The sequence below is a fragment of the Sceloporus undulatus genome, chromosome 4 (genome assembly GCF_019175285.1).
Source record: "Sceloporus undulatus isolate JIND9_A2432 ecotype Alabama chromosome 4, SceUnd_v1.1, whole genome shotgun sequence".
NCBI classification, from domain to species: domain Eukaryota; kingdom Metazoa; phylum Chordata; class Lepidosauria; order Squamata; family Phrynosomatidae; genus Sceloporus; species Sceloporus undulatus.
The window spans coordinates 95,459,538-95,602,511 of NC_056525.1; the positions used below are offsets into that span (position 1 = coordinate 95,459,538).

The 142,974-nt window shown below is 39.5% G+C and overlaps 2 protein-coding genes, 2 non-coding genes and 1 pseudogene across 5 annotated transcripts; all 5 read left to right on the forward strand.

Moving 5' to 3' along the window:
- Positions 1 to 2,407: 2,407 nt before the first annotated feature.
- ACADM (acyl-CoA dehydrogenase medium chain) lies at positions 2,408 to 19,943 on the forward strand. Of its 2 annotated transcripts, none has more exons than XM_042464171.1 (12): positions 2,408 to 2,475; positions 7,552 to 7,648; positions 8,452 to 8,549; positions 8,660 to 8,729; positions 9,606 to 9,706; positions 9,785 to 9,865; positions 11,737 to 11,867; positions 13,098 to 13,206; positions 14,545 to 14,685; positions 14,774 to 14,869; positions 17,480 to 17,728; positions 18,698 to 19,943. In XM_042464171.1, the coding sequence occupies exons 1-12, from the start codon at positions 2,452 to 2,454 to the stop codon at positions 18,767 to 18,769; spliced, it is 1,269 nt and encodes a 422-aa protein (XP_042320105.1). In that variant the 5' UTR covers positions 2,408 to 2,451; the 3' UTR covers positions 18,770 to 19,943. The 2 variants fall into 2 exon arrangements, with proteins under 2 accessions (XP_042320105.1, XP_042320106.1); XM_042464172.1 differs by having other exon boundaries at positions 2,417 to 2,466.
- A 4,366-nt stretch (positions 19,944 to 24,309) lies between these two features.
- Positions 24,310 to 37,986, forward strand: LOC121929000 (annotated as a pseudogene).
- On the forward strand, positions 24,798 to 24,882 carry LOC121930231. The gene has a single exon (XR_006103880.1). It is a non-coding gene; the product is annotated as a small nucleolar RNA SNORD45 (small nucleolar RNA).
- On the forward strand, positions 26,940 to 27,024 carry LOC121930233. The gene has a single exon (XR_006103881.1). It is a non-coding gene; the product is annotated as a small nucleolar RNA SNORD45 (small nucleolar RNA).
- Positions 37,987 to 40,866: 2,880 nt separating the features above from the next.
- Positions 40,867 to 102,751, forward strand: MSH4 (mutS homolog 4). Its single transcript, XM_042466199.1, has 20 exons — positions 40,867 to 41,093; positions 45,319 to 45,483; positions 53,959 to 54,122; positions 56,296 to 56,406; positions 56,950 to 57,065; positions 62,361 to 62,534; positions 64,610 to 64,782; positions 74,864 to 74,931; positions 77,615 to 77,689; positions 79,220 to 79,284; positions 81,774 to 81,943; positions 86,583 to 86,719; positions 89,208 to 89,311; positions 91,154 to 91,278; positions 91,788 to 91,988; positions 92,639 to 92,757; positions 94,355 to 94,483; positions 94,593 to 94,767; positions 99,515 to 99,603; positions 101,901 to 102,751. The coding sequence occupies exons 1-20, from the start codon at positions 40,877 to 40,879 to the stop codon at positions 102,090 to 102,092; spliced, it is 2,769 nt and encodes a 922-aa protein (XP_042322133.1). The 5' UTR covers positions 40,867 to 40,876; the 3' UTR covers positions 102,093 to 102,751.
- The last annotated feature ends 40,223 nt before the right edge of the window (positions 102,752 to 142,974 follow it).

Sequence of the window (142,974 nt, forward strand, 5' to 3'; positions counted from 1 at the left end):
CTTTGTATAACTTTACAAGAATGTAGCTTGCCTTGTTTCTCTCCTAATTACCCAAGCTCCTGCTTCAAGCTGCTCCTTCTTCCCATCTTGTCTGTGAAAAGTTTCAGAAATGCTTAGTAAAGACAGATCAAATACGCTCAATAAACACTATAATCAATCCAAACAGCATTTTTTTCAAGCTGTAGAAGTATAGTCTGAATTGATTTTTATCACATTCAACCAGGGGTAGGCAAACTGCAGCTCACTAGGTGTTGTTGGACTGCAATTCCTTTCAGTCCTAGCCAGCAGACAATGATGAGAAATGCTGGGAACTACAGTCAGGCATCATCTGAAGGGCCACAAGAGACCCTGCTTCTTTATCGAGTAGCAGATCCACAGTGATATTAAGTGTATTTGTGAAATGTGAGAAGCCAAGGATCGCAGGTAACTCTGAATTAATATGTATCAGTGGCAGATTAGTTCACTCTGCTTGATCATTCCTGCTTTCAGTGGGAGTAGCTAAACAAATCACAAAACTTTGCTCTGATTTTGTTTACTGTTTTGTGTAAACCATGGCATCCAAATTCAATGCTGAATTCAGCAACAGACTGAAAATTTAGGCCTTAGAAGGCATAACTCCATCCATAAATTGGCTTTATATTACCTGGTCAGCCTTTTGAGTGAATCAAAGTAATTGTCTTTACTGGATTATACCTGCAAATTTCATCTAGAACAGTAGTCCCGAAACTGTGCCCTTTGAGAGATTTTGGACTTCAGTTCCCAGAAGCCTCAGCCATGTTGGCCAATAGTTTGGGATTCTGGGAGCTGAAGTCTAAAATCTCTTAAAGGGCACAGCAAATTGTGGATGGGGGAAACTTCAGATTTATTTTTTAACCTACAAAAGATAGAGGGGAGGCTTAAAGTTTTGTATTTGTGAATCTTGGCTGAAACGGGCCATATCCTGAATTGCAACATCAAGGTCTGAATTAACTCTTGTGATCTGACTTATCATGGATATTCCTATCACTCATAAGAACAGCAACCCCATCTGGACTCCATGAAAATAATATTTTTTGGGACCCCCCCCCCCCCCGCATGTTAATCATGTTATGTCTATTTTAGCAAAGCCAACAAAAAAGTTTTGTGCCTTCTTAAAATACTAACAACTTTTATATGCCGTAAACTTTGGTGGACCATGGCCCACGCCATTCGATGCAAAACATGTATAGTTCTTGGAATAATTTGGTTCACCAGGAATGTGAACCAGGAGGAGGAATTGGTTTGAGCATTGAACTACAACTCTGGAGAACAGGGTTTGAATCCTGGCTGGGCCATGAAGCCCACTGGGTGACTTTGGGCAAATCACATTATCTCAGCCTTGGGGGAAGGCAATAGCAAACCTCCTCTGAACAAATTATGCCAAGAAAACTCCATGATAGGTTCGCCTTAAGTTGGAAATGAGTTGAAGGCATACAACAACAACAACAACAACAGGAGTGTGCACCCAAAGATCACAAACAACAGCAACAATAAAGACACTGAAAACTTATTGTCCGCTGCCTTGAGTTACTTGTTGTTTGCCGCCTTGAGTCCCTATATTGAGAGAAAGGCGGGATATAAGAAAATAAAATAATAGTTTTTTGTGGGCTTTTCAGGCTATGTAGCCATGTTCTAGAAGAGTTTATTCCTGACGTTTCGCCAGCATCTGTGGCTGGCATCTTCAGATGTTGGCGAAACGTCAGGAACAAACTCTTCCAGAACATGTCTGCATAGTCCGAAAAGCCCACAAAAAACTATGAATGCTGGCCATGAAAGCCTTTGACTTTACATTAAACTAACAACAGGGTAGCATTGGGGCAAAGTGGCCAGAGGTCCTCCTTTTCCAGGAGACATCCTCTATTCCAACCTTCTGTTGAGGAATTCCAAAATGTCCTCCATTTTGAGCATGAGTGAGAAGCAGGGACATTATCATCATCATCATTAGTAGTAGTAGTAATAGTATTAATAGTAGTAGTGGGATTCAGAGAGGCTTACAATTTTAAAATAACATGGACATTTATTTATATGAATGGTTTTAGCTCTAATTGGGTCATGGCCTCCATTTTTTTCTCTCCCACACAAACAGGCTGCATCCACGTTGGAGAAATAACCCGTTTTGGCAGCGCTTTAACTCTTTGTCTGGCTCTTTGCTATGGAATTCTGGGAATTGGAGTCCGCTATGGTGGGCCCCACAACACACTCCAGCTCCCAGAATTCCATAGCAAAGAGCCAAACAAAGAGTTAAAGCGCTGCCAAAACGGGTTATTTCTCCAACGTGGAGCAGCCACCCGAAAGAGAGCATCTCTCTCCTCTCTCCTCTTGCTAGGCCTCAGAAGGCTCGGCCTTCCCAGTCGGGGGGCGGGCCTGGGCTTAGTGCACTGGATAAGAAAGGGAGGCTTGTCCCTGTCAGGAGGAGGAGAGAGAAGAGGCGACATGGCTGCACTGAAGGTCTCTCGGGTGAGGAGGAGGAGGAGGAGGCTTAAGGGCCCAAGGGAATAATGGAGGGCCTCTTGAGGAGAGGGAAAATGGGGACTCTGTGGTTGTTGTTGTTGTGTGCTTTCAAGTCGTGTCACTGACTCATGGCGACCCTATCCTGGGGTCTCCTTGGCAGGTTTCTTCAGAGGGGGTTTGCCATGGCCATCCTCTGGAGGCTGAGAGAGTGTGACTTGCCCACTCAGAGGACCAGGGGTCCTCCTCATGGCAGAAATTGAAGGGGGAAAAGGAGGACACACGACCAAATGGTCAGTTCATGCTTCTTACTTCTGCTCCGGAGTTCCTCCTGAGCAGAAAAAGGAAAGCTACAAGCATCCATAGGGATGTCAGTGCTGGTGCTGCTGAGTTGTGCTCAAAGGGGAGGATGGTTTGGGATTCCTTTTGAGCCCAAGAAGGAAAGCTAAAAACGTTAACAGAAATGTCAATTCGTGCTAGTTCTTAGTCCTGCTCCAAACGGAGGACGTTTGGGGATTCGTTACTGAGCAGAAAAATGAAAGCTAAAAACATTCCTGTAAACGTAAAGCCATGCTTCTTAGTCATGCTCAAAATGGAGAACGTTTTTGGGATCCCTCCTAGGCAGAAAAAATGAAAGCTAAAAACGCTCCTATACATGTCAATTCATGCTTCTTAATCGTGCTCAAAATGGAGAATGTTTTGGAATTTCTCCTGGGCAGGAGGTTGAAATGATGTAGGACATGCCCTGGAAAAGGAGGACGTCACCTTGCTCACAATGGGTTTTCATGGAACTGAATCCTGGTCCCCAGAGTCAACACTGAACCCACTACGCCACACTGGCTCTAGAGATCAGAGTTCAAAACTCCATTCGGCCATGGAAACCCACTGGGTGACCTTAGGTAAGTCACACTCTCTCAGCCTCGGGAGCACACAGTGGCAACTCCCTCGTGAACACATTCTGCCAAGAAAGCCCCATGATAGGGTTGCACATAAGTAGAAACAACTTGAAGGGCCCAGAGCAGTTAATGTTAAGAAGAAGTAGGAAGGATTCACTCTCACGTGATCATAGGAAAAGGTATGACACCCCACAATTACATTAATCATCTCTGTAGTTCATGTAAACGTAACTGCAGTTCAGAAGTGTACCCTGATTTATGGATTCCACAAGGCAAGAGGCATAGCATTTTATGTTGGGTATTAAGGAAGTTTTGTTTTCCAGAAGGAGAATTGATCTCTTTGATCGTAGCACTTCGTGGAAAGGAAGAGCGAAAACGAACGCGTCTTGTGCAGTGTTTAAGATGGAGATATTAATTAGAGAGTGTGCTTCAAAGCTATGGTCTTAGACTTTGGGCCTTCCTATGTGTTGGATTTCAGTTGCCAAAAACCCCAGCCAGCATGGCCAAAGGTTAGGAATTATAGATCTTGAAGTCCCAAATATCTCAAGGGTCAAAGTCTGAAAACTATTGGGAGAGATTATACTACAGGCATGCCTCTGTTAACAAAGCCTGGGGCAAAGAAACTCCATTTTACAAGGTCTTTTTATCTCTACACAGGTTCCTTTTCCACCTCAGTCTTGCTGGAAATTTTTCTAATGGCATTGGGAGGATAGTGAAGGAGAGTTGTAGTAAATATTGAATTAAAACTTGAATTGGGAAAAAGGGGAATCCTTCTGTAGCTGATCCTTTTGTAAATACAGTATGTATACCTGTCTACAACAGGCAATAGAAAAAGCAGCTGCCTCCAGAATCTCATGCTGAGCATACATGGACATCAAAGTCCTTAGGCCTGGAGCATGGCTTTGGTGCGGCTTCCAGACTCTTAGGACGCATGCATAATTTAAACAGCTTACTTCCAAAGTGACCCGAAGCAGCTTTATTTTGGCCTGTCTGTACGGGGCCTATGGTGTTTATCACGTGGAGGTTTTTGCAGCTCAGATCCGGGGTGACTCCTGGTTCAGCTGTGCGAATTCATGTTATAAGGTGAATGTTTTATCACACCTGGTTGCTCTTCCGAATCGAGGGGGAATCGAATCCAAGGCAAGTCACATGATGCGGATTCAAGCAAAGTGGAGTGAGTGCAAATTGTATTACCACACCAGTGGGATTCAACGATTTGAATCGGCACCCTTGCGCATGCTCAGAGGCAGTCTGACCGCATCGTGACCTTGTACATTTCTGAGGTGAAAAGGGGCGCAAGTTCTTGTTCCCTGTATCGCGTAATTGCGTGATTATGTGAATGTTTGCCTCGTGAATATTTCTGTGTCTTCTTCATCCCCCTTTTTTATTTTACCTTCCATTTCAGCAATTTCAACACACACACACACATAGATAGATAGATAGATAGATAGACAGACAGACATACATATCTGTATATTCACATTCACGCACATACAAACATATAAAAATGAGTTGCCCTGAAAGTTGCCGTGAAAGTGAAAGGACCACTGAAAGGAAATGGGGGAAAATTGCAGTGCTGCATCATGGGAAATTTGCAACCCGGGGGGTTTGCAGTGGTGTACCAGAGCAGAAGCAATGTTGCATTCCACACCAGACCAGTTCAGAGCTTGAAAGCAAATTCTGTGAATTCACTTTTTTCCGAATTCATCAAAATGAGGAGTCACTTTGGATTCACTGCGGAAGCGCCACGGAAGGAGCTCCCATAGAAAGGAATTGCATCTGATAACACATTCACCTTATAACTTGAATTCGCACCGTTGGACCTGCAGTCATGTCGGGTCTGAGCTGCAAAAACCTCAGTGTGATAAACACCTTTTCCTCACTGCCCCCCTCCCCAGCATGTTAAAAATAAGCTTGGCCACCCAATGGAAATCATAAGAAAAAAGGAGGCAGGTGAAAGAAAGAAATCACTCAATACAGTTTGGAAGAACGTTTCAAGGAATCTTGAAAAGGTTCCAAATGTTTTTCTTTACTTACGCATGTCTTATATGATGTGTGTTGAAGCTTCCATCTTAATTTAAAATGTTTTCTTGCATATAAAAAGTATTGTAATTTTGAAAAACTGATGGGTTATGTGATTTTACTTGGCAATGTAAATTGGATTTGGAGCTTGTGGGAAGGTCATGTAGTCTCTCTGTACAGCAGGGCAAGCATTTTTTGTTCTCTGTACAAGTATTGTTGTCGAAGAAGTACGCAGAAAACTAGAAAATAGAAAGGAGAAAAACCACATTCGTGCACAAAGATGTCTAAAACAAAGCAATTACCATGATTTTTAAAAAAGCAGGTGAGTTTACTATAAGAAGAACAGATACATGGAAAATGCTGTATTGGAAAGATCAGAACCTGAAAATGATTGTACCTTTGGTGAAAGCAGTGAGCCAATCTGGTTTTTATTTTTCAGAGTATGACATTTTAAGTAACGGATTGGTATCAGCCCTTTAAAACAACCGTGTTTTTCCAGTTGTACAAGATATGGAAGCCATGAAATGTCAACAGCTAGCACTAGGGATTCACCTCCATAATTGTTTGCTGAACCATCTCCTTGGCATGTGCTTGTGCAAAACATACTCTCTTGGGGAGCTATCGGCTTTTTATTGTTTTTTGTTATTTTTAATTACAATAGTTGAACACAGTTTCTTTCAACAACACCTGAAATAACTTTTCAAAGGGGCAGTTATTTGTAGGCTCTTGAAGCAAAGGTAACAGAGGATCTTGTGGGACCTTAAAGACTGACAAATTTATTATAACATGAGTTATTGTAACACGAGCATTTCACATGCAAAAATATAATTTAAGGCACACAAAAAATATTATTAAAAACTTCAAGACAAATGATTTTAAAGAGTACTAAAGCTGAAGTGGAATGCATACTTAACCAAAGCTTTGTATCTTTTTAGTTAATATTACACATTTTATGTTCCAGGGACTTGTTTGCAGTCATATCTGATGAGAGGCTTGTCTACCTTTATGTCCTTATCTGCTTTTATAATAGCCACTCACCTCTTGAAATTTTTTTTCTCATTGAAATATGTCTAGGAGTTTTATTTTTGGCTAAATTCTCATGTTTGCCTTGCTTTTTCAACTGGCCTCATCACTTTGCATTATTTTTGACAAGACAGGAGCCTGAACATTCATATCTCTCTGCCTTAACTGATATTACTATTCCAGCTAAACTAGGCTGTAGATTTTCTCCCTTAATAATTTTTAAACCTGCCTGTTTTATCTATGTCTATTAAACCTCTTGTTTAGAATCTGTTATTTTTTTTCTCCTGTGTAGATTATTATAATGATCTGTTTAGTAGTCTTCCTGTCTTTTTATTTTATTTTATTAGCTGTGTATTAAACATTACTGTCCACTTAACTATTTGTGCATTATTCATGCAACATGTCCATGTTTCTTTCCCCTGCCTTCTTATGTTTTGAACACAGTTTAGAGTTCTTAACTTTATGGCCTAAATCCATTTGTTAGTGTCATCTAGAATAGATCCATTGAAATACTAGAACTTATCTAAGAGTGGACTTTATAAGCTCCCATTGATTCCGTAGGTTTACTATATATGAGGCTAGCTATTGAACTTTGGGCCTCTATGTTGCATTGTCTTGCCCTTTCTTCTATTTTTTCTTCTGTTCTACTTGGATCCCTTTGTTCATTAAACTCTAATCTTATTGAGTTTTGTTTTATTTTTCATTTTCGTTTGTCTATGCGGAATGCTCTCCCTTTTAGATTTTTGGTTTGTCTCCTCTTTTTAAATTGTCAAACTCTTTCTGGCATGTCCTGAGTGATTTGCTGTTTTACTTCCTTCCTTGTTTTCCTGTTTGTCAACTAATTATTGTATATATTTATTTTAATGTCTTTAGATAGTAAATCATTGGATAGAGACCTGCACCTTTTAAATTAGCTCTTCATTAGGAAAATTTGCCCTGAATATACTATACTTTTGTAACACAACGGTCATGAGAAAACATGTATCGTTTTGAACTGACCTTTCCAACTATTCTTGGCCTAAAGGCATTTAATCTTGTGTTTAAATAAATTAGTGTGTGTGTGTTGGCACTTGTAATACATTTAGAGACCATGTTGGAAGTTTCAACCAGAGGTATTCAGTTCTCTTTAAAAACAATTTTCCAGGTGATACGAAACATTGCTACATGTGGCTGGAGATCACAGTCCAGTCAAGCTACTGCAACATTACCAAAAGGCAAATTTACAACTGGATTTAATTTTGGTAAGTACTGAAAAACCACTGCAAAAATAATCTCTATTTTGTACTAGGGAGGACTTTCTAGGACTATGATACAGCTATTTCATCTTTCGGTAGGTGGATTTTTTGTGGTTAGCAAAAAGGGTGGGGAAACCTAGGCGAGTTAAAATAGAAGATATTGTCTAGAACATCTGTAAAAGTAAATGTATGAAACAGAGTCAAGATTCATCTGGAAGCACCATAATTCGTAAGCCTGAGGTTATCCTCATAATTGTAAATTTTTAATGTGAAGTCAAAGGCTTTCATGGCCGGAATCCATAGTTTTTTGTGGGGTTTTCAGGCGATGTTGCCATGTTTTAGAAGAGTTTATTCCTGACGTTTCATCTGCATCTGAAGATGCCAGTCACAGATGCAGGTGAATGTCAGGAATAAACTGACATCAAAGAAATCAAAGAAATGATTTTATATGAGGCAACAATCCCTTTCTCAAATAAATAGAGGCCCCTATTTTTATTCACTTCTCCAGTCACTGTTCCATATAATGATCTTTTTCCTTAGTTATGTTTTCTTTTCAGCTGATTGTGTCTCATACCCAGAGTTTAGAGAAAGTTCTTTTCCTATGACCTTGATTCAAGCACCACTTTCTGTAGATTACCTTTTTCTTCATATTTTCCTGGCCACTTAAAGATGCCCATGTACTATGAGCCTGTTGCTAGACTATAAACTGATAGAGTTTGGATCCTGCCTTGAATAATTCTGGATATTTGAAGGTCACAATGTTTTAGGCATATTTTGAAGATTTAAAACTAAAATTCCATGTTTTTCAGATCTTACTGAAGAGCAAAAAGAATTTCAAGCTACAGCTCGTAAATTCGCTAGGGAGGAAATCTTGCCTGTTGCTGCCGAGTATGACAGAACTGGAGAGGTATATTTGCTGTATAGTGGGAAACATCTTAACATTTCACTGAGCAAATTCTTCTAAATACAGACTCTGTACATACAATACTTTTCTATCTCTATACTTTTCCCCTCTAGTATCCTGTTCCCCTCATAAAAAGGGCATGGGAGCTTGGTTTAATGAATACTCACATACCTGAAAGCTGTGGTGAGTGAACTACTTCTTAAGTTATGAACCAGAGGGACCCAAGGAATACTTTTATGGGAATCAAAGATAGATTGATATTATATCCATAATGTTTTCTGAGTTTGAAGAAGGAAGCGTAATATCCAAGAAGTTTAATGCAAAATGATTCTCGTGCACTGATGCCAGGTTAAAAATAGCAATGTTCTCAGACAGTTAAGACTAATTCATGTGTATATGTATTTCATTTCTTTGTGACACTCATTTAGGGCCAAAACACAGTGCAGAAATAATCCAGTTTGAAACCACTTTAACTGCAGTGGCTCAATGCTAGGGAATTGTGGGAACTATAGTTTTATGAGACATTTAGCCCTGTCTGTCAGAGAGCTCTGGTGCCACAACAAATCTAGAATTCCCTAGCACTGACCCAGGGCAGTTAAAGTGGTCTCAAACTGGATTTTTCGGCAATGTGTTTTGGCCCTTAGCGACCAGTAAGCAAATGTGTGAATAGACTTCATTGAATGGCATGTTGTTAGTACAGTACTAGACTATTATTTGTTGCTTAAAGACTTGTATCTTGAAAGGAGACAGATGTAGTTCTATCAGTATTTGTAGTACCAAGTCAGTGTTAGCCCATTCAGACATGCAGATCATATGATGAAGATCAGCCCTACCTTATTTGAGCTACTAAGGTTACTCTGAATAGGCATGTACCATATGGTGGTGTGTGTATGTGTGCACGCATACACATATACACACACTGTTGTTTATATGAAGTATGAAGAATAAATTGAACCTGGAAATACATTGATCTTGTTATAGTAGGATTTGGAAGTAATTAAATGTGCATCACAGTGTAGATTTTTTATGGGGTGATGTGTTCAATAATGTTTTCCTTAGGTGGCCTTGGCCTTGGCACTTTTGATGCCTGCCTTATTACTGAAGAATTGGCTTATGGATGTACAGGGGTTCAAACTGCTATTGAAGCAAATTCCCTGGGTGTAAGTATTCCCTCTCTTTGTAATATTTAGTTTAAGCAATCACTTTTTGTGTATTAAAGTCAAAAACTTTTCTTATAGCAAATGCCAGTCATCATTGCAGGGAATGAGCAGCAACAGAAGAAATATCTGGGAAGAATGACGGAGGCACCTTTAATGTGTGTAAGTATTTTTCATTGTGTAGAGAATTTGATTTTTTTTCCCCTTTGGGAAAACCTGTGCACACTTGTATTAAAGCATGTTTAACTTTTCAGAGATCATTGAAATGTATTTGTGTGTATTCAAATGGATTAGAGTCCAGGTTGATATGTTGAACAATAAAGTATTATGCAGTCATCATATATTGCCAAAGTATATGTGCAGTATTTTGCAGCACTAATACACTGAAATGGCAAGTAAATTCTGAGTGTTTAGTAGAGAAGTACTAGTGAAACAAATAGAAGAGCAATAATAAAAAAGGTCAAACAAAATTGACAACAGTTATGTTGAATGCATTTTAGAGAAGTGTGTATATATGTGCCATCAAGTCTCCTGTTGACTTGTGGCAACCCCATGAATTTCACAGGGTTTTCTTAGACAAGGAATTCTCAGAGGTGATTTGCCAGTTTCTTCCTATGAAATATAGCTTACAACTCCTGATATCCATTGGTGGTCTCCCATCCAAGTAGTAAACAGAGCTGACCCTACATCATCATCATCATGGACTGAGGCTGGGAACAACAACAGTTAACAAACAACATTAGTTAAACACACATCAATGTAAAAGGACAAATAAGATGTACACATATTAAAACAATCCACTATTAAAAATCATGAATTAAAATTCACAATTTAAAAATCATCTGGATAAGCCTGCTGGAAGAGACTGGTCATTAATGTTCTTTTAAATTCAGTTGTCAAATCTCTTCCAGCTGGTCACTGAGCAGTCTAGGGGCAGCTGAAGAAAACGTCCTCTGGCTGACAGTCACCAACCTAGTCCTGGCTGATGAGTAAACAACTGCCAGAGGACTTGAGTGTATGAGGTGGATTATATGGGAGGAGGTAATCCTGTGGGTAACCTGGACCCAAACCATGTAGGGCTTTAAAGATAATAAAGGTTCATCTTAATGAAGAAGCATTTGGCACCACTCCTAGGAACGAGGCTATGAGCTGGCTTTCTTCATTGAAGCGTACAGTGTGATTCATGGGCCCAGGAGTGTGATGACAGAGACATAATTTAGTTATTCAAAGCCTCTTTTGCTCCTGATTGCTTTGTATCATTCAAAGGATGATATCTTTCCCACAGGCCATTTTAAAAAAATCTACCTCTAGCAATAATTTTGTTATTATTGGTGAAAATTTGTAAAAAGTGGTTTATAAGGAAATAGTGACACATCTGCACCATGCCATCAGGAGTTGCTGGATTCATATTAATATATTTGTTTATTTTCTCAATTTTATTACATTTCATTGCACTTTTCCATGAAAATAGTGCTCAAGAGAGCCAAAACCATATTTGAAAAGTTTAAAAAACCAAACCCACTAATCATCACAGTAAGCAGTGATCAGAACAGATCAAGAGATGCATCTTTATACGCTCTCTAAAACAGAGAGCATGGAAACTGATCAGAATATCTTCAGTCTATCTACATGCCTGTCAAATATCAAATAAATAATTAAGATATGGATGACTATTGCCAAGCCAGATTGCCTCAGGAAAAGACTATAGTGAGCCCGTGTTTTATGTGGGCGTGGCATACGTGGCTTTCACCATGCGCTGAAAGCCGCATCAGAAAAGATCCTCATTCACCCTGGAAGAAGTAATGGGGTGCTGTTGCACCATGGAGCACTGCGGGCACAAGCCCCATTTCTTCTAATGGGGCTCCAGCACACACGAATTTTCCCTTACGCGGAGGGATCCAGAACGTATCCCTGCGTAAAGGGAGGGCCCACTGTAGTAGGATGCCACAAGTTATAACTATGATAATATGTAGCTGCAGATATATTACACTTAACTTTGTCTCTTCACATGTTTAATTGCTTTCCTTTACCAGGCATACTGTGTAACAGAACCTGGAGCAGGCTCAGATGTTGCAGGTCTAAAAACCAGAGCAGAAAAGAAAGGAGATGAATATATAATTAATGGGCAAAAAATGTGGATCACCAATGGTGGCAAAGCCAACTGGTATAGTAATATTTATATATAAAAATTTATTTTCATTTTGAAATGTTGATGTGTCAGTTACACAGATACAAACCACTTCCCAACATTGTAGCCATTCTTGAACTATGTTCAGAATGGCCAAGAAACACAATGTTTGGAATTAGAATTGGGATAGAAACATTTGGTATTGCCTTCAGTGCAATACCAAATGGGGCAATAGTCAATATTCAAATTCTGGTACAGCTCTCGTATTCCTGGCCACAATACAAGAGTCAACTTGGGAAGGAAGGATTGTAAGGTGGACATGAGGAGGCTCCATGGATCCAGGGGCCAATTTCCACCTGCCAGGAATTCATCTTAAGGTTTTGTAAAAAAAACTTTTTTGGTGAAATCAGGGGGGGGGGGGCTATGATTTGTTTTAAAGGACAATTACTTTTCCTGGAGTCTTTTAGATATTGCTGTTCTCCTTAACTGGGTGTTATGTTTGCATATGTTTCACATTATACAGTGTGGAGCAGTCAGGAGGTTTGGTTGCCACACAGATATGCATCCCACATTGCTTGCCCCAGGTATAGAGGTGAGGCCATCTCTTCACCTCAAACCATGTCACTTGTTATTTCTAGTTGCATGTACATGTATAGCACTGAAGGATTAGAGTCTGATCCCTACTATGTTAAGAGTCATTGAACTCAGTGGGATTGTGCTGTGAGGCTGTATTGCCCCTTTAAAATCATAGAGTTGGAGAGACCACAAGATCCATCGAATCAAATTCTCTGCCATGCCATACCCAATTTCCTGCCCTGCCATATACAGTACAGTCAAAGCACTGCTGACAGATGGACATCCAGCCTCTGTTTAAAAGAAGACTCCAGCACTCTCCGAGTCAGCATTTTCCACTGTTGAACAGCTCTTGCTATCAGAAAGGTCTTTCTAATGTTGAGGTGGAATCTCTTTTCATGTAGTTTGAATCCACTGCTCCCTGTTCTCATCTCTGGAGCAGCTGAAAACAAGCTTGCTCCATCCTCAGCATGACATTCATCCATTCAAATATTTAAAACATAGCATTCCTTAACCTTCTTTTCTTCAGGCTAAATGTACCCAGCTCCCAAAGCTGCTTCTCATATGGCATGGTTTCCATATCATTATTTGTGATGCTCAAGGAATATTTAGTTTGTTATGTAAGCTGATGTAAGCATCTGTTACAGTGAAAATCAAAGAAAATTGCTGAGGCATCTCTGTATGTTTTACTAGGTATTTTTTGCTGGCTCGCTCTGATCCTGATCCAAAAGCTCCTGCAAGTAAAGCTTTTACTGGATTTATTGTGGAAGCAGATAGTCCTGGCGTACAAATTGGAAGAAAGGTAGAGCAGAAATATTTCAGCCTTCACTGTGATTATCAGGACTTGAATCTTATTAGTAAAGGAGTGAAAAAAACACCAACTTTGAGCTTCAAAAACTGACCTGAAAGAATAGTGTGCTTAATCACGGATACTGATCCACACAACAATGTTCTGCTAATGCTGAAGCAATGTGGCAGGGAGACCATCTTCAAGATACCTCTTTCCCCTCTTCCCTGAAGAAAAGTAGTTCAGGAAAGCTGGGAAACCCCCTGAGGCAGCATGAGAAAAGTGATGCTTCCTTGCTCCCTTTCTTAGTAGGGAGGTTTTGAAAGATCTCAGGCTTATTTCCCAGTAAGTGGTCTTTGAATTTCAGCCCCATCCTAGCAATCCACCTTTATTTTGAGTACAGTGCGTCCTTGTAAAACAAAACAAAAAACGTGTATGTTTGAGGGTGCATACCAGAAGAAGCAGCGCTGCTTTTGCAGGCGCCACTGTATTTCAGTTCCATGAAATGAAAAAGTCTTGATTTTGATATCCTTATGCTGGTGAAATTCACCTAATGTTCATTGAATCTCTCTAATCTGTCAAATCGAAATTGGACATTTTGACTACAGAATTATTCAAGCACAGTTTATCTGTAAGAAAATAATAGCTAGGGGAAGAAAAAAGTTGCATGGAGCAGGTGGAACAGAATATAGTCTTACTAGTCTAGTGTGAGTGGATGCATCCCTTTTTTCCTGGATGATAGCATATCTCCGGTCTTCTATATAATTTTGAAGAATAAAACTCTGATCCTGTGTGAAAACATTGGAAACAACTGGATTCTTTTTAAAAAAAATATTTCTTCTATACATATTGTTCTGTTTCGCCTGCTTCAGTGGGAAGTTGTTAGAACAGCAAGAATTGGATTTACAGTGCACCCACGTTTTACGCAGGTGCAGCATACACGGCTTTCAGCATATGCTGAAAGCTGCGCTGGAAAAGCTCCTTGCGTGCCCCGGAAGAAGTAATGGGACGCGAGCCCCATTACTTCTAATGGGGCTCCAGCATGTGCGGATTTTCTCTTACATGGAGGGATCTGGAAAGGATCCCCGCATAAGAGGAAGGCCCACTGTATTTTTGAGAAAGGCGTTTAATGTGTTGCAGTAGATTGCCAACAATGCAAGAGGACATTATGAAATCCCTGAAAGCCTTCATACATTTTATACTTTTCATAATTTTTATGTGTGCCACTTATACCAGTGGCATCTACAGTATCTTGTTGTTGCTTTCTTGGTGAAAAATGAAACCTGTGTTAGTTTACATCAAACAAATATTGTGTTACTGAGTAATTACATCTTTCATAAATACCCTTTTCAGGAACTTAATATGGGTCAGCGCTGCTCAGATACAAGAGGGATTGTTTTTGAAGATGTCAGAGTGCCCAAAGAGAATGTTCTCCTTGGTGAAGGGGCTGGCTTTAAAATAGCCATGGGAGCATTTGATAAAACAAGGCCTCCAGTAAGTATTGGACAGGGAAAATTGAGAATTTATAGAGTTCAAGAATTATAGAGTTCAAGTTTTATGATGTTCATAATTAAAATTACAGGTAGCAGCTGGTGCTGTAGGACTGGCACAGCGAGCCTTAGATGAAGCTACAAGGTACGCTCTAGAAAGAAAAACCTTTGGAAGGGTACTCGCAGAGGTATGTGAATTTCCAGTCATTTTATATTAATTTCCAGTTAATTTCTGTTTGGGAGATTTTTTTTTTCAAGAGCCTAAAAGTGTTCACTTATCAAACTAGAAGTCACAATGTGGGTAACAATTAAATAGTGATATCTTGTAGGATTACTGGATGTGGCATTTAAAAATTTCAAACATCACATGGCAAAGGTGCTGCTAATTCTTTCACTCTGGGGTAGTATGTTCTAGTCACTACCAAGAACTAAACAGGTGTGGGTATGTGCGCTCTTTCGAAAGCCCCTCAGAAAGGAAGACCGGAGGTTGGAGATAATGAGATATGTAGTCCAATACTCTTTGCTCTTGACCTAAAACAATGGCCATCAGTATAACTGTGTCTTAACTCTGTTTCTTTAATCATATTGCTTGATTGTAAGCCATTTTGAAGTTTTCTTGTCTGTCTCAAATGCATGAAATGACTCTGTTTTTGTGTTATAAACACTAAGCATTAAACCCAAATCATTTTATGATAACTGCTACAATTGCAGAATTAATATAGCTGGGTATATTTGTTGTTATTGTGTGCCTTCAAGTTGTTTCTGACTTATGATGACCCTATGGCAGGGGTAGGCAACCTGCGGCCCGCGGGCCGGATGCAGCCCAGCGAGGCCTTGGGACCGGCCCCAGCCTGGTCCTGCCGCCGATTGCCGCCAGGGCCTTTGGGGGGCAATTGTCTATAGAAGCCTCAGAAACATGCATTTATATTAACATTTTTTTAAAAAATCAGCAAAATTTTTCACATGTCCTCCATTTTTTTAAAAAAAGTGTCTTCCATTTGAAAATTTTGTCCTACATTTGTCCTGGTTTATTTATATATTTAATTTTTTAAAAAAATTATTTAATTATTTATTTTTTGGCTCCGGCCCCCCAGTTGTCTGAGGGACAGCAACCCGGCCCCCGGCTCAAAAAGATTGCCTACCCCTGCCCTATGGCAAACCTAGCATGGTTCTGGGTTTTGTTTTGTTTTTTGGCAAGTTTCTTCAGAGGGAGGTTGCCATTGCCATCTTCTGAGAATGAGAGATTATGACGTGCCCAAGGGTCACCCAGTAAGTTTCCATGGCTGAGTGGGGATTTGAACCCTGGCCTCCAGAGTCATATTCCAGTGCATAAACCAATACACTATGCTGCTTCCTCAGCTGGTTATATAGGCGGGTTACAAACCGCCATAAAGTACGCGCTCCGCGCGTACTAGGGTTAGGAAGGGCCGTATTAGGGTTAGGAAGGTTCTTACCTTCCTGACGGCCCTTCCTCCCAGTACGCGCGGAGCGCGTACTTTTTTGCGGTGCCCATCCACATGGGCGCCGCCATGCTGACGTACTGGACGCTGTGCGTCCAGACGTGTCGCGGCGGAAGTGACGTCGCGAGGGCGCACTCCACCCCTCGCGGCGCCACTTCCGCGTTCAAAAAAGGAGCGGCATTTCACTGCTCCTTTTTTGCTGCGCAGGGAAGCCTCGCGGTCTGACAGCTGGGGCTTCCCTGCGCAGCGAATGGCGGCGGCGGGAAAACGGCCCCTTGAGGGCCGTTTGTAACCCGCCAATGTCAGTTAGAAAACAGTGAGATACAAAATAGTACTATAAAAATCCTAAGCTTTTTAAAAGAATAACAATATAATTGTTAATTTTGTGATGATATAGGCATAAGGCTTGGACTGTCATTCAAGGTTCTTGATCATGTTCCCTGTCTTATTGCTTTTCTTTTTCTTGAAGAGTTCTGATCTGGCCATGGTGATAACATATCTTAATTAATTACATCCCATTTGGATTCCTGTTAATGTACTCTACTTGGTGCTGCCTTTGAAAAAGGTTTGAAAACTTCAGCTGGTGCAGAGTTGCAGCCAGGTTGTTAAATGAGGCTGCCTATAGGGAGCAGGTGACTCATTTGTTACAACAGCTTCACTGGCCACCAGTCTTTTCCCAAGCTCAGTACAAAGTGTTGGTTATGACCTATAAAGCTGTATATACCAGTAGCTGGAATTGAGGCTATCTGATTGAGCATATCTTAGTATTGAGATCTTCAGGGAAGGCTTTTCTCTCAGTCCCATCCCTCCTCACAACCTCTTCTAGTGAGAATGCAGAAGAACCCCTTCTTAGTTGTTGACTCCAGGCTCTGTAACTCCCTTTCATGGGAGTTTAGACTGGCATCCACCTTGCTGTCCTTATGCAGGCAAATGAGAAATCCCCTATTCTTACAAACTCTGGGGCTTTTAATAATGGATTGTTTGGCTGATTTTTAATTTTAGGTTTTTTAAATGCATATGCTTTAAATTGTTTTAATTCTATAGATGGTTAACTACATTTCAGCAACTGTATGTTTTTTACCTATTCTTACCTATAACTTTTGTAATGTTTGTAAACTGCCACGTGTTCCAGTTTGGAGAAAAAAGTGGCATATAAGTGAGTAAAGCAAATTATCATTAATATTAAACTACCTTGCTCAGGCATTCTACAGAATTCCTATTTTTCAAAAAACAAACAAACTATGCAACTGAACATATTAAAGTATACGCTATCCTTTTGAGTTATATGACATGCATGTGTATTACTTTTTCAACATTTATTGATTTTTTTAATAATAGCATCAAGCAGTATCTTTCATGTTGGCTGAAATGGCAATGAAGGTTGAGCTTGCTCGCCTGGCTTACCAGAGGGCTGCATGGGAAATAGACGGTGGCCGCAGAAATACCTACTTTGCATCTATAGCAAAGGCATATGCTGGAGACATTGCAAATCAAGTAGCTTCTGATGCTGTCCAGATCTTTGGAGGAAATGGATTCAACAGTGAATACCCAGTAGAAAAGTTAATGAGAGATGCCAAAATATACCAGGTAAATCTCCTGTATAGTGTAAATATAATATAATAATAATAATGTTTATTTAAATTTCCTGCCTCTCTCGAGGACTGAGGTGGGATTACATCAATACAGTAATACAATAATACAAATACAGTTGATAAAACACTAATACTGAATTTATCACATTCCCAGAATTTCATAGCCCTGAGCCATGGCAATTAAAGTGGTGTCAGACTGAATTATTTCTGCAGTATGGAACAATATTTATTTATTTATATGGATTGTTGCTATCATGAAGGATTCCAAATATACAACATTTTGTGTGAAATTCAGTAGTTCAAAAGAGAAACATTTACTTTATTAAAAAAAAAAAGATGGTGCATAAAGCAATGCCAGCAATTAATTGTCTTATGAGGAATTGTCATAGGCTGCATCTGCACTGAAGAAATAATTCAAGCTGACATCACTTTAAGTGCCATGGCTCCATGCTGTGGAATTCTGCGAACTGTACTTTGTTGTGACACCAGAACACCAGAACTCTCTGAAAGAGAAGGTTAAATGTCTTACAAAACTACAATTCATAGAATTCCATAGCACCGAGCCATGGCAATTAAAGTGGTGTCAGCCTGAATTATTTCTGCAATACGGATGAAGCCACAGAAGAAAATAGCACGTTTAAAGGCTGCTCTTGCTGTTGCCAGTTTAGTTTTTGATGTGCCACGGGCTGCTGTTAAGTGTAAAAAAAAAATCACTGTGAATGTCCAAGTTTTTAGGCTTGTAAAAAGAAGCTTCCTGGACTCTATCTGTTAAGTTCAGCCTTGTAGTAATTAGTGAACATTTTTTTATCCCCATTACACACAGTATTCAGCATTGCATAGCTTGCACTTTGAATCGATAATAGTTGTTATCACTTCCAGTATTCATTCTGTTTTCACTGAAATTCTATATAGTTGCAAAGTGGCTCAAGAGTACATATTACTTACTAGACATTTTCTCTTTCAGATATATGAAGGAACAGCACAGATTCAAAGGCTGATAATAGGTCGTGAACATATTGGCAGGTTTAAGGGTTGAGAGAACATTGAAACTATACAGAGAAGATTTGAATTCCTAGCATGCATTAATCCAACTGTGCAAACACCTGTATCCACTCTGGAATGTTGTAAGATACAATTACCTAGAACATTTTTTTCAGCTACATATTTCTTCATTTTTAATACAGTATATGAAAAGGATAGTCACTTAACTATTGGAATTGTTTGCCTGGAGATTTCCTGAATCATTACATGCCAGTACTGCATGTCTTTACTGGAGCTTTCAACTTTCACCTAGCTTTAAATTGACTCAAACGCTTATCCTTGGTTTCTCATCTTCTCTGCAGCATCCTTCAAGTGCCTGGAATCTGAGAATTTAACTGTGTCACTGACATGAATAGGATTTGATATCACTAGTAGCAGTTTGGATACAACTACTGTAATGTAATTTTGGGGAAGAACCATTACGAGTCTGTGGAGTAAAAAGGTTATTAATTGATAATTATATCATACAGTTTACACCAACTTTGTGAGCATATCTGCCTTTAATAACTATTAAATGTTATACATTATGAAACACATTGCTTACAATGACATCAAATGAGTTGTCCAAGGGCCTTCTGCACAAGACTTCTTCAGTAATCATCATAGCAATTCAGAATAGCTTGTGTGTATTTTTTTAGCTCAACAGTACACAAAAAGAATGTCACATCTATTTGAATGGTGGACATTACCCCTTAACTTTGGAAACAATGCCTTTCTTAATCCATGCCAGTGCTTTTAAAGCAGTGCCTCAGAAAAAGCTATCCACTTTTGTAGATAATAATTTCCCTGAAATAATTTTGTTACTTTCTAAATGATTAATGTTAGCAGTTTTGTAACCAACCTTGTGTGTTGTAAAATAAGAATTGTGAAGCCTGTTTTGAACATTATTTGAATATTTATGATTACAGTGCCTTTGCATTTAGTTGTGGGAATGTTACTATACTGGTATGTTGTAACAATCAAATGTTAAAATGGCCATACAATGCAATATTTTTGCCACTGTCGTTTATAGAACTGGCATTATTTTTATTAGGTGTAGTATTACTGCAAGGCTTTCCACAATCAGAACTTTATATGAGTTTTCACTTTCTTTGTAACCTGGACTATGAATTTATTTTGACATTTAAACAAAGTGGTTTATTAAATCTGTCCGAAGATGTGGCTGAGTATAATGGTGTGAATTCTTTCTTTTTGCTTCAGCTACAATTCAGTTAAATTAGTCCCTATTGGGCACTTGACAGTGTTATTCCTTCTAGCTTATGGAGGCCTTATGTCTAAACCAAGCATGGGAATTGTGTCTTGCTTCAGATGCTGAAATGCAACTCTCTCCCCATTGACTGCACCCCAAGAGAATTGCTGGAAGCTGCAATACAACAATATATGGAAGGCAATGCAATTCCCACTCCTGGTTTAAATTGAAATTGTAGATAGTAAAGATGGTTTTTTTTTAATGGTGCTTGTAAAACCTAGATTAAATGTAGCTGTACAGTTGAAGCATGTTGAAATGGAATGCTTTATATTTCATGGCCAGCATCCATAGTTTTTTGTGGGTTTTTCGGGCTATGTGGCCATCTTCAGAGAAGAAGATGCCAGCCACAGATGCTGGCGAAACGTCAGGAAACAACTCTTCTAGAACATGGCCACATAACCTGAAAAACACACAAAAAACTAAGGACAAGGCTGCTTTTTAAGTTCACTCCACCAGCCCTTAATCCGTACAGTGATTTCTCACCCTCTGACTTTACAACTAGTGCTTTGCTGTGAGATGGTAAGGAAAGAGTTTGAAAAGGAGGGAATATGGATAGGTAAGAAGGGACAAAGATATGACAAACATCCTGCGTGTATCTTGGGAGAGATCAGTACACAGTTCAGAGCAAGGTGCCCTTGCCCATCTTTTCTCAGTTACAGACAACAGGAGGACAATTGTAGGACAAACTGCTATAGGACAGTTGACCATGCACGTGGTGAGAGGAAGGGAGAAAAAAGTTTGTTTTGTGGAGTTTGTGGGGTAAGAAAATAAGGGACTACAGTGGGCCCTTGGGTCTCCGCTGGGGTTTGGATACCAAAATCAGTGCATGCTCAAGTCCCATTATATACTGTGGGGTAGTAAAATTGTGTCCCTTCTATAAAATGGCAAAATAAAGGTTTGCTTTTTGGAATTTATGAATTTTAAGAATATTTTCAAGCCGTGGATTGTTGAATCCATGGGTAAAAAAAATCCTTAAATACAGAGGGCAGGGTGTATATACCTAACTTAAGGAGGGGGAAATATAGTCTTATTACATTGACTAGGACTGTCGAACAGCCATTACTATAGAAATATGAGGTTTATTATATGCCATCTGCCTTGAGCAGAGTGAAATGGGATACAGAGTCCTTGCATAAAAAGGAGGAGGAAGAAGAAATGCAGCTCCACTTATCAGACCAAAGATTAATTCAAAAGAGGACAATCAGGCAAGAAACATAATTTTAGTGAAGGAACGAGGCGCATGGTGGAATGATGCTACAAAGTCCTTAATCCACACACACCTTAATTTACAGTGATTATGCACACAGACTCTTGCTCCATTTAGGATTTTAGTGCGATATATGAGAGCCAGCGTGGCTTGAGCATTAGAGGACAACTCTGGAGACCTGGGTTCAAATCCCTGTTCTGCCATGAAAACCCACTGGGTGGCAAGTCACATTCTCTCAACCTCTGAGGAAGGCTGCACCCACACTGGAGAAATAACCTGGTTTGGCACCGCTTTAACTCTTTTCTGGCTCAAGGCGATGGAATTCTGAGGCCCACAACAAACTCCAACTCCCAGAATTCCATAGCTTTACAGCTAGGACAGTTAAAGCGGTGTTAAACCAGGTTATTTCGCTAGTCTGGATGCAGCCTTTGAGGCTGAGAGACTGTGACTCGATCAAGCTCACCTAGTGAGCTTTCATAGCTGAGCAGGAATTTGACCCCTGGTCCCCAGAGTCATGCTCTAATGCTCAAACCATTGTGCCACGCTGGCCCTCCTTAGGGTCGCCATAACTGGGAATTAGTTACAGGCACCGCCAGGACAGCTATGGCACTGGCGGGGGTCCTCAAGTGCCTGAGGCGGGAAACGCCTCCCCTGCCCTCCGCCACGTGACGCGAGGGAGGCGCGCAGGCGCAGTGGGCACTGGGCTGGGTGCAGCGGATGTGCCAACATGGTAAGTGGCAACTTGCTCCAAGGCGAGTTTACCGCCCCCCCTTCCTTCCTTTCTCCTTCGCCGCGCTGCTCGCCCCGCCCCCTTTACCTCCCCCACTCTCTCTCTGAGCCCCCCCTCCAAGTTGTTATAGACATAGTTGGGTTATTCCTGTGGAGGCTCTTTCCAGGCCGAAGGGGGATTTGATCTGAAACCCTGCGGAGGGGCGCGGGGCCCAGTGAGGAAAAAACCGCCCAGTGATTGGCCAAAACCGAGCTGCCGCTCGCGCAACGATAACCGCAGGCCTCACATCGCGGGTCACGTGAGCGTCCCGGGAGAAGAGCACGAGAGCTGGAAGGAGAAACTAGGAGAGAAACGTTCCGAGGCTAGGAGGTTCTCCAAAGGACGCCGCCGCTCGCTCCAAGGGGGAGGAGGACGGTGGCTGTTTTGGACACGGCGCGGTGGCGCCCAACACTCAGGCCCCCTCGCGGGTGTTTCTCCAGAGCCTCGGATTGGCCTGGGTCACCACCATCCGAGGCGTCGCTTGAAGACGACTGTGAAATGCTAGTTGTTTTTTTCCCAAAGGACGGCGTACGAGGAACGAAGGCTGCATCCACACTGGAGAAAGAACCCGGTTTGGCCCCCTCTTCAATGTGTCTGGCTCAAGGCTAGGAATTCTGGGCCACAACAAACTCATCTCCCCAGAATTCCATAGCCTTGAGCCAAGACACATTGAAAGAGGGGCCAAACCGGGTTCTTTCTCCAGTGTTATGGGTCCCAAAACACACTGCAGGAATAATCCAGTCGAGACCGCTTCGACTGCCCTGGCTCAATGCTAGGGGATTTGGGGAATAGTTTAGTGAGGACATTTGGCCTTCCTGCAGAGAGCTTTCCTGGGTCCACAATAAACAAAATTCCCAGGATTCCCTAGCCATGAGCCAGGGCAGTCAAAGCGGCCTCAAACTGGACTATCTGCAGTGTGTTTTGACCTCAGGACAGCAGACTCCTTTGCAGCTTTGGTTATTATGACCGGATTGGATTGATATATTCTCTCCAGGATCCTAGGTCCTCAGTGAACTCTGTGGTCAACCTCAACTAAAGTTGCCTGGAAGACTTAGAAGAGAATCAGAAACCACTTGAAAGCACACAACAAAACAACAACACAACACAACAGAGGTTAAGGCCCTTCTAAAAAGAGAATAGGTCAACCCTTTTTCCCCCTTTCTAAAAAGCAAGATCTGAGCTGTTCTTATAGCTGTAATGGGACTATCTTTTCCCCACCGAAGTTAGGTACATAGGAACTTCTCTTCCCTCCCCACAAACTCCACAACACAAAGGAGAGCCATCTATTTTAACGTTTAGAGCCCGAGAACCAGTTATTAATTCTAGCTGTATTGGGTCGTTATATCAATGGGAATCTAGGAAATCGAGATCTATAGAATTTCACAATTTATCCTAATCACTTTGTTTTGTTCCAGTGTATTTTGGCCTGAGTTCCTAAGTTGTAAATATGGTGCAGGTTGAATTTCAATGTAAACAGTCAGTGGATAGTACTAAAGCAAGAACTGTGACATTAGGATTCTCTTTAAAAAAAGTCTTTTCTGGATTAGATTGACATACTTTTGAACAGTCTGTTTAGCTTATCTGCTAGCTCCCAGCTCCCACAAAGTGAGATTAACTGCTGCCGCCATCATCTTCCGTATCCCCCGACCCAGTAACTATGGAGCCATTGTCTCTTTCTTGGTTCTTGTACACTGAAACTATTAAGGTTGCTGGAAAGCGGTGCTCAATTTGATTTTAAAGTACCAAAAAAAAAGTTTGGTAACTGAGCACATTTTTTGGAGACCACAATTGAGTAAATTCTAGTTTTAGTTTAGTCTGTTTAATAACTAACTTTTCACATTAGTGTTTGCATTAAGAATGCTTCAGCAAAGTCTGTGGGGAAGAAAAGTGCTAAATTTTATATTATTTAAGTTATTTATTTAGGTATTTATATCCTGCCATTCAGCCCTAATGGCTCTCAGGGCGGCTACAATACTGTTTTAATCAGAACGTTCCCTGCTCTCAGGCTTACATCTAAAAGACATGACACAAAAGGAAGAAGGGAATGAGGAGGGAAAGGGATGAGGTCCATGGGTTCTTCTCTCCCTCTGAGGCCTGGACCAAGGCAGATGAATTGGGAGGAGGGCCTCTTCCTTCTTCCTGATGGAAGCTGGACCTGCCTGATGAATCCCTCTCAGGCAGTTTGGGGTTACACAGTTTCATTAGTACAGAAGTAGCATTAGAATGGAGTAAAACAACATTGGAAATCTACAATCATTTGGAGCGGGAAATGCCTACATTGTGGTTTGAAACTTCTTTGGTAAATTGAGAATGAGCAACACGTGGTCCCTGTCCCTAATGCAGGCAGCCACTGCAGAAGTGCTGCAAGTGATCAGTTCAAGGCTCAAGTTCCACCAGGTGGGGAAGGAGAGCAACAGTATTGAGAATAGGACTAAGATCTCAAGTGGTGTGTGTGCACGCACGCACACAAGTATTTTCCTTCTGCGCATTTTTAATTACATTGTTGTAACTAGAAATTCAGATGAGACCCACCTTTGAAAAAATTTACTCTACAATATTTGTTTTAGGGAACGCCACAAAAAGATGTCACAATAAAAAACGACCACAACACATTGTTTAGAGAAGCATGCAGACTACATAGCTGCTTATGGAACAAGAAGGATGATTATGTGAGTAATCACATTTGATATGCATCAGAGCACTGTTTATTTCTCCTAACATAGTTTATAACAACGACTTGCATATGAGTATATAGGGAAATTGTATTAGTTCAAGAATTGGCTGATGTTTTTTCTCTAGGTCAGTGATGTAACCTGGCATGTATTATCTGACTCCAAAGCTGAAGATTTGCTCTTTAGCTCAGTAGAATTACACTGAGACCTAAGAAACATCATTGTAACTGGATGTAAACCAGCTAGCATGTGATTGTATTCTGACCTTCATTCTGGTTTCCTTATAAAATAATTGGCGGAAAGATAAAGGGCTAATGTTAAATAATAATAATAAATTTTAACCTTGATCAGTACCATTTTAAGGACTAAATCATGTCTAAGCAGCTCAGTATATTGGTACAGTCAACAATAACTGTGGTGTTACAGAAGTTACCTTGTATACAGCTGTGCATAATGTTATTTGCACAGGTTTCCAGCATTGTATAGGGCTTGCGAGTACTCCATAACCATTTCATCAGAGTATGTAATAAAAATTTTTAAACAAGCTCTAGCAATGAACACTATAGGCTCCAGGCCATAATTTGTTTTTAATAGAGTTTTCTTGATTTTGGAAACTTAGGGCCCAAACAGACCGGCCAAAATAAAGCGGCTTCGGGTCATTGGAGGTATGCCTGTTTAAATGATACATGCATCTTAAGAGGCCAGAAGGCGCGCCAAAGCCACACTCCAGTCCTAAGGAATGGAGCACAGCTTTGGCGGAGCTTCTGGCCTCTTAAGATGCATGTATCATTTAAACAGCATACCTCCAAAGTGACCCGAAGCAGCTTTATTTTGGCCTGTCTGTTCAGGCCCTTAGTTATACAGTCAGTGTGCATTTAGACCATTGTTCTGAAGACATGACATGTAGGCAATTTGAGAAAGAGCTGAATGCTGAGATCAAAAATTATTTAGATTGAAGTAATGCTTGGAATAGGTAATTTTAATCTTAATCTAACGTAAAATTGCTGTGATGATATAAGCAGATGAAAAAACAAAAGCATGATAGTTGATTATGTAGAACTAATACCTACTATATGGGTAAATACTGACATAGTGGACAAAATGATTATTTTATCTTTGGAACAAAGCAGTTTGAGCCCTTTGAGGTATCTGGGGAAGTTAGTTAAATACGTGGGAGGTAGTCATTTGTTTGTCATTTGCACTGTTCTACACAAGCTGGAAATCTTTCTGGGAAAATGTAGCTGCTACTAGCAACATTCTGCTTTGTAAATAATTGCCTGCTTTTTTTCTATCATTTTAGGAACTAAAATATTATACTTTTTTTCCCCAGGAATACTGTATGTCAGAATATTTAAGAATGAGTGGTGTTTATTGGGGATTGACAGTAATGGATCTTATGGGACAGTTGCATCGTATGAGCAAAGAAGAAATTCTGGAGTTTATCAAATCATGTCAACATGAATGTGGAGGAATAAGTGCAAGCATAGGTCATGATCCTCACCTGTTATATACCCTTAGTGCTGTCCAGGTAAACACACATTTTAGTGAATTGATTTGTTATAGCTAATCTTCTGATCTTCCGCTACTAAAACTTGATACATTGTAGGACTTGAGTATCAGTTAAATATTGCTCTTTCAGATAGGAATTTCTCTTATTCAGTTGAGCCTTATCAACAGTTAGCTACAAAATATAGCGCGCCTGTGCCAAACGCAGACTTGCCATGTGTCGTTTGAGCTTCTGCGGACAGTAAGCCCTGGCTTTCTCAATGGACATGTGTGTGCATGTGGCTGCGGGAGCTTGTGCCCATTGAGAAGAATGGGACTTAAGGTCCCATGTTTTTTACTGTCTGCAGGGGATCTGGAACAGGTCCCCGCAGATAGCAAGGGCGCACTGTAATGCCCTTTTTAGGCTCAACTACAGGTCAACAATAGTATACAGGCTGAGTCTTACAGGATTCTTCTCTAGTGTATCTGGTGAAAAATGTTACCTGCAATCATTTAGCCTGATAATATTTTTTGAAAACCCCAAAGTCTGCATGCAGTTGTAGATTTGGAGATGATCTTTATAAAGCTATTGTCTGCCTCTGGCTTTTTGCTGTTTTGCCTTTAAAGATCAGCACAGAACCATTTTATAATGACAGAGCAATAGTATCTCAGATCTTTTCTGCACATCCTAACACTAGGTCTGCATTTTCCTCAAAGCTTAGTGGGGATTTTGCAAATTGTACATATTTTTGAAGTGGAACACATTGCATCAGTACTTCATTGGGTCAATGATGAATTCTGCAGTTTTTATCTGAAACTACAATTGATGTATTTTTAATCCATAGCTCTAGAATTACTCTGAGACCTGAGAAGGTTATTATGAATATATTGTTTTTACAATTTCCAGTATCCTATAGAACAAGAATGGGGAACGTGTGCTCTCTACCACATCCCACAGTGGATGGGTGTTAAGTTTTATTTTGTTTTAGAGTATTTGGAATCTAGGAGATGCCCTTTTTTTCATGGGAAGTGACCTAGAAGTGTACTCTCCTGGACTTAAAATGGGTCAGAATGTGGCTAAATTGCCCTTATGTACCCTGGAGGGTTGGGAGAGAGGGTTGTTGAAGATTGGGGCAATGCAGTCAGGGGGGCAGTGTGGTCTCCAACAATTGCCCACACCTCACTATTGGAGAACCGTCCAAGCTTGCATATGTGTAGATTTTTTTGTTGGTTTAACAGCTCTCCCAAATTCTTTGACTAAAAGAGGGAGTAATACTTCAGTATGAAGAGTGGTGGGGAAAAGCCTGGGATGAAAAAGCTTTCATGCATGTAGTATGATAATTTTGTCATCTGAGATATTGGTAGAGTTAGATGAGTTTGGCATTTTCTGCCATGGAATGGGGAGGAAGTGTGCCCCCAGTGCTGTTTTGGAGCCTCCAGAACTAAAGGTTTTTGAAGAAAAATGCCTCAGATGTCCCCAGATGATGATGGAATTTTGCCATGTCCCCTCCCCAGCCAGATAGGTCAGTTCCTGCTTTGAAAAGGCCTCTCCTTGTTCTTAAATTAGGCCATATAACGGCCAGAAATGTGGCAGAATTACCACATATTCGATCTGGTGTGCTGGTGGTGCTTTTTTTGGTCGCATAAGTTTAACTTATGTTTAAATTAAAAATCAATTTTTCAAGGTCCTCTGACAGGGCTCCCTAACTAACACCTGACAGTCAAACCTCCACATTTGCGGCTTTGACTTTTGCGGCTTTGATTATTAACAGATTTGCTTAATGTGTTCTCTTTACGAATCTCTAGGTTCTCCAGTGTGACACTATGGTCAGCTTCTGTCAAAAGCCATGCTGGAGGACCCAGAGATTCCTAGAGAGAACATTTCTCTAGGCATTTGTAGGTCCTCCAGAGTAATTTCATGGTCAACTTCTGGCAGATCTTGACCTTAGAATTGTTAGATTTCAACAGCAGATCATTTCCAGCAAAACATGAGAAACAGAAGACTAACCAACCATTCCTCACACATGTGTATCAGCCTAGCAAAAGATGAGACAAGAATCTTCATCTAAAGCAGTGGTTCTCAACCTTTGGGCCTCCAGGTGTTTTGAACTTCAGTTCCCAGAAGTCCCAGTCAGTATGCACATCAGCAGAGTCTCGTCCAGCAAAGTTGTTCAGGGTGCTTAAAGAGTTAACCTAGTGGTCTCCCACCCTGAACCCTCTTTTAGAACCATCCAAAGCCTGCTGTGACAAATTCACCTACTTTTTTGCTGATAAAATCTCTCAGATGAGAGTTGATCTTGATGCCGGTATTACAACGGAAACTATAAGAGAGGTATCCAGTGACTCTGTGGACTATGTTAGACTGGATCATTTTGAGTTTGTAAATAACAATGAAGTGGACAAGTTTCTTGGATGTGTAAGGAAGACAACATGCTCCCTCGATCCTTGCCCATCTTGGTTGACCGCTCCGGGATGGGATGCAGTAACAGCATTACTTCAATCTACTGTATAATCAAGGCATCCCTCGGGGAGGGGAAATTTCTATCTAAGCTCAAACAAGTGGTGGTTAAACCACTCTTGAAAAAACCCTCCCTAGATCCCCTGATAAGAAACAATTATAGGCCGGTCTCCTTATTTCCATTCTTGGGCAAGGTGATTGAGAGGGCAGTTGCCTTCCAACTCCAGGCTGTCTTGGATGAAGCCGATTATCTAGACCCATTTCAAACCAGTTTCAGGGCAGGATATGGAGTTGAGACTCTCATGGTCGCCTTGGTCAATGATCTCTGTCTGGGCATCGACAGGAGAAGTGTGACCCTGCTGGTGCCCTTGGACATCTCAGTGACATTTGATACCATAGACCATGGTATCCTTTTGGAATGCCTGAGGGAGTTAGGTATTGGAGGCATTGCATTCCAGTGGCTCCATTCCTACCTCTCGGGCAGATTCCAGATGGTGATACTGGAAGACAGCTGCTCTCGTAAAAGAGAGCTGACATCTGGCATCCCTCAGGGTGCTATTCTGTCTCCCATGCTGTTTAACATTTACACGAAGCCGCTGGGAGAGATCATCCTGAGACATGGGGCGCGGTGTTATCAGTATGCTGATGACACCCAAATTTACTTCTATATGTCTCTGACTACTGCAGTGACCAAGGATGGCATCTCTGCTCTAAATGCCTGTCTTGAGTTGGTAATAGGCTGGATGAGGGAAAACAAACTCAAGCTGAATCCAGAGAAAACAGAGGTGCTTGCGATAGGTACCTCTGATCCAGGGATGGAGATTTGCCAACCAGTCCTGGACGGGGTCACACTTCCCCTAAAGAATGAAGTTTGCAGTTCGGGAGTGCTCCTGGACTCCTCTCTACAGTTTTCATCTCAGGTGGAGGTGATGACCAGGAGTGCTTGGTACCAACTTCAGTTGATAGGCCAACTGCGCCTCTACCTGGCCCAGAGGGACCTTGAAGCAGTGGTACATGTACTGGTAACCTCTCGTTTAGATTTCTGTAATGTGCTCTACACGGGGTTATTGATCCAAAACACTCCAGCCAGACTGATTATGGGAACATCAAGATCAGACCATATTACTCCAATATTAAAATCTCTTCATTGGCTGCCAATCAGCTTCTGGGCGCAATACAAAGTGTTGGTCATTACCTTGAAAGCCCTACATGGCTTGGGCCCGAGTTACTTAAGGTGATGCCTTGCCCTACACAATCCACACCACACTTTCAGAACATCAGGGAAGACATTATTGGAATATACAAAAACTAGATTAATTACCTCTTCCCATAAAGCGTTTATAGCCGCAGCCCCTAAACTATGGAACAGTTTACCGGAAGAGATCCATTTTATTATTACCTTATAAGCCTTGAAGAAGGTACTTAAGATGGATCTCTTCCAGAAGGCCTATCCATCTGACTTTCTATAGCTGATCTCAAAGAACACTCCTGCTTCTGAATTTGATAGCCTGGAAAACAGATGACGATTTGGTCATTTTAGTGATTGGTAGTAGTTTAGTTGTTCATTGTATTGATTGTATTTTTAGATAATACAGTGCACCCGTGCTATAGGCAGGCCCCCATATGTGGCTTCCAGCTTACGTGAAAGCTGTGCAATGGGAGAGTGAATGGCCCGCATGCCCGCACTCTCCCGCAATGCAAGCATGAGCCCCATTCAATCGAATGGGACTCAAGTTTACACGTTTTTTGGCTGACGCAGGGAGGGGGTCCGGAATGGATCCCCCACGCAAGCCAAGAGACAACTGTACTGTATCTTGTATTTTATTGTTGATTTTATTCTCTGTTGTAATCCCGCCTTGATCTGCAGGGAGAGGCAGGAAATACAAATAAAATTTATTATTATTATTACTGTTCAGGAATTCTGGGAGTTGAAGTCTCAAAAATACATAGGCACAGCTTTATGGTAAAGATAAAGAAGAAGTTCTACATGCTACTTGAAAAAGGGCATTTAGAAGTTTGTCAGCATCTTAAAAGAAACATGCTGACCACATGGAGACAAAATGAAGACTTAGTCGCGTTACACACGGCCATTTAGTATGCGCTCTGCGCGTCCTAGGGTTAGAAAGGGGCGTGCTAGGGTTAGGAAGGGTCTCACCTTCTTAACCGGCCCTGTTCCTAGAACGCGCAGAGTTCGTACTAAATGGCGGCCCCTGTCCACATGGGGGTCACCATTTTGACATCTCGGATGCACAGCGTCTGGACGTGGTGCAGCGGAAGTGATGCCGCACCACTTCCGGGGGCCAAAAAGGAGTGCCATTTCAGCGCTCCTTTTTAGCTGTGCCGGGAAGCCTCGCGGTCTGGCCACTGGGGTTTCTCGGCGTAGCTATTGGTGGTGGCAGATCAGCCGCTTTAGGGCGGTCTGTAATGCGCCTAAGAAAGGTGTGCTTGAAGGAAGTGAGAGGGTGTGTTCAAAAAACAGGAGGTTACCACAGACTTGCACTTAAAACATGCCAGCATGGGGGAGTTGCTATACCCAACAAGAATTGCCCTGGAGGGCCTAGAGATTGCTAGATAGGTGTTCTCTCAGATAAGAAAGAATGTATTTTTTTAATCTGTGTTTTTTCCCATTTCACGGGTGTCCTGTACCCTTAACCTCAGCGAATGTGGCGAGTCCACTGTACTGGATTTTAAAAGTTTTAAAAGCCATGGTGCACTAAAAAGTAGACCCATTGAAATCTTGGGACTTAAATTAGTCAGCCTTACCATTGTCCAAATAAAACGCATAAGTGGTTGGTAGGATTTTCTCCATGAAGTAATTTTGTCACATCAAATCTATTTGAGCTTGGTACTGTTGGTCACATTAAAAGGTACCTCGGTTACGAAATTACTTCGTTCCGCGGCTAATGTCGTAACAAAAAAAAAGACCTTCGGAACCTGAGGGCCTAGCGCATAAGGAAAAAATACGTCTCTGCTCCTCCGTTGAGAAATAGCCCGAGGGTTTTCGTAACCCGAAAAACCTTCGTAAGCCGAAACAATAAATATCCGAGGGGATGTTTCGTAGCCCGAAAAAGTCGGAAGCTGTAATTCTTCCCGCGGTACCACTGTATTAAATTAGTCCTGAGGTGTATGCAGTGTTTAATAGTTAATATTCTTACAGCATGACCAATGTTAACGTCCTCAAATTACTTATTACGAAAAAATTGCAGTCATTCATAGTTTACTGAAACACTATGAAGTCACGTTGATTTTCCATTCACCAGCTCTGTTTTCAGATAGGGCATCATCCTATATTTTGTTGATATTCCAACTGTTTGGTGTTATCTTGGGCAATTTCTTTGGAATCTTTGATGTAGAAACTTAAATTTAGAACGAAGTTTTTATTTTTCAAGAATTCCTGACTTTGGTAGTGACAGTCTCCAGGTTGTTGATACAAATACTATTGTACCCTTATTAAAGAACCTCAAAAGGAAGGAGGGGTTCATTAGTTCGTGAAGATAGATGGGGTACATTTAAAAATGTATATATTTAATGTTTCATTTATTTGGTATAATGCAAAGAACTAAAAGATCTATATCCACCTGCTTGTTTTATGAACTTTTCTTAGTGTGTTTTTACATGCTCGGCATGAAGTTCAGAAGGTAAGGGAGTCAATTGTATCCCTTAAATAAGTTGTGTCTTCCCAGATCTATGATGAGTTACTGTATTTATCTGACTAGGGCTGATGTTAGATTCCATATTAGCTCTAAATTACGTCTGAGATCTGTGATATAGTTAGTCTACTTTGGTTGCCTTTGCTTTTTGCTAAGTGAATAGGTTCTATTTAAACAAATTATCAGTTAGGCCAATGTTTTGTAATTTTGGCTAACATTTGTCCCTTGATTAGCTGATTAGTTGTTGATCCCATGTATAACAAACCACGGATCTCAATGCCCTTAAAATGCATGTAAGTAAATGGTTTCTGTTAAATAAATTGACAAAATCAAGGTTCCTTTTTTTTGAATTTCTATATTTTAAAAAATATTGTCAACTCCTCCTAGGAGTGTTGAATCGAGTTCTTCACAAGTACTAAGTAGTACAGTGGTACCCACCCCGGAACGAAAGCCCCGAGTTACAGAAATTTCCCTCCGGATACGAAACTGCCATAGGAAAAAACTTGGGGGGTTCCTTTTAACGTTTTTTTTTTTGCGCTTACTAAAAAAAATTTTGGTGCTTTTCGGCGCGTTTTTTTCGCACGAAAGGCTTCCAGCGCTAGCGCCTATGGCTTTTTGTTTTTTTGTTTCGTGTTTGAGAAAGATATTCGGGTTAACGAAGGGGCGCCCGCGGAACGAATTATTTCGTAACCCGGGGTACCACTGTATACAAATTATGAAAATCACATTCTCTCATCCTACCCAATGTACATTCGTTTAAATTTCTTTCAGGAGAATAGATACAAGGGTTCTTTTTGTGCAGTACAACACTGAGCTCTTCTGGTAAGTTTTGATTTCCTCTTATTGGAACAGCTGCTTAAAATTGTTGTAGATAATGAAGGATTTCAGAATTAGCCAACATTAATTTACTTGAGATAGAAAGCTTGCCACACTATCATAGCAAGAAATGTCCAGTGGGAGAACAACCGCAGTATCGATGTTGTGCTTTATAACCCTACACAGTATTTTGACGAACGAATCGAAGAACGTAAAATAGAGAAAAACAAAATAAATGTTGCAATAAATGAGACTAGTATCTCTGATACTCCCACCCCCAAAACCCTAGTGCCTAGATCCAACCCCCAGTGGTGTGAACCCCTGTCCCCGACTGTCCACCCTAAAATGAACCTCAAGAACACCAGCCTTGCAGTTTTTATTCCAGGCTTTTGTCAGATGAGGAGACCTGGCTTCTCCACACCAAGGTGATTGTGTAAAACAGATCACTGATTCAAAAAGCTATTCTTGAGATACCTGCTTATTTTTCATGTATGGTGACCCACACGCTGTTTCAAATTAATTCCTTATTGAGAGGAGTCCGTAAAACAGCAGAGCTATCTTTATCATTGTAGAGAATTATTGTTTCATTTCACTAGTTTTAAATCCAACGAAACGTACTGGGGGTTAAGGCAGTCTTTCCTTACATTTAGGGTTGATTCTTCTTGTCTTACTCTAATTCATTGCACTTGCTATTCCGGGGACCGGATGCCATTGATATGGACAAGCGGAGAGGTGTGTCCCTTATGAACTGAGGGGATTTTGAGACGGTGACGGGGGGAGAGAGAAAAGCTAGAAGACCAGATACGTCTCGCTGACGGAAAGCCCGATTCTCACCCCAATATATTGACTGAACCCTTCACTCCTCCTCCGTAATTGTGCACCACACACACAAACTCTTCTTCCCATGCCACTAAAAACTGCACCAGGGTTTTCCCATCTTCCAAGTGATTTGGGAGCCTGTAGAATAAGAGGGGCTGCAGTTGAGAGGGTGTCACTCCTGGTCGTGCAGTTCCACAAGCGAAATCATTTGGATCCTGCTTTAATGAGAACAGCATTATTCCCCCCAAGTTTTGCTTAGAAACAAGAGAGGGCTTACCATTGTGCACTGTGAAATGTAAGAATGTTTAATTTTTCTTGCCGTAAATTTATTAGCAGGTTTTGGACAAGGAAACTAGGACGGGAATCTGAAACCGGGCTGTGAAAATACAGCTGCTGATTAAGTTCAGCTATACATTCTTATTGTCATTATAGTTAAGTTAAAGCTAAATAGGATTAAATGTTGAAGGAAGGCATTTTGAGCCTGATAGCTTTTAGACATAGAGTGGCTGGAACAGGATCATCTTGTTGGTAGTGAAAAACTACAAAGGGCATATATGAGGAACTCTTTTTTAAATGGGCAAAACAGGCGCTCGTAACCACCACACAAATTGCTCCCCAACAAACTTAAGTTTAAATTACAATTTTTTTCTAATGTTTACCAATGAAGATCATGTTTATTAAAGCTTTCAATAAATCCTTGTGATTCTTCACTGTAATCTCCCTTTGTTTTGACCTGAATAGTTACATTTTTTAAATAGACATGAACTTTAATATCTGTATTTAGATCTATTGTTGCACAATTCGGCCATACTGGACAGCTGCACCAAATAATGCGACCTACAGCTGTGGCTTTGTGAACGTCATTACCACTGTGGCCTAAATGAAGGCCGAGAAGGTATTATACTACTTGTATTTAAAGTATAGGGCGTGGAGTGGGTGCACAGGGAGAAAAAGTTTTCAAAAGCGACTTCTAACAGTGAGTGTAAGATAGTGCCCTCCTTTTCATGGGGGGATCGTGCGGACCCCTTCACAAAAATGTAGTTTCGCCTGTAATCATCCCCATCAGTCGTCCCTCGGGCATATGAGGAGGGTGTCGAAGACCACAGAACAGCAGAGGCTGTATATACGAGATGAACCAGACTCTTCCATGAAAGTGAAGGCTTCCCCAGCAAACCACCTCATGAGGGGAGTGATTGTACTCAATTTGTCCTCCTTTCTTAATGGCCTGCAAACCAAATACCCCTCCTTCAAAAAGAGTTTCCAAAGGTTTCGGGTGTGAGGATGGAAGAAATTGTTTAAAATTGATCTTGCTTCGTATGTGTCCCCATGAACTCTCTTGGATATCTGGATTACACCTTCAACCATTCAACTCATAAACTACAAAACACCATTGTCATTATATGTTTCAGTATTTAGCCAAATTGCTTACTACAAAAAAGAGATTCACATGTGTGTCAAAAACTGCATTAGCAAAGAAGTTTTCAAGGCTTATAATCCGTCAAAACTTTAGGCCAATAGACTCAATTGATATATGTATTATAGAAATCAGTATTGAAATAATCATACTGGTTTAAAAACATCTATAAAACACTCAAGCATATTACACAGTGCTCTGGTAAACATAGGAACGTTTTATACCACATTTGAAGTCGAGAATTAAGATTCTTTTGATACTTCCTATAGTATCTGAAAAGAATATACTAAAAAGTATTTCACTTTAAAGCTATGGTAAACATCAGTGAATTGGCGAATTTTTGTTTTAGTCCACTGAGAGTAGCCCCTTAACGTGGGCATCATCAGCCAATCTGTTACGATGTTGCATGATGTCTCCAAATTTTTGATATAAAGATTACGAACGGGGAAGGCATTTTAAAAGAGTTAATAGGAAACTTGGGCCTGTACAGATGCCAAAAAAGCTGCTTCGGGTCCTTTGGAGGTAGCTATTTAAATGAGCATGGTCCTAAGAGCTGGAGGTTCGCGCAAGCCACATCCATTCAAAGGGGGATGAGCTGGTCACTTCCGATTCTTAGAGCTGCTATTTAACAGCAACCTCCAAAGGACCCAAAGCGCTTATTTTGGAGTCTGTACAGCCTTAGGGAAATTAAATGCATGAATTCATGTTATTTAAAAGAAAGTACAGATTTTCTAAAATTTGCTGAGCGGGAGAAGGACATTTTTCATGGATATGTGTGATTGGAAAAAATGTTTTAAAGCCTGGTCAGAATAATAATTAGTTCAATGTATTTTTGTGCATGCTTGTTTCTGATTAACAACATCTTTATTTCTTTGCTGTTACAATGTCCGGACATTACTGCATCATTTTAGCGTGGCAAGATGTAGGCGATTCCTGGTGGGTGTTGTCATCCCTGAAGATAATTGGCAAGTTGCATTGGATTGACAGAGAGAAATTACGCAGCTTTATTTTGGCTTGTCAGGATGAAGAGACTGGAGGATTTGCTGATAGGCCAGGAGATATGGTAGGTTATTCCCTTAAAGGATAGTTGTCTTCCCAAACAGATGGCTTTCACTCCACCATATGACCTGAAGGCAACTGGAATTGATTTCATCACCAGAGCTGACCAGATCTAGGACCAAGTGGTACCTTAATGTCCAACTTAATGTTCAGAAATCAATATAGTATAGGAACAAATAGATACACATTCAGAAACTGAAACACATGAGATGTTGAGAAGCTGGTGAAGAGTTTGGAAACCATGCCTTATGAGGAGAGATTTAGGGAACTGAGTATGTTTAGCCTGGAGAAGATAAAATTAAAAGATAGCTTTCTCTGGATTCTGGCTGTGGCATCTTGTCATAGTAGATGTGTATTTCAGTCTAGCCTACTGAGTGTCTAGATAAATGAAACCAGAAAACTATTTTGATGATTCCTTGACTTGCTGATGTACTGTCTCTTGGTTAATCAGTTTGTATTTTCTATGACATGCACACCTAGGTGTTAACTGCATTCTGAAATTTGAGAATAGTTAGTAAATTATTTATTGAGACTCATTCTTAAGTTAGAAGCCTGAGTCCTCTTTGATAGGTTTCTGTTAATCATTCAATATACATAATTTCATGTAAACCCACCGCTAATGCTTTTTAATGTATATTTGGATAGGTGGATCCATTTCATACCTTGTTTGGAATTGCTGGACTATCATTACTGGGAGAAGAGCAAATTAAGCCTGTAAACCCTGTGTTTTGTATGCCTGAAGAGATCCTTCAACGAGTAAATGTACAGCCAGAACTTGCGAGCTAGGTTTTAATATATACAGCATTGCCATAATCAGCTGCTTTGAATTTTTCCATCAGAAGACATTTCTAAATGTTGTTTACATGATAAATCTCCACTTTATTGTAAGCACTATCATTTTATATGTGGACTGTATCCAAAGTAAATAAATGATGTTACATATGCTTGAGGTTTTCAGTAACAGATGTACATACACATAAAAATGTCTCTATAAATGTTTGCCTCTGGGCTCTGTTCTAGTCACGTTACATCAAAATATACTGTATTAGGCACAGTAGAGGAATACTTGAATTGTGTGACTTTATATTTATGACCCAATCATTTGCTCTTGGTGACAGCATGTACTGGACAGTGAATTGTCTAGAGCACTGTTTGTATTGAGAGAAAATTACTTGCTTTCATCAGTGACACTTTATGCACTTGAGTTCCTGTGCAAGAACTGCTATAGTTTGTTATCCAATTTGAATTACATTTACTTGTACTACATGATAACAAAAAATTATGGTACTAGTGACATCTTTAATGAAGATTAATAATTATAATGTAATTTGGTTTGAACTGATGGCATTCCTGAATTGTATAATTGATTCCTTTATTCTACATTATTTATTATAACTGTGATGAATCCCAGTTTTAGTAGCAGTTAAAATAGTTGTATATAGTTTTAAATAAAAGCTATAGAAGAAAATTGTTTTCTACAGGATGAATTATCTGCTTCTGCTGGAACTCTAGAAGTGCCTCCATTTCACATTTGTCACAATTGTGCATTTGTAACTTGGCTGAGTATGAAATGGGATTCTGCTTGAAACAGATTAAAGCTAATTGTAAAGTAAAGTCTTAAATTGTCCATGGTCCATTGCATTATTTGTGTTCTGTTAGCTGAGAATCTTGAAAAATCACAGCTTTGAAAGATAAGAATAAAATGGCTTCAAGTTGCATTTAAGGTTCTTGCATGCTGGATCGAGAAAAGGAATTGTAAGTACTTTCTAACAAAATGCTTCATTCTTTGATTTCACACAGTGGTTCTGTCTACATACATTAAGCCTGCTTTTGCAACCTTAATGGTTAGAAACAGAAACCAGGGGGGAGGGGAGGGACAGCTGAGACTGTTGTATGCTGTTCTTATGCTGGATTTGATGTCAGAATTAAATATAGAGCCTGGTGTGCATGGTTGCTTAACACTATTCAGTTCATTAGACAGAGGATGAAGCAGAACAATACAGTCCAATGTGATTAAGCATCTGAATGTTGCTGTGGAGATCTGACCACAAACTTCAGATCAGATTTTCATTACAGACAATTTCCAATTTTGACTCGGTATTCAGTGTGATAGCATCATAGCCATGGAGTCTATTTTTTTTTCTTGGCACAATAAGCAAATAAAAATCAGCTGCTTGCTCTCCCAATTTGCTGGTGTATTTACAGTAACCTAAAATGTATTTTAGAATTCCATAATCTTCACTTCATTGAAAAGCAAAAATGTAGATATTAGTAAAGATGACCTATATTGTAGATGATTAATTTGCAAAAAATAACTGGAAACTTCTTTAGAAACATGGCTTAATTGGGAAAAGTAACTTATTGAAGGAAACCATGCCAGTGTGTAATTTAATGCCTAGCCATTGTCTAATGGATGTGTAAAAACATGTATTTGATTACATTTCCTTTTGAGATTCTCCTGCATGTAACATGCATCTTTAACTGAAGAAATCCCTCAATGTTTTGATAAAGCTGCCTTCTGCCTTCCTAATTAGATTTCTTGGAGCTGACTAGTGCTGAGATTCAGGCCACTGGTGTCAAGTGTGGCTAATGTGTATATTTATTTTTCTGCTTTAAATACTGACAGATCAGGGTCAGACAACCCAATGCCCTCTAGACCCTTGACTGCAATTCTCTCAGTTCCTTCCTGTTAGACATGCTAACTGGGTTTGGTTGGAGTTGAACTCTGTAACATCTAGAGGACAGCAACTTGCATACTGCTGCATAAAATTTTGATGACTGTATCCCACTCCCTATTTTCCAACATCATTTGTTGATCAACATTAACATAAATTGCTTGATCAACATCAAGCATATTGATCAACATTATTGTACCAGATTACCGCACGTGTCCAGTCAGCAAACCTGCACTTGAAACAGTAATTTTCTTGCTACTTATAGAATTGGCAATTCCAGCACTTCAGAGTGGTTGTCCCTGGATCCCATTCAAAGAAAGTAAATGGTTGAAAACTGCCTTTTCTTTTTCTTTCTTTTTTGCCTCTAAACATCCACAGATGCTTCAGAAAAAGGGGAAGGTGAAATGAGAGGCAACTGTTGAGATGCATATAAAATATTTTGTTACCATCTTGGGAACCAAGTGATTCCCTTGTAATACTTCCACAACTGAGGCAGTATTTATCTCCATACTGAATTCCCAAAAATTTCTCTTTGTGGAGCTAGTACCCTCCAGATCTATCAGCAAATCAAAGAAGATCCTAATGAGAAGATAGACTGGTCTGAACAAGATGTAAATGACTGCTCAAAGTCTCCATTCCAGTGTTGAATAATTAATCTGCCAACACGCATCCCTCTTAATTATTTCATCCTTTTTGTTAGTAAATTTGATGAGAAGGCATGTCTATTTTATTCATGTCGCCTAGTTAGAAAAACAATGGCAATATGAGATAAAATCTAATTGTTAGAGCTATGAGAAAATATTACAGCAACAGAAGACTAGTCAGATATGGGACATGTTTGGCAACATGTCTGATGCTCTGCCATTCTCACATCCGAATAGTAGCAGCCCTGTGAACACAACCTGTCTCCTTCCTTTCAATATGCTCTAACTGACTTCACATCCCCAGCTCAGTACATCAGAATAGAGGGCAAAACTGGCCAAAACACTGGCATAACTTATCAGGGTGGTCACATACTAATCTGTCCCCCAGCACTCCATTGGGATGGATATAACAACATTGGCTTTTGAAGTGTTAGAGCTTAAGCCACCTTCAGCCAGAACCCTTCCTTCTACATTCTGGGTATAATAATACTGATGGACTTAGGGTCTCCATAAATCAGAAACAGTGCTATGGAATTCTGGGATTTGTAGTTTGTTGTGGCACTAGAGCTGACTTTTTTTTTCATAGTCTTGAACCATGGCAGTTAAAGCGGTGTCAATCTAGATTATCCCTGCAGTAAGGATTCAATCTATAAAGCTAACGAAACACATTAAGGCATTACACTCTTATAGTGCTGCTATGCCACTTTGACTGCTATGGCTGCCTCCTGTTGCATTGCGGGGTTTGTAGTCCAGCGAGGCCTAAGCGCTCTCTGGCTGAGAATTCTAAATGCCCCTCGTTAAAACTCCAAATCCCAGCATGCAACAGGAGGAAGCAGCTAGAGCAGTTAAAGTGGAACAGCAGCACCATAAGAGTGTAGTGCTGCAATGTAGAAAAACCCCATCCATCCGGGTCTGTGGAGCCCTGTGCCGATTAAACGGACTGAACCACTTCATAGTATAGGGGTGTCCTATTTTGGGTTGCTCCCTGTGTGGGTTGTGTTTTTCTTGTTGTAAGAAGGGGAAACTTCTTTGTAAGCAAAGAAAACCAATAATGAGCGGCCTCGTTTGTCCTTCCCGGGCTAATTTTTACAAAAATGGGGATTTTTACAGAAATGAGGTGACCCCTATGTTGGTTGTGATGGTACAGCCCGCCCTGCTAAGTTGGGCCCCTCTGAGGTTGACAAAATGGCGGAGCATTCCGCCGCCTCGACTTCCTACTCGGGGCGTTGCTCGTCCTTCCCTTCGGCGGAGCAAAGGCCACGATACCAGTTCGGCCTCCAGCAGACGCCGGGAAGCGCCGGCCCCACGTCCTCCTCCAACGACGAGGCTCTCCGTCCCCCTCAGAGAGAAGGAGGAGGCGAGGGCCTCAATGTCTCCGCCTTTCTCCCTTCGGGGCTGGAAGGTGGGCGAGGAGGAGGCACCCACACGGCATGATTGAAGCGGTTCAATACCGCTTTAACTGTCATGGCTCCCACGGAGTACTGGGGTTTGGAGTTTGCAGTGGCGCCTCCAGAGCTCTCTGGGAGACCAGGATGAATGCCTCACCAAACTACAGATCCCAGGACGAAGCAGTGTCAGTCTGCTTTAATGCTGTAGTTTTATTGCACCAAACTATAATTCCCAGAATTCCAAAGGAGCGAGCCATGACAGTTAAAGTGGTGGCAATCTGTTACAATGCTGTAGATTTATTTCACCAAACTACAAATCCCAGGGTTCCACAGGATGAACCCGTGACCATTAAAGCAGTGTCAATCTGCTACAATGCTTTAGTTTTATTTCATCAAACTACAAATCCCAAGGCTCCACCGGAGGGAGCCATGACAAAGCAGCGTCAATCTGCTTTTATGCTGTAGTTTGCCCCCAAACTACGAATCTCAGGATTCCACAGGAAGGAGCCCATGACAATTAAAGTGATGTCAACTTGCTTTATTCCTGCACTGTGGCTACTTCTCTAGGGTGCATATACACTATAGAAACAACGCAGTTTGGCACCACATTAGCTGCCATGGCTCCATCCTACAGAATTCTGGGTTTGTAACTTTGTGAGTCACCACCAGCACTATTTGACAGAGAAGGCTAAAACCTTGTAGAACTGCAAATCCCAGGATTCCATAGGATGGAACTACAGTGCTTAAAGTGGAATCAAACTGCACTATTTGTACAGTGTAGATGCACCCAAATTTCTCTACTCTGGGAGAGAGAAGAAGCACTCTACTCAGCTCTTGAATATTAAAACTTTATTAACAGTTTTGTTAGTAAACAACATCGTTCCCATTAATACCCATTAATCCTGTCAACTTTGTCTCCATCTCATTGAGACCTGAATGATAATTCTTGAAGCCTACATTTTTTATTAGGTTTCTTCAGATCTCTTTCTTTCTAGCACCTGCTATTGTGGGTCTGTTGATCTCAAAACAAACCTTGTTAAATCAATAGAAGTAAATGGTGCTGTGTTAAATTGGATTTTTAAACTTAATGAGCATGGTGCTCTGCTTGTCTTGCATCAATAAATGGGAATATACCACTTATAAAAGATAAGCTAGTGGCTGTTTCCTGCCTTGCACCCCACATTTGCAACAATCCCTCATGAGCTTTTGACAGCACATAAAAAGTTCAGAGACAAAAGTCACTGTATTGAAATTCAAAACTCAAAGCATTGAGAAGACCAGATCACAATACTAAAGTCCTGAAAAGCGAACTATTTCACATTGACCAACTCCCACCGATCCTAAGGTTTCCAGTGTGCATATTATTTGTGCATCCGCATTGCAGAAATAATCCAGGCTGACAGCACTTTGACTGTGGAATTCAGGGAACTGTAGTTTTGTGAGACATTCAGCCTTCTGTGTCAAAGAGCTGTGGTGCCACAAAAAATTACAATTCCCATAATCCTGTAGCATTGAGCCATGGCAGTTAAAATGGTGTCAAACTGCATTAATTCTGCAGCACAGATGCAGCCATAGGCTGTAATTCTCTATTGAGATCCATAGGGAGAGGCGGGATATAAATAATTTATTATTATTACTATTATTATTATTATTAATCCACTTTATAGAATCAAATGTAACTTACTAATGGATAAATGGATATAGGACTGTGTTACTTAAATGTGTGGGGAATTCTCTTTTGAGAAAACATGCATGGGATGTGATCAAAAAACAAAGTGTACTTTGCTAAATTGATGCACACATTACAGTTCTTCCTTCCCAGCTTTCAAAGAAACTTTATCACTCTTAGAGAACAGGCATCATTGCTCCAGAATTTCTGGACTTGAATACTAAATGCATAAAGCAAGGGTATTGACAATTGGTACATAGCTGTCCCTTAAAGATAAAATGAACGGAGAGGATGTGTATTCCAAATATTTCAAAACATGCACATCAGATTATTTTAAATCCTCAGCATAGGTTTTAGGGTATTTTGCCAAGAAGCATGGTGGCTTATTGTTTCATTGAAGTAACTGCATTCTGCCATTTTTCATACTTCCCCCCCCCTAGAATAAAGCCTTTTCTTTCTTGAAAATTATATTTTCCCTATTTATGATATAAGACTTTTTTATTTTAAAAAAACCCACTCATTTTTAGAAAATGAACATTTTTAGAAAATGAACTTTCTGAACATTTCAAATAGTCAGTTGTACAGAGATTTAGGCTGCATTTCTATAATCATAGTTGAGTGAAAAGATACAGAATTGTGCTACCAGCAAACTACATATACTTTCTGCAGTTCTGTACAGTATTTCAAGGTATTAAGAGACCCGAATTATTTAACACATAAAATACATCTTTCGTAATGGGATGAGGATTGTGCAATTCTCTTTATGTTGGATGGTAGCTCCCACCAGACCTACCCAGTGTAGCTAATGGTGAGGAATGCTGGGAGCTGGAGTATGAAAACATCTTTGGTGCTGCACAATCCTCCTCACCCCCATTTTATGCTAAAATATAAGTAATATAGTTGGGGACATAAGACACAGAGAGACAGAGGGCATTATCTCTTTAGCTTTATAATTGTATTTATGTACAGTGGTCCCTCCACATTCACTGGGGTTATGGGTGAAGGACTCCTGGGAATGTGGAAAAGCCGCAAATAAAAACCACTTTTTTTTATATCTAAGAAAACACCTCTTTAGGAATCTCCATGTCCTCCAGTGCAATGCTATGGTCGACGTCTGCCAGAGGTTGATGATAGAATCATACTGGAGGACACACAAAGGCTTAGACTGTTTTCTCTAGAAACTTCTACATTCTCCAGCACAACTCTATGGTCAATTTGTTGCTGAATTGCAATGGAAGACTTAGATATTCCTAGAGAGAACATATGAATCAAAACTGCAAATCCTCAAAAGACAAAGCTGCAAATGTGGAGGACCAACTGTATTACAATCCTTGTAGTTATCTGAATCTGATAATGGGAATAAACCTCAATGAGCACTGTGGCATTTAACATCAGAATAAATATTCATAGGATTTCTGTAGCCAATAGAAAAACAGTTTTTACATTTTAATGTTGAAAAGTAAAATGAGGATGAAAAAAGCAATAGATAGATAGCAATACAGTGGGCCCTTCCCATACGCTGGGGATCCATTCCGGACACACACACACACACACACACACACACGCTTAAGGCAAAAATTGGGTATGCTTAAGCCCCGTTGCAAACAACGAGGACATGCTCCCATGCACGCCATGGAGTGTGCAGCATGGATGCATGCACCATTGTTCCTGCCGCAGCTTGCCTTGTGCGTAAGGTTAAAGCCTAACTGCTATGGCGCACCTACGTATGGTGTGTGCACTATACATTAATGCAGAATAAAATATTTGGAGTCTAGATTTATTTACAAAGATGAGCTTGTCTTTTATGGGCTTTAACTACAATTTATGATACATCGGATCCACTTGTCATAACTCAGTCCTATTGAAAGCTTAATGTAACTTGGGCTACATCCACATTGCAGAAATAATGCAGGTTGACAGCACTTTAACTGCCATGACTAAATGTTATGGTATTCTAGGAATTGTAGTTTGTTGTGGTACCAGAAATCTCTGCCAGAGAAGACTAAGTGTTTCACCAAACTACAAAAAAATTCCAGAGCATTGAGCAATGACAGTTAAAGGGGTGTCAACCTGGATTATTTCTGCAGTGTGGATGAAGCCACTGACCTCCTTGTTTCATAGGAATTAAGAATTCTTTTGGAGGACAGTAGGATAATGCAGATTTTCCTCTCTGCAAGCAAAAGGGGGGGAGGGGGTTGCCTGCATATCCTGTTAAAATTAAGTGGAAATGTAACAATCCTCCCCTTCTCTGAGGGGAGGATAAATAAGAAGAAACATTTGTAAAATAAATAAATAAATAAATAAATAAATAAAAGACTAAGTAAAAGAGGAAGGGGTGTAAAAAGCTCATAGCTCTCAGACTAAGCAGGACTTTATAAATGGATATTCCTTCCCTCTTTCTTACCCCCTAGGATTCTTCTGTAAAACATGATTAATTTAGTTTGGATCCAGTTCACTGGCTTCATGATAGATTGTTACTGCTTTGTACTTAGTTCTGTGCTTTTGCAAAGAAAACATGCTATCGCTACATGTCACTTTAATATATATATTTGTCTTTTTACATTTTTTAGATTCATACTTTGGAGACAAGAGTTCTTATGCGGAGAACATTAGTGCAGTGAATTTGACAAGCCCATCTTCAACCAGAGGGCAAAATAATTCTCATGTCCGGAAAACACCTCTCTCATCTAGTAGAACAGGATACAGAAACCTGACTCCTTTCATGGGATATTCAGGTATAGTTGACTTAACCGCTGTTCTCTTTAAAATATAAATATTGGTATTGTATAGATAAATATTTGGACCCTGTGGGTTGGATCCCAACTTAGGTCCAAAACACACTGCAGAAATAATCCAGTTTGAGACGGCTTTTACTGCCCTGGCTCGGTACTAGGAATTCCGGGGAATTGTAGTCTATTGTTGCTCCAGAGCTCTCTGATGAAGGAGGCTAAATGTCTCACTGAACTACAGTTCCCAGAATTCCCTAGCATTGAGCCAGGCCAGTTAAAGTGGTCTCAAACTGGATGATTTCTGCAGTGTGTTTTGGACCTTAATTGTACTTAGAGGCAGACCCACTGAAATCAACGAGACTTAACATATCACTAACTAAAATAGAATTGACTTTAATGTGTCTTCTTTAAGTATGGTCAAGTTTGGTACCAACCCCATACTTGGTTTCATCATGTATTATTTTTTAATACAGGAACACACACACACACACGTGACGGTTATGCAGAAAGACTGAGTTAAAGTACTTCAGTACTGTTACAATGTACTGAAAAGAGTAAATCTATCGTCAAGACTAGTAAAGGGTTAGAGATGTATTATGTGTTTCTGTGATCAATATATTCAACAATTAACTGACATTATTTGCAACAAAAATTAATTTCTTTGTGTTGGATTGAATATTGGGACAGCACTGGCACAGACTCTTTAATATGCTCCACAATAACAACAATAATAATACTAAACAAAAACAACAACAATATTTATTTATATTCCGCTTTTTCTCAAAGGAATCAAAGTGGATTACACCAATAAAATAACATACAATTTAAGAAATACAATTAGAAGCCCCAAAGCCCCCAGCCCTCCCCCCAAATTATAAAAATATTAATCAACCCCTAAAAAGAAATTAAACAGCAAGAAAATGTAAAACATTCCAACACAGTAAAGTAAAAGAAAAATATTTCGGGCAGATTTGGCCAAGAAATGGGTCGTCTTATAAAGGAGAGGGACGAGACTTCGCAGACGCAATAAATCCATGATTTCTATTGTACCTTTTAGGGTCTATGTTGGGCAGTCATACAGAAATTTCTCTGCTGAGATGCTAACATATAAGAAGCAGCTCTGAAGGGTGCATATCAGCTTTCACTTTTGTAGTTCGCTACCATGTAACTTTTATTCTTCAGTTTGACCAGTGTTGGCTATACAGTATACTGTCACTGAACATTTATCTATCATAACTATATACTAATCTTATGTCTTTAAGCAGGGAATGGGAATCATGTGGCCCTCCAGATGTTGTTGCACTACAACCCCCAATATTCCTTGTCATTAGCCATGTTGACTAAGGCTGTTGGGAATTTTGGTTCAAGAATATCTGGAGGGCTGCATGATTCCACCTTTATACCAAGAATTCATGCTTGTGTGGTTAGAAATTTACCACACAACACAGACAATGCTTTGGGTAATCCCAAGGTTTGCAGAAGCACCCACAAAAAATAGATTTCTTGGAAAAAATACTGTAAAGGAGAAGAATAAAAGAACAGACCAGTAAGAAATGAGTACACTCATTGTCCATGGAATTCTAACTTTATACTGCAGAGATGGGAAAGTGGTGGACCAGAAGTTACTGAAATCAACCTGTACTCTGATCAGTGAGCATGGCTAATGGACAACAATGTCCTATGAGGAAAGATGTCTAGACATTTCCCACCCTGGAGAGAGCAGTGGAGTAGAATGACTGGAAAAGGAGAGGCATCACATCGATATTCCATATTTATAGAGATCAATGTCATTCTTTGAATGAGTCATGTTTTGGTTCATACTGAGGAGATAATCTTAACCATCCAAAAGATGGCAAGAACTGTCCATAGAAATGAATGGAGAAATATAAATTTTAATGTAGTTGATATTGGGCAACAATGTGTGCAACCTTCCCCTAAGGTAGTGAGTGCTGAGCATACTCATTCGGCATGAAACACTGAGATGTTCGGCCAGAGATGAGAGGGGAATGCAACAGAGTGCTTGGAACTATGAACAAAAACAGTCCTCTCTGTAACATTTTGTTTGCTATAATTCTGAAGTTCAGAAGGAAGTGTCAGTCCTTTTGTGGTCAAAATATCACAATCCATACTTTGGAGGAGGACGGTGTAGCTTCAAGGGCAGGGATATCACATGATTTACACAAACAACAAATACTTGGAGGGGAAAGTCCTGAAGGGGAAGGATAACTCAGAAATGGTCAAGTGAGAGTTCAGTGTACTTAGTGGAAATGCAATGCTAGTTGATGGGAAGAGGGGTAGGAGAATTAATTGGACTATCATGGATGATGGCACATCTTACAGGAAGTGTGCACAGTGTGTTTATACAGAGGAATTTTGTTGCAAGACCTGCTTGACACAGAATCATTCTTTATTGCTCGATTTCACAGTATATGCATGTCTCTGCTGCTTGCTTTTGATTGATTGCTTTTTACATCTATGTACATCTAGAGCAAGCTTCTGACATATTCACTTTCTTACAAGTTTGGATATTTCCTAGATAGATAGATAGATAGATAGATAGATAGGCACCTCATACACCTCTGATTCTATCTTCCCTTCTACATGTGACTGTAGTACGAGTGTTACATTAGTATGACTGTGCTTTCCTAGTGACAACGGTCATTAAGATGTATAGGTAACTGCTGGATTCTGTTTGAAAGAACTGTATAACATTCACTTTCTAATTAAAGAAAGTGAATTCTACAGATTTCTAATGATACAGACTTAATATGTGTAGGGAGGCTTGAAAATAGAAACATTTAAAAGAGATATTATTTAATAGTGAAATGTGCTGTGGAATTTACATATTTCTGTTATGAAGGCCTTTAAAACACACACATATAGAGGGAGAAATAATGTACTTATGTAGTATGTTTGGGAGTCTTAGCATATGTAAAAATTTCCTTAAGGCAGATATACATCGTCTTGGAGATAGCTGGCAGGTATTAGACCAGAATTATTAAAGGTTTATGTAGTGTTTCAGTGATACCCTCTTGCCTTTAACATTGGTAAAGTTGTTCAAATAGACAGTAGAGGGCAGTGTAAAATTATATTAGAATGTTTGACTTGAAATGTGAAAAGCTAGTAAAACAGACTATAGTTATTAAACTAAAAAGCTATTTCAGAGTGTTATGATTTAAAATATACCCTGTCAAGCTAAGCTGTTCTAAGGAAATAAAATAATAAATTAATTATTAGAAATACAAGCAAAAGGAGTCTTTAGTTTTGAATACGTTACCAATGGATTGTGTATGAAAAAGCTTGGATCCAAAGGTGTTTAGCATGAGCAGAAAGGCTGTCTACCCTGGGGGGGGGGGAGTCCATAGTGTTCACCCTCTGTGCTACATCAGTTTGTAAATTAAAAGTAAAAAAAGATACAGTAATAGCATAGATCACAGTTTTTGTTAATTTATAAAAAGTTCAAGGGAAGAAACTTTTTCAGCCCTTCCTCTTTCCAGCACCCCTTTCTAACCCCTAAAACCAAAGTCCCGCCTAGTCTAGCACCCTCCCATCCTGGGTACAAGGAAAACAGCCGTAGCTGCTTTTGTTTCCAAGCAACTGATACAGTCAGCCCCCAGTATCCATGGGGATCCTTTCTGGACAAACACACCTTGCCGCAGACACCAAAATCCATGAATTCTCAAGTTCCATTGTCCCCAGTGGCGATGCGTGCATGTGACCATGCTGCCATTAGAGACAATGGAACTTCAATGGTGGGATGTGACTGCACTGCCATTAGGGACAGTACGGCCACATTAGGGAGAACAGGACATAATGGCAGTGTGGCCACATGCACACGTTACAACTGTATGACATTCACTTTCTATTGGGACAATGGGGGCTTGCCATTGGGGACAATGGGGGCTTACCGTCCATGGATATTTGAATCAGCGGATGACAAGTCTGTGGATACTGAGTACCGACTGTATTTGAACCACACCATTTCTGATCTTGGAGGTAGCATACAGCCATTATGACTGGCAGCCATTTTCAATAGTCTTGTTTTCAAAGTGTGTGTGCCTTCACATTGCCTGTCGACTTATGGTGACCCCATTTCATAGAATTTTTATAGACAAGCAATACACAGAGATGGTTTTGCTAGTTCCTTCCTCTGAAATATGGCCTACAGCACCTGCTATTCATTGACAATCTCCCATCCAAGTAATATAGCAATAGCAAGCACATTTCTATACCACTTATCAGTGCACTTAAGCACTCCCTAAGCCAGTGGTTCCCAACCTGTGGGTCGGGACCCCTTTGGGGGTCGAACGACCCTTTCACAGGGGTAGTCTAAGACCATTGGAAAACACATATTTGCATGTAGCAATGAAAATAATTGTATGGTTGGGGGTCGCCACAACATGAGGAATTGTATTAAAGGGTCATGGCATTAGAAAGGTTGGGAACCACTGCCCTAAGCAGTTTACAATGTGTAAGCTAATTGCCCCCAACAAGTTGGGTACTCATTTTAGCAACCTAAGGAAGGATGCAAGGCTGAGTGGACCCTGGAGCCCTGCCTGAGATTGAACTCACCACCTTGTGGCTGTGAATGGCTGCAGAACTGGCAATTAACAACTGCACCACTAGGGCTCCTTACTAGCCAGAGCTGACCCTGATTAGCTTCCAAGATTAGGTGGACTCTGGTGCCTTTATATCCTGCCCTTAATTTGTTATTGTTGTGTGCCTTCAAGTCATTTCTTACTTAGGGTAACACTAAGACAAACTTCTCATGGGGTTTTCATAGCAGGATTTGTTCAGAGTGGAGTTGTTCACAGTGGGTTTCCATGGCTGAGTGGGGATTTGAACCCTGGTATCCACAGTCAAAGTCCAACATTCAGACCATTACACCATTCTGGCTGTCCTTATCCCCAATACATTTATCTAATTCACCTTTGCTGTTATTACATCCTGTGTAAAATACACACATCCCTCCATATTTGTGGATTTGATTATTCATGAATTTGATTAATATGTTCTCTCTAGGAATATCTAGGTCCTCCAGTGCAACTCTGTGGTGAACCTTAACTAAAAGTTGCACTGAAAGACTTAGAGATTCCTAGAGAGAATACTCTACTAGGCATTTGTAGCTCCTCCAGTGCAGTTCTGTGGTTTGATGTTGACCACAGAGTTTCACTGGAGGACCTAGAAATTCCTAGAGAGGTGTCCTCTCAGGTAAAAACATGGTGTTTTTGTTATTTGCAGTTTTTCCATATTCACGGGGGTCTTGTGCCCCTAACCCTAGCGAATATGGAGGGACAAGTGTAATTTTTGGTTTTACAATATACGATATGTGAGATGGTGCAGAAGGACTACTTGAGCAGTGGGGACCCAAATCCCAGTGCTCTATATGTGTAAATACATAGTGATATTGTGACTGCAAAGTTTTAAGCACTTCACAATATTCTGATGAAAGTAGCGGAAGGATGAATAAAAGGGAAAGTTGACATTGATGAAGATGTTGACTGCTGGAATAGTGAGCTTGACTGAGAAATATAAAAGAAAGATTGATGAAGATGTTACTTTCTATATTAATATTTGATTTAAAAGATTGATGAATTCTCTAATGTCATAATCATGTAGACAGTTTTTAAAGTAAAAGAACAACAACAGAGTGATATTTTGACTGGTTAGGGATTCATCACTAACATCCATATAGTATGCAGTTGTATCATTTTAAGCATTGTGCTTCTGCTTTAAGACTCAGTGCTCTGACAGATACAGTGGGCATATGAGCCACATGCATATAATTTTTAAAATCAGTAAGTTTACCTTATGGTATTTTATACTGAAAACAGTCATCTTGATATTTTGTGTCAGTTCTGGAAATTCAGCATTATTCAGTTTTTGTTGGAAATTCAGTGTTAGAGGAAATTATGATTAGAAAGCAATCAGTTCTGTTGTAGAGAATTCTGTTTTTCTTACTATCACACTTGCAGTTTAAATCCATTTTGATAAGAACAGGAGTTGGTAGAAGGTGAATGTGGAGCTACTGGTAGAATTCAGTGTGATTTGCTATAGATTAAAAGCATCCAACTGTTAACAAAAGCATAAATGAAATGACTATCCTCCCACCCTAAATTGTTGTGTTGAAATGAAGAGTGCTTGGAGTAACTAGGAAGGGTTGTATGGAAGGTCTATGGACTGTGCTCAGTTTAGCACTGAGAACCAGTTGTTGGGCTCAGAACTAATTCCAAATGTATATCTGTTGGGCTGGTGTCTCTCAGGTGCTGAGGAGATAGACAGGATACCATGGGCCAATCCTGTGGTATCCTGTCCCTGGTTGTGACTGGGTCAGCCCCTGGGCTGGCATGTCCCTTATCAGCTGCTGCCATCACGTCTTTCTTGAAGGCTCACATTGCAGCTCATAAGGGCAGAAACAAGGCAATTGGCTACACCCATGTAGCTAGGTGCCCCCATCTGATGTCACAGACCACGGCAGTGGCAGAGGGAAGGGGCCCACAGCACTGTGTGGTGTGCCAGCTGTCACTGCACAGTTTTGAAGCAACTCAGTGGCAAGCGCCAGTCTTTTTACCCGATGCTAAGGCCCCTTTGGGCCAGGATTGGGCCAGGATTAGCATCCAAACTGGATTAGCATCCAGACTAGTTTATCTTGGCCTGAGGCTATTGACTTGTGTCATCTGTACAGGATAATGCGAGGCCAGGGAGAACAAGGGCCTTTTCACCCATGCATATAGGTCCTTACATTTCTAGTAAAACAAGAACAACAGCCTCAGCAACAACAATAATGCAACTACAGCAAGCCTTCTTCCCACCCCCTTTTTTGGTAGTGGTGGTGGGGAATAACATCTCAAAGTTACTTTGATTTTTTTTTTTGTATCATTCTTGGGCAATGCCACATTGTTGTCTTTTCATGACAAAACTGTACTGGAAAGAAAATAAGTACTGTCTCATTCCAAGATCAAAACTGCTGTTGGGTGTGGGACTGGGACTCTGCATGGATGCAGAAGGAAAGATGGCTTTCTAGTGTGTTTGCTGTTTTACTTATAGGTCTCATCATAATGGCTCATGGGATTCAGCTGTTAGTGGGCATAACTAGCCTGGTGAATTGAGGACTGTAGTGCAGAATGCTATCTTGCAGGAAGTTATTCCTGTTAGATGTGCATTTAATAATTTGCAACTACTGGAAACAGTTTTGAGAAATGCCTTTACAAATTTTATAAACCAAAATATGAGTGGGTTTTGAACAGAGATAATTAGTTCTTTCAGTAGTTGCAAATGAGTGTTCAACTTGGCCAAAATGTCATGGTATGCATTTGGAATTTCCCAAAGCACAAAGGTATGCTTTTTTCCTAAAACTGATTAAAACATTTCCTATTATAAGATAAATTACAAAATGTTGACATTATTGAATAGGTTTTGATAGAAGGCTTAAGATTGCTTTGTGTAACTAATATTGAAATTTTATCAGTGATTAAAAAAAAAACAAATAATGAGGGCATTCAGATAGGAGTTTATCACACGGGAGGAATTTCTCTTAATTTCGAATGAAAAGAAAGAAAAAGCCAGAATGCATTCACGTGAATTCGCTAGTTCAGCGAATTTACATGAATTCGAATTGCGTTCGAACTGACTTCCCATTGCCCGAAAATAACTTGCCATTGCCCGAAATTGTGTGCGGTAGTCTATCACGCAATAACGTGAAACCCCATTACACTGGTACCCCGGGATACGAACGCGCCGCGTTACGAATTTTTCGGGTTACGAAGAAAAAACATTTAATTAATTATTTCCGGGTTACGAAGGTTTCCCCGGGTTGCGAAAAAAAGCCGGCGCTATTTTAAATGGAGCCGCGGCGGAGCCGCGGCTTTTCCCCATTAGCGCCTATGGGGATTCGCCTAACGAAAGACTTCCGGGTTACGAAAATGGCGCCGGAACGAATTAATTTCGTAACCCGGGGGACGAGTGTATTGTGTTCAGACTGACTTCCCATTGCCCCAAATTGCATGTGGTAGTCTATCATGCAATAACATTAAACCCCATGATTGTGTTCGGATTGCCATTGGATTATTCTTCCAATTTTCCTTGTCTGATAAATTCCACAGTGCTTTGTCTTTAAGTTGCCACAAGATTTTATTTTATATTGAAACAGAGTAACATAAATGTTACTCTGAAAATAAACATAATTGATTAAACAATAAATATGCTTACTCAAAATGTTGTTTACTTACATTTATCTTTGTTCAAAACAGTTGGTTTGACATAATTACATATATACATATTTGCTTTCCATATGAAAACAATTGATCAGTGATTTTTCTCATTTTAAATTATTTTAGAATTTTTGGAGTTTGATATACTGGGACAATATGTATCATAAACACCAGAAAGTGTCATAAATACATTAATTTGGCATTAATTCTCTCAGAATTTGCATCAAAGCAGAATTTGGTAGAAATCTAAAAATATCTGATTGTTCTACAGTTACATCATCTTCAGCAGTCTCCACCCACAGTGTTGCATCAGTTATTGTTGCTGTAATAGAAGGACGAGGCCTTGCTAGAGGTGAAGTGGGAATGGCAAGTATTGATTTAAAAAATCCCGAAGTTGTGCTATCCCAGTTTGCAGACAATACAACTTATGCCAAGGTAAATTTGAATATTTCTTCTTACTGTATGCTTTCTTTAAATTCCCTTAAAAGTAAAGAAAGTATGTGCCTTCAAATCACCTGTCAACATATGGTAACCCAATGAATTTCATAGGGTTATATTTCACTGAAGTAAAAAGGAAGTGTGAAATTGTAGCCTTAATTACTGTGGACTGCATTAGTATTTTAAGTTTATCTGATTATTTTTCAGCTACATTATAATTAGTCCTACCTAAGAAGCAGAGTAAAAATATTTTAGGTTTTCCAGTTGATGCTTTGTTAGAGAGCGTAGGGATCTAGAGGGAGGAGGAAGTCAGAAAGCAAAACCTTCATGTCCTCAGAATCTCAGAGCAGTAAGTCTGAAAATTGCCAACACCCAGCAGCTGGAGTATTTCAAAGAAGATTAAGGAGAATTAAAATGGGAGAGAAAAAGCCCTCCCATTTTAATCTCTTTATTTATCTGTTTGTTCATGTATATCCCTCTTTTCTAATGAGTTCAAAGGGCTTCTCCAGACCTGGCCAAAAGCCATGGGATTTGATGGGAGTTATAATTGTACTTACCGATTTCTCCTGATATCCCTACAATATTCTTCCTGTCCTTTTTTCTTTACATTTCTGGCATTTGCCATAACATTCTATTCCCATTGCAGGATATACATAGGCCTGTTACAGACTGCCAAAATAAAGCTGCTTCGGGTCTCTTTGGAGGTATGCTATTTAAATGATGCATGGGTCCTAAGAGTCCGGAGGTTGCGCCAAAGCCACACTCCATTCCTAAGCACTGGAGTGCAGCTTTGGTGCAGCTTCCGGATTCTTAGGACCCATGCATCATTCAAATAGCATACCTCCAAAGAGACCCGAAGCAGCTTTATTTTGGCAGTCTGTAACAGGCCACTGTTTTCCCTTTTCTTGCAGGTTCCAGTGCACACTGAAGTAAATGTCTGACATCAGTATCAATTTCCTTTCTCCCTTCTACTGTATTTTTGGGCTGTCTCACTGATGGCATTTTTAAAGGGTGTGTGTGACATCTTTCATGGAGATTTTCTGCTGACTTTTGTTCCCCATTACATTTTTAGTTAACAGATGAAATGTTTCTCTCCTCCTACTAATAGTTACAGTTTTAGGGGTATAGCCTTATATCACTTTAACTTTATGGCTCTGAAGATGCTAGCCACAGATGCTGGCAAAACATCAGAAATAAACTCTTCTAGAACATGGCCACATTGCCCAAAAAAACCACAAAAAACTATTTATGGCTATATATTTTTTTAAAAATAGATGAAAAGACAGGGACATGGAGACTTGAGGAAGACCATATAAGGAAAAGGTGTTGGATTCATGGAGAGAATGGTGGGAAGCCAGACCCACATCACAGCCAAATCACACTTGAAGAGAGAGAAAATAGTAATTGAAAAGATGCATGTAGGTGTACTGCTACAACTAGTGACAAACCAGGGTAAAAACTCAGTATATTTAGAGGACAACTGGATGTGGGTGTGAAAACAACTATTACAAGCTGTGAAATATTGAAAAAGAGTGTTCTGACATCCCATCTTGGGAGAAAGGCAGGATATACATTCATAAAATTTCCAGAATGATTGGATAGTCATGAGGAGCCCAAACTGGTATATATGCTTCTCTTCCCCTTCATTTTATTATCCCAGCAACAAATCTGTGAAATAGGTCAAGCTGAGAGGGAGCCCGATGTCTCCTTTTTCTTTGAAGCCTGTGGTGTCTACTTTTTATGCTCTGGAAGAGAATGAGGGGAGCTGAATGTATATGCCATTGGTGGACATGAGTGAAGCCTGATGTTGTGCCTGACTCCTTTATCAGTAATCAAGCTGAACAGCTGAGTGCTGACAGCTTGCAAAAACTAAGCAGGTTCTTGGACAAAAAGGGAGGAGTCAATGGAGAGGACATGGCAGCTACCTTCTGTGCCAGACCACACTCCCTCCCTGCAAGGAACTGCATAGGTAAGTCTGTGGACAACATTTGCCCCCCTTGTGCCGAGTGTAAACCCTTATGGGCAGAGATTTCTGTTTATTACACTGCAAATAGATAGGCATATTGATGGAATTACATAAATTAATCATGATGGTGACCACAAAAACTTGATGTGCTTTTATCATTATTCAAATAAATCTCTTTATTAACCATGTTTCATTTATTTCTAGGTTATCACTAAACTCAGAATTTTAACACCATTAGAAATAATAATGTCAAATACTGCATGTGATACAGGAAATGCAACAAAACTGTTCAGCTTGATAACAGAAAATTTCAAGGTAATCTTGAATTCAGTTATTTGACATTTAAAAAAAACACCATCCAATAGTTCACATATATATTTGGTCAAGGATACATATAAGTCATGTCTCAGATCCTTAGAGAAGGATGCTACATCAATATTTTGTGGGATGTCCATGAAATTGAAGTAAAAAGTGGTGTGTAAAAACATCTACAGAAAAGTATTTGAAGATCTGTCAGAGAGTGATGTATAGGAAACTACATGTACTTAAAGCAGCATTCCAACATTGTCTCTTCAGGGGAGTTTATAAGCAGTTTCTGGTTCTGCTGCAGGGATCTGGTGATGACAAAATATTTAAAATAACTTTGGTCAACCCGTTACACATATGTGGCTTTAAACCACACCCATAGCAAAATATAAATGTCCACATTTGATTTCTACTAGTATTTTGGCTTAAATAGTTATTGATGTGTGTGTGTGTGGGGGGGGGGGAGCAGTTATTCCACTGTCAATTATTTGAAAACATTGGAAGAACATTGAGGTTACCATCTATGATGCTGTTATCTTTGCTTGTTTTCAGAATGTGACTTTTACTACAGTTCAAAGAAAATATTTCAATGAAACTAAAGGATTGGAATATATAGAACAATTGTGTATACCTGAATTTGGCACTGTTCTAATGGAAGTTCAATCCAAGTATGTATGTAATTGAAATTAGCAATGTGCTTTTTGGCTTCTACACTATTAATTGCGTCATAGACTTGTAATATACTTACACGTTTTCTTCTTATTATTAAGCTTTATTTATATAGCGCTGTACATTTACACAGTGCTGTACATACAATCGTTTTAATCAGATGGTTCCATGCCCTCAGGCTTACAATCTACAAAGACACAACACAAAAGGAGAAGGGAATGGTAATGGGGAAGGGAATCAGGTCCAGCATTTCTTCTCTCCCTCTGAGGCCTGGACCAAGGCAGATGGACTGGAGGGAGGGCTCTTCTTCTTAATCGAGGCCAGGCCCGATGGAGCTGGCTCTGCTTTTTTCACTCTCTCCAGGCCGGATGGTGTCAGTTACCATGGAGGGAGGGCTCTTCTTCTTGATCTTTAATTTTCACTCAGTGGTTTTAAACTACAGTGATAATACAGCTGATAATACTACAATGATATTAATATACATATCAGTTTAAATTTAATATAAAAGTGCACAAAATATATTAACACTTGATATTACTGTATATACTCATGTATAAGTCTAGAAATTTTAGTCAAAAAATTGACTCCAAAAACTTGTGTTGACTTATCCATGAGTCAATGTAAGTACTGCACTGTACTTTAATGCTTATTAAAAAAAGGAACCATTCCCTGGTGAAAGGCAAGAGTATCATCTGTTCTGGAAGCATTCACACCCCCTTTATATTCTCTCATCCATGAAGCCTTTAGTATGAGCACAAATGGTTATGCCTGCTGGAATTTTCTATGTTTTCTAGCACTGTTTTCCTTTGCTTCATCCTTTGCATCCTTTGTTAAACAGCCCTAAGTTTTAGTCTCGACTTATCTATGGCCTGTTACAGACAGGCCAAAATAAAGCTGCTTCGAGTCACTTTGGAGGTATGGTATTTCAATTATGCATGCATCCTAAGAGGCCAAAAGCCACACCAAAGCCATGCGCCAGTTCCAAGGACTGGAGTGCAGCTTTGGTGCAGCTTTTGGACTCTTAGGACGCATGCATCATTGAAATACCATATCTCCAAAGTGACTCGAAGCAGCTTTATTTTGGCCTGTCTGTAACAGGCCTATGAGTCATATCAAAATCCATAATTTTGGGCCCAAAATCTGCCCTCAACTTATACATGAGGTCGACTTATAGTCGAGTATATGCGTAGGTATGGATTTGGATCAGTATATTGGGTATATGTATTTTTATCTGGCTTGAATCCAAGGAAACATGAATGAAATCCCAAGGTTTTCCCCTTCAAGTCTATCACCACTGCCCCTCTAAAGATGATTCATGACATTCGGAGATTGTCTGGATAAGTGTGAGAGGGGACACAGAGTACTGCTGTGTGTGGCAGCAGGGGGAAACAACAGGAATCAGCCTGTCATGCACAAAAGCTTCTTGTCTTGTAACAGAAATTTCAGGAAACTTAGATTTCTAGGTTTGGCAGATCAATAGGATTGACAAGAGGACCTAGTAATTGAAAATCCATAAGTTTATTTCCAGTTGTCGACAAAGGAAAACATTGAACTCAGTGGAATTCAAGTTCCAAAAAACTGAGAACCCCGAACAAGACAAAATGGCTCTTTTTATATTATTCAAGACAAAGAAGCTTCTTCAATACACCTGATTGGCTAATTACAATTTAAACATATAGAATTCTTACAATCAGAACAGAAATACATGCATACATTAAAACTGCATCATCACTCCTTACCCCTCCTGTAGGAATTCAGTGGAATTCATCCTAACCTTGCTTCTGAATGTCTTTATCTCAGTAGTTTATGTTATGTCTTTCTTACTGGTGCCAGCTTCCATCCAGGTCAAGATGCACTCACTATTCCTTTCCTCTAGTAACTCCAAGCCTTTATTTCAAAAACCATCTCTCTGGCTGACAAAGGTGACTCCATCTTTCTATAATTTTTATATTTCAAAAAGGAATTTCCACCACATCTTTGGTCCAAGAGCAAGTTGGGCTCCATGATAGCTTTTGCTTCCAGTGCTTCTGTAATCATCTTTCTAACAGACAGTTTTATCACATAACAAAAGAAAACTGAGCTGCAGCAAGAGTGAAGCAGCTTTCTCTTTTCCTTCTCATGATGTGTCTGAAGTATAACAGCCTTTGTTTTGTCATCTTGGCTTCCAGGGAGATTTTATTACAGTATTTCATTAAAGGAAGAGTGCATTACAGTAGTATTATTGAGAGGTTACCAGTGCATGGACTGTTGTAGCTAGTTGTCACAGTTGGTGCACCAGTTGAAGCTGGTGCCAAGTACTCCAAGCTACATAGTCCACTTGGGCCTTCAGTGACAGGGATGGATTTAGGAGCACTCCCAAGAGACCTACTTGCTCCATCCAGTGCAGCTCCATCCAGAACAAGCTGTTTACCCAATTCCCGGACCAGAGAATCACCAGTCCACAGAGGAGATTATCGCACTGGCTGCCTTTTCCCGATCTGGGCATGGGCTGAAACCGGGCTGGGACTGTGTCTTATCACACAACTCCGTGCCCAAATCATTACCATCCCATGCCAGATCTGGACTTCTCCCATACTTAGATAAAACATTTCTTTTCCATTCTTAGTAAAGTAATGGGAGACATTCCAATGGGTACGGGATGGTAACAATCTGGGCACTGGCCTCAGCCCTTGTTGAGATCAGGAAAAAAGCAGTGTAATAATCTCCAAAGACTTTTTAATTGGCATTTAGCTTCAGTTTACTCGCCCTCATCCAATCCATTACAACATCCAGGCACTGATCCAGCACCTGCACAGCTCCAGCTGAGTTTGCTAAAAAAACTGAATTTACTAAGTCTGAGCTCAGTGTTCTGCGTAATGTAGGCATTTCTAAAATATTAGGAATATTTTACATATTCTCTGTATCATGACAAAAGCCAATTTCCATACTGTCTAAATTGTGTTTCCAAGTGTCTTACCTCAGAAGCTAATAGTATTTATTTTCTTTATCATGTCTTCATCCATGACAGATGGTTCTTGAATATAATCAGATGCACCCACTAGGAGATTGTATGTCATTCCTGTAGAACAAACACACTTGATAACTTTATCTGTGAATAGAAAATTATTTCAGATGGTGTACCACCTGCAATCTGCCTTACTCTTTTCTCAATGCATAATAATTGATTAAGCAGCAAATCAAACCAGGGTCCAACTTGTTCAGCATTTTTTCTTCCAAACAGTAGTCAAACAGATGTCTCTAGAAAGCTCACAATCTAGGCAGTCTGCCCCCCCACCAAATCTGGTAATTTATGGCTTTGCCTGACAAATAAATACTAATAAATACAGCATTGAAAAACACAGGACATTCAGTTTCCACGTGCTTATCATGGTTAACAACAGTAGGAACTACTGCTTCTTTCTCCCTGCTTCCTGCTTATCATCATAATATTACTAACAGATTTTAAAATAATTATATACGTCTCTTCTACTCTCAGTTATGAAGATGGCTTAAAAACTGTATTTAAAATGTAACTGCATACAAAATACACCCTATTTTTAAAAGTAATAGAAATAATAAAGTAGTCACATACTAATGTGAAGTCGAAGGCTTTCATGGCTGGCATCCATGGTTTTTTGTGGGTTTTTCGGGCTAGGTGGCCATGTTCTAAAAAAATTTCTTCCTGACGTTTCGCCAGCATCTGTGGCTGGCATCTTCACAGATGCTGGTGAAACGTCAGGAAGAAAATTTTCTAGAACATGGCCACATAGCCCAAAAAACCCACAAAAAACCATAGTCACATACTACTTTCAGAGCTTTAACCGAAACTTATTTATGTCACTGTGACATAAGCTTAGGTAAACAACAGCATTTTGAGAGAAGTTGTAGCATCTTTGAGACTAACTGCAAGATGCAAAAGCATCTATGAAACCTCATGCTGCCAACTTGTTTCTTTCACTTAGTTTCAAAGGTGCTACAAGATCTCTCTACATACTGATTCTACAGCCTAGCAAGGCTGTATCGTTGAACAGCATTTTGACTTAGCTTACAAAGGCCATCAAAGTTTGGATACTAGTCAGTGGACTATGGAGAATTTCAGAAACAATGTGCCATTATAGAAAAGGTGCTTCTGTAGATACAGAAAACTAGATGTGAACCTTGAAGCTGGCCTTATTAGCCACACAGGGCCTGAGTAGATGGAGAGAGAAAAACAGATCAATCTTGTTTTTTCTAAAACCAAGTGGAAACCCTGTTGTTTGCACGGCCTACTGCAAAGGTGGGCCAAACACCTAGGGCAGTCTGCACCATGCAGCATCAAGCCGCACTGCTTGGTTTTTCCCCCTGCCTCCCCACCATGCATGCACACCATTGCACGAACACACCACCTGATCTCCAATTACTTCCCTCTTTCTACCTAGCTGCCATCCCACTGGACACCCCATGTGACCAGCCACCCAATCACATGAGCAATTTATCACCCATACGGTGCATTGGTATGCTCAGTGACACATTGGCAAAACACAATTATGGAGGTCTCCCATCCATGTCCACTTCCCTCCTTCACACCCCCTGTTGGACTATCTAGTTTGTGTATGTTTTAATTACATCCATTGCATTATTGGGGACCTGACATCTTTGCATTGGCAAATGTGCTTGAACACGGTGTTTGGTGGTCACAGTGTAGACTTGTCTGCAACTGCACGGTATGTGGTAAACTCCTGAGGCTGTGAGACACGAATCAAGGAACACGAGAAACAATACAGACTGTGTCAGGCAGAAAAATCAGCAGTAGCAGAACAAATTATAAACCATCCTGGGCATAAAATGCTGTTTGAAAACACTGAAATTTTGGACCATACCAACAACTATCAGGTCAGAATGCACAGGGAAGACAGTGAAATCCATAAACACCTGGACAATTTCAACAGGAAAAGAGAAACCCATAAAGTAAACAAAGTTTGGCTACCAATCCTGAAAAACACCAAAATCAAGACTCAGCAAATGCAAATGAAAACCACCCAGGGTGAGGGGGGGATTCCCAGCAGACAATGGATCATTAAGTAAATGGACACCCTGTAGGCCTTGCCATTCAACAAGAGAACTATACACAGATTAACATGCAAATCATCTCCTCAAAACCAACAGTATATATACCCCACTCTCTTCCGTGCCAGCATTCTCTGAAGATGCCAGCCACAGCTGCAGGAAAAAACTCCTCTAGAACATGGCCTCATAGCCCAAAACCCCCACAAAAATTATAAATGAATACAACTTAATTGTTGATATTTTGTTTATTTTGTCCTATTATTTCATAGGTATTACTGTCTGGCAGCTGTTGCAGCTGTTCTGAAATATGTTGAATTCATTCAAAATTCAGTGTATGCACCTAAATCACTTAAGATTCGTTTCCATGGAAGTGAGCAAACAGCAATGATTGATTCAACATCTGCCCTAAATCTTGAATTGATAACTAACAATAGAGATCCTAGGTAAGATTTTTTTGTTTCATATATCTAATCTGTGGAGAAGGGAGAGAGGATAATTTTATATTTTCAGTTTAATGCACTGTTAAATATAAATATTTATCTGGAAAAGCAACAAAGTTTGTTTTTCAAGTGAAAATATATTTTAAGTCATTATAATTTTTAAAAATAAACTGGAATGTGCACAGATTAAGGTTAGAGGTGCCATCCAACCCTTATGTGATGCTCCACCATATTTTCCTGGAAGTAATTATCCAATAGCTAGGGACAATTTTCTGATGTGTAGGGATGGGGTGGAGGAAAACAGTGTTAAAGTTGCATCTCAGAGGTTTTTTTTTTGGCTGAAAAATTGTTTTCTTTGGGGGGGGGGGTTAAAAGAAAAAAAAATCCTGATATTGTAATATTAGGGGGGTTGGTGGGGGTCTGGAAGGAGTCCCAAGGACAGTACAGACCTATCTGGTGATCTGTGCAACCAGTAGGTCACAAGATTTTCACCCTGATACTGTCTTTCAGGCCAGTATCCACTATAGGGCCATTCTGATTATTAAAAAAATGAGAGAAGAAAATCTAAATATTTCCAGTTTTAAGAAAGGTGAAGGAGGAACAATTTCATTTATTTTTGTCTCCTGCTTTGTTTTTCTGATTCATTACCCCATTTGCTTGGGAGTTGAGTCCCACTAAACTCAGTGAGGCATACCTCGGATCAGATTTGCATAGGACTATTAATTAATCTCTGACTCCCTTCCCTAGGGATGCCTTGTAAACCTTTGGGTCCATTTTCAAATTGGTTGAAACATGGTGTTGATGTTGCAATTGTGCTTTGTTTCTATCTTAGCTTGACCTCTCTTTCTTCCTGCCCCCACCACAGAAACAAATGGTAAATGTGGCAGCAGGTTCAATATATTGCTAATGTAAATTTTTGTGAAGCCAATTCTTATTTCACTTGATGAAGCAAAAAATTCTGGTACATGTCTACTTCTTGATAACAAATGATATACTGTGCAAATGATCAGTTAATTTTTTTCTCACTTGTTCATCTGTTCTAATCACAACACTTTCATTTGGAAGTCTGAGTAAATTATTTCCTTTTCACTGAGAAATAGAATTTATTCATCTGAACAAAGCTTTGTAATGTATTTACAATCACACACTAATAGGCAATATTCACAGCTTGGATCTTTAACACATGCATATCTATATGCTAAAAGTGTTTTATTATGTACTTGTTGCATAATAATTGCTGAATTCTCTCTTGCACTGATAGCCTTCTGCTCATAAATAGCAGGTTTAAAACAGTTCTTTGTAGCAGGCCATCGTCTCTTCTCCTGCCCCCTCCGCCCCAAGTTGCTTTTGTGCTGAGTGTACTTGATGTGAAACGTTATTTATGGCTGGCCCTTCATGCTTTTCCTTGTGGTGCAAGCATTCACAGATGAGACCTTGAAAGAAGCAGGCTAGATGCTATCTCCATAATGTTAATTTTTAAAAGCTCAGTTAATAGAGATGAATTCATTCTGAATAAATATGCATAGAGTTGTGCTATTAATATAATGTGGTATCATACAGCACTGATTTTCCCCATAGCCAGGATTGTTCTTTATTCAGAAGTAAGTCTTTTCATGATTTCTTTTTCAATGTCAGTGAGAAGTTTCCTGTTTGAAAAACTTTTATGTCTTATTGCTTCCCAATGAATGTTATTTATCTATAAAAATGAATAGAACAAATGAGAAGGAATCAGCAGCAGTACTTATTTACCAACCCATAGGAACAGAAATGGGCACAGAATGAATTAAGATTAACGCCAGCTGTGATCAACTGGAAGCAGTAAAATTGGAAGTATTTGAAAACAGGATGCTATTACATAGCTACAAGCACTTGAGCCTGAAAATCATCAATAGATATTTGCTATTGATGGCTATATTGGATTGGAATACAGGTGTTTTTTATTGTCAAAAAGATTGAAGGAGCAACTACCTAGCCTTGAAGTGTGACTTGTGCATATGCATTATCTGTTGTAAAAAATGAATTTACATAATAATGTGTACAATTAAATTGGCTTTATTTTGTGTGTGCTGTCTTCAAAGGAATGGTCACACTCTTTTTGGCGTTTTGAACTATACTAAAACACCAGGGGGAAGCAGAAGACTTAGATCTAATATTCTAGAGCCTATGGTTGATGCTGATACCATTAACACAAGACTGGATTCTGTCCAAGAGCTTCTTCAGGATGAGGAACTTTTTTTTGGTCTTCAGTCAGGTAATCAAATATTGCTTTGTAAAAGGGGTAAAATATTTCTGGTATTAAAAAATTGGTCAAAGTATCATACTTGTGTTTCCCATAACTGTTGAGAAGATGAATGCATCATTAGAATAGTCTCAGTTTATAACTGTGATTTAGGTCAAATGCAAGAGATTATGATTAGATCATTAAAAGGATATTTATTGCAACTTTAATGTGGGCACATGATAACTAAATTTGATTGAAGCAGAAGAGTGATGCTGAGGAAAAATTGCCCAACTCTTCCTCCTTAAACTATCTCTGCAAACAAACCACAGCAAACTGTTCTTACCATACAATCCTATATGTTTCCTAGGAAATAACTTTACTTAGGCTTACTGCCAGTTATGAGGATACAGAATTGCAACCTTATTGAACTGAGGAAAAATTTAGATATGAATGCTGTTCCCATATTTGTCCTCCTGAAAGACTAAGCTGCAGTGGGGGATGAAAACACTGGTGAAACACTATGGGAGAAAAAGGCTTACCTTCATTAGTATAGTTACTCCAATAAAATTTAGAGTTTATTGAAGTAAACGGAGGATGTGGTGATCTAGTTATTAATCCCCTGTGTTTTATTTATGGCAGTCCTTAAAATAACACATTCATAATCAGGTGATGTGGTGCGGTATATTTTAAACTACAAACATTATTTGTGTCTCTGTATAGTATTATATGGCAAGTAAGGTTTTTCTTTATAGTGTCTGTGACTGGCACATAAGGATTGTCTGCACTTGTGCAATACATCATTTGGAACATTTTACAGTTGAATGATTGTTTTGGTAGCAGCCTGATTCTCCTCAAAATGCACATTTAGAGCTGGTTCTTGCTCAGCCACCACAGCATCAATATCAACAGGGACACACTCTCCAGAATTTTTTTTACTTCAGCATGCTTGACAGACCAATTGGGCAGATACTTGGTTTTGACTAACACGTTTGAGTGTTATCTTGTCATCATTCAATTTTATGTTTGGGTTGGTTCCACAATCACCATTTTAAAGGTTTAAGGCTCCAAAAAGGAACTTTAATTATTGAGGGAAAGTCCCATAAGCAATCAGTCCTGGTACTTGTTGTGTCTCAGGAAAGAGCATGACATGGAACGTGTTCTCATTGTCAGGCATTAACTATGCAGGCATGTAACATTAATTGTTCCAGACTGAAAGTGTTTTTGTACTACTGAGCTTTTGTTTATACTCTTAACTGATAGCTGCTATGGATCATTTGCAGAGCATATTATAGTTGCTATGGACCATTTGCATTTGCAGAGCAGACTATATCTGCTCTGGACCACCAGCATCTGTTGAGCTACCATCTACAAACTACAAAGCATCAGTGCCATTGACAGTCTCAGTATTGAGGGAAATGTAGCATATGTGGTATTGTTTGCATTTCTGTCTTCTCAGACACCAGGATATGTCCATGTTCTACCAAACTAAGAGTAGAATTGAGCAAGCCAATTCACACTTCTATGGATGGTTCACCTGGATCTTGGAAAGAAGCAGAACAGAAGCTACATAAGAAAAAGATGGATTTAATGATGTGGATGGTCCTCCTGATTTCATGCTATCCAAATAGCAGATATGGTCTCAATTCAACCCCTCGATACAGTCAGTGAACATTCAGTTTAAGAAAACTCGATCAAGCCTACATCATATTCAGTGTTTGGGTTCCTCAACATCCAGTGTGTCAGTCTGGACTGGAGTGTAGGGCTGTCAGTAATCTTGGTAGCTGCCACCTTTGAAACTATCATTCTTAAATCTCCAGTATTAGTATTCAAGAAGGCTGAACAAGAGCTGTTAGGTATATCCCCTGATGCAGCCACCTTTTAAATCAATAAATCTCCTTTTAAATGGAGAGATTGTGGAACGTACTCCAAAAGAAGTACTACATGATATGATGGCCACTAGCTCATTGGTACCAAAAAGAGATTTACCAAATCCACAAAGGGGCTCTCACCTTTTGACGAGTACTTCATTATATGCATAAATGTGCTAATGTTTCTCCATCTTCATGGTAACGTGTAAATTGATCCTGCTGCAGGGACCAGAGCTTTTAGTCTTGACATATTCACAGAGCCTTTTGTCTTGAAAGTCCCAGTTTCTAGATAGATATCAGAGATCTTAAAGAGGAAGAAGATAGTACTTTCATCATTCACTGGACCATATATTGAAAGGAGTAGAGAGTCCTTGCATTATCATTATAGAAGATCCCCCTCTAGATACTATATTGATGGTCCTTAACCAGAGGGTCCTAGGAGTATCATGAATAACTTCCCTATAGTGAGCCAGAGATTATATGAAGATACCATCCCTATAGATTTCCATCCATAGTGTACTTAACTAGAATGAGACTCACTGGTTTGATTTTGACATGTTTAATATTACCACAGATTTGGCAGCGTCTTCCAGTGGAACAGATCACTCAGCCATCCGCCTCAACAGTAGCAACTAAGGGGCTGTGCACACCGGCCATTAAGGCTGGCCTTGGGGTGGAGTCGGGGCATGGCATCCACATGATGCACACCCCAACTCTGGCCCCAGGGCAGCATGATGCCGCGTGCCACTCCACATGGCTCATGACATCACGGCACTCTTCTGGTGTCCACACGATGGCAGCACCAAAAGAGTACCTTAAAGTTCTAGCACCATGGCTATCGTACCCTGGAAAGGCCCAATTGGGGCCATTGTGTGCAGTTGCTGTGGCCCCAATCCAGGCAAGATGGAGGCAGCTGCAAGCCCTCCCTTATGAGTGGTTAGCACAGCCCCTTAGGCACCAATTGTGTCTCATACTTTAACAAGATGTGGTCCTGCCTGTTATATCACTATCAGGTTCGCAATTGAGTATTATACCTAACTCACATTCAGTTTGGGATAGTCATCCTCCAGCAATTCAAACTTCTCAAGTTGTGAAGGTACCTAATCCAGGAAATCAGAGCAACTATCAGTCAGAACAACCACTTAAGGAATCTGCAGAGACTTCCCATTCAGATTCTTAGGGGCAGAAAATGATTCAGCTTCAATACCAACAACCTAAGAACTAGGGGATCAGAGAATCCTTCTTCACTATCCGATGATATTCATCCTTTGCACAGAAAATGCTAAGGATAGCAAAATCACTCAAACTGCATGATAAATAACCAGAACATATAGTAACAGATCCTGTGAATTCAAAAGGCTCATCCAACAGCAGTCTCACTGTCTTTTGTGGAGGTAGTGTGTCACCATGGATGGGTAAATATAGTGGAAGAACAGTGCCCCATCCTGTAGATTGTAGTGGAAAACCCATAGCCTTAAGAAGACAAGCATAGCTAAGATCTCCCTGAGGCTGACAGCATGTTTTCCTAATATCACATTACAAGAGGCAGGAAAGAATAATAATAATAAGTTTTATTTCTATTTTCCCACCTCTCCCGATGGATCGAAGTGGGATTACAACAGTATTGTCAGGGTCCAACAACCACTGTCAACAACTCAAACGAGTCCTGTGGTTAAATCAGACCTTTTGAGCAGAGCTAGCAATTTTAGAAGTTGAAGCGTGGCTCCAAAAGCAGTTGAGATAACAGCAACTGGATGTCTTCCAGGAACTGAAGCAATGCAGGAACCTCCGGGGACACTTAGCAAAGCGATGCAAGACTTCTGCTGATAAACCATCAGAGAAGCCAAATCTCCCAAAGTGCTCTTTATTCACAGTGCTATAATACAAATACAGATCTCCAAACCATACCAAACCAACTCCTACTACAAACCCACAAGCTATCACTTGCAACCCCTGGGTTTATATAGACTCCAGACCATGTGGTCTCCCAAACCCAGTGAGTTCCTGTGTGTAACCATGACAAGTGTCCCCTGTTCAATCCAGCCGTAGTTTCATCATCCATGGCTATGTGCACCTAGACACTAAAGTGTCCTTGAGCCAATGAGCATCAGCTGTGCTGATCAACCTTGTCCTTCTGCTGAAATGCTCATGGTCAAACACACACACATCAAGCATTTCCCTGTGTGCTGTGTTTTAACCCTTCAAATCCCTGACAAGTATTTCAACAACTCATATCTAAAATTACAAAATGTCTAAAATTACAATTTAAAAACAATTTAAAACCTTGTAATAACAAAGTATGACAGTACAATATGTAAACCACAATACATCCTGTGATAAAGTTATCTTAATTTTTCCTGAGTTGAAGTTTTCTTCTGATTTTATAGGAGATCGGGGGGTATGCTTGCTGGAAGAGGTGTGTTTTTAGTGCCTTCTTAAAGGCATCTAAAACTGGAATCCTTCTGATCTCTTCCGGAAGATTGTTCCAAAGCGTGGGAGTCATAGCTGTGTATGCTCTTTGAGAAGTAGTTACTAGTCTGACTTTTGTGTGAACCAGTAGATTCTTCCCAGTTGTTCTGAGAGTGTGGGGCGGATTGTACCAGGAGAGACGTTCCCTCAAGTAACTGGAGCTCAAGCCATATAGGGCTTTAAAGGTAATGACCCCGTCTAGGACTGGATGGCAAATTTCCCTGCCTGGACCTGGGGTACCTATCACGTGTACCTCTGTTTTCTCTGGATTCAATCTGAGTTTGTTTTCCCTCATCCAGTCCATTACTGACCCTAGGCAGGTGTCCAGAGGAGAGATACCATCCTTAGTCACTGTATCAGTCGGAGACATAGAGAGATAGATCTGGGTGTCATCAGCGTACTTTTAACACCGTGCCCCATGTCTCCAGATGATCTCACCTAGTGGCTTCATGTACATTTGAAACAGCATGGGGGACAGAATGGCGCCCTGGGGGATGCCAGATGTCAGCTCTCTTTTGCGAGAGCAGCTGTCCCCCAGCCTCACCATTTGGAATCTACCCGAGAGGTAGGAGCAGAACCACTGGAGCGCAGTGCCCCCGATACCTAACTCTCTCAGGTGTTCCAGAAGGATACCATGGTCTATGGTATTGAAGGCTGCTGAGATGTCCAAGAACACCAACAGGGTCACACTTCCCCTGTCGATGCCCAGATGGAGATCATCGACTAAGGTGACCATGGCTGTCTCAACTCCGTAACCCGCCCTAAAGCCAGTTTGAAATGGGTCCAGATAATCGGTTTCATCCAAGACAGCTTGGAGTTGGAAGGCCACTGCCCTCTCGATCACTTTGCCCAAGAATGGTAATAAAGAGACCGGTCTATAGTTATTTCTGATCAGGGAGTCTTGGGAGGGTTTCTTTAAAAGTGGTTTCACCATCGCTTGTTTCAGAGTAGATGGAAATACTCCCTCCTGAAAGGATGCATTTCTTATAAGCTGTAAGGATTGCATCACCTCCCTGAACGGTCAACCAAGAAGGGCAAGGATTGAGAGGGCAAGTCGTCTTCCTTACGTTTCCAAGGAGTTTGTCCACGTCATTGGTATTTACAAATTCAAGGTGATGCAGTTTACTTCTGTTTACAGAGTCACTGGTTATCTCTCCTATTGATTCTGCCGAAATGCCAACGTCAAGATCAGCCCTTATCTGAGAGATTTTATCAGCGAAGAAATCATTGAAAGCGTCACAGCAGGCTGTAGTGGGTTCTAGTAAAGGGTTCAGGGTGGAAGGTAGTTGAGTTAACTCCTTAACCACCTTGAACAGCTCTGGACAAGACTCCGCCAATGCAATCCATGCAGCATAGAATGAATTCTTTGTTGCATCAATTGCCACTCCATAGGAATGCAACATCTTCTCTTGGCAAAATTTTATAAGGAGGATTTGCCTTTGTCTTCCTCTGAGACAGTGTGACTTGTCCATGGTAACCCAGTTAATTTTCCTGGCCGAAAGGAAATTTGAACCTTGGTCTCCAGAGTCCTATTCCAACACCCAAGCAACTACACCATGCTGGTTCTCCTAATATTGATATTCAGCATCTAAGATGTATTGCTTAAGTGGTGTTCTGGATGTCTGAAAATCCAATGAGATAAGATGTCCAGAGGGGAGACCATATAGCTGGAGCTTCTGGGAAATCTTTAGAGACCATCTTGATTTGAAACTACGTATTCTGTAGGATAAGGAAAGCAAAATCTCCAGGAGAGAAAAACAACTTCAGCCAGAAGTTGAATATGGCAAACCATACTGTAGTTTCATTCTTCTGAAGGTCAACTTCTGTGGAGTATTGTGTTTGAAATTCAAGAGGTCACTTGAAGGATGTTCCTCAAAAATGTGGATTGCACTACCTCAGAATTATAGAAATTAGAATAAGGGCCCAATTGTGCACAATATAAAAGCTGATTTAATGGTTTGGCCTCAAACAGCCTACGCAGTTATGGGTAAGCAATTTGTTCTTAAGTGTCTATATGGAGATTAGGTAGCGGGTGTATAATGTTAGGTGAAGTGAATTTGCATATGGATAGTTATTGGCTGAGACTGAATGAAAATGGAAAATATTAAAAATGATGTTGGAAAGCAGATGAGAGGGTTATGGAAGATAAGATTCAGAGTTTGAAGGTGAGGGGAGAGAGACCAGAGATTGTGACTGAATGAGGCAAGATCGTTATATAGCTGAATAGTTTGTTAGTAGTGTACAAAAATGAAAGAAACTGCAAGTATTTATGTTCTGGGGTAAAGAAAGAAATAATATTCATGTAACATCTTACCTATATAAAAGTGTGTGTGTTTGTCTGCCTCTATCATTGCTCTAGGACCATAAAACCAAAACATCTGAATGTTACCTATGATAGTTACTTTTGTTATTAAAACATATTAGTGGATTGTAATTAATTAAAAACTGTCCTAAATCCTATTTTAATAAACAAAGAATAAATTAATTGAATCAACTCTACCTTGATAAATCAGTGCTTATGGTAGTTTTCTTAATTCAGTGGTCCAACTCTAGTTGGGGCTAACAATAGGTTTCAGGCAATTGACCATGCCTTGAAGTACCACGTTGAGTCTGCCACTGCATAGTTAACACCAGGGTTCTTGGAAGTAAAAGACCTCATAAACCTTGAGATTTCTTCCCAATACTTACAAATTGTTATGTATGCTCCTAGAACCTAGCTACTTAAATCTTGCTTCTTCTGTGTTCCCTTGTTGGAACAACAGAGATCCTACTGTTGTTTTACTCAGGTGTTTGGAGAACTTTGCATGCTCTTTACTCCAATTAGGAGAGAGAGGTGAGGGGGAATTAGAAAAGTTGGATACGGATTTTCCGAGATGTGATCTAAAAAGTAATGTTTCCAAGTTATGTCCTGTCTAAATTTGGGAACCTAGCTATAGAAAATTTAAAAGAGAAAATTTGCACATTCCTGGTAGGGGTGGAGGCCCAAAGTCCCCCAGCCCTGCCCTTATGTCTGGTTGATTTCCACCTGGCAGGGAACAGTCTTTACTGATAAAGGCTCTTCAGGTGCAGAAAGTACTTGGAGAGCATCTAGCTGTGAATTCTGGGAAAACCCCAACCCTGGACTTTTGCCCAGTCTATTTCCACCTGACCTAGGAAGACATGACCTTGACTGATTCCAGCTGCTATAAAAACCATGAGCATGAAGGCTTAGGTGACAAAGGCCCGTTACACACGGGCTTAAAAGTACACGCGGAGCGCGTACTAGGGTTAAGGTGGGGCGGTGCTTCCGCACCGCCCTAACCCTAGCACACGCTGCATGTGCACAAAATGGCGGCGGCTGTTCTACACGGCCGCCGTCATCGATACGTCACGGCTGCGCCGCCTCTAAACGGAGTGGCGCGGTTGTGATGTATTGGGGTTGCGGCAGGGCACCTAGGGCGCCCTTTCCGCGACCCCAGAAGGAGCTCTGTTTCGGAGCTCCTTCCTGGTTTGGTCCGCTGGGCGCAGCCTTTAAACGGCTGCGCCCAGCGGACCAAAGGAGAAAGGGGCCAAACGGCCCCTTTCTTCTTCTCCCGGCCGCCGCGGGGTGTCCTTGGGGCTTGAAGCCCCAAGGACACCCCTTTCCAGCCTGCGGGGAAGGGGCCTTTTGCCGCTTCCCTGCAGCCTGGAAAGCGGCGGATTGGGGCTTCAGCGGCTGCCGCTCTGGCCACTGAGGCCCCGATCCAGCGGAGAAAGTTGCGCCTACAGGCCGCCCCTAAGGGGCGGTCTGTAACGCGCCAAAAGGGCTGAAGAAGGGTTGATGAAGAAAAAGAAGAGCAAGCAAGAAAAAGGAGGGTAGAGAAGAACGTGGTGACATGAAGGTGTAACTAATTTTTTTAATCAACTGGGTACTTTCACTTGTATGTAATACAGTTACATTTATTATTTAACATAACAATGAATGCTGCCTGGTCACTAAGCAGGAGCCACTAACTAGAACAGCCTTATATGCAAACATAGAAGAAATGGATAGTGTGAGGATCCTGGTGGCAGCAACACCCTCAGATGGGATTTCTAAAGATGATGGTTAACAATAGGATCACAACAGTTCAGTCATTAAAGTATGTCTGTTAAGGGACTGTTAGGGAGGCTGAAAAATAAAAGTAATATATAAATGAACTCTATATAAAGAGTAAATGTTACGTATATAGAGAGACTTTTAGAATAAAGGAGGAATGAGAAATGCAGCTTTATAGCTTAAAAATAAACTTCTATAACTGCTGCTGAAAACTTTTGAAACTAATTTTAATTTTATATTGCTGATCTGTATATGTATGCATGGTTCATTGATTGCTTAGGAGAACATTAATGTAAATATGTTTATTTACTATAGTCAGAGATATATTTTATGATGTTACATTTACATATTTTTATTTATACAGTAATCTCTCTTGATTATGCTGATGCTTCAAATTCATTTAAAGCAGTTTAGGAAACAATTTTGTTGATGCTGGAATGGATTAGACTGGGACGTTAATAGAGTAATATTAGAGAGAGAGGTACTGGGTGTTGGGTGTCTGTCATGGTAGAGGCCCCTGCTGTTCCGATTCTGCTGTTCTCTATACAAGGAGAAAGACCCATGCTATGTAACAGCATAGATCTCCCCAGAGTTTGGAAAGTTTTTTTTTTCAAAATAATTTTTTTCTGTTAACTATTACAGTATTTGAAAAACAACCTGTTTCTATTATTCATTATGATGATAAAAACAGTTGACTCATCATGTTATTTTTCAATGCTCATTACTTTCCCATTGCTTCCTGTTATGTCAGTTACCTTTAGTATCCTATGGCATAACACTTGAAAACATCCTGCCTATTAAAATGGCCTCAAATGTAATTCATGAAAAATAACTAGATCTCTTACTCATTACCCCAATAAAGTAACAATAAAGTGCTCTCACTTGTTACCAAGATGGTGTCTGCATGGGCTTGGATATTCTGGGAGCAATCTGAAGTATCCTAGTCCTAAAGCTGTCTCGGTCTCCCCCCCTCCCACCCCCATTACTTGGGACCTTCCATTTTGACACCAAGTAGCTGTTTACATGTGCATCTCACTGTGCCATTCAGTGCCAGTACAGCTGCCATACACTGCACACTATGAAGTCAAAATGAGGCGCGTAGCCTTGATAACAAGGCTGGGCACCTTGTTCTGACCTCAGAGTGAGCGACATGTGATGGTAGTATCAGGAGGCACAGTAGGACACATTTTAAACAGCCTCCTTGTGTGTAATGGAGAGCTTTGGGTCTTCCAGGAAGATCTGGAGCAAACAGAGTTTTTAAAATACTGTACTGTACATTTTAACAGGTATATTGTTTGTGAACAGGCTGGACTTATCAGACTGTTCATGCCTGATTCAGGGATTGGGCCCTGCATTGTCCAGTCTCCCTGCCAAGAGGACAATGAGTGGCTGTTTGTCCCATGCAGACAGGGGCCTTATTTTGAAAATGTATTTTAGTTGCAGTTCTGGTTTTGGTCAGAGGAAACTACTTATAGTTATCAGTTTTAATCACTGGGTCTGTCTGGCTGAAAAGCCCAGGGAGATATTTACTACCACCTTGCTCCCTGGCTAGCACTAACCAGTAGAGCTGGGGTTTAATTGGTTGGTCTTGTTTGTAATTCCCCACTAGTCTCACTCAGGTTTGTTCTGTCTGTCCTAGGGACAGCAATGTGATCAAATTCAATACATTGCCTTATTTTATTTTTGTTTGAGCTGAATGATTTGTTTGACTTTTTAGTTATTTCAAGATTCCTGGACACTGAACAACTACTTTCGGTTTTAGTTCAAATTCCAAAACAGGATACGGTATGTTTATAAATACTTTTTAATTGATACGTATTGAATAGCTGTTATTTCTCTTTTTCACACACTTCAGTATTTATTGTGAGAAAAACTGATCCTTGAAAGATGCATCCTTAAATCACAATTGATAGCATTATGCATTTTGCATTTTAAATTTGTGTACATTTATTATCAGAATAGGAATCAGATCTAAATCCCCTAGATTTTCAGAAGTTGTAAGATACCAATATTAAACGTATAGAATGTCAGAATATAATGCAATAGATACTTTACTTCAGACCTACACAACTTGTCAGAAGGTAGGGGCCAAAATTAAAATAGGCTAAACTTCTCCAGACTGCTGATAGGTTTTTAGTAGCTCACCTTTGAAGTAAATGTATAATTAATGAATAAACTATTTTAATTATTATTATTAATAATATAATTATTTCCACCCTGCTCCTCCTTTGCCCAGCCCTCTCCTTGGGAGTAGGCCAAGTAGTGGAGAAGCCTAGAAGAGTGAACATTTGCTTGTTCTCCTCCATCGCCGCCTGCCTCTTTCCTGGGAGAAAGCCTAGATGTGAAGGAGGTTCAGCAGTATGTGTTTGCCCTTCCTCCTCCTCTGCTGGCTGACTTTTTCCCAGGAGAAAGCCCAGCTGTGGAGGAGGCTCAGGGGCATGCATTCGCTCTTCCTCCATCTCCGCCAGCTGTTTTTTTCTGAGGAGAAAACTGGGCAGTAGAGGCGCCTTGAAGTTGTAACAGACTACCCAAAATCCTTTGGTGAGACACAAACAGCCTGCAGGCCATATCTTGTGCAGACCTGCTTTACATTATTCTATTCTCAAAAGATTTTAAATGTATTACATTGGTTTTAAAAATCCACACAATGTGCTTAACTTTAATTCATTTATACACAGTATGCAAAGTGATCTTGTAGCAAATGCCTGCGCATCTGAGGAAGTAGATTCAAGTCTACAAAAGCTCATACTTCCAGCTTGTCTCTTTCAGTTAGTCTCAAAGGTGCTGCAAGATCCTTTTGCATACTGATTTTCCAAACTAACAAGCCTATGTCTTTGAATTCAGTTATGCACAGCTATTCTATTCAGAAAAGCAAACTGTTTTTAATGTAATTTTATACCTTATAATGTTTTTATGAACTGCCATAGATACACTTTTGTAAATTGAAAGTCAAGATTTAAATTACAATTTTTGGTAATTTTATATCTTATGTTGTTGTGAGCTGCCATAGATGTGCTTTTACAAATCGAATGGTAGGATATAAAGTATTTATAAAAATAAATAATGCATCCTGACTGTTTCTGAATGCTAAGTAATAACAAGAGTTTCCTATGTTATGAAGCTGAAACATTCCTGTTCTATGAAAGCATTTACTCAATTATCTTATGCTGATTCCCAATGAAACATTCCTCCTTAGAGCTTACAGGTGCTATATCTTGGTTTTCATATCATTAAGTTAAATAATTTTTAAAGAACACATTGAATATGTTAATAGAAATGGTATGTCCACAAGGAACTATACAATAGATAAATGATATTGCCTTGCCCCCCCCCTCCCAGCAGTACAGTAAAGACGTTGAGAGGTTAGTTTTCAAGAGTTGTGTACCTTACAGGGTATACACTTCCTTGTCTATGAGTGGTGCTTTTTCACTGTCTCTATGATAGTCTTAGGACCATTCCAGTTCTATATCAGAAGAAAACAAATGGAACCCTGCACTGCAATATAGCAATAGATCTCCCAGCTCTAATAAAAATGTTCCTGATCAGAATTTCACTTACAGTGGATGGAAGACTATTTGGGAAGCACTCCCTTTTTCTTTTATGTTCTCTGCAAAAATGATCCTTTTCTGTTTTCTCCTCTTGAAACGTCCTGTACATTGTATATATAGTTATGAAGAGGAGGTTTTTAATTGCATGGACCACATACCCATTTCTCTCGATTTGTTCTTTCACGATTCTGTAAGCTGTTAGAGGCTCAAGTCCAATATCCTCTTAGCTGCCATTGTTTTCCTTTTTTATTTTTCTCTTGTTTTTCTGATTGATAAACTCAATATCCCAAGATACTCACAGGGCCTTCTCAAGCCCTTAAAATCATAATCATAATCATCATCCCCCACAATAATTTACAAATGAATGTATTTCTGTTTACCTGCATACTACCCCAAATATGCAAGAATGGTTAACTAATTTTTGTGTGGCTCTGTATTGTTTCAATTTGAGAATAGGAGAGAGAATTACAAAAGAATGCAGCAGTGAGGGTTTAATGGTGTACGATTCTTACAAGATACAATCCTGCCCATTTATGTACGTCTAAGGAAAATATTTTGAATTATTGGATTATTAAGCATCTACTGTTAGTGACGTTAGAGGCTGTATCTCTTGTTCTTTTCCTGTTATTATTCCTTGTTGCTCTCCATTTTGCTTCAAAACTGACATTTATAGGATCACCTGATATCAAGGCTAGGAGAATCATAACGATGCAACAGTGCCAACCTAGAAAAAGTAGGAATGAGTGGTTCAGTAAGAAAAAGAAATAAGTTAACATTTCTAATTAAACCTGCAGTGGAAATATGGGTGACAACTGAACTATAGGGAATAATAATGGTAAACACAAGAAAATCTAGGCCACATTATGTTAAAGGAGCAATAAAATCATGATAAAGTGTATATCTTCTTTGCTTTCTAACAGTTTAATGCATCTGAATCGAAGATAACAAATTTAATTTATCTGAAGCATACCCTGGAACTTGTGGAGCCTTTGAAGGTATGTTCTATATAAATGCCAATTACTGTTATCACTAGATCCTAGGAATCTCAAACTAGAGATTCTTCTTGTCCCTAACACTTTGTATCACTATTTTATTTAGCCTTAGGAGTAATTTGCTATCTGTTGCATTTCACTGCCACCATCACAGAGGGTCAGATGTGGGGCTCTGTCACACTGTATAAGTAAAACATTATTACTCCACTTTAACTGCCATGGCTGCATCTTGTGGGATGCTGGGCATTGTAGTTTGATGAGCACCAGAGCTCTCTGGCTGAGCCTTCTAAATAGTCCTGCATAAACTGCAAATCCCAGGATTCCATAGGATGGAAGTTAAAGTGGAATCATAGTGCTATAACGATATAGTGTGGTATGGCCTGTGGAACTGCAGGCACTAGCTTAAAGATAGATGGCAAGGTGTCACTTTGTTCTCTAAAGTGCTTTACTATTCATATTCAAAACAACCCATTACTCAGGCTAAAATTAAATTCCTAAACTGCCCACTCCTGCATATTTGTATGCTTAACTTTATTCATTTCTTGCTTATCTTCACGTAGCTGTCTGACCATTTTTAATGTGTCAGTGTCTAGAATTGTATAATACAGTAGGCTAGAATTTACTGTAGAGCTTACTCCTTGGCCATTTAAAGCCTTGCCAATTTTCCAGAAGCTCAAGAGGAATGGAACCAGGAAGGAGGTTCCATACGGTATAGAAAAAGCCCTGTCTCATGTACTCATCAACCTTGTTTCTTGGCACATGCAACAGAGAATCCTCTGAGGATCTGAAACAGCAGGCAAGGTTATGTAAGAGGACTTGATCTTTGAAACAATTTACAGCTTTCTGCATCAAAATGAGCACCTGGAAGTGATCTTAGATGCAGACTGGAAGTCAGTGCAATTGGTGTAATATATGATTTCTAACAGTCTGACAACAAAAACTGTAAACTTCCAAATGCTTTTCAAGGGCTGATGGATATAGAGTACATCAAGAGGTATGACTAGACCCAGCATAACCAAGAAGTAAATAAAGCATGAACCACTGTGGGCAGCTCAGCCCTTCAAAGAAGTCGGCTGCAGTTAGCACACCAACTGAAACTGGGCAACCACACTCTTAGCCATAGCATCCATTTGGCCTCCCAGATGTAATGTTAGGACTAAGAGCCCCTCCAAAATGTGAACCTGGTCTTTTAGTGGGAGTGTAACCCCATCCATGATAGTCTGTAATCCCGATCACTTTTGTTTTATCTGGATTAAGCTGCATTTTTTCCACCCACACCTTCATTACATCCCAACAATGATTCAGGATTTCCACAGTACAATCCCATGCACCCTACTCAGATATAATCCCATTTAATTTAAAACTATTGTTTATAAATCCTGTCCAGTTTATCTGAGAAATATAATTGAAATCAATAGAATTTTCTTCTGAATAAGTATGTATGCAACTGTGCTATATGAAAACCAAAAGTTATAAAATTCATTAAAACTTGTGGACATTTTAAAATATAATTTTTTATGTTAATTTTAACAGGATGCATTAAAAAGCTATAAAACACCATTGTTAAAGGCTTATTGTAGTTCTTTGGAAGACAACAGGTACTGTATCATAAATACAATCTTGTCTTGAGCAGTATTACTGTTAATGTCTTCTGTTGCATATTTATTACAAGTTTTACTTTTTTACATAAAAATCTTCTAATTATTTTTTCTGTTTTAATTTCATTGTATTCATTACTATGACACTGATGTATTACTTGGGGCTTGTGTGTTATTTTTATTGTTCTTATGTTTGTTGTTACCCACCTCGATCCAATACAGGGAGAGGCGGGATACAAACAATTATTATTATTATTATTATTATTATTATTAAATTAAATAAATTTAATTAAAATAAGGAATAAAATTGGAATTATTGGCAGTATTTCTTCAATAGTCTTTATGTCCTTGCATAAAGACCTTTGAATTAAACCATTTTATTGATTGAATTAGTTGATTGAATTACATGAAAGTTAGAGAACATATTACATAGAACATATTACGTATTCATTAGTAATGTTATCTAATGTCTCTCACCTCAGAAGCTGTCTTTTATGTATAAAAAATCTAAACCAAATTGCTGGAAATGTTCACATAATCCGGGGTCATGTTTCCACATGTGGTGGGAAGGCAAGGTAGCTAAAAAATTCTGGGTGGAAATATATAATATAATGATAAAAGATCTAAAGATACAAATAATCTTTCATCCAGAAACAATGTTACTAGGCATATTAGATAACAAAATAAGGAGAAAACATGGAAAATTAGTGTTCCATTTACTTTCCTATGCCAGAATTGTATATGCAAGACAATGGAAGACTAATACTGTACCAAGTATGGATGAGTGGCTGAATAAAGTATACGAGATAGCGGAACTTGATGTAATGACAAGTGGAAAGCTAGGAAGAATGGAGGAATGTGTTAAGAAAGAATGGAAATCAATTTTTGATTTGCTGAAAATGAGATGGCAAGGGATCACAGTCCTGTAACTATAGTATTATTCCTGAAAGGAGTTAAAGCTAGGATGTTGTAATTATTAATGCAACCAGAACTATAATGACAGATGCTGTATAAAGAAAGGGCAAAAAGAGGAAAACCATGTATCATTTTACCCACACAATTTAAATTAAAGGTGTAGAAAATGTACTAGTACAAAGCCACAACTATTTTAGTTTATCTAATGACCGATATTATTGAAATTGTATGATAAAGTGGCATCTTATTTTATATGATTTGTCGTGAGAAGAACAATATAAAGTGTAAGGTTAACATTTAGAGTAACACCTAGATGAAACACCTGTAGCTTGAAATAAGATGAAGCCAAACAGGAGGAAAGATTGATTTGTTATGTGTTTTTTTTAGGAAAAATCAATGGTCAAATCACAACGTTTTATGTTATGTCTGTTATGTATTGTAAATAGGTAACTGTGTAATGTCTACTTGTAAGGTTGGAATTTGTAGTCATATATTGTCTTTGTGTCAATACACTTTATAAAAACTAAATATATAAAAAAGTAATGTTATCTAATGGGCTGCTAGTGCCGTTATAATAACATATTTTAAAAATATACTTTATATGCTTGACTATAAGTTGATGGCAGGTTTTGGGGCCACAGTTGTAGATTTTGCCATAACCCGTGGATAAGTCAAGGGTAAAACTTGGAGGCTCCTTCAGTATGTGTGTGTGCAGCAAGAGAGACTAATTGAGTCTTTTTGCTTCAGCGTTTCAACTTTGGTTTCACTCTTGACTCCTCGGAAACAGCAGACAGCATGGGTGGGAGAGGGACTCTGTTTAACAGCAATCAGTCACTCAGGACTTTTTCTGCTTGGCTAAAGAGAAAAAGAAACTGCTCTCTCAACCGCATGGGGAAATCTGTAAGAGCTGCTATCACATTACCATATTGACCTGTAAATAAGTTGACTTGGGATTTGGGGGTCAATTTTTGGGCATAAATTTTTAGACTTATAGACATGTATATACGGTACATATCAACTTTAACTTTGGGGCTCGACAGACTGCCCCTTGGAGCAGTGTCCTGCTGCCCCTTTCAGTGGCAAATCAGGGCTGCGGCAATTACATGCCGTGGCCCTGATCTGGCAGTTTTCTGGCACTAAAAAGAATGGCAAAATGCCACTCCTTTTAGTGCTGGCAAAAACGTGCTCTTGTTGCCACCTCTTTTAAGTGCTCCTTTGGCACACCTCATTTAAACGCTGTGCCAAAGGAGTACTGTGATGGTTCCTGCTGTGCAGTTGGGCGCACAGCATGATGTCGGTGTCAGGCCAGCATTGGGGCATATGGCATGCAGATGCTACGCCCCTACTCTGTCCTGAGGCCGGTATTAAACACTGGTTTGTTCAGCCCCTTAGTGAATACTAAGTAATTCTTAGTTAAGTAGAAATAATTCTTGGGATTCAGAGTTTATGTTGTATGTTGTTGTTGTTGTTGTTGTTGTTGTTGTATGCCTTCAAGTCATTTCTAACTTATATATGACAGTTATTAGCATGTTTAAAATATATAGCATTTCAACAATACTTTATAATTGTTTTAGATTTGGAATCATACTTGAAAAGATAAAAACTGTTATTAATGATGATATAAGATATACAAAAGGTTGTCTGAATATGAGAACTCAGAAGTGCTATGCAGTAAAGCCTAATATCAATGAATTTCTTGATATAGCACGAAGAACATACACTGAAATTGTGGATGATATTGCAGGTACCTTATTACTTAAGTGTGTGATATTAGAGTATAGAATGATAAATATTATTTACAAGAATGTATTCTCTTTAATGACATTTATAGCACAATACGGTTGTTGTTGTTGTTGTTGTTGTTGTGTGCATTCAAGTCATGACCAGTTTATGATGGCCCCTCATTTATAATGTGGCCCATTCTTTTGGAAAATGTTCCTTTCCTTGCATTTCTAAAATGACTGTCAATTTTTTCTGTGTCTACTTTGCTTGGGTAAGAGCTTAAAATTTTAAAAGTGTGAGCCATTCTTTTGTTCATTGGGATGAGGAGGAGGAGCTAGAAGACTCTGCTGGGAGAGGAATTCTAGGACATTCCTTGCAAAAGAGGACCCTGTTTTTTTTGTGTCCACTTTGCTTGGGTAAGAGCTTAAAATTGTGTGAGCCATTTCTTTTGGTCACTGGGAGGAGGAGGAACAGAAGACTCATTCTACAGAAGTTGTGGTAGAGGCGCGCACCTAATGGCATGCGGATTTTTCTTTTCACATTAATTTTTATTTTTTTATAGGCAAGGAGGGTTTGGAGTACAGAGGAGAAGTCACCTTGGCACAGTGTTGGAGGACATCTCCTTCAATTTTACACTTTACTTTTGACTACTCCCTTAAGGGGCTTGTGGGGACTTGCTCAGAGGAAGTGAGTCAGATACTTGCCTCTGGAACTAGCTAGTAGCCAGGAGTGCTGTACATAACTAGAGTCCCAGTTGAGTGAGCTCTTTAACAGAGTTTGGGGGCAAAGGCCAGGCCCACAGGGGTTCTTTACACTGGTGTTTAACAGGGGAAGCCCACAGTCTTGTTCAGTGCCTCCTTAAGACTTTTCAGTAGGGACACTGAGGGACCTGTTGCAGTCACCTGCAACACTTGTGGGATGTTTGTCTTTTTGCCCACAGATGTGGGGAACTTCACCTGCACTAAGTGCAAGTTGGTAGCCCTCTTAGAAGAGAAAGTACAGCAGCTGGAGGCCCAGGTAGCAACAGTTCAGCATCATAGGGAGCAAGAGGTTTTCCTGACCAGAACAGACCAGACGATCCTGAACGGAAAACACACAGAGGAAATGGCTGGGGTGGAGGAGGTCAGTTCACATACTACAGAAGTAGACAGTTGGAGGAAGGTCACACACAGAAGTAGGGAAACCAGGGAACATTCTGTGAGCTTGCAGCTGCAGAATCAATTTGCATCTCTCTCTATTATCAAGGATGATGAGGAACAGCAGCAGGGACAGACTTCAGGGACAGAGCAGGGGACCCTGAGATACCACCAAAGGGAACAACTATGCCAAGCCTCAGAAGAGGCGTGTGTTGGTCATGGGGGACTCCTTGTTGAGAGGCACTGAACCAGTGGTTTGTGGATCTGACAAGATGTCTCGGGAGGTGTGCTGTCTCGCTGGGGCAAAGATCTGTGATGTGACAGAGAGGCTGACAAGACTTGTCAAGCCTACTGACTGTTACCCCTTTCTTTTGGTTCATGTGGTAACCAGTGATACTGCAAGGCACAGCCTTCAGAATAACAGAAAGGATTATGAGGCTCTGGGTAGGAAGCTGAAAAAAATGGATGCACAGGTTGTCATCTCATCTCTTCTCCCAGTTGAAGGGCTTGGTCCAGGAAGGAAGAGGAAAGTAGCATAGGTGAATAACTGACTCCACAGATGGTGCCGCCAAGAACGATTTGGATTTTTGGATCATGGTCTGAGGTTCCATGAGGAGGGACTTCTGGCAAGGGATGGGTTGCATCTCATGCCATTTGGCAAAAACGTTTTTGCCAATAGTCTCAAAAATTTGATCAGGAGGGCTTTAAACTGAGTTATGTGGGGGAGGGAGACAATATTCTGGAAGGCAAACGGGCTGGAGAAGATAGTCAAACTGTCATAGAGGGAACAAGACAAACAGTGCAAGGATCCAAAAGTGGAAGGCAAAAAACTTGCACGGGCAGCAAGTAAAGGGGACACATGGTCTAAGATGTCTCTACACTAATGCACAGAGTATGGGGAATAAGCAAGATGAACTTCAACTCCTGGCACAACAAAGTAAATATGATATAATAGGCCTCACTGAAACCTGGTGGGATGAGTCTCATGATTGGAATGTAGAAATAGAGGGGTATAATCTTTTCAAGAGAAACAAGCCAAACAGGAAAGGAAGAGGAATAGCCTTATATGTCAGGGACATTTACACCAGTGAAGAGATCCAGGACATCAATCCTGGAAGCCAGGTGGGGAGCATCTGGATAAAAATTAAAGGGGAGGGAAACAACAGGGATGTTATTGTGGGAGTCTACTACAGACCCCCAAGTCAGATGGAGGAATTGAATGATGCCTTTCTAGCACAGATGAGCACACATTCAGAAAGGAGAGATATAGTAGTGATGGGTGACTTCAACTATCCTGATATTTGCTGGAAGTCAAATTCAGCCAAATCCTCAAGGTCTTGCAAATTCCTCACTTGCCTTGGAGACAATTTCATTGTCCAAAAGGTGGAAAAGGCAACAAGGGGATCAGCTATTTTGGATCTGATCCTAACCAACAGGAATGACCTAGTTAATGGGGTGCAAGTGGTGGGATCCTTAGGTGGAAGTGACCATGTTCTCCTGGAGTTTGTTATACAGTGGAAAGGAGAAGCCAGGCATAGTCAGACACACATTTTAGACTTTAGGAAAGCTGATTTTAGTAAAGTTAAAGAAATACTGGGGGTGATCCCATGGTCAGCAGTACTAAAAGAGAAGGGAGTTCAAGATGGATGGGAGTTTCTCAAGGGGGAGATACTGAAGGCACAATTTCAGACAGTTCCAATGAGGAAGAAAAATGGGAGATGTCTCAGGAAACCAGGATGGATGACTAAGGAACTTTCAATTTTGCTAAGTTTTAATCGGAACATGTATAAGAAATAGAAAAATGGGGAAATCACCAAAGAGGAATTCAAACAAATAGCTAGCGTGTGTAGAGATAAAGTCAGAAAAGCTAAAGCACAGAATGAACTCAGGCTTGCTGGATAGGTTAAGAACAACAAAAAGGTGGGTTTTTTTTGGATATGTCCTCAGCAAAAGGAAGAAGAAGGAAATGGTAGGGCCACTGAGTGGAGAAGATGGCAAAATGCTAACAGAGAACAGAGAAAAGGCAGAATTACTGAACACCTTCTTTGCCTCAGTCTTCTCAGAAAAGGAAAAGGGTGCTCAGCCTGAGGATAATGGAGCAGAGGACAGAATAGGGGAATTTCAGCACAGAATAAGTAAAGAGATAGTACAGGAATACCTGGTTAATCTAAACGAATATAAATCTCCAGGACCAGACGTACTACATCCAAGGGTATTAAAAGATATCCTTGGCAAATGTAATATTGGAGCCATTGGCAATAATCTTTGAGAAGTTCCGGAGAACAGGAGAAGTGCCAGCAGACTGGAGGAGGGTCCCACTCAAAAGGAGAAAAAAGAGGATCCAGCAATATCAACCATTAGTCTGACATCAATACCAGGAAAGATTCTAGAGCAGATTATTAAACAGAGAGTCGGTGAACATCTAGAAAGCATGCCATAATCACAAAAAGTCAACATGGTTTCAGAAGAAAGAAGTCATGCCAGACAAATCTAATCTCTTTTTTAAAATAAAATTACCAGCTTATTAGATGAAGGGAATGCTGTGGATATAGTATGTCTTGATTTCAGTAAGGCTTTTGACAGGGTTCCCCATGACATTCTTGCAAACAAGCTAGTGAAATGTGGGCTAGACAATGTAATTGTTACATGGATTTGTAATTTTAAAGCAAGTCTAGTTGCTACTGTAAAGTCGAAGGCTTTCATGGCCGGCATCCGTAGTTTTTTGTGGGTTTTTCGGGCTATGTGGCCATGTTCCAGAAAAGTTTCTTCCTGACGTTTCGCCAGCATCTGTGGCTGGCATCTAAAGACCATTGTGTATCACTGCACAGTCAGCATTCATCTGCAGTGTAAAAGAAATGAATAGAAAAAATAAGATGAAATCCCCCAAAGTTTCTTCCTGACGTTTCGCCAGCATCTGTGGCTGGCATCTAAAGATGCCAGCCACAGATGCTGGCGAAATGTCAGGAAGAAACTTTTCTGGAACATGGCCACATAGCCCGAAAAACCCACAAAAAACTAGTTGCTACTACTTTTTTCTGTATATCCCCCCCATATGTTATTACAGACTTGATTTGTGAACATTTTCTGAAAGTTTGTTCAACATTAAAATGAGATATATTGCCAGGTTGTCCAATAGGATTTGTTAAACACTGATGGTTCTTTTAAAAGCTCCTGATCCATTTTATTTCTTTCTGTTGATCATATTTATGAAATAAGAGATGACTAGCCTCTTAATTTCCCCTTGAATAGCCTCTTTTAGTTGTCAAGTCATGTCAAGTTCCATTCTTTGGGGGATTTCATCTTATTTTTTCTATTCATTTCTTTTACACTGCAATAAAAATTAATAAAAGAAAAGTTTAAAAATTGTTATTGGTTTAATTTTTCTTGATACATCTTCTGCCTTCTGATCCATTCTGTAGTAAAAATGTCAAGATTTTTCCTATACCAATTATGAATTTTATTATGCATATAATATCGTTGATTTTGTAATATTATTTTTTTTCTGTTTTACATCTTGCTATTAAGGAATGATAAACCAGCTTGCAGAAAAATATAACCTTCCTTTGAAAACAAGTTTTAGTTCAGCTCGAGGGTTTTTTATTCAGATGAATGCTGACTGTGCAGTGATACACAATGGTCAGCTTCCTTCAGAATTTACCAAGGTACATATTTTGGAGATGTTAGTTCTCAGATCTTTTAGAGTTAATTACTTTATAGTAAAATGTAATGAATGCAACTCTTATGTAGTTAGATTACTTACTTTTCTCCATTACAAGGCTTAGCACATATATTGTTTGACTTTATATTTTCACAGTCATGAGACCGGAAAAACTACAAACACATATATTGGTGATATTACCTTTCCATAGTGATGAGACTGGAAAAAGTACAAATACGGTTCTTTAATACATTGGAATAAGGATCTGTTCTAGGGAAAGACTAGCAGTGTTACTCCTGTACACAGCTACTAGAGATGCTGCATATTATGGGATACCATGGATAGTTTAGATTACCTAAGAGGATAAATTATTCTGGAATGTGTGTACATTGTTTAAGGATGAATAATGGTGTGTTTAGCTCAGAGAAAAGGATACCAAAGGGAATAATCTCAGCCTACATACTGTATATACTTGACTATAAGTCAACCTCATGTATAAGTCGAGGGCAGATTTTGGGGCCAGAAAAAGGGATTTTGATGGGACCCATGGATAAGTTGAGGGTAAAACTTAGGGGCATGTAACAAAGGATCTGAAGGATAAAGGAAAGGAGAACAATGCCAAAGAACGTAAAAAATTCTATCAAGCATAACTGTGCTCTGACTAAAGGCTGGATGGATGAGAAAATAGAGTGGGGACAGTGCTTCCAGGACAGTTGACACTCTTGTCTTTCACTAGGAAATGGTTCCTTTTTTAAAATAACAGTTAAAGTACAGCACTTACATTGACTCATGGATAAGTCAATTTAGTTTTTTGGCTCAATTTTTTGACTAAAATTTCTAGACTCATACATGAGTATATACAGTATATATTAGAAAGTAACACTGTAAAGAAAATTGTTTGAATTACAAAGATTGTAGGCACCAGAACTATGCCACAGAATGGTCACTAACATATTTAGGTGGAATATCAAAAGAGGATTGATATTTTCAACTATAAAGCTATACAGTTCTGAAATGATCTCCCTAGAATATTTGTGAGTACAAAGAACCACATTTCTAAATGTTCTGAGAATGTTTATAAACTATACATTGCTTTCCCCCAAATCCCTGTAGTTCCTATGTAGAACAGTCTAGAGCTCAACCTTAAACATTTTGGGCACCAGAATACATAGCTTTAGATAAACATGCATGGCCACAGGAGTGGGCCTCTGACATTCTTTCAGTTCTTTGACCATACCTAGAGCATCAGCTGTCTTGTTTTAGAGGCTGTCCACATGGGGCAAAAGACCCATGCCTTCCCTAGCCTTGGGTTGTACTATTTAGATGACGCAGGCCAAAACCCCAGGACAAGAATTGGGTTAGATCTTGGCAGACTGGACATAGATCTCATAGTTCCGGCTTGATCCCAGGGTAAACAGCCCTTAATGGTGGGTCAGTTTGACTACAATTTGCTGCAGAGTTTCCCAGAAATTCTGTGGCAAACCTCATTTGTGTCCAAATCTGAGTCTCCACTAATGTCTCCACAGATCAGCAGACCCTGTCACCATACCTAACATGGAAACAGGGTGCTTGGCTGCACCCATATGGTCAGATGCTCCATTTTTGCATCAGATGTGGTGACAGGGGTGTGCTCATTGGCAGAGACACAGGAGGAAGGTAAGGAGTGCATGCCGATAGCAGGTCTCCAGGGCAGCATGGGTACAGGCATGTAAACACCTTCCCATCCCCATGTCGGCCTGGGGACCAACCTGGGTTAGCCCCTGAGCCAGGAAATCAAGGGCTGAGTCTGTGCTTTCCTAGGCTGTCTGCTCAGGGACCTAGTGCTAAGTCTGGTCACCTAAGCAAATCTTCCTCCCTTTGATTTATTTATTTATTTACAGTGGGCCCTCCCCTTAGGCGGGGATCTGTTCCAGATCCCTCTGAGTCAGGGGAAACCAGTGTATGCTTGAGCCTCATAGGAAGTAATGTGCAGTGGCGCACACGTGCCATGAGCACGCACCCCATTAGTTCTTCCGGTGCATGCAGCAGGCTCTTCCAGCGCAGCTTTGAGCATATGGCATAAAACATGGGTGCACTTCATTTCCCCTTTTCATCACTCTGGGCCTGGCCAAGCAGCCTGTGCCATTGTGGTCTTCTTTGAAGAAGTGTAACCATTACAAAACACTGGCATCCTTTTTTGTTTTTGGTTTGTGAAATACTGCTAGGTGTTGGCTGGATGATCTTGGCCTTGTACAGGACCTGGGTTAATTTTTTTTTTAAAAAAATGTCCCATTTTATACTTGGATATTGTACAGTGTTAACCATCACTGCATACACATATTTCCAATTTGCACCCATGCTTTATTAACATATTATTGAGCTAAAATTATAAATAGTAATAAAAGCACCTTATCTCGTGTTTTTAAAATTATGTTTAAATTATGTTTTCCAGGAGTAGTTTTATTTGTCCTTATCTAACTTATTTTATAGTTTGGTTTAAATTTTCCCTACAGGTAACTAAAATGAAAAACGTATATAGCTTTACATCACCGGATTTAATGAAAATGAATGAAAGATGCCAGGAATCTTTGAGAGAAATATATCACATGACCTACTTGTAAGAATACCTCCAACTTTTTCATTTTGTCCCTGGGTAAATTTATTGGTGTAAATCCACTTTCTGGTCACAGCAAGAGCAGACACATTGAATTAAGTGGACTCAGTAATTGATTCAATGGGTCTTCTCTGGCTGGAAATAGTGATGGAATTTAAACTGCAGTGCCCTCCCTCCAATCCATCTGCCTTGGTCCAGGCCTCAGAGGGAGAGAAGAACCACTGGACCTCATCCCCTTTCCCTCCATCATTCCCTTCTCCTTTTGTGTCATGTCTTTTAGATTGTAAGCCTGAGAGCAGGGAACTGTCTGATTAAAAACAGTAATTGTAAGCCGCCCTGAGAGCCATTAGGGCTGAAGGGCGGGATATAAATACCTAAATAAATAAATAAATAAATGTGCCAAGTTTTGAAGCTTTTTGGCTTGTTTTCATGGATAACTATAGACATTTAAAATATGAGTGTGCACCTGCTTTTGGTTCTTTGGTTAATGCTTTTGACTTTCTCAAAAATAGTATTGGGATTCCTTGATGCCTTTCTTCTTTTATTTCTTCTGCTGCAATGCTCACTAGATATGCATTTATATACTTGGAAATAACTAGACATCAAAATGGCTGCTGCACAGAAATTGCAGTATCTGATGTATGTGTTCAGTCTGGTCCTCCCAAAAAATGTTATGATCTCTCAGTAGCACCATCCGCCAAGGAAATAAGCTACTGCTGAAGGCTCAAACTCTGAAGCCAAGAGGCATCTTAACAGCTGTTTCTGGGATGGATACTTTTGGTATGGAGGCCAGGCAAGAACAGTTTGAATTGCATTCACCACTGGCAAACATACATTTGGCTGAACTGTCAACTGTCTTGATGATTGCAGGAAGCCCAAAGGCAGGTGACATAGCAACAAAAACCCTGCTTGACTGTTTCTCTGAGCAAATGTTATTCAGTGCTACATTCCTTTTAGACATGGATATTATATGTACTTCCCATGTTTAATATTTATTGATAGTTTCAGTGTCAAATACAGTAACTTGTTTAATTTTCTTTCAAAGCCCTTTAAAGCAAAACCTTTCTGAATTTTATTGTAGTAAATGGCACAAAGTAATTATGTGTTTTGTAATGATAAATTTTGTTTTGCATGTCCTGAATATGCGGTCCCATATAAGCCACTAGCAGGAGCAGTATTTTGCTGCTCCTTTTGCCAGCAGCTTTGGGGTACACCTTAGGCGCCTTGGAGCAGCTTCCAGCTGCTTGGGGAGTATGTGTCATCTGCATGCCATGCCCCTGAAGTGACTGGAAGTTGCTTCTTTTGGCCTGTCTGTTTTGGGCCATAGGTTAAAACAAAGTATTACTAAAAGAACTCAATGATTATAGTTTAAAAATTAAAACCTTCTTATTGAAATAGCACTAGTTTAAAAATATTGAAAATCATTTAAAATATTATTTTATCATGGTTTGCTTTTTTTAAAAAACTGTGTTAAAGCTGTAGATGGTTGAATCTGTGGATGTAGCATCCATGGATATGGAGGGCCAACTGCATATTCATCTAGTTCAATGTACCACCTTTTGATCATAGTAGTTCATGAAATGGTTTATAGAACCAAATGCTGATGATGAATCTAGTAATGAATTTATAACTACCGGTAATGCATTCTTTTTAGATTCCCATCGTAGCATGTTTTTTCGCATTAGTATAAATAATTTCTGATTTTGTTATCATTATATATTTAATAAAAGTAATTTTGGGATAAAGCTGCTATTTCAATGAGTTGTAAGTAACTCACAATTTTTGTTTAATATTTTGTAAATTGCTTTGAAAAATAAAACACATTGTGTTGCTATATGCTTGCAGGATAGTGTGTAAACTACTGAGCGAAATCTATGAACATATTCATTGCCTCTACAAACTCTCTGACACTGTGTCTATGCTAGATATGTTGCAGTCATTTGCCCATGCTTGCACACTTTCTGACTATGGTAAGTAGATTTGTTATCTAGGCAAAATATTACTAAATACACACAGTTTATCTCCTGAAATTGCAGATTAATCCATTTAGAGCATGTAATGTGTTAATATCCCGATTAAAGACTTTCTGCATCAATGTGCAAGTACTTAGGATGATGTAGACTCAAGAGAGCAATTTCTATGAAAGAGTCTCAATGGTAGACTAGATCACTGTTAAGATTCCCCATTTTATCTGAAGTCCAGTCATCATAGAGGAATATGGGGTTTTATTCTTTCCCTTTTGGGGAAATATCCCCCAAAGAAGATATTATTTTGTTGAGCTCTAGGGCTAATCTAAAATTCCCCTATACTGGGATTGTAGCGCTGGGTTGAGAAAGCTTAGAATTCAGCACATATTGACAACTGGCCTTCTCATAAACTAAATGATGCAGTAAATTTAACCAAAGTGAAATTACAATATATTTGCTGATAACAACAAAAAAAAGTAACATATTGTATTTTACTATCTTTCTTTATTCAGTACGTCCTGAGTTTACTGATACATTAGCAATAAAGCAAGGCTGGCATCCTGTTCTTGAAAAAATATCTTTGGAGAAACCTGTTTCCAACAATACGTACATCACAGAGGGAAGTAATTTTGTCATAATCACAGGACCAAATATGAGCGGAAAATCAACCTACTTAAAACAGATAGCTCTTTCTCAGATTATGGCACAAATTGGTATGCAACATCATGCTTAAATTCATATTGTTTTCTAGTGAAGCAATGATTGCATAGGAGTGGGAAAGTATGTTGTTTTGTGCTCTGAGGTTGTTTCTGACCTATGGAGGCCCTAAGGCATATCTATCACAGGACTTTTTTGGCAAGATTTTTTTCAGAGGGGATTTGCCTTTTTCCTTCATCTGAGGCTGAGAGAGAGTGACTTGACTAAGGTCACCCAGTGGGTTTCCATGACTTCCAGAGTCATAATTCATTGCTCAAGCCACTACACCACACTGGCCCTTGGGAAAAATTGATGTAGATGTTACTTTTAAAAGAATTTGATATTGCTGACATTAAATTACGAAGCAGTATGGTGTAGTGATTTGAATGTTGGTTTATGACTCTGGATATCAGGGGTCGAATTCTTGTTTGGCAATGGAAACCCACTGGATGACCTTGGATAAGTCATACTCTCTCAGCCTCAGGTGAAGGCAAAGGCAACCCCCCTCCAAACAAATCTGTTAAGAAAACCCATGATATGTATGCCCTAGGCCTGGGCCTCCATAAGTCAAAAATAATTCAAAGACCTACAACAACAGCAAAACATTAAATTGCAGTGTTGTTTTTAAAATTTCCTCTCATTTATTTGCTGTTCTTTTAATGTGCAGGCTCTTTCGTCCCAGCAGAATATTCTTCTTTTAGGATTGCTGAACAAATATTTACAAGAATAGGTATGGATGATGATATAGAAACAAATTCATCAACATTCATGCAGGAGATGAAAGAGGTATTCAGCTGAGCATAGAGATTTTTTTTAAAAAAATCAGTGGCCTTGATTAATATTTAATTGGTTTACAGGCTTGTACATTTTTGCTTAGATGTAAATATTAAAGGTCCTGTGCTTCTGTTACTCTTCCAGTATGCCTGATCAGAACAATAGGCTGAAATTCAGTGAAACTGTGCACAGACAGCCAAGATGCTGAACTTATTTTCTACATTCCAGTCCTGTCCCCATTGCACCCATCCACATTCTACCTTGTAAGCCATGCTCCATTTCCCTCAAGGATATATCCCTGTGGACAATGTTAGGTAGTTCAATCAAAAGTACAAATCTGTAGTTTTCTTTTGCTAACCATATTAACAAGTGCGTGTACTTTAACAAATGCATTGTGACATGTACATATACTGTATACTGTCTGAGGTGCTTGTATATAGAAATGGTGTTTATAAATGCAGTTGTGAGCCTACTAAATCCAATAGATTTCCAAAATAATTTCATTACAATGAGAGGGCTCTCTCTGAGTAAACTGCCCTTTTGAATATGGCAATGTGTTACATCTTTGTAAATATGGAAGAAAATAGGTCTTTATTATCAGCTTGTTATTTGTCTTACATACTATAAAAATGTGCAGTTTTAAAAATTGAAAATTGGATTGCTCCTACAAATCTGGATGCTTTTATACTAATGTATAAACAGATTCTGAATCTCTGTGTTTAAAATAACAAGCAGAGATCCAGAATTACATTCTCCAGGTACACACACATAACATTCTTACAGGCAACTGATGCCTTTGTTGACATTTCATTTTCTTGTGTCCTACGGGGCCTCCAAACTTATCACATGAGCCCTGTTCTCACTACAGTCATGCTAATCAATGAAAATTCAAATATACTACTTTGTAAGCAGTTGTTATCACATGTCTTCACAATCGCATGCCTGAAGCGACTGCTGCCATGGTTCTTCTGGTTTACTCCTTAACACTACCTCCCAGGCTCTATGTCCTATGCCCAATTTAGCATGCTTTTCATTTAATTTCATTTTTTAACTTGTTTAAAAATGCAGTTCGGCAGTTCTGATAATGTGGTTTAAGGTTTTTTTAAAAAGAAAGAAAGAAAGAAAGAAAGAAAGAAAGGAATATTGAGGGGGAGAGGATGAGACTGTGACACCATATGATTGCCAGTCTTGCAACTGCCATGGCAGCGACATTCATACAAGAGGAGTACTGGGTCTGTTGCACAATTGGGAGCTAGTAACGGGTTTCCCCTATCAATTAAAAAGGATGCTCTAACCACACTTGGCATACACAGCAGCTACAGGTTGGAAGTGATGTTATGTAATAAATATTGCCAAAGGTTCTATTTTTAGACTGCTGTGTATAGTAATTTCTTTACCCATTTCCACTTTACTGGTTTAGTGGCAGGTTTAGACCTTCTAGACTGGGCTGTTTGTGTTGATGCATTTTCTGTTTTGAAGTAGCAGCTGCTGAAATGTCACCAAAGTATATTTCCTAGCTTGAGTTTTGGGCAAGAGATGAGAATACCCATTAACAGATTTTACACTTCCATTCAGTGCTAGTAATGAAATTTGATGTCTTTTTCTCTAGATAACATATATCATACAAAATGCTAATGACAGATCACTTATCATAATTGATGAGCTTGGCAGAGGTACCAGTCCTGAAGAAGGCATTGGCATATGTTATGCAGTCTGTGAATATCTTCTGAATTTGAAGGTAATTTTTAATATTTTAATGTATAAACACTTGCTTTTTAAAAATTGTTTTGTCTTTCTCTTCTTTCCCATAATGAATATTTGATTTAATTTCTTGTTTCATTTTTCAGGCATTTACACTCTTTGCTACTCATTTCTTGGAATTATGTCAAATTGATACCTTATATCCCAATGTGGAAAACAATTACTTTGAAATACAGCATGTGAGAAGTAGTTCGGATATTAGGGAGAAAATTGCTTATACTTACATACTTTCTAAAGGACATACAGAAGAAAAAAACTATGGTAATATGAAGTGTTATTTATTAGCGTTCTTAGAAATTAATATAGCATTAATGTAAGCACTAAAATTAAGAATATATAAATGTGTTTTGCATGTGCAGGAGGTACATCCACCAGAGGGGTAGTACAGTAGCATCATTGGGGGGGGGGGGGTACAAGTGGTGCATACTGCACCAGATGACACCCCAGAAGAGGGATCACACCCAGCTGAGTGTCCCCTCCCCACCTTCCTGCTGCATGCCACAGTGTGTGGCATGCAGGGAAGGGCCCAGGGGCCCCCTTTCTCCCTGCTTGGTGCAACCTTACACACATGTAAAGCCGTGCTGGTCAGGGAGGTGAGGGTGAGTCCTTCTGCCCTCCCCCAAAGCCCCCCCCCCGTACTGGGTGACATGCCACAGTGGGACACCACTGGGGCAGTGTATATAGCATTCTTGACCAGAATCCTGCATTGCTCTTTTGTTAGTAGAATAATAGACTTCAATAGAAATGGAAGGAGAGATAACTCCGCTTCCCACTTCAGCACTCTTGCCACCTTCCAGAATCTGACCTGGAGGAGTGAGAAACCTTCTGCAGCTACCTTTGGACATCTCCAAGGGCTGTAGGTTGGAGGAGAAAAAAAAGGAAGTTCTGTCACATTGGTGCTCCAGCACCAGTGTGATGTTGGATTTAAGCCTTTGCATTTATATGTGGGTTTTCCCCCCAAAGCAACAGTGTGGAGAACACAGGAAATTTATAATGTTGAGAAACAGCCAACGGAAGTGAAGCTAGAAAAGATGGGGGGCTGTCCTTAGGAGCAAGTATAAATAGAGAGGAGGAGCAGTTCGTTGGGTGTGTATGTGTGTGTCATTGTATCCTGAGGAAGCTGAGGAAGACTGCTGTGAGGTGCAGTTAGAAAGGGTTTAGTTACCCAAATTGGGGACTAGGGGAGTCTGGAATTAAAGTGTCCATGTTAATATCCTGGAGGATATATAAATTACTAGGAGGCGGTGAAAATTATTAAAGTCATCTGGAGAACAGATGAAATAAAATTTTAGGAAACTGTGGAAGTTCAGTGAGAGTGGTTGTTGGTGTAATGGATAATGAGAAAGGTTAAGAGATACAGAGGCTACAGGGCCTCTACAGACGGACAGCTCAATGCCGCCTGTTTTTGCGCCAGAAGGAGGCTGCAGCAACCACACGCCACAACCTCCAGAAGGACCAAATAAAACCCACTTCTGGGCAGGTTCTTTTTGCATCCTGGAAGGGACGCCATAGGTGTTGTCACATGCCATGATGACGCCCCTTGTGCACAGCACTGTTTATGCTCTGCACATGATGAGTGTCATCATGCTATGCACCAAGATGGCACCCGTGCAGTGCAGTAAGGGCTTTGAGCGTGTACAGGCCAGCACAAAGTGACGGTCTGTACTGCCCCTAAGTTTATAATCAAACATTTGTAAGGTCAAGTGAAAGAAACTGCTCAACTTTGTAACTACTGAAACAAGTTATACACCGTATCAAGCTTGGCTAACATCCTATAAGCAAGATACTGTATTCAACCTTGCTTGTAAATGAAATTTGTACCTTTGTTTCAACAAGTAGTTGCATGAAGTGTGCTTACAGATAACATTATCCACACTACCAAACAGAAATAAAACACTATGAAAGGAAAAAGACAGTTTATTATTTAATACACTTCAGATAGTGTGGTGTACTTGTCAATTGGTGCCAAGTGGTGGGATTTAAAAGACACATTGTGCTGGCATCTAAGAAAAGTAGTGAGGCAGGGTGTGCCAATCCTTGTCACATATTGGTGGCAGCGGAGGGATCAGATAAGGAAGGAATCACCATAAAGTCCTAGTCCTGAGTGAGCATCTCACTGCTGCCACGTCACAAGTTTATTAAATGTTGTATTATCTATTTAACATTACTGACTATTACTGACTCTCCATTTTGCAAGATGTTCATTTCAGTCTCACTTCTATTTTTGACTAATATTTACAATATCATTGTGAAGAAAGAAATGAAGGTTACAGTAAAAACAATGAGTCTTACAGGACCAATAAATTTATTAAGCCATAAGCATTCATGAACCAGGGTTCACTTCTTCAGATAAATGGAATGTTATTCTCAGATGACAAGTATATTATACAGATGGATGTAGAGTGAGAAAAATGTTAGCAATGAGGCCGTGGGAAGTGAAAGGCAAGAACAACAAACTGTGTTAATGACATCAGAATTAATCAGGAGCCCTGGTGGCGCAGTGGTTAAATGCCTGTACTGCAACCATTCACTCAAAAACCACAAGGTTGCGAGTACAAGACCAGCAAAAGGGCACAAGCTCGACTCAGGCTTGCATCCTTCCGAGGTCGCTAAAATGAGTACCCAGACTGTTGGGGGCAAATTAGCTTACTTGCTAATTAGCTTACTTGCTGTTCACCGCTATGATCATTGGAATAGCGGTATATAAATAAAACAAATTATTATTATTATTAAAATTCATCTCCCCATCCCTGTTTCCGAGTAAAAAATTCTGTTCTTCAAGCTGTTAATGAAAAAACAGAAATAAGCTGGAGCAAGACTCTGTCATTAGACTCTGATGTGGCTGATTGATCCAAGAATGTTGCACCTTATTGTTATTGCATGTCCTCATTTCTGACTTGTGGCAACCCTCAAGTGAACCTATCATGGGCTTTTTGGAGGGCAAGATGAGTTGAGAGAAAGTTTGCCAGTGCCTTCCTCTGAGGTTGAGGCTTATGGAAGCAGCAGCCAGAGTGGTCACTAGAACCTCAAGGTCAGACCACATAACACCTGTACTACAATCTTTACACTGGCTCCCAATTAGCTTCCGGGCCCAATGCAAAGTGTTGGTGTTATTACCTTTAAAGCCCTACATGGGCTTGGGCCCGAGTTACTTGAGGGAATGCCTCTCCCGATATAATCTGCCCCGCACTCTCCGAACGTCTGGGAAGAACTTATTTGAGCATCCCAAGGTGAGGTTAACATCTACTCACCAAAGAGCATTCTTGGCTATGGCCCCAACGCTTTGGAATAATCTTCCGGAAGAGCTCCGACTCATTTCTACCTTGGATGCCTTCAAAAAGGTGTTGAAAACTTACCTCTTCTGGCAAGCATACCCCCCTGATCTTTTATAGACCTGAGAAAAATGCTACCTCCCGATCAGGAGTCTACCTCAGGTTGTCAATGAGATTTTATATTGTATTAATTGTTTTTAGATAATACATGGTTTTATATTGTGATTTTATATAACTGTTATTAGAATTATCGTTGATTTGCATAATTTGACTGTAATCCTGCTTCGATCCGTCAGGAGAGGCAGGACAATATAAATAATAATAATAATAATAATAATTATTATTATTATTATTATTATTATTATTATTATTATTATTATTATTATTATTATGTGCTACTTACACTGAAACATTGCTTGGTCCAATATCTTAGTTGTGATTAAGAAGGTGCCCTGTGGGATCATGTTCTCCGTTGTCCTATATTCAGAATGAATGTCATACTTCCTTACTCAGCCATCATTTAGTGTCACATCTATATGGCTGCTAATTATAGTTGATTTTGTCCAGGGTTAGTTTGCACACTTGCAGGCAGTAATTCTAAGTCAATGTTAAAGGTGGTACCAGGAAGCAGACAGGAATTTGAATTGAAGGGAGAGTTGGAAGACCACTGTTCTCTTGTGCTAGGCTCCCAGGCCCATATTCTAGATTGCCTATTTAGTTATGAATGCAAATGTTTAAGTACGTAATGATTTCTTGCCTGACCCCCCCCCCCCACACACACACACTTTTCAAGTAGTAGCCACACTGAGTCTTGTTCAACTGGCAAGGAGGGTGCAGGAGAATGATGTTTTCACCTCCCTCCTGACAACAAGAAAGGCTGTGGCAAGGAATTGCAACAGCAGCTCTGCTTCTGATTGTTGCAGCCTTGCTTGTAGGCAAGGAAGGGGTGAAAGCATAATCTTCCTCTTCCCTGATTGCCAGCTGGTTTGAGAAGGCATTTATGATTGTGACAGTAGTGCCAGATCATGACTATGGAGTGTCAGTGAATACAGAACATTACAGATGCATTATTCCAGGTTACACATCTGTAACTGCAGTACAGAATGCCAGTCCTAATCTTTTAGCCATAGATAATTGCACTTGCCTATACAGACATTTTTATTAAATCTAACATTGTCTAACTTTAAAGAGAAAAAACTGCTTTGTATATTTTATATCCAGCTGTCAATTAGTTTCTGGGAAAGACACAAAGCACTGGTTGTTACCTTTAAAGCTCTACACATGGTGTGGGTCCAGGATACTTATGGGACCACCTTCTCCATATAATCCACCCATAAACTCAGGTCTTCTGGTGGGCATTTACTTCAGTCAGTTAGTACCAGACTGGCAATAATTAATCAGAAGATGTTTTCTTCGCTTGACCCCAAGTTGTGGAATGACTTCTGGAATGAAAAGATTGGACAACTGGATATGCTGTATGCATTTAAAACAGCATTAAAGACCAATCTCGTCCACTAGGCCTATCCAGATGTTTTTTAAACTATGCATTTTTGAATTATGAATTGATTGTTTTTGATTTGTATGTCTTTTAATTGATAGTATGTTTTTTAACTGATTATGTATTTTAATTGTTGTTTGTGTTTTTAATTGTGCTACGTGTCTATTTGTTGGTATATTTTAATCTGTTGTTCCCCTTCTCAGTCCAGAGAAGTAAGAAATGTTGTTGTTGTTGTTAGGTCTAAAAGCTGCAGAGGTTTCATCTCTTCCACCATCGATAATATGTGATGCCAAGGAGATCATAACTCTTATTTCTAAACAAATGTTGGTATGTAATAACATAGAATTCCAAGACTGTTAGTGTACCGTAATTGTTAGTCTTACATATTTTCCTAAACACATTTACTTGAAAATAAGCTGTGTTGAAATTTATTTTGTAATGTACAATATGCTTCATTCTTAGCACACTAAAGTACTGTATAGTACTGTATAGTACTGTATAAATAAATCAATAAATAAAATAATTGAAATTTGAAACCACAATTTAAGTTCAAACAATAAAAAATGTGCTAAATGAAAGTAAAAATCTGGTAAGGATATATATATATATATATATATATATATATATATATATATATATATATATATATGCTCATCTGGAGCTAGTGTGGTGTAACAGTTTGAACACTGAGCTACAACTATGGAGACCAGGGTTCAAAGCCCTGCTTAGCCATGGAAACCCACTGGATAATATCAGATGGACACTCTCTTACCTTAGAGGAACACAAAGACAAACCCCTATTGAACAAATCTTGCCAACAAAACTCTGCAATAGGTTTGCCTTAGGGTTGCCACAAGCTGGAAATGACTTGAAGGCAAGCAACAACACAAATACTCATCATCAGAGACCAGTGGCATCACTAACTATGGTGACACCGAGTGTGAAAGAATATGAAAAAACAATAAGGAAGGTTTTGTGAATAGGAAGAGTGATTTAATATGAGTTTTTACATTATAAAGGAAAAATCTGTAGTGGGGAGCACTCAGGAGTATATATCACTGTATGGGTCCTAGATCTTATCCCTTTAAGAAATAGCCACAGTATCTTGCACTAGCTGCTTCTGAGTTGTCTTCAGAAGGACAGAGTCACAGAGAGCTCATTGCAGTAATCCAAACATAAAATTATTAATACATCAACATATCCTGTCTACCTCAATCACAGGCTCCAATTGGCACATCAGTTGAGGCCAGTTCTGTCCCCGTGGAACCCAGGAGTAATATGGGAACTAGAAGAAGTGACATAATATACACCTTGTCATTTAGAAGGGTTGTAACAAGAAAAATAAATTCAATAATAATGTAGCCTTAAATTGACCCTCCATCATTACCTTTTTTCAGGGGGAAAAAAATCCCTCATTCAGTCCAAGCATTAATTTGGGTTTTAAATTACTTCATCTAGATGTTATGAAAATGATAACTAAAGCTGAGTCATTGGTATACTGATGTATTACCAAATTCTAAGACTACATCTATCTACTCAGTCTGAGAATTTGTTAGACATTGGGGTATGTAAGACACCACCAAACTTCTAGCATATTCTTTCAGCAGAGGCAGTCTTAGAAGAATGTGTATTGAGATGTTTATGGTTTTATCTTCCAAAAATGTCTTTAATCCAAGAAGAGATGTTCTTGTTGTGTGCCTTCAAGTCATTTCCACTTTATGGCAACCCTAAGCAAAACTGATCATGGGGTTTATTTATTAATTTCATTTATATGCCACCTTTCTTGACATGTTTCTTCAGAGGGGATATGCCATTGCCATCCTCTGAGGCTGAGACTTGCCCAATGTCACCCAGTGGGTTTACATGGCCAAGCTGGGATTTGATCCCTGATCTCCAGAGTCATAGTCCAACATTCAAACCACTACACCACACTTGCTCTCACAGAAGAGGTGTAACAAATTCATAATGATTTTAAAGAGTTTTGTATTGTAGGTGGACAACAGTGTTAGTAGACAACACAGACTGTAAATCAGTGTATGGTTTTATATATAAATATTAAGGAACAGTCCTATGTTTTGAAACAGTAAGCTTACGTATAACTAAAAGTAATGGTTGAATAGACAATGTTGTCGTCATGATGTGCTTAAGGACCACAGTAAAAATGATGAGGAAAACTCAGTATATACTGTCCAGTCTTTCCTTATAGCTTTAATGAAGGGCTTGGACAGCATTTGCTGGTGATGGCAGGCAAGTGTGAAGATGTATATAATTGTCCCCTGTAAATTCTTCACCAGCCTAGTTGTTTTCAAACTTCTTCAAGGAGAAATGTTTAAAGTTAAGATTTCGGAGTTAAGCAATCAGGGAGTATTTGCAAAGAAGGACCAAAATACCCCTCTTACCTACTCTTCTCTTCTTAAAACCCACAACCTCTCTCTCTGTTCCCTTTTGAATTGGCAAATTCATGGTTGCAGGCATGCATTTACTGAGATAACTTGTGCGTCATTCATAGTGGTTTATTCAATCAGCACAAGGGTATAAGTGAAAGAGTGAAAGTGTTGTGCCTGTTTACCTTAAGCAGTGAATATCTCAACAACTGAGATTTTAAATAACCTTTTAAATAACAGCAACAACAAAGAAATACTTCAGAAACATTAAAGGAGAGGGCTATATATCGTTTAGCAAACATGTTGGTTCAAACTGCTCGCAACTCTCGACTGGATCCAAACAGCTTGCAAATATACCTCAGAGGTCTAAAGAAAAAGTATGAGACTGATTGCCTTGCTTCTGAACAAGTACCCATGGAAGACCAACTGTAATTTATACCTCAGTGTGATGGACTTGCCAATAAAGATAAAGTTAGAGCCAGAAAATATTCTTGTCACATTCATGATAAGACTTTTAAAAACACGTTTTCTATTTTTGGAGCATTTTATTTTATTGTTTGTGCACTCTAATGCAAATACAGTCTTATTTAAATTGTAAACATTAACAAGAATGGTAAAATTCCAGGATTATGAAATTAGTTTTTTTTAAATTATAAAAACATTCATTTCTACAGCATCAAATATAAGATCCTCTCAGAGGTTTTATTTACAAAAAAACCTCAGTTGTTTATAAAATTATCTGTTATTCTAAAAAAATTCCATATGTCCAATTACAAGATTCAACTAAGGGGGGGAAATAGCAAAATGTTGAAATACTATGGAAACCAAAGTACTTTGTTTTTCCACAATGGAAAGAAAGAGGAGAAAGGGAGAGAAATGTTAGTTTCCTGTCCAATTCACTGAAGATATATAGATGCTTTGTTTATTGTTTGAATATGTAGATGTGCTAGCTAAATAAGTTTACTACTTTTTGTTTTTTACTGTTTTCTTATTCAGTGTACAACACTATAGTATTTATTTTCTTGCATTATTGGTAACAACATTGACATTTTACCTTGTGCAGCTAGAAATAAAATGGAAGCTTTGTGTAATATATTTGTTTAATCAGCTCAGATGTCATCATTCTGTATAAAACAGCTTTTACATTCCAGTGTTCAGAAAAGATTGATCTGTTCAATTCCTTTCCTCCACCACCACATTTTACATCACTGTTGCCTAACAATAGTAAGTAGGCTTCACCAATCGTTTATTTTATGGGATTTATTTTAAATATAAATAGAAGTGATTGTGTACATTGATATGAAGGTATTAAAAAGGTACTCAGATTAACAATATAAACCAGTTTTTCATGCAATGATTAATCAATATGCATAGTCTGCCAAGTAATGTTGGAGAACACGTATTCATCTGAGAAATTTCAAATATTACTAGACAACATGTAGACTTGTTAAGTGGAAACTATGACAATTAAGTAATGAATTTTATTTTTATGCCATCCATATGAAGACATTATCCATATCTTCATGTGATTGTACATTATCACTGGTGTTTACAAACATGCAACATATATTTCTCAACACACGTGTCTATTTTTGAGTTCTGATTCAAGTCTTCCTTTGTCTGTTGTAATCTCAAGGTTTACAGATATTCAAAAAAGCCTGTATTAAGGACACTTTAGTTTGTAGAACTCTTAGCACTCATAAATCAGCTGTGAGGACATGAGATGTTGACTGAGTGGGGAGGGAAAACCCACTCAAATTAGACGGGTAAGGGAATTTGTATTTATATAAATAGAGAAAGGTATAGAGGTCCATCTTTGTGACCTGAATAGCTGATTTATTTGTTCACACTGAGAATCTGCTTGTCCTAGTGATGGCAGTGACTGCTCCTCATATAAACCAGTGGAAAAAATAACAGTTTTAATGTTTTTAGGACCAAGCACTATTATGTCCACCTCTCCTCCACCATAAATCCAAAATTGAGGGAATGTTCTGCAAAAATAGCCCGGTGAGAACTGAGCATGTCCAGTGTGGAAAATGAAAACTTGCAAGGGTCGATGGGAGTTGCTCAAACCATGAGCAGAACTATGCCATGCTGCAACATTTTGTTGTATTTTCTGTTCTCATTTTGTTCTTTGCTTTTCTTACCTCCAAAGAAAATGTCTGGCCCAACAAATATCCAGAGCAGCCGTACCTGTCAATACCATGGCATTTCCTTCTGCTTTGCAACTTTTACGTCATGTTTATCTTAGCATGCTTAGATTTTAAAAAGAAACAGATGTTTTTCATAAAAATCTCTCCTTTTGCTCAGGAGTGACCTAATCTAAAGAGAGCTCATAGCAGTACCTGAGCCATGAGGTAAACCTGGGCTTTCCCCTTCATATTTTACAATTTAGATAGCATACATAACTGAATCAGAACAGAAGGTCATACCTTAGTCTGTTCCCCAGTTCTTCAGGTAACCTATTCACATGCCCTGGCCTATTTTGTGTGGAGAAAGGTGGCTGTGATCTAGATGGTAACACATTTTTGCAACACATTTCAACATCTCATGAAACTTTTCAGTTAACAAACATGCCAAGGAACTCATTGATATTTTTCTTACAGGAATTCATTAACTTTTTTGTTTGCAATAATACAGATAACATCTGTAGTATCTCAGAGCCATAATTTAAAGTAGAAAATGCATCAACTTTGTCTTCTGGGTGGGCTGCCACCAGTTAAACTTGCTGGTATTGTTTAGTAACTGCCTATTGTAATTTCTAAGGAAACGCCCTCCTCTACTCTCTCACCCATTCAGGCTTTAGTGTGAGCACAAACAGTTATGCCTGCTGGAATCTTGTAATTTTTTGACATTGTTTTCCTTGCTCCATTCTTTAGATCCTTTATTACATTCCCTAAGTTTTACCCTTGACTTATCCATGAGTCATATCAAAATCCATAATTTTGCCCCCTCCAAATCTGCCCTCAACTTATATATGAGGTCGACTGATAGTTGAGTATATACAATATATTTAGAAACTAGTGTCATAAATGGAATATTCTGACATTTTTCTACAGATTGTGATTATGCTTTCATTTTCTGTTATATTTCAGTGCAATCCAACATTTTACTTTTTAATAAAACATTATGTGTGGTGCTGACTTCCTGAATCCTCTTCTAGCCCTTTAGACTTTGAAGATGAAGCACTTAAATTAAAAAAAAAAAAACCTCATGCTGCAAACCTATGCATGCTTACTTGGATTCTATATTGTGTATTCTTCCATAGCAGGGCATTGGACTTAATGACCCTTGAGGTTTCTTCCAACTCTATGATTCTAAGTCCCATTGCATATTTTCGTTGTTTTCATAATGACATGTAAGCTGTAATTCTCTGCTTGCCATCCTCAAATCTTCTTGTCCCCATGATAAAACCCACTCTGAAACAACTTGCCAAGAAAACCTTAGGTTCATCATAAGTCAAAACTGTCTTGGAGGCACACAACAGCAACAGCAGCAACAACAACAACGAATGACTTACATTAGCAACTGGATTTCTCTTCTTATTCCTCAATCCTTTTCCTCCTCCTGAAGAATACAGATACAGATAAATTAGGTAAACACATAGAAAGTTAAAATGTAATTCTTAAAATATAATTAAAATTAATATAAATAATTAATTAAACTATAGCATTGAAACCATTTAAAGCATATCCATTAAAATTGATAAAAATCAGTGGAACACCAGACTATTGCATTAAGTGCCTAAAAGCTTATTAAACAGTGCTTTAATCTGCTGATGGAAAGCCAGCAAGGAGGGACTCTCCTTGGAAGAAAGTTGCAAGGCCTGGATACAGCCACTGAGAAGGCACTCTTCCATATTTCCATTGGTCATACCTGTGAGAGTAGTTGGAATGAAAGTACGGCCTCTCCTAAAGATCTTGGGATTTCTGACAGGCTCACATACAAAGATACCATCCTACAGAAAGTCTGGAACAAAACTATATATGGCTTTATATTACTTAACCAGGACTTTCAATAGATCTCAGAAACCCACTAGCAGCCAGTTGTGGTGTGTTCTACCAAAGAAAGCATATACTCCCTGTACCCAGTCACAATTAACAGTCTTGCAGGTCTTTGGATTAGCTGTAGGTTCAGAACACATTTCAAAGGAAGCCCCACACAGAGAATGTTACAGTCATCCTAAGTAATGTCACTGAGACATATGTTACCATGGTCCAATTAGATGTCTGCAGGAATGGTTGTAGTGCACTGGTTTTAACAATGCAAATGTATTCCTTGCCAGTGCTGAAATCTGAGTATCCAAGTTCAAAGCTGATTCCAGGACTACATCCAAGCTGGTGTCTTCAGGGGAAGTGTAATACTATCCAACACAAGCTCATTCCAAAATCATTTCTCTGCCTTTCAGATGATATGGATCACCTTACTTGTCTGTTCTAAGCTTTTTTTTCTCTTTCATTTAGTCCACTAATGTTGATAGACAATGGTTTACAATTAAAATAGCTTCCTTGGGTGTAGATGGAAAGGAAAAATGGAGTTGGGTGTCATCAACTCACTGATAGCACTGGAGCTCCAAAATCCAGACAGTGTTCCCCTTTGGTTTCATGCATGTGTTAAAGGGCTTGGGCCAGGGGCATGGGCAGAAGACAGACCCCAAAGTATTCCTGCTTAGCAGGGGGTTGGCCAATGGAAAATAAATCAAATAGGAATCCCCCAGCACCATTTAAAATATCATTTCTCAAAAAGAATGTCACCACTGTAGGACAACGTTGAAGTCCCATTCCAGTGAAGAGGTCAAGACAAGTCTACAGTCACCAAAGGGTCCAGCAGACCCAACAAAGGCACATTCCTTCTTCAGTTGCAAGTCTTGGTCATTCATCAAAGTGATCAAAGGCATCTCTGTTCCATGATCAGACCTGAAGCTATTTTTAAATGAATCTTTTTAATACAGTAATTAGTGTCATCTAGAAACCCCTGGAACTGAGATGTCCAGTACTTTGGCCAGAAAAAGAATATTGGTTATTGGTCAATAAAGATCCAATATAGTGGGATTTAGGGATGCCTTTTTCAGGAAATGTCTTACATCTGCTTTCTTGAGGTATGTTGGTATCCCATAGTGTCATAAAGAGGCATTAAGTATTTCTTTTACCCACTCAACCAGTAATACCCTGGCCTTTGTTATGAGCGTGGAGGTATGAGGATCTAACACATATTGTGACACTGACTTCTCCAAAGATCCTGTCCTTATCCTCAGGCTGTACAAGCTGGAAAGTATAGTATACATTAATACTGAACAATTAATAATTCATGTTACTGTTATGACATTTTGAACCTTGCCAGCCCAGCGTAATCTATTGTAGGCTATGTTTGGGTACTGTGATGTGCAGCCATGACTAAAGGGGAAATTAACTGTATAAAAACATTATTTCAAAATACAACAATAGCATGTACATTTCTATACCGCTTATCAGTGAACTCAGTACTCTCTAAGTGGTTTACAATCTGTAAGCCAATTGCCCCCAACAAACTGGGTACTCATTTTACCAACCTACAAAAGGATGGAAGGATGATTGAACCTTGGAGCCCTGGGATCAAACTCCCAACCTATGGCTGCAGTACCTGCAGTTAACCACTGCACCACCAGGGCTCCATTTTATATAATGTTTGTAGATATCAGGAGACAGTTGAGTTAGTACCTGAAGTAAAAAGAGAACATGATTTAGCCCAATTAGCAGGCAAAGGATATATAATGGTAATATTATAGGGACAGATTTGTAGATAGTAAAGGAAGGCAACAATACAATCAACTAGTACAGATACCTTTTCTAGAGTTCTATTTTGTCCTGACAGAGAGGTGGAAATTGGTTTCATGTAAATAGGTATAAACAAGCATGGTTAGGAGCAGACAAGAGTGAAATCAATGCACAAAGCAAACAAAGACTGAAAAGAGACACTGAGAACTGAAAGCAACACACTAGGTGGAAATAATGATATGGGGGGGGGGGACAAATTATTAGTCAAGTAAAGGAGAAAAAAGGCAATGAGTAGAAGGAGCATGTTTGGGTTGGATTGATTGATTTGTCTTTTGCCAGCAAGCACACTACAAAGAGAATACTAGTACAGCTGTGATGGAACAAACCTCTACTTCAAATCCTAGAAGGAGTCTAGCTTGAGACTCTGGGAGTTGTATTGTACTGCCTTGGTGTGTGGGGGGCAGCAAACCTATTAATAATTGTTTTTAATAAATGGGACCTAAGAAATATATGACTGGGTAGGGGTATCTGGGGCACCAAACAATGGTTTCCAAGCAATATGACTTACCCAGATTGTCTCCCATCCAGTCACTGACAAGACACAGATGTGTTTACCTTTCAGAAGGAGCTGCATCATGTTTCAGACTATATACTGGGATCTTTTCAAGAATACCATTAGGTTCAGATATCAGTAACTTAAACTTACTTGTTTCAATACATGTTTGAAATATCTGCCATCATAACATTCAACAGTGCTATTTTCTTAGAGAAAAAGAATGGTTTACTATTTGAATAATTGCACTGTTCAGAAATACAGCACATGCTTTCTATATCCCTTTTCCATTAGGAAAACCTGTGTTGGATCAGATCAAGTAGGGTTGCCAAACCTAAGGGCTGGCCCCAAGTCTCCAGTTTTCATAGGCCATCTCTTGGCTGTAGACAAGGGTGCAGATTCTCCAGTTGCATCAGGCAAGAGTAAAGAGCTGCATGCAAAGTCTCTACTGTAGGAAGCTGGTGCCCTCCTAGGTGGGATTGCTTGCTTGCAAAGACTCTTCATGGGCTCTATATATTTACTTTGGGCCTATACAGTCCGGCATTTTGTGCCAGCCTGTGGGCGGAGCCAGGGTGCAGCATCTTCACATTGGATGACCTAACCCTGCTTCCAGGGCACCATTTTGGTGCACACCCTGGTCCACACGGCATGTGCCATCATGGCATGACTCCAGCTCTGCATCCACATGATGCAGCACCGAAGGGGCATTATAAAGCCGTGCCGACATGGCTACGGCACCCCTTGGAGAACACAAAAAGGAGCTGCTTTTTGCGGTTCCTTTTTGCACTCTCCAGAGGCTGGATTGTGGCTGTGGCGTGAGGTTGCTGCGGCCTTGATTCAGTCAGTAAAGGGGTGGCTGTATGCCGCCCATCTGTATAGCCCCTTTGCTTCCTCCTTTCCCTCTAAGTTGTTGCAGTGTCAAGGGTCACTCTCTGCTCTTCCTTGCATCCATCTTCTAGCTAGAAGCAATTAGGCTAGATTAAATGTTCCTATGGATACTGTGGACTGCTAAAAAGGTAACTACATGACTCCTAGAGCAAATCAAGCCTGAACTCTCCCTAGAAGCCAAGATGACTAAACAGAGACTGTTGTACTTTGGACATATCATGAGACGGCAAGTCTCATTAGAAAATACAATAATGTTTGGTAAGGTAGAAGACAGTAGGAAAAGAGGAAGACTGCACTACAAATAGATAGACTCAATCAAGGAAACCAACAGACCTTATCAGTGCTGTTGATGATAGGGTGACTTAGAGGTCTCAGAATCATAGGATTGCCAAAGACTGAGGCTGACTTCACAGCAGTGAACAACAAAATGTTCATTACTGTATCTTCTTTCCCACAGTAAGAAGGAATAAGCCCCTCATGTCACTCTGAGCTACCTTTTCTGTCCTAATTTCAAAAAATAAAAAATAAATAAATAAAAAATAAAAATAAAAAATAGAGAAGGGTTTATTTTGTACATATGTGTTTCAGTTACAAGCTGTGAGCAACTGAGGTTGATACTTCATGCGTAGTGATTAATGATACTATCGGGGACCACCCTTAGGTCTCAGATTTTGATGCAGAAACTGCAGGGCCTGGGATGATCCTGAACTGGCAATCCTAGCTGAGAATTTTGTTTGTGCAATCACCAGCCAGATGTGCTATCGGGAACCCTAGCACAATAGCATGCCTCTTCCCTCTTGGATTCTCAAGGAACTGGTATTTAGAGGCATACTGCCTCTGACCATAGAAAACATTATGATTAGTAGCCATGGAAGGCCTTGTCCTCTGCTGTTCCAGTTCACACAATGTGATTTTTTGTGTTTCACTTTTGAGGAAATTTCAAGGTGACAGTGTTATAACCATTTAAAAAACTATGCATTATTAGCCATTCAAACAACCCAGGGTTCCTATAGTGAAGAGGAGAGAAGAAAAATTCCATTCTTTCTTCATTTTAATAGGGTTGTGACCATGAATTCAATGCCTCCTAAATAGATCAAACAAATCCCTGTCTTAAGTGATGACATGATGTGGCATTATGAGAACATGGCAATGAAACCTAATAACACCATCCTTCCCACTGACATTGGTATGTCCTTATTTGCTATTAAGCTGGTGCGTGACAGTGAATTGTCTTGTAATACTAAATTTAAGTGATGGTGTTATAAGCATGCAAAAGAATGTAAATTGTTTAGGATTATATTTAAAAGCCTAGAATTTCAATGGGCTTTTTATTCATCTCATTATTCCAAGCTTGCTTCTACTACAAATTACCAGGATAAGGAATATGTTCCATTTCTTTTTCTTCCAGCCAACTAAATTTATTAATCAGTATTTATTTTCCTGGCATAATACCATTTAAACTAATTTTCCTAGAGAAGCAGTCTACATTGCCATATTACACTAACCTTTAACTTGTTTACTGTAGATAGTAATGATGTGAATTTGCTTGTACTAACATCAACCTTATAAAAATATACAGTTGGTTCTCTGTATCCACGGATTCTGCATCCACCAATTCAGCCATCCACAGCTTGAAAATATCCCCCTTCCCCATTCCAAAAGCCAGTCTTGATTTTGCCATTTTATATAAGGGACGCCATTTTGCAATAATATTGTAAATAATGGGGCTTGAGCATCTACTGATTGTTATATCCACAGTGGGGTTCTGGAACCAAACCCCAGTGGATACCAAGGGTCCATTGTATAGTTCCTTTTAATAATATTTTTATATCTTTATACCAGAGGTGGTTAAAGAGTGGCCCACCCCTCAAGGAGTTCAAGCGTATTCCCCCAAGTCCCTCTTTTACAGAGGGTGAAGGTGCTGCACCAAAGCCCTTGGGGACCAGTGGTGTCCCCAGACCCTTCTTGTAATTTTTTAAAACAAAGAAGTGACTGAACGCTCCCACAAGGATCCTAGGAGCCATGGGGGCAATTTTGCTTTATACTAGAGACCTCTGGAGGACCTTTTCCAGTAAACCAGGAGTGACTTCCAGTCACTTTCTGGTTAAGAAAAATGCCACTCTTCTTAAAACATGCCAAAGGGGCTCCAAAATATGACATAGTTGCTTCCCATGACCCCTAGAAGACACAATAAGATTTCCTTCATTTTAAATTTTTTGACAAAATTGTTTTTGCAGAGACCTGGGAGGAGGTACTGCTCCCTTAGGTATGACAGGTGGACTGAATAACCCTTGGACCTGGGGTAGTTGCCCACCCTGCCTTACACACTTATAACTGTAATCTCACAGTTATAACTGAGTTATAACTGTAATCTCACAATAATGCCTAACAAACAGAGGTAGTAATATTTTATCAATACATTATCATAACTTGTTTTTGCACCTGGGATAGCTGCCCACCCTGCCTTATACTGCCTAACAGCAACCTCATAATAGTTTTTCTATATTATATATAGGTATAATGATACATTAAAAAGACATTATCATAACTTTATACCACAACTTTCACATTTCACAGTTCATTAGAGCGTCCTAATGAACTCCTTTGATTTAGATGGGACCTCTGTTTTCAAGAATGTGATCTGTCTATAAATTCTATCCAGTTCTTGGCAGTGTTGTTCATAATCACTATTATTATCCTTTGCCTACCCACACTTTTTTCAAGTACTGTATTGCATCTGTTTTCAAGAGCCACATCACATGGGCAAGTAGACATACCCTTGCAATTCTGGAGGTATTGTGATCACAATGGTTGCATGTAACTCTGTGTGCCTCATTCCTGTTCCCAGTTCCATTGCTCTTCATGGTCATGAACTCATATGGTCGTATGTGATCACATGGAGAACAATCTGTCCATTGCCATGTGCAGGCCAATCAAAAAAAGGAAGTAGTATTGGGGAAATGAGACTTATCCAAGCCAGGCTGAGAACACCAGAGATGTATGCTCATGATACATTATCTTCATAAATCAGGCAGCTTGAATACATACATTTCCAAAAGGAAAGCCATACTATTTTTTTTTTTGTACTGAACAACAGCAAAGAGTCTTGTGGCATCTTAAAGACTGATATATCTTATTTGCCATAAGGTATGTGTACTATAGCTCATTTCAGCCCATTTTTTGTGACTTGAATGGGACAAAGTCTTTTCATGATAATACACATGTCAATTGGCTCATCTAAAACAAGGATGTTTGTGTAACCTTCCAACTATTGTTTATTAATGTCCACAAAGTATTTGTACTTTTTGCATTTCACTTCTCTCAGAACTCCAATCCATACAAGCATGTTTATAATGATCTGCCAATTTAGGCAATGTTCTATAGTTCTGATGAAAACTTTTTGTTGATTTGATTGTATAATACTTGGCCATTTCATTTGAGTGTTTTTTTTTAAATATATGGTTGGTTTCAGCCCCTTTGTAGCCCCCCAAATGTCATCTGCAATGCCAGTGTTCACTCTGTGTTAAATGCTGTGCATACTATCCCAAAGTAATTATGAGAATGCAGTGATTCATCAACAGGTGCTTCATGTGTGGCATTCCTTGTGCACAAAATTCTCAGCCCAACTGAGAATCTCTGTGCAGAAGTTTTTATGTAATATGCATGAAAATCCCCTTTAATAAATTTGGGCATATGTATGATATTTAATATTAAAATGTAAGTGACATAGGTATGTAAAGCATTAGCCTCACAAAGAAATATCACTGTTTTATTAAGAATATCAATGCCTAACTTGCATGATTACAAAACTGACTTCCAGTATTTTTTAAAATTGATCTAAAGAAATAAAATGAGTTTTTTCTTCATTTTTGCTTCCCTTCTCAGTGCTTAAAAATAAGCCACGACAAAGTGTAATCAGTTAGGCCTAAGTTTTTCATGGTTATGGATGGAAAAGCATAGATATACCTAGGTTCACCTTATAAAGGAAAAATGATGCTTTATGAAAGTTGAAAATTTGGCCTGCTTCACACATATAAAGTTGTCTTCTTATTGTCTAGAATTGTGCCTGTCTCTTAAAAAAAAGAATAGCCTTGACAAATGCTATCCATGTTCTTTTTGTTTACAAGGATACAATTATCTAAGAGACAAACAATTTCATTAACATCTCCTGTTACAAAAGAAATACATTATTTTTGACAGAGAATCCATTCAATGTGCCATGTGCCCAATGAGGTCATAAAAATTGCAAGGTCACCAAACAATGAAAAATTGACTGTCCCAGTTGCCTTTTAAAAATGCATTCAAATAGCAGTAGTCAGAAGGCATGTTAATCAAATTTTAATGTCTTTGTCCTTCAAATATATTTTAAAGCTGTCTTGAGATGTAATAACAGGATCGAAAGCATTCAGAAATAACACATAGAGATGTAATTGTGGTGGAATATTCTCATGAGTAATCATGCAACATACTGGCTAACTACTGAAAGGAACTAATCCCGTGCAAAGTAAGTTCTGCATGACTATGATGTGAGCTGACCATTCCTAAAGTGATTATTGGAACATAATAGAGGGATGTACCATAACTACTTGCAGTGCCATGCCCAAAAGTTCCATTAAGAGTTCAATGCTAGATATGTCTACGCAGAAGTAAGTCCCTGTTGATTTTGAAGACTTTCTCCCACATACGTCTTCATAATTCTTTGATAAGGGCCATGGTGCAGCTCTTTCTTATCAACCTTCTCTCAGGAGAAGCAATACTGTTGACTTTGTTTTAGGGAATGACTGAATTACACAATCATGTTTTATGTAAAGACATGTCATAACCACCTGCTTTAAGAGGAAGTTATTTACTGCTTGTTGGCATAAATCACTAATTTCTTTAATCCAAAATAAATTATGTTGAAATTTTAATTCTGCTGAAATCAGTTCCCTAGGTAAACATAGTGGTGCTTAAGCTGCATGTCCCAATGCTTTTGAACCAGGCTTAGTATACGTGGGAAAGGCAATTGTTTTATATTTGCATTTTGCTACTTTAGCCTTTTATTGCAATATTGCCTTGGATCCAAAAAGCCTGTTGTCCATTACATCTGTGGCATGAGTCCATAATGCCTAAATTAACATGTTTTTATTTTTCAAAATTGTGTTGTAAAATGCAACTACTGACATGTTTCTGGAAGATGTATTTGTAGAGTACAGCACAGGCATCCTATTACAAAAATATGAAACTGCTTGGTAAAAAGGAAGCTAATAGAAAAAGAGGAAAACCACATTGCAAATGGTTAGCCTCAACCAAAGAAACCAGAACCCTGAGCTGGGCAAGTCTTGAACAGGCCAATGAATTACCAGCATTTTGAGAGGTTTTTCATTCATAGGCTGACGTTACCTTGATAGCAAATAACAGCAGCAACAACAGCAATATCAACCACATTACAAAGTAGAGTTGAAAGGTACACCTCTGATATTGGGACAAGAAAACTAATTTAAAAGCAATAAACATACAAAAATGAACTCTGTTTCATCTAAGACAGACATCCCCTGGCATTCTTCACCATTGGCTGATGGGAGCTGCAGTCTGTATTTGGAAGTAGCTTGCACACTCCACTCTAAGATTAAACTGTATATATGCTTCTGTATGGATGTGTACATAAGAGGGAGAATGAAAGAACATAAAATTCTGCATCCATAGGGTCATAATATTTAGCTTCATGGTCCATACCACTAAACATTAAATATCCATTACCTGTCTGTGTGCCAGAAATTCCTGGGGACAGCCAAGTTGATTGACTCTATTTGTTGCACTGAGCTGGTAATTTGCACCAAGCAAATATATAAAATCCAACCTGCTCTCTACTATCCCTGTGCACCAGATGTTTTCCATTAATAAGGCCCAGAGCTACCTTTTCCAGCAGAACGTTACTTGTCTGCTGTCACTGAACTCCTTCATGGCCTTCCAGAGAGTGTGACATGCACCTGGAGCTGTACAGATGCATGGACAAGACAAGTAAAAGGGAAATGCCAGGAGTGTTGGATAAACATTGTATGCCATGCACATTTTTTTGACAGAGGCATTTGTGGGAATTTGGAATTAACAAGGTTTCTGAAAAGCCTTCTGACAGAAACTACAGGCGGAGCCAAGGAATTGCCACACTGCATTACAGCATGGACTTTGAGACCTTGCTCTTGATTGGCAACACTTTGATTACTCAAAGCAATAAGGATCAGTCCCTGGGAGTGTACCCAGCTGGTTCCCACCACTGGTGGACGTAAAAATAGCTTTGTCTGCCCCTGCCCTGGGCATTCATTGTGAGTGAATCATATTGTGGAAGCACTGTGTTAATCCCAGCTGTGGCCAGCACAGAACTCACAGTCAGGCGCCTGGTTGCAAAACATTTTCAAAAGGATATTTTGTGAACACAACGCCCCACAAGAGCATCAGAAATATTTACATTTCTGAATGTACACAGAGAAAGAAGATGCCGATCAAGAGAACAAAGGAAATGGTACCAAAGCAACGCTGGGATTGATTTCAAGAGTGAAGGGATAAATTCTGATAAAGATGGAAGAGAGAGATGAAAATGGTTGGGAAATGATAACATGTCTAGCCAACCAAGTTCAGGGCATTTTGTACAAATATTAGGACTCTGACATGCATAGTACTAAAAGACGCTTTAAAATAGAACATTCAACATGCCAGTATCCTGAGTGGTTAATGGTATATTCAGTCACAAATCACTCAAAAAGCATGTGGCATCACCAGGATGTCAACCTTGTTCACTAGTGAATAATCTCATGCTTTAATTTTCATAAAAACATACAGGTTTTGGCTCCCTAATCCATAATGCAATGTTCACATACAGAATGCGATATCTTCGAGATGGGATCCAAATCTAAACATTTATGTTTCATATGCACTTTATGAATAAATGCATAGACTTCATTTATGTTTCATGTATACCTTATACACATAGCCTTAATGTAATTTTATACACAATATTGTTAATAATTTTGTGCATGAAAAGAAGTTTGTGCACATTGAACCATGAGAAAGCAAACTATCTCAGCCACCCATGTGGACAATTTTGGGTTTTGGAATATTTTGGATTTCAGAATTCTGGCTAAGCGAGACTTGACCTGTATCCTCAATTTCTTCTTCATCCTGGTCTCTGCATCAACCTTATTGGAGATTCCATGCTACACAAATCCTCTCTCAGAACCTTATAGAGCTCTGAATTTTGGTAGGTACATCCCCGTCTGCTTGAGGAGACTCATATAAAGAGTCTATTGCTCCCACTCAGTTTCTTTTCATTCCTCACAGTAGTTATATTGTAAAATACAGTACATTCCTTTTGTGCTTTGTGAGAGTGATTACTTCTTTTAGTTGCTTTTCTCTCTTCTTTATTATCTTCCACATCCACCTTTCTGTAGGAATTTTTTCCCTTTGTTTGATGTACTTTGTTGTTGTTATATACATTTAAGGCAGCTCTGACTTATGGCAACCCTGTTATGTGGTTTTGCTGGCAAGATATATTGACACCAGGTTTGTGATTGCTTTCCTCTAAGGCTGAGAGAGTGTGACTTGTCCAAGGCCACTGAGTGGGTTTCTATGGCTGTGTGAGAAGTCAAAGCTTGGTGTCCCAGAGTACTAGTCCAACATTCAAACCACTTATACCATGTTGTTTCTCATAATTCCAGTGGCATCACTAGCGGGGTGCGTGGACTGCACTAGGTGACCTAATGGGGAGGAGACACCGCTGAGCTTCAAACATGTGCCTCTTGGCAGAATCTGTTTCTGTTTAAAAGGCTGTAGAAGATAAAGTGAGTGGGGTGAGACTCAGTGAAAGGAGAGTCCCCAGATTTTTTAAAATAAAATTTAAAATGTCAAACATTTTAAAAATTTTAATTAAAAAAATTCTTTAAAAGCATCACATTTTACAGATGTTTCACTTTAACCACATAAAACTATGCATATGCAAAACACATTCATTCTTTTGGAAATTGATATTGTAATGTAAAGGTATAGTTTTCATTTTACTAGTTGTTTATGTCACAATTATTGCCATTAGATGCAGAAATTACAATTTATGAGTAACATTATTACCAAAACGTTACTAAGGGTTTTGTATAGTGTGGTATAGGAGGAGGTCAGTGGAAGCGGGGGTACACCATGAGTTACCGCACCAGGTGACAACAACCCTACTGATGCCACCGCATAGCTCTGAGTATGTATCTATTCATAGGTCAATTGAGTCCAAATGGATTACTCCCAGGATTGCAAGCATAGAAATGAAGCCTTAATTGTCCTCAGGCCCATTCCCACTACCTAAAGCCTTGAATCCAAAATCGAATTAAAAGGCACCAGTTCCCACTGAAAATCAACTCACATCCTCATCTGATTGATTCCAGTGGGGAAAAAACCGGGGTAATGCAAAAAACGGGAGTATTTTGTTAGCAGTTATTTTGTGCTTCCTTTGGTATGAATCTATTCCAGCCTGTCCAACATGTGGGAATGTCAGATTGAGATCGATTCTCTCCTTTACCCAGCTCCCTTTCTTCTTATCGCCGGCTTCTTCTGTCCCTTTCTCCTTCCTCCTCCACTCCCCTCCCCTCCCCTTCCTTCCTTCCTTCCTTTCTTCCCATCCCTCCCCCTTCTTCTTCTTCTCCCATCCTACCATCTTCTTCTTCCTACTTCCTCTGCTGGGCACCCGCTGCTTCCCTGGGGCTGTCACGCCGGCCAGCATGGGGCAAGCAACAGCAGTGTAGTAGCAGCAGCGCTGGTAGCTTCGGCAGCCCCGGGGAAACAGCAGGTGCTTGGCGGAGGAAGTAGAAAGAAGAAGATAGGATGGAAGAAGAAGAGGAAGAAGAAGAGGTAAGGGATGGGGAAGAAAGGAAGGAAGGAAGGAACGAAGGAAGGAAGGAAGGAAGAAAGGGGAGGTGAGGGGAAGAAGAGAGAAAGGGAGAGAAAGAGTCCGGTGGAGGGCCGCTTGTCTTCCCCAGCTCCAATGGGAACAACAAGCGAGCCTCCCAAAGAATCAATTCCAAAGAGGCCCCATTTTCATAGTAGGGACGCGGGGCCTTTTGGAATAGATTACAATAGCGGGGCAGACCCAAATCAGGAGGTGGGTTATTCCTTCAGTGGGAATGGGGCCCTGATCATACAAAAAAGATTCTGAAATGCTGTCCACATGTGGACAAAGGGATCCTGTAACACTTTTGAGATTAACATAATTTGTTCAAATGTTGCCCATTCTTTTGGAAAATTCTTGTTCTTTTAAATGAACCTGATTCATCTTACAGCTTTCATTATATTCCTCTGCTTCCTATTCACTAGATGGAAGAGTAAGGGACTATAATTGTTTTAGATTTGGAATCATACTTGCAAAGATTAAAAGTGTTGTTAATAATGATACAAGATATACAAAAGAGTGTTTGAATACAGGAACTAAAGTACTATGCAGTGAAACCTAATATCAATGAATTTCTTGACAGCATGAAGAGCATACACTGAAAAAAATTGAATCATATTGCAGGTAGCTTGTTAGTCAAATACTCAATTTTAGAGTATAGAATGATAAATGTAATTTACAAGAATAAATTCTCTTTAATTATATCTACAGCCCAATATTGTGGCTGTGTGTCTTCAAGTCATTTTTTATTTATGCTGACCCTAAATTGAAACTATCAAAAGGTTGCTTGGCAAGATTTGTTCAGAACGAGGTTGCCTTTGCCTTTTTCTGAGGCTGAAAGAGTGTGACTTGCCCAAGGCCACTTGCTGGGTTTCCATGTCCAAGAGGGGATTCAAACCCTGGTTTCCCAGACTCCTACTCCAACACTCAAATCACAACACTATGCTGTCTGTTATTTTGGGTGCAAGTATTTGCGTGTATTTAAATTCACTGCCTGACTTTTAACCATGAAAATGTTTTCAGAAAGCATGTTGCTCTGACTTACAGTCACCATCAGAAGATCACTTGAGTCATCATTGCCAAAGTGTTACCAAAGAATCCTGCAGGAATTGGTCTCCCAGACTTCGAGTCCAGCTTTGGACAAGGGCATTATAAATGGTAGGTTCTGTTTGAAATGTTATATGATAGTCTGTTCTAGGTTAAGATTCCAGCCAGCAGTAGCAAAGCAGTTCTTTAGCCTAAGGAGATTTTGTATGAGAGAAATAGTCCAGGGTCTAATCTGCACTGCAAAAATAATTCAGTATGACACTGCTTTAACTACCAAGACTCAGTGCTATGGAATTTTGGGAATTGTAGTTCTGTGAGAACTACAGCCCAGAAGTCAAAGAAATGAGCTTGTGCCCGTGCAGTACTATGTTCTTCCCAAATTCCCATAGATTTGCCTTAGGCAATAGACAGAAAGCACAGTAATTACATAGTAATTATATCTCAGTTCATCCAAGAAAGCTCTTCTTCATAAAGAGCTGCATAAACAGGTTGCTGCAATTAAAATAATTCATAATTGCTGAGAAGATTCTACACTGAAGAGCCTACACTGTTTAGTCTACCTGCAGAAGACATCAGGAATTGGAATGATTTTCTGTAAGTTGCCAAAAGGAGAAAGATGGGAGGGTATATAAATAGGATTAAAATAATAAATAAATAAACAAACAAACAAATAAATCATATTTATATGATTTAAATAAAATTCAGGAAATGTTGTTGAGATTAGGCAGCTGCTGACTCTGTTTACGAAAGCTGTAATCACCAGTAGCCAGAAAGTTATTAATTTATTTCACATGCTGGGACATGGAATCCATCTAATTAAGGCTCTTTGATATATTGTCATATATATAGCCACTAAACAGAAAATAATTCACAGTAAAATTCTTTGTGACATTAAAGCAAGTATGGATATAGCTAAATAGCAAAGCTGCAAAAATAATGTTTATACCCAACCATAATTCTGTAAACATTCATATATGTTGGATAATATTTCTTCTTTTTAAAATACTGTTTGTGTATATGGATCACACCTGTCTCAGAACATTTTTTCCAATCTCTATTTTAAATGTTGTTTAAGCTTATTAATGTATGTCATAATTTTTCTTTCTCAGTATGCCTTCATAAAAATGCTGAGCTTTACTCTTTGGCAGTGGGAAGATGGAGAATATATATTTCATTTACTTTGGTTGAGTTTTCTCTCTTATTTCCATTTCTTTACATTTATAACACTTTCTCATTATTTTACGCCTTCAATTGGCTTCCATTGGTTTCAAAATATTTAATTCAAATGTTCAATCTCTGCAACTGCTGAGCATGTGTTGTCAACTAAAATTGATTGTAAGTAGTTAATGCTGCTGGCAGTCTTATAGAATATCACCCAGTATTTTACAAATGGAAATATGACACATATTAGCATATTAGCATCTCTTTCATTACACCAAGGATCACCGTCAAACTATCTTCCCCTTCTCCTCATAATACCTGTTTAAAAGCTCTTTTCTTCCAGTTTGATGTTATGTTCACATACTCCACAATTGCTGGTCACAAACTGATTTAAAAACAAAAGGAATGTTGTTTAGGTTAATGATGCACTTTGAGTTAAAGAAAAATGGAATTGTCCAACAAAGGCTATATCCAATAATGCCACAATGCTAACACAGGCCTGTTGTGTTAGCAATTGCTTATTTTTAGATTTAGCACAAGAGTGGTACACAATACAGTTTTTGTCGTTTTTGAAAGTGTTTATACATTTGTTTGTGGATGATATTGTACAACCATTTACTCAGTGGTGTAATCCAGAGTAGATGCTCTATTGGGGATTCTTGCAACACTAGCATTATGTTGGATTTAGGCCAATGCATTATCCACCATTTAGTATGTATCACAGCTGCTTCGTGGCATCACAAGTGTACAGGTAATCTTAAATTTCTCAGCTATATACAGGCACCAGTCTAATAGAAGGAAGAGAGAATGTGTCCGTCACATTCCATTTTAATTTGTTAAAGAATGTAATAAGTGCCTGGTCTGACATGACTAAAGGCCCACCAAGTCCAACATATGTCCCATCCGTATTTCTGTTTTTACCTTGCTCTAAATGTGAGTGCATCTACACCAGGGGTAGGCAACCCTTTTGAGCCGGGGGCCGGGTTGCTGGCCCTCAGACAACTGGGGAGACGAAGCCAATATATATATATATATATATATATATATATATATATATAAAATTAAATAAATAAACCGGGACAAATGTAGGACAAAATTTTCAAATGGAGGGCACTTTTTAAAATAAAAAATGGAGGACACGCGAAAAAAATTGCTGATTTTTTAAAAAATGTTAAGATAAATGCATGTTTCTGAGGCTTCTATAGACAATTGCCCCACCATACCCCTCGCGCGAGACGCCAAAGGCCCTGGCGGCAATCGGTGGCAGGACCAGGCTGGGGCCGGTCCCAAGGCCTCGCCGGGCCGCATCCGGCCCGTGGGCCGCAGGTTGCCTACCCCTGATCTACACTGTAGAGATAATGCAGTTTGACACCACTTTAACTGCCATTGCTTCGTTCTACTGAATCCTGCGATTTGTAGTTGTGTGAGGCACCAGCAAAGAAAGCGAACAACTTGTAAAATTACACATCCCAGGATTCCATAGGTTGGAGCTATAACACTTAAAGTGGTGTCAAACTGCATTAATTATACAATGTAGATGCACCCGTTTCGCAATTCAGACAAACCTCTGCTTTGAAATTTTTCCTCCTTAAACTCCTACCCAGCCAGCATTTCAAAAGCTGTGATTGACGGGTTCTGCTCAGAATTGCCTCTCTTCTCTTTACAGTGGGTCTTTAAAAAAAAAAAGGAACGCATGACTCCGCTGATTGGAAATCTAAGTTAATTGAGCTACCCACTCATTTTATCTCAAAAGTGGAGAATGGATGAGGATTAGAGAGAGAATTACCTTAGAATCATCCTAGGAGTGCCAGTGTCTGAATCACCATGGGCCTGCCTGACTGAATTTGCACTTTTTGAGACTACTCTCATTTGTAGCTGAATTTTTAAATTGCACTGAGGTATTCACCTCTACTGTGGCTAATGCAGCTAAATACCAAGAGAGAGAGAGAGAGAGAGAGAGAGAGAGAGAGAAAACCTGTGCTGAACTTGCATTGAAAGCTAAGCTAAGCTTAGATTTTAATTTTAATTTTTGTGTATAAGTAGAGTTTTCTGCTAGAAAGATCTGTACTGTTGCACTCACAGGTATGGACCTCTATTGTATATTTTGGGCCTCTTTCCCATATTTGGTTTAATATAAATATCTGGTTGAGGTTTTCCACAACAATTCAACACTTTACTAGACTAGGGCTGCAAGAATGGTATACAGTGGTACCCCGGGATACGAATTGATCGCGTTACGAAATTTCCGGGATACGAAAAAGTTCCATTGGAAAAAACTGTTCCGGGATACGAAGGTTTTTTCAGGTTACGAATTTTTTTTCGGCGCGAAATTCAAACGCGCGGCTTGCCAGCGCTAACGGAAAGCCCTTTTCGGCTTGCGAAATGCATCGGGTTACGAACGCCGCGGCGGAACGAATTAATTTCGTAACCCGAGGGAGCACTGTATTTCTGCACAATCTTCTCCACTGGGTTTCAGTTTCTGAATCATAACAGTCTGAGAAGTTACTGTCCTGGGAGTAGGTAGCTCCCTTTGGTTAGTGCTATTTCAGCCTCTTCTGATGATTAAGAAATTAAAAATTGAATAAATGGTAACACATGCCTTCTCTTCTTATTACTTTGACATTTTATCAACTAGTTATTCCATCAGCATATGGTTTGTAAAGCAAGAATATGAAAACATCAAAAAAATAGATCAATACTATTTGCATGCATGAGACAAATTTCTTGTAGGCATGACCTACTGAAGGTTTCATTTTTAATTTTTTTGCTTCACCATCTTTTATTTTTCCTTCTAGAACTTTTATGTTCAGTCAAATGAAGCTTCTAAAATCCTTCTACTCATAACAGGCATTTTGGTTAATGCTTCCAATAAAGGTTAAAAAAAAAAAATACAATGTGACAAAGAAGAAGACTTGGCAGAAGAAATGATAAAAATTCTGAGAATAAAAAGTAGATAGCTTTGTGAAAAGTGGGATCTGGAGAAGTTCTACTGAACTCCAAGAATGAGATCAATAACAGTTACTGCAGAACATGTTACCTTCATATCAGAAAACCTCTGTTTAAAGTCAAGAACATTTCAGCTTGACAGCTATTAGTATATTGTAATTTAAGCAATTATTTTTCCTTTTCCTCTATATAATGAAAGCTTACTATTTGGTTGGCATTTCTGAGCAGAGATGTTGCTACTAGTCATACAGATGGCCACAAAATTTGAAAACAACAGATTCTTCCCTGTCTCTTGACACTTTGGAATTTCTTCCTCCACTAAAATGAGTCCATTTTAGTTCTGGTTATTTGCCACCAAGTTGTCTTTCACTTACAGCAACCTTTGAACCAGAGGCCTCTTAAGATTTCTGCCCATCATTTTCCCTGTTCAGGCCTTGAAAACCCAGGGCTGTAGCTTCCTTGATTGAATCAATCAACCTGTACTGCTGTCTCCTCCTGCCTTTCACTTTACCAAGCATTATCGTCTGTTTCAGTGAGTCATGTTGTTTCATGATATGTTCAAAGACCAACAGCCTTGGTTTAATCCTTTTCAGTTCTATTGAGATTTCTGGAGTGATTTATTCTAAGACCCATTCATTTGTCTTTTAACAATCGGTTGTATTTGTAGAACGCTTCCCCAGCACCACATTTCCAATGACTTGATATTCTACCTGTCAAATTTCTTCGCTGTCCAGCTTTCACAGTCATACATAGAAAGTGGATTTTTTTCTCTTTAGCCATCCATGCTGTATTTCTCATTATTTGATAACATATTTGATTGAAATTCCCTTATGTCGTCTAGTTCAGGATTATAACTACAGCAATGACTTTCTATGACATGCGAGAGTTCGCCAATTAATGCAATTTATCTGTAACAGAAATTGCTGTCTAAGTAGCATGCATACATATATCTTTTGTTAGAAATCTTATGCTGCCTTCCATTAAACCAATCTGCAAGTTTCTCAAGAACAGAAAGAGGGCACTAGAGTCCTCTGTGTATATCCATGCAGTTGTACAGTCTTTGCCATAGCCAGGAGAATATTTACTGAAATAATTCTTCTTGCATCTTCTTTTAGTCTTTTTTGAGTTGAGCTGTGCTGCTTTTACCTTCTGACTTAAAGGATGCATTGTAGAATATTGATTGCTTTGATGGAAGTTAATCCTTTGTAAGAAATAGCATAAATTAACTCCGCAGATGGAAATAATAAACAAATGTGCCATGACTCCCATGTAGAAAATATTCCATTATATGTGATACTACACTCAGTGGAAGCATTTTGGCAATAGAGTAAATGTTGGGCTGATTCAATTTAACTGAAAAGGCAACATTGCCATCTTTCTTTCTTTCTTTTTTTCTTTCTTTCTTTTAAGCTGTGGTCACTGTTATTTATATCAAACACATTTTATCTCTGAACGCTCAGATGGAGAAAAGTGTGATCTTTAATTTTCCATAGATTCTGCAATCCCATCATCATGTAATAGCAGGAAAAGAAATAAAGGGAAAGGAAGAGAACTGGAGCTACTAAATAGGATTGTAAATAAGACATGGAAGGAGGAAGCATAATATCATGACATTCTATATCTTATCATTAATCTAGGAAAATACATAGTTTTCTGTACATTTTACCTTTAAAAGGTGATTTATTTGTCTTCTTTTTGTTCTGTTTTAAAAACATTTTTATTATCTTCATGTTTATTAGGAAAGAATTTGAAGATTTATATTCTTTACTGAGCTGCAATTGAATTTGTGGTTTATGCACCAGGAAATCAAAGTTTATTTAAGTGAACTCCAACCATTTTATTTCTCTGAGCAGTCATTGCATTAGTTCTGAGCTGTTCTCATGTTGCAATAAGCTTGGAAACAATATTCCAGTTTGGTGTATTGAACTTGATAAGGCTGATGGAATGCATTTTGTAGGAATTATTTAAGGCTGCCACCTGGATGGTTGTTTTCTATATTAGAAGGAGCAGAGGCAAGTGGCTTTAATAATCATCTCTTCAATGTTCACACTCAGAAGCAAATCACTGGAATATATGTGGCTCTGTAAGTAAAGACCTACTAGCCATGTCGTGCCATATTCTACAGTCAAGCTACTTAGTACCCAAAGCCAACCAAGTTGTTTTGGTACTTGAGGCAGAAAATCACACAAGAGTGGCTCCCAGCTCCTGAAAGTAAACATGCAACAATGAGTTAAATATCTGACAATGAACTAGCATTTTGGGACTACTAAAACCTGCCAATTGAGGTGGTCTCCTCATTCTGCCTAATAGAAGGGCCAGACTTGGGGCTTCACCACAGGAGGTCCATTTTCAAAGCAATTGTGTTGGGTGTATGCGAAAAGAAAACACACCACATTCAAAGCCTCAATATTGCATGTCTTCAGAATTGCACAACTGGGGCTGCCGCTGCCATTGTACTGTCCTCCCAGAATCCCCTTTAATCCCACATCCTTGCCTTATGCCCTAATGAGCATGCCTTTCAGATTTTTTAAATTTTTAATTTATTTTTCTTTTCACTCATGTAATTCCAGATCGCTGCTATAGTGATGTCAGTAAAAAAAAGTGTTAAAAAAGAAAGAAAAGAAATAAAAAAAATAGTAAGGTGCTTGAGAATAGTGGGGGGGGGGGGAGGAAGAGGAGGAGACACTGACATCACACAATCCCACAACTGCCACGGTTGTGATGTGTCACACCTGGGCATTTGCACTATTGACAGCTCACTGGTGGGTTTCCCTGTCAGTGGAAAGGGATGCCCTGAATGTGGTTGGAGGGTGCAGCAGCTATGGGCCAGATATGGTGTCATGCGATAAATATCACCAAAGGCATTTTTTTCCAGGGTTAATTGCAATTTGAAAGCCGCATGCAATGATCTGTTTGGTTGATGACCAGATTTCAATCAGCTTTCCCAGGGGGATTGGCTGGGCTCCTGCTGGAGGCCGAAAGCTGTTGTAATTGGTGCTTTGCTGTAGCTCCACAGGGCAATTCTTGTATTTGCAGATCTTCTGCCAGCACTTCCATGCAACAATCAAAGCTACTTTCAGACTTTGCAACTTTATTATCTCAAACCACTCTATTTGGCCCTACAGCTGAGAATGTACATCTTTTATAATACAGAGGTTTGCTACGAAAAGCTACAGAAAGATAATTGGCTTTGCACTTGAGCTGATTCTGAGGCTAACAAAATACAGCTGCACTGAAGAAAAATGTTGGACTTCTTCCTTTTCCCAGGAAGCCACAGAAAGCTCAAGGTTACCTGTAAGGTACAGTTCTGCCTGCAACTCCTTTAGCTTACTGCTGTCGAACTGAGTTCCCTAGCTTCCAGACTAAAATGAAGTTAACAATGAAATATTGAGTATGTTCCCTGAGGTCACCATGGTGAACTGGAGATGAACTTATATTACAAGAGAAAGCTTCAGAACGACAGGAGATCAAAGAATAATGCTGACAGAATTAGATTTGAAAATTCAAAGTGCAAAAATGAATCTTTGCTTCAAATCCTAAAGAGAAATTAAGTTCTAGTGGCAACAAGGGTCTCAACAAGGAAATTGTAAGCCTTCACACAAATAACAGGAAGGATTTTAAAGCCTCTTCTTAGGACAATAAAATATACATAACTTTGTTGCTGCCAGAAACTCCAGAACAGCTGCTACCCCCCTCCCCCCCAGACACATTTGTGGTTTCATATTATTAGGCACTTTATCCTTGAAGCTTGCCTCCCTCTGAATAATGACCCAGATGTTTGTGTCTTCCTTCCAACAAGAACTTTCGTTCCTTGGAGAAAATCCAAAGTGCCTTTTGTTCTGGAACTTGGCATACCATTTTAATGCTTTGCCCGTTGTTCCTAATGAAATGAATGGCTGCTTGGCAGCTTCTGAAATAGGAATATGTATAAAGGCACTTCTAAAGCTTGGTTCCTAACTTGTGCTGTGACTTCCATACATTTTGCTTTCATTTAGAAATACTCAGTATTCTGTCACAAGCCCTCTTGGCACTAATAAAAGGTCCTCTGGTGGTGGCTTGAAAGTGTTAGTTTACTTTAGTTGCACTTGTGCTGACTTCGGAGCTTATCCCATGGCTTAAAAAAATTGATTTAGCTCTATCGGGCTTAAAGCTTAAATCGGGTGGCATCCTGATGTTATCAGAAGATTTTTCCTGCTGAATTTGCCGTCCGAATACAGCCCGGATGCAACCCCGCTTCTAAGAGCATTCCGGCAACCATTTTCTTAAGCTGGAAAACTCCCGGATCTGAAAAGAGCCACGCAGAGCGCTCCTGAAAGTGGGGATGCACACAGGCCATATTCGGGCAGTAAATTCAGTGGCAAAAACGTCCTGATCATCAGGATGCCACCCAATGTTTAATTTAAGCTTTAAGCCAGATAGAGGTAAATCAATTTATTAAGCCATGGGATAAATTCTGTACTGAGGTCACAGCCTGAAACACACTTTCTAAAGCAGGGACAGGGGCCTATTTTCAATCCTTGCCCTCATCCTCTGCAGGCTACATCAGCATATTGGTGGCATACCAAAAGTAGGGTCACATTTTCTGTAGGAGGTGGCAAACTACTATGTTTGTGTATGATTTGGGTATGTTTTTGAGAAATTGGGGTTTTTTTTGTTTTAAAATGGGGGTTATAGGGGAATACCATGTAGTTTTGGGAACCACAAAATGGGGTTCAAGGGCCACATGCAACCTGGAGGTGTACTTCCCTCACCAGTAATCTAAGAAGGAAACCTCTAAGAAATGGTACATAGGACAGGTGAAACAGATGGGGTTCCCCACCCCTATCTTTTTAGACAGAGGAATTAAGGTCCTTGCCATTTGTCAGCCACCGAGGCATCCAACTTGTGATGGTGACAAAACCCAGACAGGCACTTAAGCAGTCTTAAAATTTGGAATTTCAGAATATAAGAAGGGATAATGATGAATGTTTGGTTTTTGTATATATACCTTTTCATGCATGCACATGTACATGCATATATAAATTTGACACTTTTCCAGAGTTCAAATCTACTCCAAACCAATGTTTTTAAAAAATAATAATAATGTAAAGATAAAAATAAATAAAAAGATTTTTAAAATAGTGTTGTAAAGATAAAATGAAAAATCATAAAGAATAACTGAAGTAGAGCCATAATTTAAAATGCCTCCTTGAATACACCTCAAGTGAATGGGGACCATTGTGGTGAACTTGCCAGTATTCTGTGCCCAGCTGAGTTGCTGGCTTGGCCAGGCACTCTGCATATGAGGAAGGAGAACTCATAAAGGCGGAAATATGCTGCCATTGTGAGATCTTACAGAGGGTGCAACCTTGTGGGACTAGTCTTACAATATTTGGTGGCCTTACATGAGGGCCTCATCTCATGAGATCTGAGCAGCATATATTCCTATAAATATACGCCATGTCTCCATGGATCAAATAAAATGTCTTCCCCCTCTCCTCTCAGCACAGAGTCTGGATGACACATAGCTAAAACCCCGGGTCTATGTGAACAATCCAGATGAAATTCTGGCATGTTCAGCATCAGAACTGGGGTCTATCCCTCTTGCAACAGATTTTAAAAAGTCACCAATTCCTTTTGATCTTCCTGGAAGATCTGGAGCCTCCGTTCCAATGCCAGGCAGCTGTTTCCTGCCTGCCACAACCATCAGGACAGTGAGTTGCTCACTCTGAACAAGACAGCCAGCCATGTATTCAAAGCTGGGTGCCTCATTCTCATGTCAGAAGTGAGCAACTTTTGCCTGTGGCTATGGTGCCAGGCGAAAGAGTGGGATGTGTGTAAACAGCTACCCAGCATCAGAAAAGGCCTCCTCGGATAATGGGAAGATCGGAGCAGCTCTGGGGACAGCATATTTTGGATGCTTCTGAAGCACCATAGCACTGGCTCATGCAGGCTGCAGTCACCACCATAGCCTAAAGGACATGGTATTTCTTGGCAGTGTCCCATCCATAACTAGCTGCTTGGCTTCCAAAATCAGACAGGATCTACTGACTTTAGGCTGTTTAATAATCTATGTCTATGTGAGCTTGGTGAACCTTTAGTCTGTTAAAGAGGCTTCAACAATATATGAAGGCAGAATTACCATCCTGGGTCTACAGGACTGTCATCACAGGACACTGTCAAGGCTCATAGGTCCATGGGTAATCCCACTGTTGATCCCCTCTATCCCATTCCATTCCTCACACACTCCACTCTCTAAGTGTATGATGAATAATAACAGCAGCAAGATAAAGGAACAGAAGCCTTCCCTTCCTTTTGATAGTGATGTGGAGTGGGGCCAGAGGATGATGCCAAGCCACAGAGTAGAAAAAGGGCTAAAGCCCATGGCAGGAAGTGTCCACTGAAGGTCTCATGTCTGGTTCCCTTCCCTCCAAAGTAAGGTGCCCAGATCTCAGAGCCTGGCCCTATCGTCCCCAGACCTGAGACTCAGAGTGTACTGCCTTCCCTCCCCATGTATCTCCACTCTTTTGCTGTTGCATGCTACTTTGGAACAGCTGTTTGTAATCTTTTTCCTCCTGTGTGCTGTGCTTAGAAATTTTAATTTCCTACTATTTTTTTTCATTTGTTAGACTTGGAGTTTTTTACTTGAATGACATTATGCTTGCTGCTTAGTACATCATGCTTGTGCCAGGTTCTGCCTTCTGTGACACCACAAGGGCCTGTCTGCAAGTCTCAGGTTTCAGACCTGAAATCTCAGGGCCTAGAGACTGTTTCATGGCAATCATACACCCAAAGTATGGCACTGACATCACATGCAATTCATTTAAAAACAGGATTATGACTGTAAAGTAGTGTGGGCAACTGTAGTGAGTCTGGGAGATAGCTTTATACTCCTGAGACCCTCAGTTGTTGTGTGTCTTCAAGTCATTTCTGACTTATGGTGACCCTAAAGTAAACTTATCACAGGGTTTTCTTGGCAGAATTTATTCAGAATGTGTTTGCCATTGTCTTTCTTTGAAGCTGAGAGAGTGTGACTTGCACAAGGTCAACCATTGGGTTTTCATGCCTGAGTCCTAGTCCAACACTCAAACCACTACACCACATTGTCTGCCAAAAATGCCAAAACTGAAAAAAAAGAAAAGAAGCTGGAAGTGGCTAGAAGGCTGCTTCTGGTTTTGAAAAAGACTGCTGTGGTTCCCCCACAAGTAGAGAGGCCCTGAGTCCAAATTCTATGTGGACTGCCATTTCTTGCAGCTTCTGGGATAGGCAGTTCACCCTTTTTGGCCAGGAAAGGGATGTTCAGGGGAGTGAGGAGATGTTAGAACAGAAACAGCTGTGAAAATCCATGCAGCCCCAGAAAAGTGCTGAACGTGCCTCTGATCTAATTCAGAATCTATTCCTTTGGCTTCAGCTGTTCACATATTGTTTTGTGGTAGATATATGATATCTCATAATGGGTTAGGTCTAGAATTAATTTAGCCGGTGCACGGTTGGGTTTTTTTTTTTTTTTTTTTTTTTTTTTTTGTAAAAAAAGGAAATCTTTATTAGTTTTGTCAGAACAAAAGTTTGCTTGTATTCTGTAATGATGTTTTATTGTACTTGAGCTAACTGAGAAATCCTTGCAATAAATTCTGAGGCTGGAATGCCATAAGAGGATTGTAAAAGAAACCAACATTTGCTTATGAGACCATGATTATTTTTGGAGAGAGTGCATGAAAAATGCTTACTGGGTATTAAATTGTTTTTCTTCTTCCCACAAAAGGAATTTATTTGAATGATGGACAAATATAATAAACAACAGCAGTAACCAGCATGAAACCATACCATGTCTATTTCTTAACTGCTGTGCTTGTTCATTTGTATGAACACACCACCAGCAATACAGATGTGATAGCACTGCTGAAATAAGCAGGGGAAAATCAGGTACCGGGAGGATGTCACATATATGCACAACTTGGAAAAAATACTTCTGAAAAGTAATTTCTTCTCATTATTCATTGTAGTGTTTACCAGCAATTTGCTAACACTCATTACAGTGGTTGAAAAGTAGTTCATTGCTCATTGTGTTGCTGGGTACTTTACATTACTTAAACAAACAAAAGCCCTCGAGAATGATGAAAAATTGCATCAAACCTATTCAGAATATCAACTATAAATAGAGGATCCATGCCTCCATCTGAATAACATGATGTATTTGTTACATTTACGCTTTTAGATAATTTTTTAAAAAGTAGCCATTATTGTCAGTATCTGAATTTTTAAAAAGATATAGCTTCAACTTATGAGCAGCAGCAGTAGCTGCTATAACCACCACTAATACCTCTATTACCACCACATGTTTTCTGTTGCTTCAAAACATTCAAAATTTTCCACACACGTTATTCTTCCCATATTAGAGATGGAACAGATGAAACTGAAATAATAACTTGTCTATGCCAACAGCCTATTGCATTCATGGTAAGATTCAGCCTAGACACCCCCAGGCTTGCAGCTCATATTTTGTACAAGCCACTCATAGAACTGTCTGTTAAGAAGTACTTAACATTTTTAATACGTTTCACTTAAAAAAAAAACATAATAAGAAGCCATAGCCATTGCACAGCACTGTTTGTGTAAAACCCTTACAGAGTAATTGTGACTTAAATCAATCCAGATTTATTGTAAAGTTTAGTTAAGGAGTTCAGTGAATATAGTAGAAATCTTCCAATCACAAGGAGTTAGTGCTTGACAGAAACATCTTCTCATGCACCCACATCTTCTCCCTTTCAAGTAGCACCCACGATGTAAAGAGATGGTTTCTGTGCTTTACTTTTCAAGCAGATAGACTCCTGCCTGCTCTTAGCTGCCCTAGTATTTTTGCTGCAAAGAGTGAGGATTTCAATATAACATTTTTGTCAAGTGCATTTGGTTCACTCTAACATGTTATTCAGGGGCCTAAATACCCTAAAGGCACCCAATCCCATCTGGCCTTGGAAGCTAAGCAGGATCAACCCTGGTTAGTACTTGGATGAAATACCGAGAGCTGTGGGCTATATTTCAGAGAAAGGAACTGGAAAACCCATGAGTATCCCTTGCCTAAGAAGACCCAATGAAATTCATGGGGCTGCCATAAGTCAACAGATGACTTGAAGGTGCACACACACATGATGGCAAAGATTTTGCTGCACTCCTCAGAAACTTGTTTCAGCTCTCCGCTAAATATCATAAACCTGGGTTTTCTTCCGCATGTATAAAACAGCATCACTGATCTTCATCAAATTAGTGTAGCAAGAAATGAGGAATGGAGAATGAAACTTAACTTGTATAGATAAATAACAGCAGGTCTGGATAGATTCTTCACTCAAGCTTCTCTCCAGGTGTTTTAGGGAATATACATTTCTGAAGTTGCATCCGCATTGCAGAAATAATCCAGTTTGACACTACTTTAACTGCCATGGCTCAATGCGATGGAATTCTGGGAACTGTCGTTTGTTGTAGCCACTCTGAGTCCACAACTATAGAACACAGAATTCCATTGCATTGAGCCATGGCAGTTAAAGTGGTGTCAAACTGGATTATTTTTGAGTGTGGATGCAGCCAAACTCAGTTCAGTCGTATTTACTCACAACAAGTAGGCACAGGATTGGAACCCCTAGGAGATTATCAGACGTAGGAATATCGGGGAAGAAAAAGGCATATTCCCATCAAAGTCGCACAGTCACACTGAAGATTTTTAGATGCTGTTGCACTTATCCAGGACTTAACCCATGAAGATCCAGGAATGCTCCAGCATCAAACCATTCCTGGGGCATCCCCATGAATGGTTTGTTGCTGGAGCATTCCTGGATCTTCATGGGTTAAGTCCTGGATAAGCGCAATGTGTCTGAAAATCTTCAGTACGAGCGCAATTTTGCTGGCAGTATGCCTTTTACTTCTGGCTCCCCCCTCCCGTTCTGAAAATTTTGACTGATTAGCAGTATTTAGTGACATAAATGTTTCTACTTCCTGAAGCAGCCTGAAATCATTGAACAGTCATATACCCAAGGGAATGTGTTATACCACTCACAGCATGGCTCCAATTTTGACCTGAATGTCTTTCTCTCCTGCTCCCTTCCTGCTTTAATGAGCAGCCTGAATACATCCTCTTTCCAAGCAATGCACTGGGGGATACCCAGTTCACAACCGCTGCATCACTAACTGGCTATACATGGTGTCTATCTCTATTTACATCTTTCAGCATTCAGTTAATATTGACAGACCCATGCTATTTAGTTATTTAAGATGTGTGCTTTAAGAAGTTTGTCTTATATAAATGCTTTAATTTTGGTACATCTCTAAAAACAATGACCTGATATTCCTACTAAGGAAATGTATATGAATTTGAGATTCATAAGGGAAGATGGCTTGAACGGGGAGAGATAATCCTACTCTCCTCTTTTTGTCAGTCCCTCAGCCTAAATCCCCTAAAGGCACAAGATCCAGTTTGATCTTGGAAGCTAAGCAGGATCAGCCCTGGTAGTAGCTGGATGGGATAACACCAATGAATACCACATACTGTTGGCTGTATTTCAGAGGAAAGAACTGGCAAACAGTCTTCCTTGCATCAGAACGCCCTGTGAAATTCATGGGCACATACACACACAAGAAATGATACTCCATAAACAGAGATAGATCTGATTATTTTTCAGGTGGCTAGGTTCTGGTGCAAGATACAAGAAGCCATGCCCTGTGTGCATGCACATAGTGAAATGTAATGAGCTAGATACAAGCTGTTGGCTATATTTCAGAGGAAGCAACTGGTTAAACCACCTGTGAGTATTCTTTACCTAACAAAACCCTATAAAATGTATGGGGTCACCATAAATCGAGAGGCAATGTGAAGGCACATATGCATACACAAACCCAGGTAAAGTTGGCTGCACATAAGTCCCACTGAAATTAATGCCATCATTCATAATGACTGAAGCTAAGTTCCACTAACTAGACTGGGTGCTAAGTTCAGCTACCATAGTTATCCAAACTCAAGTTTTTATGAACTGCTTTTTAAATTGAAAAAGGCTGTTTATGAATTTAAGCAAAGGACAGTCAGAACTAGAGTAGCTTACAACAAGCCAGGAGGAACAAATACAGAGAGAAAAAGAGAGAGCATCCTCTGATGAGATGGCAAGAGAAACTGAAGTGAAGTGTTGCAGCTGTGGGATATGATGGGACACAAGGAGGGATGAACATCGATTCCTTGGAGCCTTTGAAAGGCAAGAGGGAGTGTCTCAAACTGTCAAAGGAGACAGGAACTCAGGAAGACTACAGTCTTGTTCTCTCACATATCATGGAAAATTCCAGGGGAAAACTGCAAAGCTCAGAAAGCAGAAGTCAATCTCCCTTTGCTTGCTAAATTTTTTAAATTTTATTTTTGAAAAATGCTTCTTTATCCATCATTATCTTTTGGGGAGTTTACCAGACATCTGTGGACATCTTGTCCATTAACTCAGACACAGAAACGACAAGTTTTGTTTGATTATCTCAATTTCATTCCAAGCTAGGAATGTATATTAACAAAAGTCTGTCTGCAGCCAGGTTCTCTGCGATGTTTATAATAAGATCCCAACCACTTGAGGTTTGTTTTTAAAGGATTTAAAGCAGTTGATTCATAGCATTAAAATCTCCCCTAAAGAGGAGGTAGTTGAAAGTTGCTTTATGACTATCACTTGCCAATGTTTTAAAATTGCTTTCAGGTTTACCTATATGAATGCTTTGTTAGTCACCTGTCTGGTCTGTCTTCTGATACTACCTGTTTGTTTATGTAATTGCTTTTGGATTATACAGACAATTGATAATTGCTGATTTATAATTACCACATGCACTATTTAATTTGGGGATAATAGTATTTGCATTTTGCTTTCAAAGCCCTTCTCATATATGATTTTATTCTTTCCTACAACTGTAAGTCTGTGATATGATCTCCCATATTGCAAAGTAGGGTGCTGAGAGGGAGAAAGTGTGGTTTATACCCAATCTGTAGCTCATTCTTTTAGCATCTATAATATCCCAGCTCAGAAGCTACAGTAAAGCAAAATACAATAAGAATTGCTGGCGTGAATGATGTTACTTTGGACAAGCATTGCCATGTTCTACTGCCTACATGAATTTTCTACATGTAATTAGAAATTACATGTACCAGATGATTTCAAAATCAATAGAACAACAAAAATAATTATGTGATGTTATCTGAATTTGGGGCACTGACCCTGAATATCACTAGCTGTGGAGATAATGTATAAAGGAAATAAAAGTTCCTCCAACACATTAAGATAGTTTTAAGTTAGATTTTGCATACTGCTTAAATTGTTATGCATGATCATTTTATTAAAGGATGAGCTCTTGATGTGCATCATTCTGACCAGGCAGTTTTCTATGTCATGTTACCTTTCCTGCTACCAAAACCTGAAAAGTGTGAAATATAATGTTTAACAACTTGGTGTTGGCCATATTGACAGCTGTGATAAAAGTTATGCTCAGAGTTATCAACATTGTTATTGTCATCATTGTCCTCAGAAGATCTCAGGGCAGCTAACCATTCTACATTTCAAACATTTAAAATCAGAAGTTAGAAAAATCTAAAATTTCAGACCAGAAAAACATGAACTATACACATATTAAGATACTGTTTTTTAAAATCACTGGCTAAAATGTTGTTACAATGCAATAAAAACAAATCCCACAAGTAGCAGTTAAAAATAAGTGAAACACCTGTCTGTTCTCTGAAAACCTGTACAGGAGGATACATTTTTAACCTTGCACATGAATGGTAAAACTGATTCTCTGATGAAAGTTCATAACCAGGAGGACACCACAAAGAAAGCCCTGCCACATATGCCTAAAGGACTACCTTTTCAGAAGCAGAACTTCTCTGATTTACACATGGGCCAGATGAAGTATTGTGTCTTCAAAGAAACTCAGGGGCAAATTCCTGTTCCCTTTCAGACTTCATGACTGGAGCTGGAGAGGCAACCATCTCTATTTTCATCACCAGTTCCAAAACTGGCGCTAAGGAAGAGGAGGGGGAATTGTTTTAGACTTAGGAACTGAGACATGCAGAGAGCTTCAGCTCTGGTGAAACACATCATCAAGGACCAACCTTTCCTTTATGCTCCAAGCAGGAAGAGAAGACAAGAGATGTCATATACTGTGGAACCATTTTCCGCACTTTTGCCAGCTCCATGATGATAAGATAGACAATGAAGAAAGAAAGACCTTTCACTTCCATCAGAAAATAAGGGAACATTCACTGTGTTGAGTGTGACAACTGGAATTGCACTCTGTTAGAAAAAATCAAATCTCTATTTACATGAGGGTCCATTGTACTTGAACAGTTCCATGTGGCAATTTAAGGCATCTTCAGTGTAGCACGCACAATAGCTATATAAATAAAGCATTTTCCATTGCATGTAGTATGGTTTATGCAGTCGCACTTTCTTTGCTCCTAGCCTCAGTGTGGGCTGAAACTTTGGATTTTTTTTTATATAGGTGTTTTCACACACCTCTGTGCCCAGTCCAGAGTCATTGTGTACCTGAATTTGGCATCCAGTTCCCGATCCATACTTCTCCAGCACTTTTGGAAAGAATGGGAAACTCCCATTCTTTCAAAAAGTGCCGGAGAAGTATGAATCAGGGATGGGATGCCTCTGGCCCGCGCTGAGGCTGGAAGGGAAAAAAAGTGCAATAATCTCCTTAATTTCAAGCCATGCAGTGATGAAGGTGCATAGTTAACAGCAATATGAAACCTACCATTAATAATAGACTTTGATGTTGAAAGATTAGCAAATTGTTAGTTATAAAGTTATAGTTTCCTTGTTATTGTGTTTTTGGTGCTCTTTAAACCAGCCAATCAACCAACTGTCTTTCTTACTTTCTCTTTCTTTCTTTCTTTCTTTCTTGGTGTTATAAAACTTGAGAAAGGCACCTTTTCTTTGACATACCCATATTTGTTTTGCTTCCTCATTTGCCTTTAGTACAACATGTTTTGCAAGGGTTTATACATTTTTAAAAACCATATTTAACAGAGGCAAGATGTATTTTGGCATCAGAAGCTACATACTCTCTCCTCAGCTGCCTTCCAGTCAATTCCTTGACATCCTTGACACTATTTTTTATCTCCAGCCTTAATTTAGCCACAACAGTAACTACAAATGGCACTAGTTCTCTGGAAAAAAGGCTTTCTTTGTCTGTCACTGGCACTCAGGTGAACAGCCTTCAAGAAAATACATTAAGAGTTGTGACTAGCACCTGCTCTTTGTATTCTTCTCCTTAGTTCCTTTTCATCTTTGTTATATAAATCCATCCAACATGCTCCTTTCATGAAAAGGAAGGCAGGAATTGAATTGTACCATGTAATGAAATCACACAGACTGGCTGCTTAATCATTGGAGTAGAAAGGCCTGTGGGTTGAGGACATGACAATTTAGGTTTTACTCTTTGCTGCAAAATAGTTTCTCCTGGAATATAAATCTCATGGGCTTTCAATAAAAAATTGGGGAGGGAGGGATGAAAGAATCGAGCAGCACCTTTGAAACTAACTGGTTTATTTCAATGTGAGCTTTCTTGAGCACTATGGCACGTTACAGACTGTCCCTTTGGGGCGGCCTGTAACCGGCCCTTTCCCCACCAGATCGGGGCCTCAGCTGCCAGAACGGCAGCCTCCGAGGCCCCGATCCGCCGCTTTCCAGGCCGCGGGGAAGTGGCCTTTTGCCGCTTCCCCGTGGCCTGGAAAGGGGTGTCCTTGGGTCTTCATGCCCCGAGGACACCTGATGGCGGCAGGGAGGAGGAGAAAGGGGCTGCTCGGCCCCTTTCTCCCTTGCGTCCCTAGCATAGCCATCTAAAGGCTGCGCCAGTGACGCAAACCACAGAAGGAGCTCCATTTTGGAGCTCCTTCTCACACTGCAGAAAGGGAGCTCTGGGCACCCTCGCGCGACACGAAGACGTCACAACCGTGCCACCTCATTTGGAGGCGGCGCGGTGGTGACATAGTCATGGTGGCCCCCGTGTGGAATGGGTGCCGCCATTTTGTACGAACTCAATCCGTACTAGGGTTAGGGGCATCCAGAAGGGACGCCCCTTTCTAACCCTAGTACAGACCCAGTCCGTACTATTACGCCCGTGCAGAAAGGGCCTAAATCCATGGGACCAGTATCCACAATTTTACATATCTGCTTCTGAAAAAAACTAGTCCCTCTATGCATCTGGAGCTCCTCTAGTGAGTCTTTATGGTCAACATCTGACAGAAATATAGGGTTTTCTATTATCTGTGATTTTCACTATCTGAGGAAAGTCTGGGAATATATGTCCTGTGGATAAATGGGTTGCACTGTGTTTACTTATTAAAATGAATTTCTTCTGCTTTCTTGTCCCAGCCCTAATATTGTTGGCAGGAGACAACGATATCCTGGCTGATAAACAACTGAACTTGTTTTGGGTTTGGGGCTCAGTACCTTGAATAGACCTTTCAAGTCAGGATGAGCACCTGGAAGAGAGGTTTACACGAAAGACACTGTAGGTCCCAACTTGGGAGAAAGGCGGAATAAAAACAAACAAACAAACAAATACATATTGGTGAAAAATCAAAGACGGTGAGATGACAGTTACTTTTTCTACTTTCACATGGATCCTGTGCCTCTAATCCCAGTGAATGTGGAGGGCCCACTGTATACAGTGCATCTCTGTACATGTCTATCTAGGAGTACGTTTTCTGGCATAAACCAAGACAGTATGTACTGAATTGCAGCAAATTTGTTGGGGATTGTACTGTGTTATCTTAAAAAGGAGAAAGAATTAGAATTTGAAAGCGGCTTGTTCAGGACATAGAATTTCCATTTTGCTAAAATGCTTTGTATACCATTGACTTGAAACTATGATTTAGCATACTGACAGTTGTAAACCTGACCATTTTCTCTTCTGGCTTCTAAAATGAAAAGCAAGCCAGAGAGAAATTATGGGTTAAAAAAGTTCAGTGGATGGAGAAGCTCACACAGAGTGGCTTTTTGAATGCAAGAATAACAAAACTATTAACTACAAACTATAAACTGCATTAGTGGAATTATTGAGACTATTCTGAATGTTTCTGTGTTTTTGATCAATAAAACTGTTCTGAATTATCTTGAGTAAAGAGTTGTTGAGTTACTGTTCACATGGAGTTAAATTTGATGAGAGGATGTGCATGACTATCATTCTTTCAACCAAGCTTTGGATTTTGAGCATTACTCTTGGAAGGGATGGACAACATGCAGTATATTTTCAATAATTTCATCATACACCTCTGGCTACACAGAGGATTCATTTTAAATGTTACTTAGGTCAAAACTGCTATCCGTCATTCAAATAAAATGTATAATACAGTTATCTATAATTTCTTATTGTGGCATCTAGACAGACTTACTATGCAGTTCTGCCCCAATTTACTAGTGAAAAATCCAACAGAGTAAACCCCAATATAGCTTAAAATGAACAAGACACCCCACACTTGCCTTCAATGAGCATCTGCACTGAAATATTGAGTCCCAGCAACTGAGACTTTGGAGCTGCTATATCTGAAGTTGAATTCTGATCCACAATGAATAAATTATTGGGTTTTTTTTTTAATGGTGGCCTTATTGCTTTTTTGTGGATGCAAATGAAGCTTCTCTGCAGTGTCTCTGGGGCTCCCATTGAAGGATGTGACATGCTGTGCTGTCTTGCTCAGTTAACCAAGTCTGAAAAGAAGCAAACTAGAGGAGACTTCAAAGTAAAACTTTGACACTGAAGGGGGCCTTCTTAATGAAATGCAAAGTAATATGTAATGAGTTAATAAAACTTTAGAAAAATCGTGTTCCTTCAAGGTGCTAATTATATCCACATTTAATTGAAAGGCTATCGACTGTATTCTTTGAAATTGCTTTAAAAAAAAGCATAAGGGTATCTCTAAACTGCAAATTTCTATTGGTTTTCTGTATCAATGACTGTTATGGCTGCTCCACTACAAAAAAAGAAAAAAAACCACATACCTCCTGGGGATTATAGTTTGCAGAGAGCGTTGAGAATTCTCACAAAGCAGCAATTCCCTGAGTTCCCAGTGGAGAAGGAATGACTGTTCAGTCAATTTACATCTGCAATAGAATTGCATTTGGGTGCAAAATTATGGAAGAAACTTCAGCCAATGTTGTACAGTGAGGCATTAGAAAAAATTGTGATGATGCTACAAAAGCTTACCCCAAGATGTAGTCCACGTACCTGGTGAAAATCCTGTTGCTCCTCCAAGCAGTTGTATCATCTTGTTTGAAAGACGCAACCCAGGGTTCCTTGCAATGTGACAAAAGACTGTTGTGAATGCACTAGAAACCTGCATCTACCATAGCTAAGCTTCCATGTTTTGTGCAGTTCAATTTGTGAATGTCTCCAGACCACAGATCACTATCTGTAGAAATTATTTGTTGCAGAGGGTGGGTCATGGTCACAATGTTGGGGTGAAGTATTTGCCCTGCTTATAAGCTTCTAGTGGTTTGATGGTGGTTCAAACCATCACTCCTTTTCTTCTCTGTTTCCTTTCATGCTAGATTACATCTAGGAGGAAGGAGAGAACTAGGTGGCCCTAGAAGTTGTGATTGCCTCCTTAAGAGAAGGATTTATTCACTCTTATTGGCCAGAGACCTATATCCCCTCCCTGGTCAAGGTGCTGGAGGATAATATGGCTACCTAAATCCATTCACTTTCAGATGACACTGATTTTCTGGATCCATTGCAGTGGGGGCACATCCTGTGGCGTGATTTATGCCCAAAGAGACAGAGTATGGTCCCAAGTGAGGCTTTCATCATGCAGTTACTGTCCATCACTCAGAGTTTTACTGAATGGGCAGATATTGTCTTCCTCTCATTATCCTCTTTTGGACTACTGATTGCATCTGTTTTAAAAAATCATTTAAGGAAGAAACAAACAAAATAGCTGCACAGGAGTTCTTGATTGTGGTAGAGTCAGCTGTCTGGGCCCAGAAGGGGATAAGAACTTGTTCACTCTCCTGGGCCTTTTGATACCATCAGCCAAGGCACCCCTTCCTGAATGTGTGTTTGGCAGTGGGAGGCTTTATCATGGCTCTCTTCAAATAGTTGGATAACCATTTTCAGAATGTGTTACTAGGGAATATCTATATGACCTCTTTGCATTTATGGTCCCGGGGTCTTGCAATCCAAACAGCTGCTGCATAGAATTAGTCAAATCCCCTCATGGCTCATTCTATGGCATACTTTCTGGTAGGAGCTGGTTGTGGAACTGCCATATATATATATATATATATATATATATATATATAGAGAGAGAGAGAGAGAGAGAGAGAGATATTATTTAACCTTGATTTTTTGACCTTATGAGTGACTCATGAACATGATAAAGTTGATTGATTGATTGATTGACAGATAACTGCTACATGAATTACTAAAAGAGTCTGTATAGTCTGAGCTCCAGACTACTCCTTATTGGATTTTCAGCTTCTGGGCCATCAGATTTTCATCAGTCTCACTTGATATCTTGTTGGAACATACCTTGCTGCTGTGTTCTGAGACCCACAACCTTTCTCTGGCACCTCTAAAAGCATTACAAGTTTTTGCACAGGCAGGGGGACCTTAAATTACTACATCATCATCATCATCGTCATCATCATCATCGTCATCATTATCGTTATCGTTACCATCACCCTCACAACCACCATCATGTTTGAAGTGTGGACTGCTTGACATGAACTTTCTTTCTGCAATGAACGTGGTGTGTCTAATGTTTACAACTGGTGCTTATAATGGGTAGATAAAATGCTTTTTCTAATGCAGTGCAAGCCTTTTTCTGAAAAATAAATAGAAATGAAGCACAAACACAAGAGAAATGTAAATGTCACTGAAGTTATCCTTGGGCTTGAGTGACAGCAAGATTCAAGATTCACAGGTCTGTGTTTACATTCCTCAGGAACCTTCTCTCAGGTGGCATTAAAACAACAACATAAGGATAAGGTGCCTGCCATTTTTTTCTTGAGTTGCAAATCTGATTGCAAATCTGATATTGTGACTGGAACAACTACAGATTAATACCTCAAACCTAATTCAAAGAATGTTGAGACATAGCTTGATATTACTTCTAAAATAATTTGTACAGTTGATTCTTGATTACATTATTATATCTATTTTTGGCTATTCATTACTTTTCTGGTATACAAATTGCATCAGCAGAATAAACTGTCACATACATGGAAGTTGGCAGACATATTTGATTTTCTTATCCAACATGGTCCACTTGCACTACAAATTCTTCATGCTACAAAGATGTGAATTCAGGTTAATAAAAGCAGAAACAGTTGCAAGGGAGCAAGCGTACAGACATTTACCCAAAGGCCACATCGATGAGACCAGAAAGTCCTTGAAGACAAATGCCTGAAGCAAAGTTCTGTCCAACATAATAAGGTATTATTTCAGAGATGACAGTGTTCTTGACACTTAAAGGCTGCATGTAGAGCTATTACTGCTTGGGGCTACACACATGTATTTATCTTTCCCCATCCCATGATGGTTTCTAGTCAAAGAAGCATAAAAATGTTTTAAATCAAATATACAGAGCATGGGGGGGGGCAGAATCAAAATGTTGCAAATGTCTCTGCAAAACATGGTACTGCTGTTCAGAATTCTACTCAGTCATTCCCTTTGAGGAGAGTATTCCATCTTCCCACCTTAAGTTACATTTTTCTTTTCAGTCACCCTACATTCTATGGCTAAAGAACATCCTACATTTTCATTGGACTGTATTTTTTAACTTCCTTTTTTGAGTTTCTAAAATAATAATAATAATAATAATAATAATAATAATAATAATAATAATAATGGATTTTTGCAAGAATATTGGTGTTTGTCATAGAGAATCCCAGAATCCAGAAGCTTCCTACAATCATGTCAGACTGGCTTTCTCTGTTAGGAGGAATGATAACAAAAATGGATCTGTATGCATGAACATGCCATTTTGAAACTAGCTGTTCAAAAGTTTCGATTAATTCAAAGTTTTGGTAATCACCCTTTACATGTTACAATATTTGTAGACAGCTTGCAGCA

Excerpts from the sequence above, each read along its gene's own strand:
- ACADM (XM_042464171.1), top strand. The coding sequence starts at position 2,452 with ATGGCTGCACTGAAGGTCTCTCGG. Across the intron at positions 11,868-13,097 it reads AATGGTGGCAAAGCCAACTG|GTATTTTTTGCTGGCTCGCT; the intron begins GTATAGTAATAT and ends ATGTTTTACTAG. Across the intron at positions 13,207-14,544 it reads GCGTACAAATTGGAAGAAAG|GAACTTAATATGGGTCAGCG; the intron begins GTAGAGCAGAAA and ends TACCCTTTTCAG.
- MSH4 (XM_042466199.1), top strand. The coding sequence starts at position 40,877 with ATGGCGGAGCATTCCGCCGCCTCGACTTCCTACTCGGGGCGTTGCTCG. Across the intron at positions 86,720-89,207 it reads TTCCTTCAGAATTTACCAAG|GTAACTAAAATGAAAAACGT; the intron begins GTACATATTTTG and ends TTTTCCCTACAG. Across the intron at positions 91,279-91,787 it reads TTGCACACTTTCTGACTATG|TACGTCCTGAGTTTACTGAT; the intron begins GTAAGTAGATTT and ends TTCTTTATTCAG.